Source organism: Brachycentrus maculatus, unplaced genomic scaffold (genome assembly GCF_059751285.1).
Source record: "Brachycentrus maculatus isolate JH-2025_06_01 unplaced genomic scaffold, ASM5975128v1 h1tg000396l, whole genome shotgun sequence".
NCBI classification, from domain to species: Eukaryota; Metazoa; Arthropoda; class Insecta; order Trichoptera; family Brachycentridae; genus Brachycentrus; species Brachycentrus maculatus.
Window position 1 is genome coordinate 712790 of NW_028281145.1, and position 144179 is coordinate 856968.

Genomic DNA, 144179 nt, shown 5'->3' on the forward strand with positions numbered 1-144179 from the left:
AATTTTCTTTAAGATGTAATTTCGTATATAATAACTTCTAATAACTTCTATATCCAAGTAGGTAGGTATGCAGATAATTATCGTGTAATTTTTATTTTTAAACAATATATCGAATTGGCGGTTTTCCCGGGAAAGCTCGCTACCTGATAACGTTTCATGAGAGGATGTTTCAGTCGCGGTTTCAGGGGGTTTCAGGCCGGAAGACTTACCAATAGGGCCCAGCGCTCCCAGCACGACGAGCACGAGGGCGGCCAGCGGCGCCCCCCTCCCCATCCCGCCCCTACTGCCGACCTGCCCCAGCTAACCCATCTCTAGTTAACACTATCCACTTGACTATAGACATTTCTAGTTAGGTTTACACTACTGTTTACGTTTTTATTTTAGTATTTTATTTTAGTTAGTTAGCGATTTCTTTTTAGCGAGTTACATATTATTTGTGGTTTATTTTAGGGTGCATGTTTAAGAACGGTCGGTGGCCTCGGCCGCCGTGCGGCAGCAGACTGACTGAGGCGGCTCGCTGTGCCAGGGCGGGGGCGGGCGGCGCGGGGAGCAGGCCCGGTCAGCTTGCGCAACAACCCTCGGCTCTCTTCTGATCTCCCCGTCAGCCTCCGGATCGCCTCGGCTGCTCTCGGCTGCTCTCGGCGCCACGTGCTGCAGATGGGGCCAGATGGGTCCGCCGATATTCGCGCGGGGAAGTCGTTTTAGCAGAGAAGGAAATTTCAATTATGTTGAGGTTGGCCGAAATTTCTCTCGGGGATAAATAACTCTCAACTTTTAGACCCTTTCTGTTGTGCTTTTTAAAAAAAAAATAATTAGCATACCACAAAGTTGAGCATATGGTACATCGTATTTTCCGTACTAATTAATTCCTAAAGGAATATACGTTTCTGCAACACATATTTACTTTCAATGAATGAAAATAACTCAAAATGATTATTTTTATAACTATATTTTAGATTTATCGATTTTTTAATATCTTTATTTGTTTCTACATAAAAAAATTGAAATGTGTAAAACAACATATGTATGGTATATAAAAAAGTCTTCGTTTATTCACAATCTTACATTTCCTAACGTTATTCGTCGATTACTTTGAAAATTCATTGCCACATCATTGCTATTTACTATGCGAGTTTTTTTCTTTTAATATCCTCTTTCTTTTTCATTTAATCAGACTGAACCACAGTATGTTTGGTTGAATATACCTGGCAAAGTTTAAAAATATAATAAAACGTATTTACAACATGCCTGTTTACATAATGTACATAATATATCGTTAATGTTTTTTTTAAATCGCCTAGTCAGCGCTGAGATCATTCAACATTGAATTCTTGATGTGTCCCTTGTTTCGTACAATTTGTATTTGACTTCAGCCTTGATCTTTCTCTTTTCCCCTTTTCCTCCCTCCCGTTCCTCTTCTAGGTATTTTTACAAATGTGGAATTTTGTAATTGAAACAGTATATGTACTTGTTTTGTAATACTCGTATATGTACGTGTGTGTGAATATAACTTGATATTAGTTATCAGTTTTCTTTTGTTTTATTCGAACCCAGTCACCCAGCGAGAGGATATTTCTGCCAGTGTCAAGTCTTATTTTCATTACATACAATACAATAATTAATAAAAAAATGGTTTAAATGCGTTAACCTTTATTATTTTAGAAATATAATAGAAATAGAAATTCTAGAATTAGGTTCATAATTGAAGGGTGGATACTTGGGTGGGATGTTCTGAATGTTTAATTCCCTAATAATAAAAATGAATATTTGCCCGATGAGTAAAATGTTATCGCTCAAAATTTAAGTTAAATAAATGTCTTAAAACTGGTGGGAATAAATAATTTTCCGCTTAAACTGCACATCATTTCACCGTCGCTATGTGTACAAATAATGACGAAACACAATAGTAGCGGCGAAATTCGTAAGCCGAGTTGATTTGTGATACTAATCACGCTAAGTACACAATATTGCGCTGCATTCAATGCGGGCCTGTTCTCGGGAGATCGATAGGGAGGCGCGCGCATCTCCGCCCCAGAGCGAGGGATGCTGCGGGGGCGCCAGTACTGACCCGCTCTATGCCGCATGCTGCGCCCCCCGCCCGCCCCACCCGCGGCGGAGCGCCCCGCCACCAACCCCCTACACAGCGGAGTGCGACAGTAGAAATACATATACGTACATAAAGGAAAAGCTCGCAGAAGTATAAATGAAAAATGAAAGCTATGGAAAATTAATGTGCGGTACTTAAATAATATTTTTTTTAATTTTATTTATAAAAAGTACTCAAAAAAATACAAACAGAACAATAAATAAAAAATGAAAGCAATGGAAAATTAATGTTTGGTATTCGATAATATTTTTTTATTTAATTTATTAAAAGTATTTTTTTGGAAATACTCACAGAACTTTGAATACGAAATAAAAGTTATAGAAAATTAATGTGTATTACTTCAATAATTTTGTTTGTTTAATTTATTCAAAGTATTTTTTTACGGAACTTTAAATACGAAATGAAAGCCATGGAAAAAAATGTGTGGTTCTTCAATATAATTTTTGGAAAATTTAATTTATTTAAAGTATTTTATTAATGAATAAATTTAAAAAAATTTAAATGAAAAATAAAAGCCATGGAAAATTAATATGTTGTACATGATTATTATTTTTTTATGTAATTTATTCAAAGTATTTTAAACGGAAATAATCACACAAGTATAAATACAAAAATTAAGCCATAAAAATTAATTTGTGGGACTTCAATTTATTTTACGAAAATACTCACGGAACTTTAAATAATAAATGAGGGCTGTGGAAAATTACTATGTGGTACTTGAATAATATTTTTTTATTAAATTTATTCAAAGTATTTTTACGGAAATAATCACAGAACTATAAATAAAAAATGAAACGGAAATTTAATGTGCGGTACTTCAATATTATTTTTTCAATTATAGATTTGGCGTTTGATTTGCAGAACTTCATTTTATTTCATGTATCATTTTATTATTATTATTTTTTTAATAATTTCGTTTATTCCAAATTATTTTTTATCAGGCACATTTTATTTGTATATAATTTATTCTTAAGTACTTTTACGGGAACTATAACGGGACTTGAAATAAAAATGAAAACTAGTGAAAATTTATGTGTGGTACTTGAATATTTAAAAAAAAAACATTTATTCAAAGTACTTTTTGAAATTAAACTATTAACCCTTGTTGTTTTTTTAAAAATTAATTTTAACCAGAAAGGGCTTATACATTACATTTACTTATTGAGAATATATGTACATTGATATGTGTAAGTATCGATGTATATCATTTAACTTAAAATACTTTATGCAGGGGGGGGGGCGTTATCTAAATTTGATTAATTAAATATATAAGTAATAATTTATCGTACACGTATCATTTGACAACACTTCTTAATGGTAATAAAAAAAATTATGCGATACGTCTTTTTAAGAAACATTAAATGGAAGCAACGAATTTAATGTCTACGGTATTATTATCGACGATATTTAGCATTGTAGTAGACAAAATTTACAGTGATTTATCATAAATATACCAAAATGTACGCGAACGTAACGTTTTAAATACAGTTAATCGTAGCAATGTAAAAAAATAAATTATTATTTTTTGGATCGATTTATAACTGTGGGTAAAATACCCGTTAATTTGTTTAAATCGAAATAGCCATCAAACATCGGTCAAAAGGTTGAGCGAGCACCAAAAAGGGCGAATACTCTGTTAGACGGGTTGTTTTTTTTAAATTGATTTCACTTGATCATACTGACTTGACACCATGTCTTCAAAATAAAAATAAAATACTTCGTGGGAAGCTATTGTTGTCGAATGAGGATATCTTGAATATTTTTCAGTCTCTGTTAAATCTTCAAAAATGGTCGTCAAATCGTGATTAATTTTCAAAATTTTATCGATTTTGAAGATTTTATCGTTTTCATCCTAAAACTGTTAAAACTTTAGTTTAACTTTATTTTATTCATATTATTTCAAGAAAAAACGATTTTATTGTTTTTGTTTGTGATCACAGCAATAATGCATTTTATTTTTTTGTATTTTATTTAGCAAGATGTTCCAGATAAGATAATAGGATCAAATTTATTAATAAACTTTTTAAAAATCTGTAACAAAATATCGAATACAATTTAAAGAATCCAACTTTTAAATTATTATTCCTTTATGGAATCCAATTGAAATAAAATGTAAAAAAGGGTCCTTCTCACCCCGCCGAAAATATTGGGAAATAATAAAATGCTAATTCAATGTTCTACTGTTTCTCAACTATGGAGATGGAAATTATGGCATTTTCTTAAGTACTGGGTTCGATTACCATAATATTGCTTTAGGTTTAAATAAAACTTTGCATTAGAGGTGTTCAACGTCTTTCGCATGAGTTCCGAAAAAAAAAAATTTTTGAGATGTCTAAAATCCTCAGAATACGAAAAAAAAGGTTTTTTCCCCTCCTCTACGTATACGAGAATTTCAACTAAAAATTAAAAGGTCTTGAAAAATCTATTTTTTTGGTCGTCTATACCAAAATATCCTGATGATATTCTGGTAATATATGGCAATTTAACAGCATCAAATTTTGATTGAATGCAACAATACAAAACTCTTCACCATTTCAAAAGAATCACATTGTTAAATAATTTTCTAAAGGATAAAATTTATGTTATTCAATTTATTGTGACAAATACATAATGCTATATATGCAATCATATAAAAAATCTATTCTATAAGGCACAATGCCCTAGCGCTAAGAATTGGATCGATTATACCTTTAAATGCGAACTTAGATTTTCTTAGTCGCTGTTAATAAAAGAACACTTATTTTTAGATTAAACTGTATTATTTTCGATTCATCGGTACGAGGAAATATTAAAACGAATTCATGGTATTGAAATTCTTTAATGTGTAAAGCGAAGTTTCATTGTCATTCAAATATCCTGAAATTTCAGTTATATTTTTTCAATTATTATTAGCACAATTTCTCAATCGATTTAGACATTTTAAAATACAATAAGCCTTTCTTCTTATTTTTTCTTTGTTGACATTTCACCCTCGAAGAGTCTATTACTCCTGTAGGTACATTGATTTTGTAAGTTAGTTCATTCAAAAAATGTATTTTTTATTTATTTTTATCCTTGTGTTAAAGTGAAAAAAAATGGGAAAAATCTTAGCCACACTCAAGTTTTGAGCGACAAAACCCAAAATTACTCCTACATCCAATTGCATGGTGACAATTTTTCGTAAATATTTAATCAATTGATGTTTATTGATCATTTTCATTCATACCTACTTAAACGTTTAATATTTAGATGTGAGTCGTTTTTTTAATAATCGGATTTTTATGATTGCTTCATATATATGATGTTTGGAACTTTTGAGTGAATTTTAAGAACGTCGATTTGTTCACTGGTTCTCTAATTCACTAATTCGTTGATTCATCGATTCACTGATTCAAATATTTACTGATTAACTGAATCACTGAATAAGCTATTCAGATTGTCTTCGATATGAGTTGTAATTGTAAAAAAATACATTGGAGCAAAGAGCTAAAAAGATTGCTAGTTTTTTTGGAGAAAGATGGGGGGTTATGAGAGCAAAAATGTTATGATGAGCTTTTTTGGTGGGTGGCTGCCATCGTTGATGAAATTTCTGATGAAAATTCTCCCTCTCCGACGACGCGTTTCTGCTCGTAGGCTCAAACTTGATGCAATAAACAATCATAGAAATACAAAAATGCTGATTCACTTATGTAGACCGGATCTTGCCCACCTCTATTGTAATTAAATACCTACGTGAATATTATTTATAACTCATGTAGAGAGTGAATTAGTCCCACAAACTATAAATATAAAGACACATACATACGAGTATGTTTGTTATATTTCCATAAACCGCTCCCCTCCGTAGTGCAGTAGCTAGCATTGGCTAGCATTGGATTCAAGTTTGCCTCAATTTTAAAAATTGGTGTTTATACACGGTTGAATTTTACAACGATCAATTTATAGAATACGGTATTATTACTTATTTTATAATACCGTATTCTATAAATTGATCGTAATTAATAATAATATTTATTTTTTTATAAAGTTCGCACTATTCTAATTAAAAATTTAGTGGAATGGGGAAATGTAAGGGATTTAACAGAAGTCATTGAAATACCCGTCATTATACCATAATTCAAACGACGCATCGAGTGACATCTGTATATTATATCTAACTTAGTCTAACCGCACGACTCGCCTAGTGATTGACTTGCGACTGATGTTCTATGTATTATATTATACTACATAGTAAAGTTTGCAGGCTGTTTCAAGTATTTAGTATTAAGTCAATTTTTATAACTGAGATTAAAAAAATAATGCAGTATCCGTTTGATATTAAAATATTTCGGAGATGTCGTTGGTATTTTTTTTCACCTGTATGTCTACCCGTACGATTCACTTAGTGATTGACTTACGAATTATGTTTTGTGTACCTACTTTATTGTCATCGTTTTTTAGCAGGCTGTTTCAAGTATTAAGTATTAAGTCATTTATTTCATTAAAAATAAAAAAAACGGTATCTTTTTAAATAAAAATATTTCTGATATTTTGATACAAAAAAATACTTGTATATTTACATAGGCTGTGGAATGGAATAAACATACGTAATCGATAAAAGAGGTTTTAAAGATAAAAACTTTGAAGTAACAGAGCAGCTTATTATTGCAAAACGCGACAAAAATAGCCTTAGGTACGGTGATTACCTTAATTCATACAAAAGTTTTTATCTAAAATCCAGTTCTTAAAAAAAACAATATCTTCACTCTCAACTGCTTATTAAATCATTTTTACGCAAGGCAATATCGTCCTTATACCCTTCAAGTACAATGATGCCTCTAATAAAAACACCCTTAAGGCGAAGTGGAGTGATGATCTGCTATCCTTTGTCCACTAATTAGTGCCCTACCTACCCTCTCCTCCGTTTTGTAATTAACTTAAGATTTCCATTTTAATCTATTTAAATGTATGGCGCGACAGAATCCGAATTGAAATAATTCTTGATCGAATTACAACTTGGAAATTCAACCGCGAAACTTTTGTTGGATAACTTATTTATTAATTTTGAAACAGTGGGGGCCTAAGGGGCGGTTAAATAAATTCAATAATAAATCAATTTGCCGTGTCATAACAATTAAGAGGGATAAATGCGTTTGTATAATTTGTATTATAAATTTATTTGTTATATTCTTAAGAAGTATTCATCGTATTCGTGAATGTTTTCGTAGAGGAAATATTCAACAAATTAAACATCCAACAAAAAATATATGACCGAAATCCCTGTTTTGTTTCCGGAGTAGCCCAGGAGCACATAAAAATCATCATTTTGAGTGTGTCCAAATACTTGTTCACAAAATCTGGATTATCTCCAATTACAGAAGTTATTTTCATATTATTTTTTGACATCTCATCAAAGGTGAAGAAGAATTTGGAAGTCTGGGCATTTACGGGGCTGACGACCGTCATAGGCTGGTTTAAGCGATCACTTTACACACACACACACACACACACACACATAAAAATCAGTTTATCTACATGTAGAGTTTCCAACGCTTTCGTCCAGTTTAAAGACAGGAAACATTAAAAGAAACACATTCAAAATATTTTTTACGACGAAACATAAATACATATTTAAATATCATTTTATGACATCTCATCAAAGGTGAAGAAGAGTATGGAAGTCTGGGCATTTACGGGGCTGACGACCGTCATAGGCTGGTTTAAGTGATCACTTTACACACGTGTAACATTCACCAATTCTACCCATCATTGACAACCACACTGCTCAAATTATTGGAAGTTCTATCTTGGAATCACTAGAACTTCACTAGATACATCTATTGGTGAGACATTCAAAATGTTGTTAACATATTTAAATCATCTAAATTCAAGAATTAGTAAAAAAAATTACGCTAAATTTAAGTCTATTCTACAGTATGGGATTATTGGTTGGGGTGGTACAGGTAATGCATTTTAAAATTATTACTGTTGACTACATAAAAGTCGACATTGAAAACAATACTTAAGGTTCTGAGACGGACTGCCAAAGAGGAAATATTCAATAAATTATAATTTATGATGAAGCGAATCCTCCCGGCTTTATTCACTCTCATCTGATTTAAATATTTTATTTCAATACTAGATTTATAAGTAAAAAGCAATGATTTTTGTTGTGGTTGGGATCGTAGTAATAAGATGTTTTTATTGCCGGTGGTTTTCTGTCATCTCATATACCACAATTTGATTCCTATCTTTAATCACGGGCAGACAGCTTTTATTTAGCAGAGACCTTTTTATTTCAATTTAATATGTGTGTACAGTCAAACTTTCATATGCTAAAACAATCCTTACATATGCATTTTCGAATTACTCTCACATAATATAGGAAAGCACCTCCCAGCAAATCACACAAATTACAGTTAACACATTTTTGGAAACCCAGATAGAACTACAAGATCCAATACACAGAAACACATAAAATAAAACATAACACATACCTCTTTTGGTCAAAAAAACTTTGATTATTACGCAATAAAGTTGTACGACCTGTTTCCACTATCCATAAGATCATTAAAAAATAAAGTAAGTATGAATGAGCTATTCATAAATGGATAATAAAGGTGGGTGGGTAGATCTAAAATATATAGATCGCATCATTCGGCCATGTCGTATTTGATTGCATGTAATAAACATTTATTTTCATACAATTTTGAATAATAAATATTGTAAATCGTGTCCACGGCACGGGAAAACTCAGTGAAGGCACATTATTGTAATTTGTAATTTTATAACATCTGTATGATGAAATGAAAATAAATAAATTGAGAAAAAAAATGTATACATATCAGGTTAGGTTATATTGAATTGGGTTCATTCAAAAATAATATTTTTTTAGTAACATATATATCTATCTATTAAGGATCGTCTTAAACGACGAGAATATGTTAAATATATATGATACTATATGATAGGTAAAGTGTTAAGTGTGAGAGGCCCGAAGGGCAGATCATAATTGGTTCGAAGGGATTTCGTTAGCCCAAAGGGTGAAACTTATTTGCCTGAAACCTTACCCTCTTCTTGATCCGAAGAACTTGCTTCTGTTAAACCAAAATGATTAATTTGTTGGCCCGAAAGGTTTACTTTTGTTATCCATGGACTCTCTAGGCCACATCTGACTTCGACACCAACCTTCGCAAAGGCAATAAATAGGCAGTTGGTTATTTATCTAAAAATCTTACCGTGATTCCCCTATGCTTCCAATAATAAATACCGGAGAATATATTTTATCAAAATTTATATTTATCATAGATTCACACCAAAATAACGGTACTAACGCTTGGACAAAAGTTTCAATGCACAGCGAGAGATGGCAGTAATTCCGGCTTAATCGTTCTGTTTGAATTTTTAGGTCAAATAACATTCACCCGTTCCTCGACGGAAAACGCGGCCGGACCGTTCGCTGTCAGTCGCGTGTAGCTCATGTTCCTCATGTTTTGTCTTCGATGTTTACCTCGCCGGCTGCTGATATATTACTAAATCTATTCATAGTTTTGTGTTCTTTGGCTCTCTTCGAATAATACCTTTTGAAGCTGGATTAAAAACCGATACCATTTACGCTGTCAATTTATTTCCAAATGTAAACATTACAAAAGAGACTTGACTATTTGGTGCCGCATGGATTCTGCGTGAAAATATTATTTTTGTGTAATTTAAGTGACGGGACCAAAGTAATTATTAATGTGGAAAAATCTGTATGATTTTGTGTATCTCAGTGCCGCGAATTCTGACTCTAATTACGCATTTGCACAAGAGTAAGTAAACAATGTTTCATAATAGAAATAGCAATAAATTAACACGCTGTTTATATTTTTCTTTAGAATATAACATTCTCGTTCAAATGGTACAACGAACATATTATTCGATTCGCATACACACGAGTAAAATCAATTTGGGACATGTCTCAATAAGCTTATAATTAAATTATACGTAATAATAAACGTATGTATCTAATTTTATTAGTCAACAGTCAGATCTTATTCATTGTTTAAAAGATATTATCAATATCGATTAATGTATTGTTCTGTGAGATAAAAACCTGATATTTTTCTTCAATACCCAAACAAACTCGTATCACACTCGAATATCCTTATTAGGATTTATTGCCTTGGAAACTTCACCAGACTTGTATGAAGGAGAAAAATACCAACAAAGTTGATTTGTTTCCAAAGTATCATTGAAATAAATGCAATAATATTTTCTATTTGTATGCAATAATTTGCAGTTGTTAATTAAATTTCTTTAAGCTCTATCGTATAGAACTACCCTATTTTTTCGGTTATTCCCCTATTCCCGAGAGGATCGAATCAAACTAGGGGTAGGGAACCTTTTCTTGTCGAAAGGCCAATTTCATTTATTTTATTTATTTGAACTTTTGTACAATAAGTGTGTACATTGGCAGGCTTATTGCTATAAAGCAATATCTTCCAACCAACCAAAAAAACAGACTAGTGTGAACGATCTAGGCTTGTACCTTTTGATGTCTGTTAGAAATTAGTGGGGAGATAATGCTTGAACATCATTTACCTGATTCAACCTTAAGAAAAACTTGACACCCCCTTTAAATCAAATATTTTTAATTCGTAATATAAATCAAAATTCAATAAAAAAAATTAAAATTTGAACAATCTTTTTTGTCATAGAAATTATAAATGCCATATATATACATAAGTATTTATACTTTACATTCCATCGACTACTTATCAAACTGATTTTTTTAAGCTGTTATTTTTTTATTATGAAGATATTTAAATGGTACAATTCAAAAAGCCGCATCAGAGTTGACAAGACACCAAATGCAGGCTTAATGCTACAGGTTCCCAACCCCTGAACGAGATCCATTCTACCCTATATAAACACTGCCTTCTAGATAACGTACTACACTGTTTTGCAAAATAGGTTTACACTTTCATACCTATCTAGGTACTTACCTTCATAAATATAGCAAGCAACACAAATTGACATGATTTGTTTACGTTTTAATTTCACATGATATAAACAAAAATATATTGTGGCATAGATTCATAGTTTATTTGAAAAAAAGGTAGCTATTTGTCCTATGAGTTAAAAAGGGTATTATCATATCGCTCACTCCTTTCAACAACGTCATATATAAAACTTGATTTTTCAGGAGATCGGTTTTTAAGATTAAAAATATAATAAAATGTATTAAAAATAAATATCAAGCCTTTTTTTAAACTTTTTACTGTGCAACAGATATTTTTAGGTAAAACCTGAATGTTTTTTCTCCATTTAAAAAAATAAGTAGTATATTTAAAAAATAATTAAACGATACCTTTTCTTCAAAATGCAAAAACAACACTTTCTTCTCTGTAGCGGGTAAATATTAAGTTAAAAATATACCGCTTTTGCTGGGATATAGTACATTTTCTGGGTATTCCGAAATCATGAACAACTGAAAATTGACGATTTTTGATATATGACATTGTCGAAAGGAGTGAGCGATGCATAATATAAGTTGCAAGATTTAAGTGGGTATCTATAAAGATTTTGGTAGGTAGGCTTTGGAAAATGTTAAGGTTGATGTTTATGAAAATGTTGGTGGTAATATGGTCATCAATTATATTTATTGAGACTTTTTAATAATATTTCAATATCTTCTTAACTACAGCATGTTCTTAAATGCGTGGTCAGAATTTACCACACTTTCTCTGAGTTTGCCTGTAATTTATTGGTATTTAAATTATATGGGTACTTCAAAGATTTTATCAAAAAAAGTGAAGATACTGCCTTTGAATATAAAACATGTTGAAATAATTATGGTGCTAAGATTAAAATAAAAAATGATGGATTCAATATGTGACTTAGGAGATATATAGGAGATGCATGAATTATGATAGATGGCGTTCAGATCATGTCTATGGTGCTGTTTTAGAGTTCTATCCTGTTAATGTACATCACAGAGATAACTTTATCATAATATTTACAGAATCATATTTAAAACAACACAACTGTGTTATTCTGAGGCTGCTAGAGTTTATTTTACATATATTATTGAATCTACTCGCAGGTTTAATTTAGAGCAAATAAAGTATGAATATAATAAAAGTTACAATAAATCATGATTTTAATCAAGCTTTAATCCGAAACTCATAAACTCTAAAACGTTGTATGATAGTTGTTTGAATGGTGAAATAAGGAAAGAATACAAGGCTGAGCTAGCATTATCGATAAAATTTAAGAAAGGTGCGTTGAGATAGTTTGGGCATGTGAATCAAATGTGTGAAGAAAGGATAGTCGAAAAAATTTATGAGGCTAATGTGGTTGGTAATAGAAAGAGGGGAAGATCAAAGAAAACTTGGCATGATCAAGTATTTCAAATACTTGAAAGTGTTCAGGTCAAGACTCGAAATAATCGGCGTGTATGTATGAGAAGATGTAGAAACTTGGAAGAGGCTAGGATTGTGTACAAAGACAGATTGGTGTGGCATTATATTCTCTCTACCTACCCCTGCGGGGAAGCGGCGAAATGATTTGTTAGTGATTCCTCTAGAATTATTTTTAAAGTATTATTTTAATATTAAGATAGTACACGATATTATTACCTGCAAATTTTTGCTTCCACGGTTACACGATTTTAGTATCCCATTTCCTAAATGGGTTTTGTGGACCCCGAATATTTTTAATAATATTTATTTATTCCATCGCGCATGATTCTGTGTTAACGGCATAATGGGAGATGCTCGTAACTCCAAGTTGGGCCGTAATAAAACAGACAAGTCTAGGAAACTGATGGTGTAATTCTCAAAGGTTTCCGTTCTCAAAATTGTGATGAAATACATATCGCTCACTCCTTTCAAGAACGTCATAAATCAAAAATCGTCAATTTTCAGTTGTGCATGGTTTCGGAATGCCCATAAAATGTACTTTATCCCAGCAAAAGCGGCATATTTTTAACTTAATATTTACCCGCTACAGGGCAGAAAGTGTTGTTTTTGCATTTTGAAGAAAAGGTATTGTTTATTTTTTTTTTAAATATATTAAATATTTTTCAAATGGAGAAAAAACTATCAGGTTTTACCTAAAAAGATCAGTTGCACAGTAAAAGGTTCAATAAGTGGCTTGATATTTATTTTTAATACATTGTATTATATTTTTATACTTTAAAAACGTTTTTTGATTTGTGACGTTCTTGAAAGGAGTGAGCGATATTTAAAAAGAGATGAAGCGAATCCTCCCGGCTTTATTCACTCTCATCTGATTTAAATATTTTATTTAAATACTAGATTTATAAGTAAAAAGCAATGATTTTCGTTGTGGTTGGGGTCGTGGTAATGTGATGTTTTTATTGCCGGTGGTTTTCTGTCATCTCATGTACCACAATCTGATATCCTATCTTTAATCACGGGTTGATTGGTAGTCGGTTTGAAAAAGCTTTTATTTAGCAAAGACCCTTTTATTTAAATTTAATTTATGTACGATCCTAACCGGATTGATTTAAATACTAGGAAAACATGATTTAAATTTTTTATTTAGCTTATCATTTGACCAGATTATTTCATTCTCAACATTTTAACGGTGTGTCCAAATCTTTGTTAAAAAATCTGTGTTCCTACACTTTAAAAAAACTCAAACAAAAATGACTTAAGAGGAGAAACCCCGATTTGTGAACAAGAACTTGAATTTTAAATGAAAGTTGTTTTCAAAACATTTCTTGGGTATGTCCAAATCCTTGTTCACAAATCCACTTATGAGTTATTTTTATGTACTTATGATTTTTTCAAGTGGAGAAACCCAGAGTTGTGAACAAGGATTCGGACACGCCCAAAAAATGTTGTGAAAAAGTCTTTCATTTAAAATCAGCTGTGACAGAAGACGGGAATCGTCTTTGTGATTATCTGTGGTGAATGGGTGGGGTTAAAATCTTATAAAAATATTCATGGATATGATTCTGAATAGGCCCTTGAGTTTAGTAAAGTAAGCCCGCAGCCCGGAACCACGCTCGCGCTCCGCGAAGACTAGAATGGAATGTGCTAAATTTGGTTCTCATACGAATCACACACTAAACACCGTCTACCTTCTCGAATGCGGACTTTCCATTCAGAGTAAAACATCGATATTATTTATATTCGATAAGGGAATCTGCTTTCATTATCATAACTTATATCTAACTGTAAACAAAGTTACTCACATATTCACAATTGCTTTTAACATTTGAACTTGTAACGAAAATTTTATACAAAACAAAATATTCGGCTGTTCTTACCTCCGGTATTGTACCATCGTTCAGTTAAAATCATCAGAGTTTCTGAAAAACAAAATATCAGGCTGTTCTCACCTCCCTTATCTTACCCTCATTTAGTTAAAATTATCATATTTTCTGAATAACAAAATATTAGACTGTTCTCACTTCCTGTACCTACCCTTATTTAGTTGAAATCGTCATACTTTCTGAAAAATAAAATATAAGACTATTCTCACTTCCTGTATCCTACTCTTGAGTGTCCAAATACTTGTTCACAAATTTGGATTATCTCCGCTAAGGAGTTATTTTAAACATTTTTGACATCTCAAAATAGATAAATAATAACATTTTGAGTGTTTCCAAATACTTGTTCACAAAATCTGGATTATCTCCAATTACAGGAGTTATTTTCATATTATTTTTTGACATCTCATCAAAGATGAAGAAGTGGTTGTCAATAATGGGTAGAATTGGTGAATGTTACACGTGTGTAAAGTGATCACTTAAACCAGCCGATGACGGTCGTCAGCCCCGTAAATGCCCAGACTTCCATATTCTTCTTCATCTTTGATGAGATGTCAAAAAATGATAAATAATAATATGGAAGTCTGGGCATTTCCAGGGCGTACGCCTGTCATAGGCGTACGCCTGTCATATAAACCAAATATTATTAATAATAACAACGGTTGTGTCAATCAGCCACGTTATGATTTTAAAATGTATCCTTTTCACGGGAAATCTCAATGAAGACAAAATATTGTGAAATATTTTTTTTGTTGATATTTATGAAATTAAATAAAAACAATTGTAATTGAAATGTAAAATTTAATGAAAAAAAAACATATATATTTTAAGTATTAAGGAGTTTGATACCTACTGAATCTTGAAACCTACTTAGTACATTTTGATATAACAGATATGTCTATAAATGATTAATTGTCCGATCTCACTGAGCAGACTTCGAATTCATTAGAAAAAACGTCTAAAAACGTCAAATTACACCGTAGCGCTTAGTACCTATAGCAGATTTATTTTGAATTGTGTATTCAATCAAAAATCCCAATTACAGTGTGTAGACGCCATGTGTTGGATTAATATCAATAATAGATTCGAGATGCTAAAATAAATTGATCTCCATCAATTTATTTTAGAAACTCAAGTACTCCATGACCTGTAGAAAATTTTATATGAATATATTATTTCTTCGACTCTCCGACAAATGGAAATGATTCGGTGGTCACGGTTTAGCGAAAAAAAGCTTTGCGTGTATAATATTCAAAGGCGTTGTACCAATCGGATGGTGGTCTTATTTCGTAATCCTCTGGATGAATCCTCTGCAAAAAAAAACGTTCGTAAAATGTCGCCTATTACGTGGCAAGTGAAGCGAATGAAATAGCGTGGAATACTTGAGCACGTAACTTGCCATCTATTGTACAAAAACCTCGCAGAAATCGTGTTTCTAACAATGCATTCTACCGAACGAGTCAAGGTGAGCCGATGACATGTGAAAGGATAGCTCCATTAAACTCGGTTCAACTCGGTTTTTGTACGCTTCTTGTGTATTATGTTATTATACCTCGTACATTTGGCACTATTTTACTCCTAATTAGTCTCAAGGCTGTGGGAAAACGCCAGTATTTAGTCTGATTAATTTGAAGCATTTAGTTTACGTCGGTTCATTTAGTTCACTTTTTTAAAAAAAATCAGTTTGCTGATAAACCCTTTGGAAGGTTGTGGAAGAATACGTATAGAAATTCAGGAAGTTTAATTATTGCGAAATGTGAAAACGTTTGTTTTTGGATGTATCAACCGTATAATATGTAATTTTTTCATATTATTGATTGATTTGGCACTTTGTGAAATAACGTGTTGATTATTATAAATATTAAACAATTGTATTATAATTATACCACTTACTTATTGAGTTTTATTTCATTACACGCGACTAGTTTCGAAAACTTCAGATGTTTTCATCTATGTATGATAAGAAAAACTAACGAGCAAAAAAATATTCAGGTAAGTATATCTAAGCATGTAGAGTTAGGTAGGGTAATAATTAGAAGTTTATGGGCGGGACTTTGTTCAATGGAAACATAGACAACAATGGTGATGTATTTTGAAAAACATATTATTAATTAATGTTTTAAAAGAATATATTTTTTAAAGGTTTCTAATTTACAAAACTCGTCCATGACAAATTAAATAAATTTTCAATTTCTCGACCTTATTTTTTGGCATTGTCTTCATCAAACAAACCGCACTAGACGCTGTATCGATTTACTTATTGATTGCGTGTGTTTTTTTATGAAAATTAGCCAGAATATCTCAAGGCCGTGGGAAAACACGAGTTATCAGTCTGATTATGTAGTTGACGCTGGTATATTTTGATAATTTTTATTTTTTAATTTTTCATCAGTTGCCGCTTTTGGTTTGCCGATTAATACATTCATCTTAGAATGGTAAAGCTTATTGCACACACTGTCTGCTGCATATGTTTAGTCTGGCTTATTGTTCAATGCTATCCAAGCTGTTTGACCCTGACTTTTTTATTTAATGGAATGAACTTATTTCGACCTTCGATTCAATCATTCCATATATGATACAAGTCCTTTAAAAGTTTTAATACAGCATATGTTATAACGATTAGCGCCTGCATGGTCATTCTGAAACTGTTTTACCACTATTTATTTTCTGGTCACCTTTAACGAATACATTCGCGTAATTTATTTTCAATACTTATTTTAAGGAGCTTTTTAACAGTTAGTTATTTTAATTGTTACTTTAATATATCTGTAGTGAAAGAGAAGAGGGGCACACGTGTGGCATATGGTATTCCACAGACTTGTGCCCTCTTCGTGTCACCACAGATATTTGACAGTGCGTTTTGTCAATCAGATTATCTATCTGCTTTGATGCATAACATGTGCCAAACATTTGAACCTTACTTGAATTAATTATGCTACACGTATATTTAAAAAAAATCTTGTATAAGTATATGTAATTCTGTTGATTTTAACACCGTCAAATTATAAATACTACAACAAAAAGCCGTCATTTACTGTCGTACTATTGTTATTACACTCTTCTCAATTCTACCGTGACAATAATATGTATTATTCTCTTCATTCGTCCAATTGTGGCTTTATTCGTGTTTTTACACTCAATACAATTATGTTCTACGATAACATGCATGAAAATAAATTGAAATCATTTATAGTTGTATTCAGAAGGATATTGCGGACATTTGCGGCCTTTAAAAAATGTTTAAATAAGTTTTATCTTCTGAAACGGAGCAGTTTTCTCCCCCAATTTATTAGCATAAGGAGGCATAAACAGGTTTAACTGTACATTTACATCTCGTGCACTACACCAAAATACTTTGGGAACATATTACAATATGACGTAAACGGTTATTTAAACCGAAGCTTCGCGAAGGTAATGCGTATTTTGCCAGTAATGTAATAAAGTTTATTTTATAATATACATACGTAATTCTCATATATGATATTTGTGATTTTAATGGAATATATATTTTCATTCTACCAGGGCCGGATTTACTATAAAGGCTATTAGAATAGGAAAATAAGGCACCGATTTTTTTTTAAATAGGCTCCATTCGTATTTTTCATTAAAAGACTTTTTGACCAACATCATCGATAGAATTTTTGATATAAATTGTTGCTGTTTTGTTCGACGATGTTATGTAATAGGCACTATGCGCACTTGGTGTGCATGGCAGATCTCCCATGGATAAAATATACCTATGAAAATAACATCCATGTCATCTAAATGTAACGAATGGGTACAATAGTTAGTACCCAAAAATGGAAAAAAGGTGTTCTCTTTCATTTATTGTGAACCCAGTTATTGTGATCAGAATAGTTATTTAAAATAAAGAGAGATATATTTTTATTATTTACAAAAAGACTCTAATTTCATACAATTTCTGTGAGCATAAGCTGCTCATTATTAGAAATAGATAACTCTAACTCAAGTGTCCGCGACACTAACCACAGGACCACAACCCGACACATAAAAAATATTTGAAAATACACATTAATTGTATTTAAATAAAACACCTTTGAAGATTATGATGAAAGATTTAGAAATAATTAAATATTTACATAATTAAAATACGTTATTTTAAAATATGCGCATGAATACAGCTTGGCTCCACCAAAAGTAATGTAAAAACGAATTATTATGCTAAACGGAATGTTCAAAATTAAATCAAAATTCCAGAGGCACATATACGAGGGACGTTGTGTAATATATCCTCGATATGGGTGTGATTGAAAAGATTTATAATATAATAAATATTTCTCGATGTAATCACCCTTCATTTCAATGCACTTTTTACTTCTTTACTTCTTCTTCGTCTTCTTTCTTTTGGACTATGTCCTGTCATTCTCCGGTCCGCTCCTGGAAGGTGGAAGACCAGCTATCTCTCCATCGTTTAGGTGGTCTTCCTGGGGGTCTGATACCCGCTTATGCTGCTGTCCGCTGCTATCCTCACCACTCGACCCGAACTCGCTCTTCCCTGAACTTCTTTACAATTTATTTAAACCATTATAAAAAATCTTCTGGGAATAATCTGATTCTCGCGAAGCTCAGTATTTTTTTAAATACTGAGTGCGATGCACTCCTTCATGGATAACATATTAAACGCCCCTCGTAGATGTGCCTCTGGAAGTTTATTTTAATATTGAACATTCCGTAAACCATAATAAATTGTTTTTACTTTACTTCTGGTGGAACTAATCTCTATTCATGCGCATATTTTAAAATAATGTATTTCAATTATGTATCTATTCAATTATTTTATAATCTTTCTTCGTACTCTTCATTTATATTTAGAAAAATGTCTATAATTGAGCCTCAGCCAAATCGCTCGCGTCATAGATTATTATTTCATTGATTTTATAGGTAGGTAGTGTACCTGATTCTGATAATGGCTGATTGCGTTTTTGTATCGCATGTTATTGGATTAATGTTTTTTTTTCTTCTTAAACCGGTTCCATGAATAATAATTGCATTTTACTTCTCTAAAGGTTATGTACCCGATGAATACCTATGATTCCTCGGTAGAGGGACATAGTGATATAGTATCTGAAGACATACACCGAATAAAAAATGTATATTAACAGGCACGAATACCCTTTCTCTCGTCTTTACATTGAAAAAAAAGTTTCGCGAGATGAGTTTGGCATTTATACTTATGTTCCTCTAATTTTATTTTGTACAAGGCTGATTACTTTGGTATGGATGAAAAATATAGCATTAATTATATATATATCGACTCTGTAATCTGTCATCAAATGTAAATTATCTTAGTACTTATTAGATAAGAGAATATCACGTTTTTTTTATTACACGATACGTTTTATTCGCGCGAATGTGATATCTCATTACAGGTATCAATAATATTAATATTTTATTCAAATTATACTTGGTAAATACCACTTTTTCTTAAGTCTATTGTGACACCTGTTTCGATGCATTTTGCAATATTATCAAACACCGTTTGTGAATCTTATCTAAATTGTAATGTAAACCTTATCTAAATTTTAATGTAAATTTAGACTAAGCTTAAGCCTAAGACAAAGCAAGGTATTCGATATTGTTTCGGAATGCATCAAAATACTTGTCACAACACATTTCGAGAAATAGTGGCATTTACCAAGTCAAATTTAAATAAATGAAATAATAACATAATCATAATTTCTTTCATAGGGAACATACGACAGTGATGTGAATGTTTTATCCAATATTTTAATACTTAATGGGAGATTTTCTGCACAAGTTCGAACGAAATCCTCTAGGTGAATACGGAACCTTGGATCAGTATCGAAATATGACTGACATCAACCGTTGACCGTTCCTAACACCTTGGCTCATTTTAAAATCATATATTTGACATAAGAGCTGATGACAATATGAGCATATGTAAATTCGTGGCTGAATTTGCATTTGGCTGAGTTGAATTTGCATGGTAACTTGACAGGTACGCCCTATTTCATGGTGAAACGTCAATAGGCTAATAAATTTGCAAAAAAATATTTCTTTGTGATGTACAAAAGTAGCCCGATACTGTATTTCTGAGTTGTTTTGCCGTATGTGTAATGTTGACCGAAACGTCGACAAGAAATACGATCGACACATGCCATTATAATCGAATTCCTGAATACAATTTGTCATCAATTAAAATTGAAATTAAATTTTCGCTGTTGTTTTTTCAATGAATGAATGAAAAATAATCTTGTCTAAAAAAATACAATCATTTCCACCATAATATTTTCCCCAATTCATTCACAGTGAAGCGCCCTTGAGGTATTTTTTACGAAAATGGCGCTATATAAGTTATCCTAATTTATTATTATTATTATAATCTTCTCAACTCAACTCATCTAGCCAAACACGCTTTTTTTCAATATATTAAAGGATGGGCCATCTATCATATCAATTTTTAACTACCTGTTATTTTGAGTTCGAAAGGTATAATGTCATACAAATTGACAAACAATTAGTTTTACGTTTGACATTAACGAAATAGGACACTTTACGCTTGAACAAAATTCGGAAATATTAAAAACTTACTTCCAAAGTAGCGAGTACCCAAACTCTAAGAAATTTACGAAAAAAATTTGGCAGAAAAGAAGTGTTTTCATCCCAGTTTGTGGATCAATTTGTGAAGCGAGTTCATGAATACTAGTTGTAATTAAAACGGTGTATTTTTTATGATCTCTAATTTGAATGGTATCTGTAGTTTAAAAAAAACATTAGTAATAAAACTTCTCCGTTTAAAAATACCAGTTTTGTCTTTGCAATTGAAAATGGTTTGGATTCGCAAAACTCATGTCTCCTGCCTCTCCGCATATTTATGGGAGGAAATTAGTGACAAGGAGGATGGAACAAGAAGGATTATAGAAATGATTCATTGTCATTTTTGGGACCCACAACGTTAGTTAAGGGCTAAGTGATTCTAAATATATGTATTGTATACCATATACCGGCGACCTCATATTTTCGCCGGTTTCCGGCGTCACGACCCAAACCGGATCTATGCAAGCCAAAATATTATATCTGTAATCTTTTCAATTACTTATAATCTTGTTTTTGTTGTAAAAACCCGTTGGGTTATGCAGTAGGTATTTTGTAATTTCAAACAATCACACCATACGTGTATTGTTTTTTTCTCCTTTAAGGGGATATTCGCCAACACAGAATTCATTCCACCGGAGAGGTCACGTGTCTATTTTTGTAAAGATTGTGTATTGGATATTTTTTGGTTTTTTAGAATATACTTTTATAGAAAAAATATTTTTATAATGTTTTTTTACTTCTTTATTTTTAATACGTCTTTTCTTTTCAAAACCGTAAATTATTACGAAGAAACTTATTTTTTCAATGCAAATACGGTGTTTTAAGAAAAAAATCGATTACGTAAAATGTTACCTGGATTTAGAGAAAATTAAGTTGCGACTTAAGGAATTCTGGGCCTCGATGTAATAAAAGATGTGATTTTGTTGTGTCTGGTCGACGTTTACATTGCAGTTATTTGTTCTCATTTTTTATGTGATATCACAATGGATGCTTAACCCTGAAGTGGTTATGTGGATTACATCTGTAAAACACTGCCATAAAAAAAATATTTCCAGCAATGCTACGTTAACAAACTAAGTATATTTTATATACTGATGAGTCAAGAAGGACACAAAGTTCGGGGATTAGAATCTTGTATGTAATCCGTGCGATCTTTTACGTCAATGTTTTTTTTCTTACATCATTTTTCGACGTACAAAACATATTGATTCATTGGATTTTACGTTTGAATGCATAATTAAGGTAAACATTTTTGTTGTTGATGATATTCAACTACATAGAAACGATAAAGAACAGGTAGTATATGTCAAAGCATACGCTTGCATTCTAAGAAGACATCGAGAACTTTCCAGATACTAAAATTATTTTCTCGATAATGTTTCGGACCGCATTCCACCGTTGCTTATCGGAACTGATGTTCATCAGGTCTGAAATATCGGCTAGATTTGTTGATGATACATGAACCCTGATAATGGATGCTGCAATGTGGCCCAAACGTCGGCATTAGTAAGAAATGATAAAGAACACAGAAAATAATTATGGACAATACACGGTACAAGAACGTAGAAAAACCCAAAACGAATAATCAGCAATTTTATTGTTTTAAAATCAATTTGGTTTACATATTTAATCGCGTGACTAATCACATGACATTTTGATGTGCGATCAGCACAGGGTTAGTCTAATAATGATGATAAAGGTATCAATAAATCATTTTTGCGATTACTGCAGATATATGTTTATTGTTTGAACATGTCAATATACTCGTAACAGAATCTAAATATAGAGACACTAATTATATACAGATTAAAACATTTTGCCTTAAGACTCAAAGATATTGGATTCTTATAGTACTATGAACCTGTAGAAGAAACGTCGAACAATCGTATAAAAAGTGCACTTGTTACCTCGGAAGAGTAAAGATCTGGGAAGAGTAAAGAACAATTTTATGGGCTTAAATCTCTATTTTGGATATCGGAAATCCTTACGCAGGAGAAAATTAATTCCTTACTCCTAAAATTTAATAAAAAAACTTTTACTAAAGTTTTGCAGAGAAAAATTGTTGTGTTGATTGATATAAAAAAATAATCTGATGAACCTTTTTAAAAACAGTAAAAAACCGCAATTTGAAAAATAGTGTCAAATACCTTTATAATTTAAAAATATGTAACTTAAGAATGGTTATAAAACAAATCTAAAAATCCAGAATTATATTTAGCAAAAAGGTATAGTATAGAACATACAATTTACTTACTTAAAATTTAAAAAATCTTTATTAATACTTTTGGTGGTTTTTAATTTAAAACGAATATGGTAGTTCTTTAACAGTAGTTGACCGATGATCTGTGTCCGAAGTCTTGTTCGAGAGAAAACTCTAAACATCTTTGTTACAAAGCTTAACTTTCCATGTATCGCTTTCACGGATATGCTTCATTTCTAAATTTCGTCAAGTAGAGAAGATGAAAGTAATAAATGCGAAATGAGAAAAAAACGTTGAATGGAATGAAGTAGCATTTTTTTGCACTGCTCATTCTGAACGTAAAGGCAGGTTGGTAAATTGTTTACTTTGTCATGTTACACTCGGCAATTGTACATCACGGACGTTTACCAAAATGTAAAGGAAATGATTAATAACACATTTTTTGTTAATGAGAATGCATATTCAAAAAATGCAAAAAATATATAAAAGTATAAATTAAGGAAGTTTGTTATTTCCGTATAAAAACAAATATGTTTTTAATTGAGAGAGCTTTTCATTATGAATATGTATTGTATTTAAGGATTATGAAGAAATATATACGTTTATGAATCCTTGAATTAATAACACGACAGTTTGTAATTTTTGTTGAATTTTAACAAAAAATATGCCAATTAATTATCAATGTCGTGATGTTATATTGAAATGTATTTATGAGCATACTTGACGGGGTCTTTTTTTCTGATTCGCAACAAAACGAATAATTTAATTTAAATTAATTAAATTTACTAACTTATGATTTACAACTTCATTAAAGTCAAAACAATTTGAGTTGTTTGCTATCGTAAATTAAGAATAATTCATTTGGGTCAACTGGCAAAATACCTAGAAATATTTTTTTTGCTACTAATATAGCACGCTATTTGTAACTAATGCAGTATTAATGCAAACAAATCATATTACGATTTTTATGGCTTTTCACATCCATACCCATCGTATAACTGTGCACTTTGTTACATTTTTTACTGTTAATTATCACGATGTAATCACAAGAATTAGTTTATTTATTTCTGGTATCACAAAAACGTATTATTCAGGTTGACTGTTGTTATTTGTATTATAAAGGCGCTCCCCGTCTGATGTCACCGACCACAACAATACAAAATGCTACTTTGCTCTTATATAAAGGTTAGGGTGCAAACATTGCAAAATGACGACTTTTCTATTAAGGAACTTCGTGATACGATCGTCACCATTTATGAATGTAATTTCCAAAAACAGTGTAGGGTAAAGGATTTTTTTTGGTAATAAAAAATATAAAACGGAACTAAAGACAAAGCAGCAAGACTGTAAAAACCAAACATATTTCTGATTAATCACAATAAAACATTATAAAAATAACACTCGTGGACTAATCTATTAAAATCCAACCGTCAAAAAGATGGCATTTTTAAATCCGCTTAATTTTAACACGTAGGCACTAAGCCATGCAAATATTATATATCAATAAATTATTTTAGGTAGATGAAAGTCTTATATCGGGGAAAGGATTATCTTAATCACTTTTTATGATATGTTATTTTTATTACATTTTTTATCGAAAGGCTTTGAGAATTGTAATTGTCTTACAATGACTGCGAAAAAAGTATGGAAATGAAATATTCTTTTAAAAAAATTGTCAGGAACAAATACACGAAATGTTATCAATCATTTCTAAATAATGAAAAATACATCAAAACAATTTATAATTACATACAAGCCTGTGTCTTATTAAGTGGGAGCTCGCAATCAGTATGCGATCGGCAGCGCTAAAAGCCGGTCGAGTCTCAACGCACTATTTTAAAAAAATATTGGAATTTGACTTTTTATGAATGTTTATTGAAAAAATATTTCAATAACTCTTTTATTTTCAAAATCATGTATTTATTTCAAAGAAAAATATATATTTTTTCAATACAAAAACGGTGTTTAAAAAAAAAACAGTTACGTTAATGTTACCTAGGTTTAAAGAAAATTATGTTGCGATTTATTGTACATATATTGGGGCTTTAGAAAAAAAATCAATCACGTCAAATACCAATATTTAAAGTAAATTAAGTTACGATGTGTCGGGTTGCGGTTCCGTGGTTAGTATCGCGAAGTCCGAGTTTCTCGATTTGAACCCACTCTACCACAATTTGATACCTATTCCTAATAATGAGCCGCTTAGGCTCACAAAAATAGTATGAAATTGAAGTATTTTTGTAAATAGTAAATAAAAAAATATAAACATTTTTTTTTGGAAAATAAAATAAAAACAGATTAATCGTATTGGGCCTTAAATACGCATTATTTCTGGCACTACCAGGGTGAAACTTTTTTTCTTTATTTATTTTTTTATATTATAATAACAAGTACAAAAAAATCCCGCAAAGGCATGGCCTGTGTGTGGGTATACATTTTATTTTAGGTTATAATAAAGGGCACTGGGAAGAATACAATAATATTATCAGAAATAAAATAAGATTAAAAGTATCAGTATAAAGTACAAATATTTGATTTTAAAAGAAAACAAAATATCGAAAACGAAAATTAAAAAAGTTAGCAAAGTGAGTTAAACGTTTAGAAGAAGAAGGTACCTACTTAGATATATTTTTTAAATAAATAATTTAAGCAAACTTGATTGGAAAGATCCGTGCGTACCACCTACCGCATATCCACAAAGTTATTTACTTATTTATGTTTATTTCCTCCGTACAACGGTTCATCTTCTCATCTTGCTGTTTCTCTGACTCACCTTTCACCTTGATTCCAGATTGTTTGTATATCAATCAAAAATTATGATCTCATCGCGCAGCGTGTGTGTAATGCAAATAGTAAATTAAATGTATGAAGAACATGCCCCGAGGCTCGCTTGGCCGAGAAATCGGATAGTGAAATGACTCGATTTATTTATTGAAAATGGAATGTGTTTTCCTTTCTTAAATTTTTTTATTATTATTTTCGCATCTGCACAGAGAATATCTTAATTTAAAATCGTCACTCGTAAAACCAACATGGTAAAATTATTCTAAATGTTGCATAAAACAATTTTTTTATTTTCTCTTGATAATGATTACATATATAGAGCCACCAGAATGAACAAGGAGATTTGAAATAAAAACTGTTGTAAAAAAAAACAATTTTTGGTAGACGAACTCCACCGACAAGACATACAAGGTGGCTTAGTGGGTCTCTCAAAAAATTGTTAACTTTGTTTAAGAATTTTCAAATAAATGTATACAGTTGATGTATTTAAATGTATATTTACAGTTAACAAATTAATATTTGAATAAAAAAAAAAAAACAAACAAACAAATAAACAAAAACATAAAAAGCCCTGTACGTAAGAAATGAATGAAGAAAAATAAATCCATAGCCTGTGGAAAAAATCTATAAAGTTTTTATTTTATTATAAAAAATGCAGTTCCATCAAGAAATGTCAGTACAAAACTTCTCCTTCTTCTTCTTCTTATTGTAGGCCTTACGGCCTGTTTTTAAGAGGGATTAGCCTCCTGCGACGTCGATTCCCAGCTATCGGCCCATCTCTTTAGTGGTCTGCCTGGGAGTCGTCTACCATGGGGTTGGCCGTACAATGCGATGTGGGGGAGTCTGGATGGTTCCATTCTCCTCACATGCGCATACCATTGTCTTCTTCGTTGCCTTCCCCACCTATCGACATCTTCGATTTCGCATATTTCCCTGATCTTGGCATTTCTCAATCTATCTCGAAGACTCTTGCCTGTTATGCTTCTCAGAGTCTTCATTTCTGACACTCTAAGCGTGTTTTTTGTGGCAGCGATGTCTGCTCTACTTTCGATTCCATACGTCATGATGGGTCCAAAACTTAAATCTAATAAATCTTCATTTCATCAATACTTAATACTGTATGAAAAAAAAAATCGTTTTGCTAATTGCGTTTGAACGATTTATTTTACTAAGAAATATTCTGTATTTTTTGTTGTTGCGTTTTTTTCTTGCAATTTTCATGAAATGCAGTTGAGAGTCAATTTATGCAAAAAATATGTATTTATGGCATTACATTTTCTTAAAATAATAACAAAAAACTAAAAAAACTTTATATTTTCGAAAATAATAACTCACATAGATTTTTGTATACAGATTTATAAAATCTACAAACCATAAAACTCTACGTTGGATAATTACAGCATGTACATATTTCGGGCAATTAGTGTTTGAGTATGTACAATGTATGTGGGTATGTGTAAATTTTTACCATGGTTGCCCGCGTTTTTTGGTCAGAAACCTTATTATAATAAATGGAAAATATATTTTTTCCGCATTTTAAACTACCGCAATGTTAACATTTGCGGTTGAATCTGGGCTGCCTACTTAAACAGATCGTAATAAGCAACAAGTTTTCTTTTTCGAAATCATACAAGTGCATAATATGTATCCACTGGCGTTACCTTTTATAGATTTCATGCCATATTTTTTCCATTATTCACGTTTGAAGTCAACTGAGAAGTATAAATACTAGCGTTTATTTCATTATGTAATACTAGGAACAAGATTTTTTTACAAAAAATCATTAAAAATCCAATTAACCCCCCCCCCCCCCTTTCCTATATTTAATAATATAATAATAATAAATCCCTTACCGCACCCCAATGGTGCATAGGGCACTGCTTCATATAAACGCAGTGGTATCTCGATCGATTACACATGAAGGAAAGGTGATCAGCCCTCCACTTCAGGTACCAGTCCAGTGTAATATTGAATAAATTTTAGAGTGAAAAAATCACTTATATTTATTAAACCCCCCTGGGAGTCGAACCCGGGACCTCCAGAAGGGTAGGCGAGCATGCTGACCATTACACTACGGAGGCGGACAAAATATATATAAATATGTAATTCCTATATTTACTAGCCTATCAACCTCTATATGTGCCCCTAAATGTTTTTTGCTCGTTAGTTTTAATTTTCACCTGTAGATGAAAACATCTGTGCGTTTTCGAAACTAGTCGTGTATTAAAATAAAACTCGTTAAGTGGTTTATTACAAGTGTTTATTTTTTAAAAAATTAATCAACATGTCATTCCACAAAGTTAATGGCGAATCAATCAAAATGTTTAGTTTATATTAAGTAGGTACCTACAAAAGGTTTCCTTACCATTCTATCCGAGCTATCGGGAGTTTTATTGTTCATGGTCGCACAGATATTAGATTTCGTCATAAAAAAAAAACATCTTGATGGCATTCCCTTATCGTCTTTGTACGATAATCGTTATAAAACATAAACGATCCATAGTGATGGATCGTTGACACATTTGAACCGTATATTTATTTATTTTTCAAAACATATTACATACATAAGTCAAATATATAATATTCCCGATGAGTAATTTCGATTTCTCATTTTGGGACATGGGATTAAGGTTTACAAGACTGCAACAGAAATAATAAAGTTACAAAAAAGATTTTTTTAAATAACCAATACTAATAATGGCAAAATATAAAAACAATAAACAGGCATAATAAATAGGCATAAGAAGCATATTTAAAAGAGATAAATGAGAAAAACATAATTTACTACCACACAAATATCTTATTAAACTCTTATATAATCTTGTGTTGAAATGTGATTTTGCTAGTTGGTTGATTTTAATAAATTAAAAAAATAAACACTTGATAAGTTTTATTTAATTTTTTCAAACCCTTATCCGCCCCCAATGGTGCATAGGGCACTGTATCATATAAACGCAGTGTTATCTTGATCGTTAACATATGAAGGAAAGGTGATCAGCCTTCAGGTACCAGTCCAGGGTAATGTGGAATAAATATTAGACTGAAAAAATCACTTATATTTATTTGACCCCCCTGGGAATTGAACCCGGGACCCCCAGAACGGTAGCCGAGCGTGCTGACCATTACAATACGGAGGCGGACAATTTCATTACACCCGACTAATTTCGAAATTATTTTATTTTTAAAAATTATGCCATTCCACAGAGTTAATGCCGAATCAATAAATAATATGATTTTTATTATAATTGTATTTCTACGTATGTGTATTATGAATTGGTAAACATTAATTATCCGCCTCTATAGGTTATATTAATTATCTCTCTTATCGTTAAGCTACGTTGTTAGAGATCACGGGTTTGATTTCCAGATGTGTGAAAATAAAATATAAGCGTCTTTTCACCACTAATATCTATTTAATATTACTCTGATCATCTTGCTTTCATATAATTAATTTAATATTGCATCAATTTAACCCGGTGCCTTATGCACCATTGGTTGTGTACGAGGGTAAGTAGAAGATAAATAATTGATATAGCGAGGAGATCTTCACTTTCTAGTATTTTAATATGTTGTTTTATTATACTGTTAGTTAATTTCCATGATTTATAGCTTAGCTATTTCGCTATCCGTGACTCACATTATAATATTTTATAATGCTTTTGACATTCTCTTCCATTGATGATTTACAGATTCTCCTTTTCCGAAATTTTCACCATTGTGTTATGGTAACGAAATATAGTTGTAAATTTGAGTGGATAATAAATTTGTACAAATCAATGATTACAATACACGCGTTTGAGAGAATCGATCTCCCGCTAACAAAAAGAAACTCTCTCGAGATCCCATTACCTCATTCCACATTCACTTCATCGTCAGCTATTCTCTCTCTCTCTCGGAGTAACACCTGAGGCTCAAATTTCATTAGGAGGTCCGCGTTGTATCTATGGTATATGGCTTGGTACGTAATCGGAGTGCTTTTCACAAATTGTGTGATAATTGTACCGTCTAGTATCGGCTCACCTCGTGATCCGGCCTGCCTACCTCCTGCCTCTCGGTCCATTAACCTTTCCCTTACGACGCTAAAAACTTCCGCGTGCAACGGTGATATGTATTTTGTACACCATATCAAAATGTGATTTAAAAACAGAATAATGTGTATATTCATATTTGAAGTTAAAATGTATCAATTTTGTAATTGTAGCTCTAGTAAGTATCTGAAAACGAAAACAAATGCATTGCAAGTAGCCGCAATAGCAGGCGCAGCGACACGACCTCCGCGGAGGACGACCTGTGCGCTACTAAACACTAAACACGCTACGACGTGCACGTGTACGCAAAGCACAGCACGCACGCACACACTGGGAAACGTTTGTGTATTGCTGATTTTATCACCGATTTTTTCACAAATTATTTATTTCCCTTGCTAGAAATGAATAACTTTATATTATAATACTTTTATGTGATATGTAATTATATTACGAAGGAATGAAAAAAATCTGAACCCGTGTGTATTATATTTTATATTGATATTATATTTGGGGACCAAGTACTTCAACAACCTTCCTACAGATATAAAAAAATTGAAAACATTAAAATGTTGAAAAATAAAATTTAATTTTAATTTAATTTAAAAAATGTTAATTTAAGAAAGAAAAAAAATCATCAAAATATGTTGTATTACCAACAAACATAACTAACAAGTGTAAGTCCATCTCCAAGCACAAGAGCTCAGTCACTTTATTGGAGAGAACTGCGTTTTTTATTTTAAGATTGCAACTAGAAATGTTTAGAAAATGAATTAAAATTATAAAAAAAACTTTTGTTACCATATTAAATATTAAATAATAAATGAAAAATAAAAATTAAATGTTCTCATTTTTAAAGTCGAGTTGTGGTAAATACATATCACCGGGAGGGAAAGGTTAATCTCCTTTATTGAAGGTGTCCGAGGGTTCGGAGAAGTTCTCCCACGCCACTCGCTCTCGCCCGAACTCATACAGCATCCGCTCCTTTTGGTTTGTTCACACTTCCGCGTAACTTTTATGGCACATCTAAAATAAATACCATCCGACAATAGGTCATCGGTCCCCTGATGCCCACTCTGTCTTTGTCCGTTAGAAGATCGTGCAGATATTTGGATTCGTTTAATTATCATTTCAATTTTATAACTCGCATCTCCTAATGTAATTGTATGTAAATACATGTGTCTTTTATTTCTCAACTGACCATTTTTCATCCGAGTTAATTTATCCATGCTGTCAACATTTCGCTCACTCCTTTCAACAGCGTTATATATCAAAAATCGTCAATTTGCAGTTGTGCGTGTTTTCGAAATGCCCAGGAAATGTACTATATCCTTGTAAAAGCGGCATATTTTTAACTTATTTACCCGCTATAAGGCAGAAAGTGTTGTTTTTGGATTTATAAGAAAAGGTACTGTTTTTTTTTTTTTAATACACTCACTATTTTTCAAATGGAGAAAAAAACATTCAGATTTTGCCTAAAAAGATCTGTTGCACAGTAAAAAGTTCAATAAGTGGCTTAGTATTTTCAATACATTTTATTGTATTTCTAAATTTTAAAAACGATCTCCTGAAAAAAGTTTTTTTTTGATATATGACGTTGTTGAAAGGAGTGATTTATATACATATTTCACAAAAGTAATCGAAAATAACAATATTATAAACGTTTTTACGTGAATCTTTGTATGTACACAGATACTGGATTGAACAACATTTAGTTCGTGCTAAAAGTTTAATTTATTTTTTGTATATTGATATCTCAACAAAGATTAAATAGAAAATGGATGTCTGGGTATTTTAGAAGGCTTACAACCTGTCATAGGCTGGTTGAAGTGATCACTTTATACACGTGTAACGATCATCATTCTACCTATGATTAATGAGCACACTACTTAAATTTTCGGAAGTTGTAAGAGTATATTTGTGGTAACATAGAAGAGGGGGACAAGTCTGTGATATTTATCACAGACTTGTACCACTCTTCCGTTTCACCACAGATATATATCCTGTAATTGATACATTCTTTCATATGCGAGTTCTCGGCACCATATATGGTAGAGCACATATATTTTTTTAAATTTTATATGTATAACTGAGATGATGAATATGATATTCATAACTGATATTCATGAAAAGTATGTAATAATAAATTATTTAAATAATCTCTTTAATTTTTTGACTTTCAAAATATGATTAAATTTCAGATACGTTTAATAATTAATAATAATATATATAATTTTAAAATAAATATTTTCAACATTCTTCGTTAAATAATATATATTCTTAAAACTGTTGTCGTAATAATAAAAAAGATACCCACCAATATAATTAATTATTTTTTATTTAATCATAAATAATTGCGAAAATTCCACCACAAAGATTATAAGCTGAATTACTAGCCATATTATTTTACAACTGCTCTGGTCTAATACCTGTTATAGATTAGAACACGATATTACATTATATAATTCGACCTTTAAGTAATTTCATAATGCTGTTCAAGAAGAAAGTTTATCGGTAGCGTACTTAGTACTTTTTATCTGCTGATAGCGGTTTGAAATTAATATTCCTTCAATAAAATACGTTGTCTTATCATTCGCGTATTAAGAGACTATCACCACTTAATCCAGAATTGATAACAAAGGCACATATCGCTTGTTTTCTTTTACACACCTGTAAATAATATCATATTTTATTATCTTCGATACATGACGGGTTCATTACTTTATCAGTGTAAGTCCGGGAAAAATTGAACAGATATAATTAGACATTTCGTCGCCTTAAGCCGCTTGTGCACTACACGGAATTTTACTGTCCGGCAGTCCGGTTTTGAAAAATAAAAGCGACTACGGCAGTTTAGCGTGATCGACGTGTTCACGCACCGATCAAGAGTACCGATTCGAAGAAAGATGGACAAAAGCACAAGCCGATCCAAGCCAATCATCGTTTTATCATGTTAACTGAAGTGCCGGACGGTAAATTCCGTGTAGTGCACAATCGCCCTAAGAGCTTGTTTGGCCTTAATGTATGGAACTGACACATGAAGTAGGCAAAATAAGGATAAAAATAGCTTAATTCAGCCGAAATGCGATCTCTTAGATGAAAGTGCGGCAAAACGATATATGATATCCAACTACATTCGATATATGACATACAACTATTACGACTACATTCGCATGAAAAAACAAATTTATGATGCGAAAATAGCAGCAGAGAAAGACCAAGGATAACTTGGTATGATCTAGTATTTCAAATACTTGAAAGAGGTGAGGAGCCAGGAGAAGGAAGAGAATATTCTTCTTCATCTATGTTAAATGCTAAAAATGTAAAAATAAGTTCAAAATTCTGGGTTTACTCCTAAGCCGAGTTAACTCAGATTTGTTAACAAGTATTTGGACACACTTAAATGTCGTGAATAACATTTTTCATACTTTTGGAATATGTAGTTTTAAGGTACAATATTTTTATTTTGACATATTTTTTACGTTAGTTACTTCATGTAAGTTTATCAAATTATTTCATATTTTTTATACGTATGTATATACTTAGTATAGTATATATTAATTCAATATGTGGAGTCGCTTCTTGCCTTGCTAGATATATTTGATCTGTTTTAAGGAAGGCAACCATTTTGACAATTCTTTCTACATATTGGATGGCTCTTTAATAAGCGTTTGTAATATAAAAAAAACCCTTAATATATTTTTCTCTTAATACTCATCCCAGTTGCCTACCTAGGATTATGACTAGTTGTGTGTCTGTTAGCCTAATGAAAGTGTTCGTGATATAATCGAGTGAACATAATGTGCGTTGCATGATAATTATCAAAGCAGCCATTCATGAACGCTTATTACACCTCTTAAATGGTGTTTCAGCATTTTTTGTAATAATTACTATCTATTTCGAGATTTGTGAGAAAATATCAGATTTAGATAAGTCACTTGTTGTGCATTCAGTTGCATTTTTTTCTTCTAGTGTAATTAGTTTTTCTTCTAAATAATTAATTTGGCGTGCAAGAATAACTTGCATAAGTTTATTATTTTTAGACAATAATGCATTATTAGGCAAAATTAACATTCAATTTCAAAAGTCACACCATGACGAAGGTTACATTTTAGATTCATTGATTATTTCTATAATCGTTAGAAATTTATAATTATCCGTAGAATTTTCTATTACTTCTGCCATTATCACGCCGTTTCTCTGCAGAAGTAGGTAGATAGGATAGAACGCTACATTCATCTGTCTTGACATATTCTCCTAGCTTCCTCTACATCCATACTTTACATGCCCCACGTTACGTAGACATCTGTCACGATCAGATTCTAGGAGTTTATTGATTTGGTCTTTCTTTGGCATTCTCATTATGTTCTTCCATTCACGTTTGCCAAATATGCTCACCAAGTCATTCTCTAGTCATCCATTCCCTCCACACTTCTTAACCATAATAACGAACCTTTAATTAACATTTTTAATTCTCCCTCACTTAGCCTTCAATTCCCTTTCTCCTCTCATCCTTCTTTTACCAATCCCATATTTCATACTTCCATACATCAGTGTTGGCACTAGCACACATAGAATCTATGGCCACTGTAATGGTGTCCAAAACATCATAAGGAGGAATAATTTACAGACCAACCCAAATAAAAAATTACATACCTGTAATTAACGGTGACCGTGAAAGTATATGTTCATATTTATGAATATTATTTTTCATTTTACCGTGGTCACAAAAAAATACTACCAAAAAAGTAGTAGTTTTTTCGGTATTTCTTATGATAGTTTGTGTGTTGAAAATATTTTTTGTTAATGTTGGTGTAAATCAGTCGAATTAATAAGAAAAAAGACCTGATAGCAAAACGATTGCGTGAATATTTGTTTTCTTCATTTCTTCTATAATTCATAAATATATATAATTATTGATCAAAAATGTTGAAAAAGCATTTTTTTAAATTTATTTTTGTGTACTATTTTCAACTACTTCTAATTAAAAAAATATCTGTAAAAACTTACATTATTCATTATTTTTTATGGGATTGTTCTTATTACTTTTATAATTATGTTTTTCATACTTCTTGACGTAATATTGAATTTTTTTCACAAACATTTCTACCTAATAGCAATAAAGAATACTTCTTGCTTGTAGGTGTCTGATTTTTCTCTCTCTACATTTTACAAATTTAATACTGTTCTTCTTTTATAAGGCATATTTCCAAAAAGGGAAAATGAATCCAACGTAAACATAAGCATTGGAATCCACTGGTTCCTATCCGTATATCGAATACGCAATTACAGTGTAATAACAGCCAAAGCAAAAATGGCTTTGCATAGTTTATTTGGAATGTGGGTATACTTACTACGAGTACCATTGACCGTAATTATCTATCCAAGTACCTACTAAATATTGTGTTTCATGAACCGCGAGTCAACATCCGCTCAACATTAATTTATTGTATGATGACGTTTATGTGTTTGTGTTTTTAAAACATTTCTTTCTTTCTCTCATCTGAATTCATGTGGGTGATTATAAAAATGTACGTTTTTTCGTATGTGTAGAGGCCCTTATCCATTGACTGCGTTCCGATCTGCTGATACGATCTCAAAACGCATGCGATCTGTTACCTTTGATCGTCTGTTAGTCCACAACTGGTTGCGATAGATCGCATGTATTCTTGGATCGCACGGATGACATTGCGTTTCATACTTTTTATGTGCAATATATTTATTTCCGAGATATTAACCAATTATTTTTAATATATGATCAATTTATTTTTATGTAATATCAGCAGTATCTGTCTGCCTTCGTAAAGTAATGGTCAACACGCTCGGCTACCGTACTGTAGGTCCCGGGTTCGATTCCCAAGGGAGGGTCAAATAAATATAAGCGGAGGGCTGATCACCTTTCCTTCATGTGTTAACGATCAAGGTAACACTGCGTTTATATGATGCAGTGCTCTATGCACTACATCATATAAACTCTATGATAAGGGTTTGAGGGAAGGTAATATAAGCATAGAATATTTAAAATACATACTTAATCTTCATATATTGGTGGAATCAGATATTTTATATGGATTACAATGCAATCCATGGAATCCAAGCACGCATGCGATCTTACGTAGCCTTTTAACAGAGATCGCATGCGTTTCAAGATCGAAACCGTGGATCGGGTCGAAGTCTTTGGAAGAGAAACGTTATGTGCTAAATATAAATAACATTTTTACTTTTTACAACACTTGTTACACACTTTTTTTACAACAGTTTGTATTTTTTTTAAACAATGAATATGTTGTCACTTTTATGATTATTGTTTAATAACTGGCATATTGGCTAAAGTCCTTATCGTTAAAATTTGCACAAAGGGATTTGCAGCTGTAAATTGCAATCAGCGTCATAGTCAGGTATCGCAAATACTGAATCGTTTTCAAGGGTAAAAACTAAACACAACAATGACTAATAATAAAGGTATGTCACTCGATTGACTGGGTCATGACATAACAGAGGACCTACCTAAACTGGTAAAAAAAACTTGTGCGACTTAAAATACTTGTAATTCTTTAAACACAAATCGTTTTGTATGAATTTGGGGCGTTCACGGTTTTTCGCAACTACATCATTTTATGGTTAGATATCTCACACGTTAGCGTCATCCATACTTTGTATTATTCATTCTTGGCCACTTAAAATAATCAATTATATTAATTTTTGATGGGAAAATATTCTGAATGTTTATAGGTGTGTTTACTACATGACATTTTTTACTGGTTATGACTCTAGATTTTACGCACCTATTATCATACTTAACCAGAATAACTTGTCGAACTATGTATTTCAAATAAACAATTCGATAAAATATCAAATTATACAGTAGTTTGATAATGACCTTACAAGCCGAAACAATTAAAACGACTAATTTATCTTTATTTTTATGTTTAAAAAAATATAAGTACAGCTTATTAGACCCTAAAAATCAGTATTTGATTTTAGTCGATATTTTAATCGGTTCTTAATCCCTGTATCTACCCTTATTTATTTTGAATTTATGTATTTAAAACCGAAGCAAAGGCCTATTTTTGATAAGCCAACTGATAACGGTTCATTATGTTTATCAAGACTTTCAAAGTCAACTAACACGACAATTCAACTTCCTATCTAAAAGTATGGTATCGCCAAAATTGTTCATGGTCTATTTTATAAATTTTAATCATATGTTTGTAATTGTATAATCATCCCTGATCAATATTTGTTGTAAAAATTGATACGATACGAAAAATTACAGTTAATATCGTATGTTATTAGGAAGTTGTATATGTTGAGAGGCGAGAATATCGTTATGTTAAAAAATTATCTTTCAACATATTTCGTAATTATAATTGATGATTATAATGATATTCTGGTTTGTTGAATTATCTTTGACAATCGTAACGACTTTTTACTACCGCAAAAAGAATAGATATTACTTTTTATATTCCAGTCTGTAATTTCTTCCGTCTTATCGAAATACAATACCGAGATGTTATTAGCTATAAATGGATTAATTTTTGGCCTTTGGACACCTTTCTACATCCGCCTCGGGCGTGTTGCTAACAAAAGGTATTCTGGGAAGAGCATTATTATTATTAAATTTGGTACATTGTACTACTCGAGGCGCTACAGCTAACGCGAGGTTAGGACGACACCTCCATTATTTCATCTTTATAATAATAATTCATTATATCGAGCAGTTCAAATGGAGTTTCCACTGCAGTGAGCGCCGAGAGAAGTATTCCTTGATTCGAAATTAATTGCTGTATTATTAATTTACAATGACGCTCTTTCATTTGCATTCGTATAATAATAATTCAATTTATAAAGCCCATTTGTGTGGATGGACGTTAAACTTTCCAAAAAATGTTAATTAGAAACATAGTATATAATTTTGGATGAATCCATTGGGATAAAATAAATACAAGTCTGCCCAAATCATTGTACGCAAATACCTACTGAATTTAATCTCCGAAGAGTTGCTATCACGATTTTTATCTGAACAGAGACGCAGATTTTTTCTAGACTAATTTGTCGCCGATAAAAATACATATAAAAAATCTTGATAATCCCTCGGGAGTTATAGTATCAAGTCAAAATATTAAAACTAAAAAAAAAACTTTGATACAATTAGATGAGGTGTATTCAGGCGTTTTCTTATAGGGGATTTAATTAGGAGAAAAGAAACAATAAGTTTTCAAAGATTTCCTCCATAGGTATTTACTTCACATGAAATTTTACAGATGGCGATAGTAAACTCGCATATGTAACGATTTCTGTCACATCTACTGAATGTATGTATGTTTCACATGGTTGTCTAATTATGAGTAGGATTATGAATGTAATTAAATGTATGTATGTTTATATCAATATCCTCCAATATATGATAGTAATTGGATAAAACATTAGATAAAATAAAAGAAAGTTATGTTGTTGTAGAGTTTATTTTGGTCTAAATGTTACATAACTAAATTACTGAATATAAACAGTGTATTTTTATACTGACATTAAAACATAAGTAAATATTTATTATATTATCTCGGTAGTGTATTGGCAAAGGGGTATATCTGTCAAATTTTTCATTTTCTAAGTTTGTTCCACAAAATGTCTAACATAATGTATTCCATAATCTGGCCAAAGGATATAGCTGTAGTTGCAATACTTATTTAGTTTTATTAAGATATGTACTTAAAAATACATTAAACAAATAAGTTATTTAATTTCACAAGTTTGTTTTTGCTCTCCTGTAAAATTTGGTCTGAGACAGATATACCCCTTTGCCTTTACACTACCGATCTATAAAACACACATAAATAAGGAAATACGGTGATGATGATAGCTTGAACTACTCAATGTTAGGTAGTGAGATCTGTAAAGGCCTAGACATACATATCCACATCTCAAAATAGCGCTACGTCGCTGATGGGATTCCTATAAATTAACATGATTATTTTAAGGCATCGGTAAAAAATACTCCGCATACTCGTACGTTTTTCAGGATTGTTTATTTGCATAGCGGTATGTTTTGATTTGGCAGTAGCCGTAATTACTCTGTCATTGACTTCGTTGTATAAATAAAGCTCGGAATACCACAAAAAATGTGCCGTTTTTATGGTAAGTAGTCTTTAAGTAACTAGCTGCTCTTCGAATTTAAATGGCATTTTTAAAATATCGCAATGTAGGTGCTTTCGGTAAATACCACTTAAAGATTATGCGTTTTTCAGGTATTTTATTTATTATTTCGATTAAAATCACGCTCAGACGGTGTGGAGTCTGCGATCTTCTTTAGAATTCTCAGAATGATAGCAGAAAATCAGCAAACGTAATCTTCGTTTATAAATTGCTCAACTAACACATTGATTGGCCGGTATTGCTGGAACGTATATGATTTAGAGTTCTCAGTCGGATTACCAAGACAACTGACACCTTAGCGCTTCCCACGAGTAGAACAAACTCTAAACAAAGTTCTTATATTTATCGTTCATCTAAATTTATTAACGATGAATATGGAGATTTTGATATGTTCTACTCGTCGTTCTCATCGCGCTGAGGTCGCGTACATTGTATTTCGACATTTCTATCGTGGTGTGTCCCTAGTTTCATACAATTTGTCTTTGACTTGAACTTTGATCTTTCCCTTTTCCCCTTTTCCTCCCTCTCGTGCCTCTTCCTGTTATATTCACAAATTTACAAATGTGGATTTTTTTTTAACTAGAAAAGTACAAGTATGTACTTATTTTGTGTAACTCATTAACGACTTGCTTGATGAAACCATTTATTAAAATAAAAATAAAACAAAATATAAATAAAAGCTTTCTTCATCCCACCATAGATGTCTCTAGTGAACTGTCGCATACTGTGTTTCGGGTCAATATTTTAAGAATGTTCAATAATTCGAGTAATGTGGTTGTCAATCATAGGTAGAATTGGTGAATATTACATGTGTGTAAAATTATCGCTTAATCAAGTCTATGACGGTCGTAAGCCCTGTATATTCCCAGATTTTCATATTCTTCTTCATCCATGTTGAGATGTCAAAAATAATGTAATAAATAAAAGGTTTAAGTATTAAATTTAAAATCAAACATTGATTTTTTGAGTTTACTAAGTTCGTTCGTTTGAAAATGCCATAACTAGGCGAAACAATTGTCACAAAATTGATTTTAATGTGTTTTTTTTAACAATAAAATACACCTTTTTTTAAATTAAAGTTTTACTTAGTAAATACCACTATTTTTTACAATCTACTGTGACACGTGTTTCGATGCATTCCGCATCATTTTCAAACACCATTTTCAAATAAGGTGTTTGAAAATGATGCGGAATGCATTGAAACACGTGTCATAGTAGATTTAAAAAAAGTGGTATTTACTAAGTAAATGTTTAATTAAAAATGGATAGGTTTTACCACAAAGTGACTGCCGAATGAAGTAGTGAAAATGCAACTTATAAGATTCAAAAAATCAGTGTTTGATTTAACATTTAATACATGAATAAAATTGGAGTTCTACAAATTAAACGCCAAATGTATAAATAAATGAAAGGTTCCCTTTACAACATTTTGAGTGTGTCCAAATACTTGTTCACAAAATCTGGATTATCTCTATTATAAATTACAGGAGTTATTTTCATATTATTTTTTGACATCTCATCAAACATGGAGAAGAATATGAAACAGACTTCCATATTCTTCTCCACCTTTCATGAGATGTCAAAAAATAATATGAAAAGGTTCCCTGATCCGCGTGACAAGGGACTCTGGTGACCGGCTTAGCACTGTTCCTTTGTGGCGGCGAAGATAAGTTCGCGTGAATCTGTCCGCAATCCTCTTCTCGCGGAATGCAGGCGGCCCGCGACCGGTTTCTGGGCGGGGGGAGGCGGCGGCGGGGCGCGTCCCGTTAGGCGGCCCAATCGGCCCACATCCAGAGACGAGACTCGAACCCCGGGCCCCGAGATCCGAGACCACACCACACGGACCGACAGACGCACGCGGATTATTTGCATTTTGCCCGCTGCCAGTTGCGATCAATCTTACATTAATGTGTAACAGTGTAAGCAGTGATTGATACGCCGTCTTCGGGCATGCTTCTATGCCAAGTAGGGAATTAAAACTTGGATTAGCGTTGCTTTATTTATAACTCGGCCGATTCGCAGCCCTTGTATCATAAGTACATGCTCGGTATTTTAACCTTTGGCCGCCCAGTGGTCCTTTACGGGACCGCGGATTTGCGTCGTTCAATACCCACCGGTCCCATACAGGACCGGTGTTTGTGTTGCTTTTCGCTATTGGATTACACTGATTTATGACAATAGTATTCAGAATATGAATATAAGCTTACTATATACCGATCCATCATTTTATTTTTGGTTCCATTAATACATATTTTAGTCATGATGCGTAATATTAGTGTTTATACCCGCACCACAAGATTGACTCTTGGGAGATGCGTTGTGTTTTATTAGGCGGACCGTAATAAAACAAAGATGCTTTATTACGGTAAATGATAAACAATATTTTATTTTGATAATGCTTTTTTTTATTTTACCTAAAAAGGACGACTAATTTTAGAGATATAATTATTTTTATAACTACGCGAGGGTAGTAAGTCGCGGGAATATATGTAAGCTGTACAATTCCCGAATAAAAAATAAAAAAATAAAAAAATATTTTACAAAAATTCTTGGCAAGGCGCTACCCTTATTGCATTCGGCGGATGAGCGTCTAAAGGTTAAATATAAAAGTACATACGACGGCTTTGGTACCAGAATACCAATTACTCGTTTCAGGATCCCGTAAAGATAATTCGCCATAGTATCCTTCCATCACCAAATTTCATATTAACAGCTTTTGCCTTAAACACATCCTATTTGAGCAATAATATCTCCTTCACGATTTCCATATACATAAAAATAGCGTTTACTGGCAAATGAGAACAACAACAACAACATTTTTTATTATTCATTTATTTTAGATACCAAAATAATCTTTGAACAAAATAATAATATAAGAAAAAAATTAGTAGTACTTATGTCCGTTTTTTCTAAAATTCTGGATTTGCTCCGCTTCAAAATATCTACGAGTATTTAAATCGAGACTTTTTATTTATATCTCAACATAGATGAATAATGATAAGTCTGGGTAAATAATATACCAGACTCTCAAATTTCATTTATGTTGAGATATTGTCAAATAATAATTATAGTAATAATAATAAATTATGTCACCCACAAACATAAACAATAAATGATATGTGTCAGTCCCTCTCCAAGCACGAGAGCTTAGTCTCTTTATTGGAGAGAACAACGTAATTAATTTTAAGACTCTAAAGTAGAAATCTCTACAAAATGAATTATTAACAAAAAAATTGTAACTTTATTTTTCAAAATAAAAATAAAATCTTGATATTATAATTTACAACAGGGAACACTAATAAGAAATAAAAATAATTTTATTACATATGTAATAAAGGTAAACAATATTATGACAGCTGATAACAATTCATTTTTAATAAAAAACAACAGTTGGAAAACAATATGTAATTATTTTTAATATTCTGATAGCTTTAGTTTCTACATTTATTATGTGCAAAAAAAATTATAAGAAGGAAAATTATTTCTTAACTGGCTTGAGTTGAATTAATTGGACATAATCAAGCCGCCATTATAAGTATAAAACGTTTGGTTCCAGAATAACATATGTATATATTTGCATATATTTAAATTGAATCAACGTTTCGGCCACCCTTACAGAACGCATTTGTATAGACTTAAATTGTGCGTTCTGTTATTAACAGTTACCATGGACGTCTAGTTTTAATTTTTGAACGTCGATTTTTCTTATTTGTATTTTTCGAGTTTATCAAAGATTTCATTTTTCCATGCACGAATTTGGCGTTATCGTTGTACAGACAGATACACCGGCAATACAACATAAGTGAGTGTATCACGTTTTAGAACAGTTAGGTATAATATCATGATGAGATGCGTGAGAAAAGTGAACCACGTAATCATTCGAACACAATTAATATAACAATAAACGTGTTGCGGGTTCATGCAGTCGCGATTTGATTCCAAGAAGTGATATATGAATGTATGAACTTTAAACTAATCTAGTGCAAATTCTGAACAGTATTGTGATTAAAAATAAAAGAATGTCTGAACAATACTATAATTATGATTTAAGGTGGTATTTCATAATTTGAACAAGGAATGATAAGGAGAGCGTTATATTATCAGACCACAAAGATAACAATGCTTTTAATGTACAAAAAAAATACTATGATTGTAAGTCATAAGAGGATTGCACAAAATTGAAATTGTATTCTTGATCACTTTTCTCGATTTTTTTGTCAGTTACTATCTGATTTTTTTGGTGTGTAAGAAGGAATATCAGTAAGATGTACAGTTTTCATTGAAATACGTAATAGTTGACGGAGAAACACAGCCATGAACGCGGTTGTTAAATCGCTCACTCCTTTCAAGAACGTCATAAATCAAAAAACTTGATTTTTCAGGAGAACGATTTTAGAGTTTAAAAATATAATACAATGTATTAAAAATAAATATCAAGCCACTTATTGAACTTTTTACTGTGTAACAGATCTTTTGAGATGAAACCTGAAGGTTTTTTCTCCATTTGAAAAATATTTATTTTATTTAAAAAAAAATTAAACAATACCTTTTTTTCAAAATGCAAAAATAACACTTTCTGCCCTAGAGCGGGTAAATATTAAGTTTAAAATATGCCGCTTTTGCTGGGATATAGTACATTTTCTGGGCACTCCGAAAACATGCACAACTAAAAATTGACGAATTTTGATTTATGACGTTCTTGAAAGGAGTGAGCGAAATGTTTGGTCAATTTATATTGATCACGTCTTTCTTTGGTCAAGAATTTATTCCACGTAAATATTTATATTCATTCGCGACATGCACTCCGAGTTCCGAGTACTTAGCGAACTCCGATTAAATTATCTCTTGCATTAACGTTAACACAACGCGGTAGTTTATTATCTCTTTGCTCGCATAAACTCCGGATTATTTCGTCGGCTTTACATTCGTATGAACGGTGAACCGAAATACATCGTCTGTCAGTCTGTCTCCGGTAAGTCAACAGAACACGTTCGTTATTACATAAAAAATTAACATAATTACATATGCACCGACATCTGTTCTACATACTAATCTCTAATCCGTGGTAATTTTTATCTATTTTACATCTTTAAAGCGACTATTGGCCGAACTGGTAACCGTGTGATACTGACTCGACGTATACCGGTTCTGTATGATATTGTTTGAGTGAATCGGGCGCAAAAATAAATCTTTCTAATGCGATTGAAATCTCGTATCTACCTACGAGCGGCGCATCTCGGGTACGGGCTTCGATCGTCCACTGGTTTACAAGAGCGACCTATCGCTTCTCGGGAACTTTCACATGCCGTATATTCTGGTTTTACACCGGCTTTACTTCGACATTACTCCATTCAGAAGGACGCGAATGGAAATGATCGCCACGCTTCTTTGAATTGCCGAGGAATTTGTAGAAATCGCCGTCGAGCAAGAGAATATATCCAACATTTAAATGTTCGAGATAATATTATTTTCCCAGTCTCGTAAATACAACCTTACTTTCGTATCGAACGCGGATTTCTTGACATTTATTGTCAACGCACTTTTGCGACCCATAACCGTATGCGCAGTATACGAGTGCATTTATCACTGAACTTTCATCCGTTCTGCAAATTGTCAGGTTTGTTATTTAGTACATAAAATATATGTAAGTGTTATACGTATAGTATCAACAATCAACAACTTCTTCAACTCTTCCATTTTTTAAAGGTAGTTTTCACCATACTCTATTAGATCAATTTATTTTAATCAACTTGACCAATTTTACATCGTTATATGACGCATGCACATTGTACAAATTTGTAAATCGTACCGCTTAATTTATTTTTTACATGGCAATCATACTATTCTTATTTTCCTGAATTTTATCATGAACATAAAAGTTTATTGTTTTATGAAATACATATTTATTTAAGTAAAATATGTATATTAAAAAAAAATCATATAGATGTTGAGCAAAATATTCAATTTCTTGTCATTTGAAAAAGATCAGTGTTTGAAAGGCGATGTTTGAATAAATTGCTTCTTGTACTACTGTAAAAAAAATCGGCAATAATCGCTCAAAGCAATTATCGTAAGGAATCTGATGCGATTTACTATATAAGCTTTTAATATTATGATTATGAATGTGAATAATTTCTCCCAATACATGTTCAACATTCACTTCACAATTAATTGTGGTATGACCTCATGATGGCTTGTGAAGGTTAATCTTCAATGCTAATAGTGACTTGTTTGTATCCGACCATCAGACAATTTATCTCTTTCTGATTAAAGTTATTGGTTTTTACTTTTATCTTAGCTTTTAATGCACAGTCGACCATCTTCTTTTTTTCCAAACTTTCTTCGTGATAAGCATTCTTTATGTTAGCTCTTCTGCTTTTTTATATGCAAATTAAATTGTATTGCCTTCAGTAAGTACTGTAATCGGGTTTATGTATATTCAAAATATAAATTATTTTTTGTAGCTTTATAACTTTTGAGAACTTAAATGATTTTATGCTTTTTATTTACGATTTTCTCTTACCTCATAAACAAAAAAGGCTTTATTTCTCTGAAGTTTGACATAAAACCACAACTTATAAAATATTTTTATAAAATTTAACTGCGTACTCAAAATACAAAAATTTGAGTAGGCGTCTCAATATAAAAGCATGTACTCATATATTAAGAAGAAGACACATAATTTATATACTATATTTGTGAAGAAAAAAAGATAAGGTGAAATTTAGCGAATCAATGATCGATTAATCAATCAAAAAATTTATTACACTAAATTAAACTTATTAAATTTATTGAATGAAGTTGGAAATAGAAGTGAGGAATACCGAGATCGTTGCGAAGACAGATTGGAGAGGCGTTCTATTCTTTCTGCTTACCCCTGTGTGAATTTATAGATGAACACGGTTTATCTAACTCATTAGTGAGTGAAGTAGTTTAGTATTTACGTTTGAGGTCTCTATTTCGAATCCCTACAGACACAATACAAAAACGAATGTTTTGTCACTTTGGTATTATATGACTTAATTGTCATGCGAAGCAAAAAAAAATATTGTCTTGTTTTAGTGTTATTTACGGTGGATGTGATAGATAAAGTTGCATTTATTCAATGCTCTGCATCGTACATATGAGCAAATGAAGGATTGGGCAAAAAGTGTTTTATTTTTATAAATAAATAAAAGCTATAAAACAGTGTTTACATTTTTCCAGGAAATTCAGTCTTTGTTTTACCATTCTCAAGCTTAAGGCTTATATGTAAAGCTTAAGCTCGATATGTAAATAAATAAATGCTTTTAATTATTTGATTTCGCAGTCACTTTGTTTTATGTACTTAGTAAATACCACTATTTCTTGAAAACACAAAATAATCGTAAAACATACAGTGTTTGAAAATAATGCGGAATGCAACGAAACACGTGTCACAATAGATTTTAAGAAATGGTGGTATTGACTAAGTAAATCTTGAATTTAAAATAAATACAGGCTATTAAACAACGTTTATAATTTTTTATGAAATTCTGCCGCATTTTGTTACCATTCTCGAGCTTATGGCGTCGATATGTTTCTATCAAGTATGCAAACCCGTCTTTATGCCTAATAGAGCACTAAGTACAGTTCCTATATAATAATATGACTTGCAAGTTAGTGGAAGAAATTCGCTTTCAAACTCACGCCGATGCACTTAAACAAGTCTAGTGATCTTTACCTTTGAACACTTTCCACGCGATGCAGTAATAGTTGACCGGATATTTATTTTTAACTGCTTGGATACACAGTTTCTCTTGCACTTTCAGTAGATGTACGTATATTATATTTCACGCAGCCGACAATGGGTCATTGTACAGTAACGTTGGTGCAGTTGCGTGCGTTTGGAGGGCGAATAAATCCTTGAGTCTGTACCGAGATGCACACTAAATCAGAATTTACGTACAAGAGAGATAAATCTTCATTATTGCCTTTTCCGAGAATCGAATGATTCTGGACATTCCCGCTAAAAACTTTTTGACTCTAGTACTTGCGATTACAAATTGTAATAAAATAAATATTTTTTAATCGTAAAAAACATGATATGATTGATATTGACTAATTTATATATTAGAAAGAACTTTTTAAAGCCTTGGCGCTAAAATGAATCGATATGTCAGAAATATCTTAAAAGTGATCACGTGAGTACGTTGTATGGCGATTGACATGTGCACTTACTCGAAATTATTTATTTGGTATAAAACACAATGTTATTAATATAACTTCGATAGGCGGTACCTAAAAGTATTGTTAAATGCTGAATTTATAATATTTTTAAACTTTTTTTCCAGAATTTAAATTTTAAGCAGTATCTTAGTTTTTTGAGAAGTTAGTAAGGAAGTTTGTGTATTTACAGGGTTAAAAACTTATAATTTATTGGTTTAAATGATCACTTTATATACTGCAGTATTTATGATTCTGTCCACGATTAAACGATCACTTTGATTTTTGGAATTTATGAATTTTATTATGCGATGAAAACTTAACTTTCACATTTCTTATTTATTGATGTTGAAATTATTGAGATAACTTTTATATTTTGATAGTAATCCCTCCAATTTGCGTATAAAAGTTGTGGGTACTCGAAATATTGCAAATCACCCTTTAATTGATTTAGCGTCATCTTGATAATTACCCTGTAATTTACGTTAAGCCTACCCATCAAATTTCTCTGAAACATCGGAGATGAAAATAAGTTTGTACAGTCCGAACGTACAAGGAATCCTGTTTAATTCAAATATTCGATGCCGCAAGAATAATTGATTGCGAGATAGAACGATTTCATGTCTCGACTAATCGGTTCAAGTTTTTTCGTCTCGATGAGAATTTATGTACCGATGACTATCTGAGAAATGGGCCATTTTTTCACACACCTTAGAATCTTAACTGATATAACGGAAATCTGGATATTTTACCCAAGATTGCATAGTTATACGTTGTACGAACAGTAAATAATGTAAAATCTCACACATTAAACCATTATTTCACTATTTTTAATAGTTGTTTTAATTCAAGGCTGACGGTGAGAATTATATTTGTGGTAAGTGCATTTTTATTCAGCGCGAAGCTAATCGGCTAGCAATAATAAAATAATGAATTGTGCATTTAATTATATTTATGCTTTTGTTTCATGTACATAATTAATTTATAGCCTTATTTGAAAATTTGCTTAATTAAATTATAAAGAAAACCTTGTTATTGGCATATACATAATATTAATATCGCTGTGTACAATGAGTACATAGTACCTACGTCATTTGTAAAATAATAAGTTGTACAGTTTAATTTAAATAAATACAAGGTAGATGACTTAATTTTTTAAACTTTAACGTAATTGTAAAAGTTAATGTAAAATTATTAAATATTGCTACTGATTCAATCCAAAATGTTTTATATGTTAAAAATCGCTATTTCTCAATTGACCATTATATTAAAAGTATAAAAATCCTCTAGCGCGTGACTATGATATCTCCAGAGAAGGGTTGATAATCCCAAGAGTGCATAATAAATATAAAAGTAGAATACTTCATTACGTAGTTCCTTACATTTATTTATTTATTGGGAAGGAAGCAAAGAGAGAAAACCAAAATATGAAATAAAAGAAAAATAAAGGAATGGGTTAATCATATAATATGTGACGAATTGTAGTTTATTTTTGTTATTTTTAACACATTAGATAAAAAAGCGAAATTAGTTTTACAAAAATAAAAATAAATTCATTTCGTAGAACAAATAGCTTACTTAAATATGACTAAACATATCTGCAATTATACATTTAAAATAAAAATAAATAAATAATGGATACATACGACGTCCACGTAGTATAACAAGCTGTAACATTTGCATAGGGTCTACACCCTACGGGAATATTTAAAAATACTACATATATTTATGCGTGTTTTATTAAACGATTCGTAGGAGAATAGCCACATGCATCATGCATATGTTTGTTCAGCCACATTTACCAGTATTTGTGCATTCTTACGATATACGGAAGACTTTAAAATCCATTCTTAACAAATGTAATGTGTACATTGTACAATCAATGAATATTCATCGCTGGAACCATTCACATGAAGATTAACTGATACAACATGTGTGGTTGCATTACTTTACTTTGGCCCAGTTTGTTTAGTCACAGTTAATCCTTGGCCAGGGTTTATACGAGCACATTTCTAATAAGTCGTCTATTAGCTAACGTTTACTTTACTGAAAAAAGGCTTAGTTACACGAAACATGCATGTATTGGTTTAGGCGGTAAACGATATGTACATTGTAAGTACACATTACATATTATTATGGTGTATTGAAGACAGGTTTGATTGCGTGATGCAGATGTGCTATAATTTTTTTCTTTGTGAATTTTTGAAAAGCTTTTTCTAGTAAACACTACCAGTAGCGAGCGAGTGTTTTCGCTTGGAATTTTCACTCGTGAATTACATGAAATTATAATAACTTTAAACATAAAGAGTAAATCCACTCACGAGTAGGCATAGGCTATAAAACTAAAAAAGTAGAAGCCTAAGTCAAGATAAGCGGTGTTGCATAAGCCGTAGCTAGATTTCAGAGTCACTTGGACGTTAGTTTATTAAAAATTACACTGGCTTGTGACTAGTATCACAATTCAAAATTCGTGATTTTTTTGGTTCACTTTTGCTGCTGTTTTCTAAGGCAGTAAAAATTCGTAATAACCTATTATTCGGATTTTTATACAATTCAGTTGAATTTTATTGCGTCTACGATTTTATAAAAAAATTAAGTAATTGATTTTATTGACTTTTTAATTGATTTACATTGTGTTTGTCGTAAGTTTACTTGTGCAATCGCACAAATAAATAACAAAAATTCTATTAGTACAGTTCTATTTGTCAATAATGAGTGGAATTGTTTCAAGATTTTTTTTTCATTTGTGCACTAGTAAAAGTAAATATCATTTGTATGAAATCGCTGTTGATGTGAAATACTTCTCGTCACATACTTGACAATTTAATATTCTTACCAACAAAGAAGGTATCGGTGTCGGGTGGACCATGGTATTTTATTATTTTTTATTTGTTATATTTATATTTTAAAAATATCCATGGCTTCAAGATTTAACGTGTAGCGGCACGATATAAACAACGAACGAAGATGACACCTTTTGATTTTCAAACCATTAGAAAATACTTTCATAATTTAAAAGTAATTGCTCTTGAGATCACCCTTTTCAAATTCACTGTTTATCACTGAAATAATTGAGCCGAAGTTAATCTAACGCGCAGTGTTATTATCGGTAATAAAGAGTATCAGTTAAGATGATTGGGTAGAAAGTACTCCGTTTAATATAGGGCAAGAGATAGTTCTGGCGACCTCGACTCGTAGGGAAGAGTTCAATCATTGGATTATTGTGATGGCCATCATTATAATAATGGTAGGCCGAGTGTAGCGATTTCTATCTTACTAGTTGTACGACATTCCCCCAGACATACGGACATCGTATATAACTAACTACACGTGGTTAGCCTAGGTTAGCACAGCTATCATCTTACCACAGTACATTATACATATACATATACTCATGTATATATATACATATATATATATACATATATACTCATATATATATATATATATATATATATATATATATATATATATATATATATATATATATATATATATATATATATTTATATAAATATATATAAATATATATATAAAAAAAAATATATATATATATATATATATATATATATATATATATATATATATATATATATATATATATATATATATATATATATATATATATATATACAGGGTGGTAATTTTCGGAAGATGTTGGCGTCGTACGTCAAGCATAGTTGAAATTTGTAAACTAAACAGCAGCTGCAGTATACAAACAAATTGATAAAACGGGCTCAAGTGTGTATCAACACTGGCGGCAGCCACTTGGCGGATATCATCTTTTCCACTTAACAGAAAAAATATATGTAAACGTCCAAATAAAGATTTCCACTATTCAAAATAATTTATTTTCATTTAGTAAAAAAAAAATCATAAACAAAATTGGATGATTAATTTTGCGCCACTCTTAATCTGTTTGTATACTGCAGCTGTCTTGTTTGCAAATGTCAACTATCATTGACGTACGACGCCATTTGAAAGAATTATAACATCTTCCTACAGGGTGATTAATTTTGCGCCACCCTGTAAATACTCTCCTAGAGAAAATGTGGATTAATTACGACTATTAAAGCCGTTAAGTATAGAAACCGTCACCTAGCGCGGATACGATAAATCTATAATCGTCTGATGCGTTTTAACAGATGCATGAAAGTTAATGACGCATTTAAACTATTTAAATACCAGTACGAATAATTATAATATTATAGATTTATATTATCCACTGACACTTCGTGATGGAATTGCATTTTTAATATATTATTAGATTAAAACCAATATTTTTAGCTTTTCCACTTTTTTTTTATTTGACCAGCGACCGGGTTTCGTCGTTACCGACATCATCAGACTGGTGAGAGGCTATACAAATTGTTATGTTATATATAAAAGAAGGCAGGAGTTGATAACCATGATTTGATATAATTTTATTGAGAAATTATTTTTATTGAGAATTATTATTATTTTTTTTAATTTCTCAATCAAATTATTTTTTTTAATTTCTCAATAAAATTATATCAAATCATGGTAATCAACTCCTGCCTTCTTTTATATGTAACATAACAATTTGTATAGCCTCTCACCAGTCTGATGATGTCGGTAACGACGAAAACCGGTCGCTGGTCAAATAAAAAAAGTGGAAAAGCTAAAAATATTGGTTTTAATCTAATAATAAATTATAATATTATGTCTGTCGGGTCAAGAAGACACCTTTTAAAATGGATTTTAACCACGTAACTCTCGAGGAAAATAGCGTGATTTCTCTCCATATTATTTTTTGACATCTCATCAAAGGTGAAGAAGAATATGGAAGTCTGGGCATTTACGGGGCTGGCGACCGTCATAGGCTGGTTTAAGTGATCACTTTACACAGTGTATCATTCACCAATTCTACCCATTATTGACAACCACACTACTCAAATTCTTGGAAGTTCTATATATATGAACCAATTTTGAAACATCGTTCTTGAATCACTAGAACTTCACTAGAGACATGTATTGGTGAGATAAAAAGAAGCTTTTTATTGAGAAGAAACTCTTTTATTAGTATGTGAGGTCCGAATCCTGGATTACGTTCACACACATGAGAAACGCTAGAAAATATCACTTTACACACGTGTAACATTCACCAATTCTACCCATTATTGACAACCACACTACTCAAATTCTTGGTAGTTCTGTATATAATAAATGAACCAATTTTGAAACATTATTCGTAAATACCCAGACTTCCATATTATTCTTCATCTTTGATGAGATGTCAAAAAATAATATGAAAATAACTCCTGTAATTGGAGACAATCCAGATTTTGTGAACAAGTATTTGGACACACTCAAAATGTTGATTTCTCTCCCATGAAAAATTTGTTAAACATCTCCCAAAAACGTAACAATTTATAATATGCATCGGTACTGATTGCAAGCTCGAGTGTAACGATAAAATCATCATTAATTTATTTTTATAACATCAACAACAATCTACTTTTTGACATTTAAATTTGGTTTTTAAAAGTTCTTTGTATGTAGTACACAAGTCAAAATAATTTAATGTGTTAGAAATTGAGATGATAGATCGCCGAGTTAATTGAAACCTAGTTTATTTGAATTGAATTTATTTCTTGTTACCATATATATTTTTAATGGTGAGATATCCCTCCAGAAGAAAATGGGTACCTAACCTCTCTATCTCTGTACATATTATATATTCGGAAAATAGACTGCCCCCGACATCTATCGGCGCAGTCAAAAACGTACGTCTGAAAATCGTTTCAATCATATTTTTCAGCAATTTTCGAGAATATGCATAGATTTTTAAGAATATATTTCGCGATACTATACATACAATATGTATCGTGTTGTCAAAAGAATAATTATTTTTAATTATTTCAACACTTTTCCAACATAACATATTTGCATTTCGGGCCTATGATTTTATTTGATTATTCCGTTGTTCGCGTATATATTTATTAGTGATTTTTAATTACGAAATTTATTCATATGCAAAACCTTTTATTCCGATAAATTACCATTTAGATTTCTCCTTCAGTACACGTTTTATAAATATTCATGAAATGATTCACGAATATGAAATATTTTTGAATGAATAATAACATATTAAAACATCTTTAAATATTCAATTTACATAGTTTTTTCATGGAATTTTTGATTGCGTAGATAAATAATAATATTTTTTCTATTATTTGTGGAAAAAAATTCGCTGTGTGATATATAAAGTTAAAATAATAGCTTAAGACGAGAAAAAATTTGTTGAATAAAATATCAAAATGAAAAAAATGGACTCGTGTGCCCATTTGTAAATTGGTATGATTCTGTAGATTTGTAGGTAGTAAGTTTAGACATTATTACTGGTTCAATTTCCTGTGGAGTCAATATGAAAAAAAAAGACTTTGTTTAGCTTAAAAAAATCCTATAAATATTGACTTTTCTTGTAGGTTAATTCAAATTTGATTTCCAATTGAAAATAATCTACTTAATTGAAAGTTCTATTTCAAAGATTCAGAATTGTAATACCCTTTTAACAATTAATGTTGTTTGGTAAAGTTTTTAATATCAAATGTGATTTTTAAAGAATTCAATACTATTAGCGTATTTCTGCATTTGTGATGAAGAATTTTTGAAAATATTTAATTCAAATTAATTTCATGTTTACAAACTAAAATTGATGTCGTTATTTTGCGTTTACCCTAAATCTCTGATTTATATGAACGAAATAAATGCACGTTATATTTATAACAATCTTCACACGCATCATTTAGAAAAACTGATCTATATACTCGAAATAAACGTAATAAAAAAGTTTTTGAGTCTTTATAATGAATACGTATTTTTCGTATATGCTCGTACTTGTAAAATTAAACGTATCGTATTTATGAAAAGCGATATATTATCTTCCTTTTCCCAATATTTCGGGCTCATCGATCATCTTTTTTTGCTCCGAGGCATCCATCACATTTTCTTTTTGCGAAAAACAAAACATCGACTCGAGTACGTACCTACATACAACGCATTCGTGGGTAGTTACATTTGTTTTAAATACATACGTTCAACATACTTGTAGGTGAATAATAATAGTATTTATTTTGTTCCAGATGCTGAAATGTAGTTCTACAATCAGATATCTCGGAGAGCCAATAGCCTTGAACTCGCACGATGGATTCCCATAAAGGCGGTGGCGAGGATTACGTAACAATAGTGTCGGTAGGAAATGCGGAAGGGGACCGCGCGGCACTCCGCGACTCGGGCGCGCCCGCGCAGGCCGCCGACCTGCCGTTCGTGACCGTCCTGTCCATCGGGCAGAGGCCCGCGGAGGAGGAGGTCGTCATCTACCGCCTGCCGGGGGAGAAGCTCGGCTTCGGGCTCAAGTTCGAGGGCGGCACCAAGTCCTGCGAGTGCGTGCGGCGGCTCTTCATCCAGTCCTGCGCGCCCGACAGCCCGGCCGGCCGCGCGCGCGCCGCGTGGGGCGCGCTGCAGCCGGGGGACGAGATCCTGCGTATCGACCGCTCGTGCGTCACCACCCTCACCCGCCTCGAGTGCGTGCGCCGCCTCAAGGACTCCCACGTGGCCGTCACGCTCCTCGTGAGACACGACGACTCGGAATGCGCTTTGGAAGCGGAAACTAAGGCCGCGGAGGAAACTGTTTCGGATTCGTCTCGGGGAGGCGAATCCACCGTGTCAGAAAGACGCGAAGACGATAGGGCTTCTCTACCGCCGCCGGTGCCGCCGCGCAAACTAAACAGAAAAAACGCTAACGGTTCGAACGACAAACTGAACCTCGTCGATAGTAAGAAAATAGAGGTAAACAGGAGTAATGATACCGCCGTCGATAGCGCCACTCACATAAAGAAAGGAGTGATCGGCAAGCAGTCTCCGGGTCGGCCGCGGCGCTCCGCCCCCACCCCCGGTCACGACACCCCGCCGCCCGAGGCGCAAGTCTACACCGACCTCTTCTGCCAAGAGAAGGAGCGCGGAATCCAAGTGGCGGAATCCGAGTCTGACGACACCGGCAGTTCTATATCTACCGTAATAGATAGACTCAGCGTGTATTCCAGTTTTCCGGGCTCAGTCGAAAACAGTATTCCGTCCACTCCCACGCTGGGGTATAAACAAATAAACCTCGATAACGTATTTAATTGTCTCGATAGCGTCAGTCTTATATCTGATATCCCACCTAGTATTGTAGAGGAGAATAGAAAATTGCTATCTAAATCTGCAAATGGCGTAACGCTATCGGAGAAGGGGGTCAGCGTTAATGACACGAATGGATTGAATAAAAATCACTCGAAAAGTGACGACACTTTATCCGGAGTCTCGACTACGGTCAGTGATCCTAAATATACTGCGCGGGAAAAAATAACCGAAAAATCATTTACACGAGGTAGTGACGATAATAACAACTATTCGCACCAAACTGGTCACATCACCAATAATACAGTCAGTGTCAATTCCAATTTTCCTAAAGCATTCGATGTTGTAGACTGTACAGTTAACGATAGCAAAACTAACGATAAAAAAATCACGATGGAAGCTCCGAAACCAAAGCCGAGAAATATAAATAAAAAGCATCCTGAGCATAGTTTTCCGTCTCGTCAATTCGACGAAAACCTTTCCTTGACAAAACTGCATTGTATAGAATCGTGGCTGCAAGACTCCATTAGCTGCAAGAACTCCGCCGAAGACTCCTCATACGCGAGGGAAGACGATCCCCAAGTTGGTCGACCGGAAGCATTACCTAGACTGATAGATTTCGTACCCAAGACACACGTCGCTAAGACACACGATACAACAGAAAACAAGGAAAAAACATCACCGGCTCCCAAATCACAAGATATCGATGTTTCAAAAGAAGAAACAAATCATTTGAGGTTGATAATAACACGAGACCCTAGTCAAGAGTGGTGTAATTCCGGCGGTTCACCGCAGCTAGAAACGATCTATGAAGATTTTTCTCCTTGTCCCACATTACTCATGTAAGTTCCAGCGAATTTTTATTATATACAAAAAATTATTAATTAGTCTTAAAAGTCAACAATGTATGACAATACATACTATAATTTGCATTATATCTATGTTTAGAGTACGTGCCTTACAGCCGTGACACTCGCAATAATATCGGCTTACATCATAGCAATATTATGTTTTTCTATTAACATCTATTAAATAAATACACGTTAAGTATTTATGTAAGCCTTGTATTTTCTGAGAATATAAATACTGAAAATATATATTCTATGAATACATTCTTATACCCATAATAAATTACACCATTGCCATTTTTATCCTTTGGGATAACGAATTTGGTCAGAAGTGGGTTTACTCATTTTATTGTTATAGTCTAATGCTCCAAATTCATAGATATTATTTTAAAATTATTTTATAGATCGCTTGCATCATCGCTTTTGTTTAAATATAAGTGGTATTTTATAAATATTTTTTTGTATTTTCTCAATCCAAAAGTACTAAAGATGTACAAGATGGACGTCAATAGCACTTGACATCCATATACATTGTCTTACATACCATATCATGTGATGAATATTTTTTAATATTTTTTGTGATTTTTTCTAATAATTTTGTTTTCTTTAGTGAGGAATCTTCTAGACATCCTCCTGCCGGTGATTCGGGAAGTGATCAGGGTACTCTTGTGTCAATTAAAATGCCGAAAGGACCAGAAGTAACGACTCCCGAAAATGAAGCTGTAACTCTCAAGATAGACAGCGTTTCACATAAAAGAGAAGGTATGTAAAACCTTTACAAAAAAAAAACTATTTGTTTATTTTGTTGTGAATCGATTAAATCAGCCAATTGATTGCGAAATCAAGTTTTGACATGCCCACAATAATAAAAAACATTCCCACTATCTTACATGAATGACATTTTAAGATAAAGTGGTAATTCAATAAGGGGAACTCGCATATATCCAATGCAGAAAGCAACCGGCCGCGCCCGGGGCCAGACGTGCCTACACGCATTTTTTTTGAAAATACATATATATTGGTATTTGTTTTTTTCATGAATAGATATATACTGAAAAAAATATTTTATCATTTATTTTATTCCTTACCTTTTAATAACTCTTCTATTTTCAAAACCATATATTTATTTAGAAGAAAATATATGGTTTTCATATTTTTCAATACAAAAACGGTGCTTTAAAAAAAATGTCAAATGTTACCTGGGTTCAAAGAAAATTAAGTTGCGGGCCATTGATTACTGGGCCTTAATAAAATGCAACGCTTCCATATATTTTTTTGACGACAATGCCACTTTTAAAGTAACTCAATTTTTTTTATTGCATATGCTCGTTTAATTTAAAAGTAATTTAAACTAGTCTGATTTCGTTTGAAAGTGCTTAGGGACACTGTAAGACTGCCATCTATGTGAAATGTGAAATATTACTAACTATCAACTAATATAGACAAATAGTTTCATTTTGACTGTCAGCTTATTTTATCATAATGCTCATACATTTTAAAATATCATTCACGATTATTAGTGTATAATTGAGTATTTTATGTAAGTTTCTATTTAATTTTTTTTTTACACCAAGAATAAGTTAATAAAACGCTACATTGAATTGTAATTACCTCTATATGGATATCAAGAAAAAGTATGCACATTGTCGTCGCGATGTTTTTTTTGCAGGGTTTCGCATATTAACATATAAACCTATTTAAATATGTTGTGTAGGTACATATTTAACATAAATAATAGGAATATAAATTAAATTTACAGCTGGCAATCATATCTACTGTTATCTAAAAACGTGTAATATATACTGTTTGATTATGCTTCCATTTTATTAATCTTTTAATTACTCAAAATGACGTTTATAAAGCTAAAATTAGAAAATGGGAGATAATAAAAAGAAAAAAAATTGACATCTCAGCAAAGATGTAGATGAATCTGGAAGTCGTTGTATTTACAAGGCTTACGACCGTCATTGGCATAATTAAGTGATCATTTTACACAGGTGTGACATTCGCTAATTTTACCCATGATTGACAACAATACTTCTATTTTTTTTAACTATTAGATATATTGATCAAACTCAAGACATGGTACATGTGAGTTCCAACAGTCATCTATTTTGGAATAGGGAAAACTTTCATTAAGCAATGACTATTTGAATGCAAGGTATTCATCTGTGTTGAGATGTCAAAAATGTAAAAAAAAATACATCTAAGCGGAGATAATCCAGATTTGAACAAGTATTTGGACACATTCGAAATGTTAATCGAAATAAAGAAACGGTAATCGAAATAAGAAAATAGTTTGATTTAGTAGTAATCGAGTATACAATCTGTAGCTATAAGATTGCTTGATCTTTATGAAACAAAGAATTCATTATTCACAATCCTGTCGGCATGTAATAGTGTATACATTTCATTTACTTACACAACTGCATATTCAATTGAGTCGAGGAATTTGATATGTTAGCCACTCGTAATACTTGGCCTTAATAATTTCATGACCTCTAATGCACCATGTATGTACCTACCATAATATCGACGTGCCCTACGTAAAGTGCTCTAACTACATTTTCGTCAATTTTGAGATATTTGGTGTATGTTATCAACTGACCGTTATCTACAAATATAAACAAACAAAAAATATACAAAATAAATAATGCCTTGTTTTCAGGCATATAAGACGCTATCTACATCGAATTTTCGAAATGAACTTAACTCCTAAAACGCTAACTATTTAATTTTGACAAAGAATAAAGTTTTTAAACGATTTAATACATTATTCTATCGTATTTTTTAATGTATAATACTAGTTTAGAATTTCAGATAAAACCGCTACTTAATTTTTAAAAATACGTTGAAAAAATCTTCTAAGCTCTCTCCTGTAAAGTAACAGATTTGCAGATAGAGTACTTTACGTAGAGGCCGTCGATATATATAGCATAAAACAATATTACCATCGGGTACTGGCGACTGGCACTCTACTTTGATTTATGGCCATAAAGCTACAATTTATGATTTAAGGAAGTGCATTTTAAAGCACTCTTAAAAAGCTGGAATGTACACTAATTGAAAGAGCAATTAATTATTGCATTACGGCCGAACAGCTTTTTATTATACCGTTCCCATTTCATTACGGTTATTTAATGGTCACCCGCATCTCGGATTGTAAATAAGAAAAATGTATATTGCTGTTTGGAGCGAAAACTTTTGGTAAAAATGTGCTTTAAAGACTAAGCGCACTTTTAAACATGAAAATTAAAGAATAATTATGACATTATTTTTTGACATCTCATCAAAGATGAAGGAGAATATGGAAGTCTGGGCATTTATGGGGCTGACGACCGTCATAGGCTGGTTTAAGTGATCACTTTACACACTTGTAACATTCACCAATTCAACCCATTATTGACATCCACACTACTCAAATTCTTGGAAGTTCTATATATATGAACCAATTTTGAAACAATATTCTTGAATCACTAGAACTTCACTAGAGAGAGATGAAAAGAAGCTTTTTATTGAGCAGAAACTCTTTTATTAGTATGTGAGGTCTGAATCCTGGATTATAATCACACACACGAGAAACGCCAGAATCTTCTTCACCTTTGATGAGATGTCAAAAAATAATATGAAAATAACTCCTGTTCCATAATTGGAGATTTTGTGAACAAGTATTTGGACACACTCAAAATGTTGTTAATAATAATGATGTTCAATATATCTTTTTGCTATTGTTTTGATGAAGAATAAATAAAAATATACGAGGCTATTAAGTTTTTTTTTCCGAATGACACATTTGTTTTGTGACATTTTAAAAGGTTTGATAAAATCAAATGATTGTGATAATATTGTCAGATATCTATTTTAGGAGTATCTGTTATAATTTCTACGTTTATTCAAGATTGTAGCGCCTGCAATGCAGGCAGTTTAATGTTTCTGTTAGGAGGACGCAGTTTTTGGTGAAGTGCCTTATTTTTAAAATGTTAAAAAGTGATATAAAAAAGTGTTATAAACCTGCGTTATGTTAGAAATAAAAAGTTCAACAAGACGTAATGTATATTTTTATATTTATATTTATTCTGAAATAATCAATAATCGTACATTGATGGCACGTATTATCGCTCTGTATGGCATCTATCGGTGACTTCGCGAAGCTTATTCCAATGTGGATACACTCTCAGTGTATGCGGTAAGAATTTCACCAATATTCTGAAAGAGGCAGCAGTGTTGAAATTTTTAATACTGTTTTACTTATATAAATTTATTGTATACTAATTTATCTATCATCCTATCAGACCTACGTTATGTTAACCAATCAATCTATATATTTTGTCAAACCCTTATCCGCTCCCGATGGTGCATAGGGCACTGAATCATAACGACGCAGTGTTATCTTGATCGTTAACACATGAAGGAGAGGTGATCAGCCCTCCGCTTCAGGTACCAGTCCAGGGTGAAAAATCATTTGTATTTATTTGACCTCCTCCTGGGAATCGAACCCGGAACCTCCAGTACTGTAACCGAGTGTACTAAATAAATTAATTACTGCTGACCATTAGACCTCGGATGTTAAATATAAATGTTACATTTTTGTTGTTTTCCGCCTCAATATATCTTTTTTAGATTCCTTTTAAATCGTCACTGCCAATCGGGGCAAAAAATTGTATCGAATAAATTCTATAAATATTACCTACATGAGGAGATGGGTGAATGTGAAGGAGGCGAATATTGTGTGCAAAGACTGATTGGTGTGGCGTTCTATTCTCTGCCTACCCCTGCGGGAAATCGGGGCGATGGTATGTTAGTATTTTTAAGCTACCCAAAGGGTACTGAAGTTCTACCCGTGATTTTTTATTCAGTCCCCCGTTTGTTTGTTTAGTGTATATCGCAGAATATAATATTTTCTAAATAACATTTGGTAATTTGTGTTGGAAAAGATTTAATCATAATAATTACTATGTTTACATATATTATTTAAATATGGAGGTCGTCACTAAAAAGTTACATTTCCAATATTGCGAAAAAAACCTTTGAATGCAAATCTGTTTTGTTTACTGTATTCTATCGAAATCTTAATTAATGTTGCGACAAAACATGACCAATCCTGTGTTAAACCAATACGAAATCATTAAATCGCACCAAAACGTATCAATTTTACAAGCTAGAATTCCTGATTAATTAAAATAATTTATTTTTATTGATTGATTCGGCAGTCACTTTGTGGTAAAATCTATCCATTTTTAATTAATGTTTTACTTTGTAAATATCACTATTTCTTAAAATCTACTGTGACACGTGTTTCGATGCATTCCGCATCATTTTGTTTGTTCATCATACGGTGTTTGAAAATGATGCGGAATGCATGCGGATGCGGAACACGTGTCACAGTAGATTTTAAGAAATAGTGGTATTTACTAAGTAAAACATTAATTTAAAAAAAATATATAATGGAAATGTAACGTTTTGGTGAGGACCTCTACATATAAAGTCGTTTTTTTTTCTTATTTTTTAAACGTATTCGAGAACAAGAGACTTTGGTCGAACTAGTTACGCGTAGATACCAAGAAAATAGTTTAGTAAGCAATTACCGTGGCAACAGCAACCTAGTCTAGTGAAACATTTCCATTACGTTCGTAGCGGATTACCATTCCTTACCGAAGCTCTAAAAGCGCGGGAAATAGGTAAGTGTTACTGCCGCGCTTCAAGGCTCTATTTTGCCATTCCTCCCCCTCTTTCTTGCATTCATTCCATACTATATTATTTTATTTATTTTTTAACCCTAATCATTTGTATTTTTACTCTTCAATTTAACTTTACTTAAATTAGAAAACGCGGATGAAATAATGTTGTCTTGTGATTAGAGTTGTACCGTATTTCAGACATGGGATGACATCATCGTAATAGCAAATCCAAAATATTTTTATAGCCACAGAAGACTAATCTATACCGATCCTTACAATGACAAACTAAATATTTATGTATTTCTTAAATATACATGTGCATATATTTTATCTGCATTTTGTCTTTTTAGGCATGGCCTATGTTTAGCCGAAAGGCTTACATGCTAATGATAAATACAATTTTAATACAAATATAAGAATGGGAAACTAATCATTTTATATAAATTTTGTTTGTTCTAAAAAAAGGTAAAATTTTAATTTTACACTAAAACACAACATGGTTTATTCACTTGCATAGTAAAGCATATGTTTTACCATTTTTGTATTGAATTCATCAAACCTGTGTGATTATCTTACCATTGTAAACACCTTTATATTGACGCTTAGAAATCGTAATTTTAAATTATAATATTCGTGATATATAAAAGCACGTTTCGCATGGCAAATTGATTTTTAGATAGATTTAATTTAAAAGCAAATGATCCACCTTTTCCCTATGGAAAATCAATTTATTTTTTGGTGAAAAATAAAGATTAAAAAAAATATTATTTACATATATAAATTTAAGGGCTTTACGTTCTATGTCAATATTGTTGTACTCATAACAGTAGCGTAGTTTCTCTGCGAAGCATTTAAATAACATTTATGGTTTCTGTTTTTTTTTTTAATAAAATAATTTGTACCTGCCAGGTAAAACCATTTTTGAGATAACGTTTCAATCCCTTAAATAATCTCATTATCTGGCTTTATAGTTTGACAATAATAAAAATTGATTTGAAATTGTTTTGGTAATTTCAATTTTGTTGATACATACTTATATTTTTCATTCTCCGATCGTTATTTCTCACTATATAACTATGACAATGCACCTACTTCTAGTATATTAGTTATCGAAAATCAAAATATTATTTATATCCGCGGATCGCATTGAGAAAGATTTTTCTATGTCGACATTCTTCTTCTTCCGCTTGGTGTAGGCCTTGTGGCTTGTTTGTAAGAGGGATTAGCTTCCTGTCGATTCCAAGCTTTCAAGCCATTTCTTTTGTGGTCTACCCGTGAGTCGTCTAACCTTGGAGTTAGCCGTGCAGTGCAATGTGGGGGAGTCTGGATGGTTCCATGCTCCTTACATGCGCATACCATTGTCTCCTTCGTTGCCTTCCTAGGTGGGGACCTAACAACATCTTCGATCTCGCATATTTCCCGTATCCTGTTGTTTCTTATTCTGTCTCGAAGACTCTTGCCATATATGCTTATTAGAGTCTTAATTTCTGACACTGCGCGTTTATTTGTGACTACCGTGTCCGCTCTGCTTTCGATATCTTGTGTCATGATGGGGACCGAACACAAGTTTTGTATATTTAAATTTTGCCAACATTCGAGTCAACTAATTCTGATATCTTTTCGACAGATTTCTTTACAACAATTTGCCATACATCTTAATAATATGTAGGGTTGATATGGTATTGGTTTGATTAAGTTACAAAGGTATAAAAAACGGGCTATTGTTGTATAGTATTTTACTTAAAAAGCGTATCAGGAATTACCATGTGGGCCCCTTGGGTTATACATATTCCGCGCAGACTAATCGACTAGATCAGAAAAGCCGTTTGATACGGGGTGTGTTTAGATCAAAAACCCGTTTACTTATACAACATTATTTAAAAGCTCTCTTATAAATAGTGTTATATTTTTTTACGTAGTCGTGACGCAATACGCTGGAGATGTTCCCGAGGAGTATAATGAAACCTGTTTATATAGCCGAAAACGTAGAGATTCAACCTTAAAAAAATCTGGTATATTATGTGTCTAAAAAAGCGCAAGTTTTCTCAGCCGGTAATTGCTAAATATTTCATAAATCACTATCGCAATAATTCAAATAAATTGAGATTAAATTAGTGTTGTAATACTAGGGCTGTTTATTATTTATTATTCTACAAAGCACGCGAACTCTTCGTAAAAATATATATATAAATTGTATGTATCTATGTCCGTGTATTCAATACATTGTATACGGATACACCATAGTCTCATATATTATATCATAGATTCTCAATTCGTGGATTTTTACAGACAAAGTACATGAACATGAAATTTTAACAAAACCATGGATCTTGCATACAACATAAATAGGTCTCTGCTAAATAAAAGCTTTCTTAATCCAATCAAAGATGGCTGTTGTGAACTCAATCATGGAACGTAATGAGATTTATCATATGTATATGAATTCTAAAATTTTTAGTAGTTTGGTTGTCAATCATGGGTAGAATCACAATCATGATTTCAAACATCGCTACTGAAATTTCGGAACTTGTATATATCCTTTGATTTACACGTTCTTTCGAATGTGATTTCTCGGCACCATTTATGGTTGAGTTCAGTAAGCTCTTTACATGAAGCATGGCTCCATTCAAGGCTGGGACTTGGAATGTTTGTCTTGTTCTTGCTACCACTTGTTCTTGTACATTTCCTGTAAACACAAATTTCTCTTGTTTTCTTTTATTCTTCTATCAAAATATCTGAATTGTGAAGAAAAAATCATTAGTTTTGTAGAAAACCTCTCTCTTTAGAGACATTTTTCTAACAATCCATAGTATGCAAAATCATGTATGTCTGGGTAAACAAATTTTGTGATTATTGGGTCGTCTGTACACGAGTATTACACATGCATAAAGCGATCACTTAAACCAGCTTATGACAGATTGTAAGTAAACTGTACATACCCAGATTTCTATATTCTTCATCTACATATGTTGACTTGTCAAAAATTTACAATAAAACAAATCATATAAAGGACTTGAGATATTTTATTACAATCTATTAAAAATCAGTAAAATAATAAGGATTCATTTTTCGGTATGAAGGATAGTGTTTTCAAGTCATTTGATCATAGTTCATTATCCAAATTTGTCCCTTTTTTACGTAAAATGTCAACAAGACTGATTTAAATGAACATTTGCTAAGAGTATGCATTATTAAAGCTACTTTTGAATCCTTGTATTTTTCGTATAAGGAGCACTGGTATACATAGGTATCACAGCTCACAACCGGCGAGTGGTTGTCTGACTGCATTTCAATACATAGGAGAAGGTAGTGCAGAAAGTCGGGTTCTCCAAGCGGTCGAGTCCCCTCGCGCATACTCCACCCAGTACCCGGCATCTACTCCGCAAGGATACTGAACTCGTAATGTGAAACTGTGTAAAAAAAGTTCTCAATGATGTCGCCTATCGAATAGCATTCCTAACCAGCCACTACTGCTTCCATCCAACTAACAGGTTGCTCGAAGTGCAGGAAGATTCTCGAGGCGCATTTTAATTGCGAAATCTTTTTTTATTATTTGTTTGCAAGGGTAGGTACTTAACCCTTCGCTGCATCGTGTATCTAATTTGTTACAAAGCCAAATGTTAGTGTTAAAACATATATCAATATCTCATAATGATAATGCAAATTTCCAAAGTTGCAAATTTGATACATAAGTATTTTCCTGATTTTTCTTTGTTAAAAGTTTTTCATTTTTTTTATTGTTTTTCCTCTAATGTTTAGAGTAATATGCCATATATATTTTTAAATATTCAAAATGAAAAAAAGTCATACAATGAAGGGTTACATCCGACCAGTGCCTCTGTTAGATGGGCACTTCTCGCATAACTATGTAACACGTCTCTGTAGATGTGCATTCTTAGATCTTATCTGCACAACATATCTGCTACCGATACCGCCGATTCAACAAATAAAAAATGCCATTTTCATCTAAAATTTACATAAAATCGATTACGTTTCCTCATAATGTAATTTAAAAAATACCGATAGAAATGAGATTTTATTACCACATTTAGCGATACCGCGAAGTGGATATAATTTATAAGTATGTTTTTTAGCATTTTTTACAATCATACGCAAATTGGTAAAACGAAATATGATGAAATAATTTTGTACGACAGTATTGTGTAATTTTAATATATTCAGAGTTGTTTACTACACATTCAGTTTTTTACCTTTAAAATTAAAATAAACAATACTATTATTTCCTGAGGCACTCGTCCATGTCTTTTTTTTTTAATGTAGGAAAATGTGTAGAAATCAATATAACTTGCAAATGTATTTATTTCGTGTATGTGAATTTTACCATAAAAATGATTTTGATATTTAAAAAAAAACTTTCATACTACTTGATTTTATTTATTGTTTCGGCATTAACTTTGTGGTAAGACATGTTACAATGATTAAAGAAAACTCTTGTTTTTTACCACTTGAGTTTTATTATAGACTACATGTTTCAGAAGTTAAACTTCCATCATTCAGGTCTGTATAATAACTATATGTTATGTTATATGTTATTATACAGACCTGAATGATGGAAGTTTAACTTCTGAAACATGTAGTCTATAATAAAACTCAAGTGGTAAAAAACAAGTGTTTTCTTTAATCATTGCTACTTGATTTTATTAATATTTTGAGTTTGACGTTTCGTATACGAGATTTTTTTAAACTGCATTCATTAGATTCCAAGTTCGTCGTCACTATTGAGACACCTATAAAATCTTAATAACTATCCCTCTGGGGTTAAATATTCTTCTTCTTCAAACCGTTATCCGCACCTTAATGGTGCATAGGGCACTGCATCACATATAAACGCAGTGTTATCTTGATCGTTGTTAACACATGAAGGAAAGGTGATCAGCCCTCCGTTCCAGGTACCTGTCCAGGGTAATATTGAATTAATATTAGAATGAAAAAATCACCTATTTAATTCATACCCCCCCCATGGTAATCGAACCCGGGACCTCCAGAACGGTAGCCGAGTGTGCTACCATTACACTGTGCGGACTTAAATCTAGTATTTCTTAACAAAGTTTTGGACATAAGCAAAATATGCATTAGATTATGTATTGCTATTACATATGTATAAAAACTAACATACATCTAAAAAACAAATACATTTGGTAAAATGTATCCGAGAGTTCATTTTTTATAATTACAGTAGACTCCAGGTGCTAAGTTATTTTCGAATCACCACTCTTTGAATTTTGAACCATTGATATACTTTGTGTACATGGTGATTTATTTTTTTGTTGCAAACCACAGATATATTTTTTTGAACCTCTAAACACATTTTTTCTTTGACGTTATATTTAATTTAATTTTTTTTTAAATATATGTTTTTTAAAAGGTTTAATAATATCTATCAAACGATTCAAATGTCTTTTTAGTACCAAACAATAATGATTTTTTGTCTTTGGCAAGAATCAAGATATTCACTTTTTATTCTAAAATATTTTTTTTTCGCAAATGTATTTCTTCCTCAAATTAAAATGTAATAAATATGTATTGAATTAAAATGTAATAAATATGTATTGAATTAAAATGTAATAATTTTGTGTTGGCACAAAGCGAACCCAACGTATTAAATTATTACACTTATAAATCCTAACCAAGAACGGTGGGAAATAAAATAATCATAATAAAAGTTTTCGACGATCAAAATATTCAAATTTAACTTATTGTCAGTAAATGCTTTTGTATTGCAGGAACATTATTTAAAGTTTACGGCATAGTTTAAAAAGCCCTTATAAGGCTAAAAACCCGTCACCAAATACACAAAAGTAGATTCATAAATAGTATTTTTTAATTTTGTATAATGTTGAATTATAAGCGCTTCCATTGATTACATTAAACTTGGCGAAGTTTACTGCCAATAAACTATAAACGTATTATTTTTTGACATCTCATCAAAGATGAAGAAGAATATGGAAGTCTGGGCATTTACGGGGCTGACGACCGTCATAGGCTGGTTTAAGTGATCAGTTTACACACGTGTAACATTCATCAATTCTACCCATTATTCACAACCACACTACTCAAATTCTTGGAAGTTCTATATATATGAACCAATTTAGAAACCTTGTTCTTGAATCACCAGAACTTCACTACAGACATCTATTGGTAAGATGTAAAGAAGCTTTTTATTAAGCAGAAACTCTTATATTAGTATGTGAGGTCCGAATCCTGGATTATAATCACACACATGAGAAACGCCAGAAAATACCATTTTCATTTTTATTATTTAAGCTTGTTATTTGACCAGATAATTTATTTACAACATTTTGAGTGTGTCCAAATACTTGTTCACAAAATCTGGATTATCTCCAATTACAGGAGTTATTTTCATATTATTTGTCAATAATGGGTAGAATTGGTGAATGTTACACGTGTGTAAAGTGATCACTTAAACTAGCCTATGACGGTCGTCAGCCCCGTAACTGCCCACAATTCCATATTCTTCTTCATCTTTGATGATATGTCAAAAAATAATATGAAAATAACTCCTGTAATTGGAGATAATCCAGATTTTGTGAACAAGTATTTGGACACACTCAAAATATTGTAAACTATATACGATTACATTACATTTTAATTGTAGCTGATTGTTGTTCAATTTATTTGAAACTCATTTCGTAATAATCATTATTCAATTTCTTTCACCAAACGTTATGTGTATGCTGCGTGAAAAAAAATCCGTTGCTAAAAGTCCGTTATTAAATATATTTCCAATCACTCATCACCACTGATCCCATTTGACTGTGACTGCCAATCAATACAAAACAAATAAAGCCACTTGAGATCTAGCCAAGCTTCTTTCCTTAACCGTCAAAATATTTTGAATTTTGTTACGTAGATAGTGTTTTAGTATTAATCAGTCTCGATAAAGAAGCGGTTAGCTTCGAAATCGGTAGACATTATAATTAAGTTACTCAATATTACCCTTTACTGGTTGGTAACTGAAGCGGAGGGTTGATCACCTTTCCTTCATGTGTAAACGATCAAGATAACACTGCGTTTATATGACGCAGTGCCCTATGCACCATTGGGGTGTGGATAAGGGTTTTTTATTTTTTTACTATTTTTATAATAAAATATTTATAGCGATTTTAAAAGAAAGTTACATTTTAATTAAAAAATAGAAAGTCGCAAAGATAGTGCTTTAAATATAAATTGTAAATTAAATTATAAAAAAAACTATATATATTTACACGGATGTATGTATGATGCAAATAAACTGTACTTTTCCGGTTATGAGTTTATTCAAAATCGTAAGCAGGAACTCAGTCATCCTGCATTGCCTTGAGCTCGTGTCCTGAGGTTTTCTTTGCATCTCAACCAGTTTGAAAAAAAAGAACGAGAATAAAACGGTTAACGATCCTTAAAAGAATCAATAATTTACGCTGATTTTATTGCATACTTTATCTCACGTAACTATATTATAATTTACATTATCATATTTAAAACGTGGGCGTATATATTAGTTACACGTATAAAAATGTGTAAATTTATTCAAAAAATAAATGCCAAAAGGTATTTTCAGAATCCAGAAGTATTAACTCAATTTATTAACTTAAAAGTTGAGTAAATCATTATATAAATTAAACAATAAATTTACAACATTTTGAGTTGGATTATCTCCAATTACAGGAGTTATTTTCATATAATTTTTTTTGACATCTCATCAAAGATGAAGAAGAATATGGAAGTCTGGGCATTTACGGGGCTGACGACCCGAAATAATTCGAATTGGTAAATGTTACACGTTTAAAGTGATCACTTAACCAGCCTATGACGGTCGTCAGCTCCGTAAATGCTTAGACTTCCATATATTTCTTCATCTTTGATGAGATGTCAAAAAATAATATAAACTAATATAAACTAATAAAAATAATATAAACAATAAATATTCCTCTCTCTCGCACTCTCTCTTTGTGATTATTGAATAAAGTTGGGCTGTGGTAAAGTGGTTAGTATTGCGGACTGTGAATCGAGGGTTCTAGATTCGACACCCCCACTCTGCCACAATTTGATTTCCTGTTTTTAAACACATGCCGCTTAGTAGTAATAAAATAAAGTATTTGTGTACATGGTAAAAACACAAATGTTTTTATTTTTATTAAAAAAAGTTCGATCAGCCTCCTTTTAATAGTACAATAATGTGTGATTTTTTTGTCTGCCTTGATGATTTGGGATTTTTCTAAATGCGGTTTTTGTGATATTTATTTGTAAATGAATTATTTTATAAAACGGATTCATTAATTGATTCGGCAGTCACACTTTGTGGTAATATGTATCCATTTTTAATTTATGTTTTACTTGGTAAACACGGTGTTTGCAAATGATGCGGAATAGATCGAAATACGTGTCACAATAGATTTTTTTTAGCAATAGTGGTATTTAACCAGTTAAATTTTAATTAAAAATATATTTTTAAAAATGACAATATAAAACTATAAGAAAATGCATGTGCATAATGTTTAAAAAAACTATTACAGAATACAAATATCTTTTGCTTAATTTAATAGTTTTTGTTTCACCTTTTCATGGTATTCAATCATTTTTCATCACTTTATTATCTTCTATAATATCCTTATACGAGTATGTTAGTATTATTCTTTTGCTTGGTATTTTTTTTCGAAATGTAAGCATTAAAAAGGTGTGAAAGGAAGGTGAAGTTTAAATCATGAGATCATTATTTGGACCCCAGCTCCGCCCACCGCTGTTCCTTTACTCTGTAGTTCAGAGGTTTTCATATATGTACATATTTTTTTAATGCTTCGTAGATTTCAATTTATTATTTCAATAAAAAAAATAGACAATATAATACATACATTTATTTAGACTGTTATTTTCTAATCCTAATCTGCACGGAGTCATATAATATACGCACATTATTGATTCGATCGTTAATTATATGAACGTAAGGTCCTGTGAGTCCTATGGGTCCTTTGAAACCTATGAACCTATGAGAAGGAATAGAATACAGAAAATGGAGAACAATAACTTGAGCATTTGGGGCTGCATACCCGTACCAGAAAAAGCTATAATTTTTTTTAAATATATTTTTATTCTGATAGATATTACGAAATACACTGTACACGTATAATGCTAATATTACGCTCTATAACTTTTTTAATATTTTTTTTCCGATAGATATTACGAGATTCACTGTACACCTACAACGTTAACATTGCACGCTATATCTTTTCATATATTTTCAAATATTTACGTATATCGCTCACTCCTTTCTACAACGTCATATGTCAAAAATCGTCAATTTTCAGTTTTGCATGTTTTCGAAATGCCCAGAAAATGTACTTTATCCCAGCAAAAGCGGCATATTTTTAACTTAATATTTACCCGCTACAGGGCAGAAAGTGTTTTTTTTTCATTTTGAAGAAAAGGTATTGTTTAATTATTTTTTTAAATTTACTGAATATTTTTCAAATGGAGAAAAAACATTCAGGTTTTACCTAAAAAGATCTGTTACACAGTAAAAAGTTCAATTAGTCTTTTAATAATTATTTTTAACACATTTTATCATATTTTTAAACTTTAAAAACGATCTCCTGAAAAATCAATTTTTTTAAATAAATTGTATGACGTTGTTGAAAAGAGTGAGCGATATATTACATATATATTATATAACAAGATTCACTATACACCTATAATGTTAATGTTACACGCTATATTTAAATATAAATATGTATATAAATATATAAATATATATATATATATATATATATATATATATATATATATATATATATATATATATATATATATATATATATATATATATATATATATTTATATATTTGTATATATATATGTATATATATATATATATATATATATATATATATATATATATATATATATATATATATATATGTTTATATATATATATATATATATATATATATATATATATATATATATATATATATATATATATATATATATATATATATATATATATATATATATATATATATATATATATATATATATGTTTATATATATATATATATATATATATATATATATATATATATATATATATATATATATATATATATATATATATATATATATATATATATATATATATATATATATATATATATATATATATATATATATATATATATATATATGTTTATATATATATATATATATATATATATATATATATATATATATATATATATATATATATATGTATATATATATATATGCATATATATATATATATATATATATATATATATATATATATATATATATATATATATATATATATATATATATATATATATATATATATATATATATATATATATATATATATATATATATATATATATATATATATATATATATATATATATATATATATATATATATATATATATATATATATATATATTTATATATTTGTATATATATATGTATATATATATATATATATATATATATATATATATATATATATATATATATATATATATATATATATATATATATATATATATATATATATATATATATATATATATATATATATATATATATATTTCATTCCGATAGATATTAGGAGATTCGCTGGATCGAGACTCGGTTCTCCTTTGTTCCAAATAGGTACTTCCACTGGACAAAGATCATTCAGGTCGCCTATTTGTAGCACTGCATAGTAAACGCTTCGATTTACTACCAAAACATTTAGTCAGGCGAGCACAAAGGATCGGTAAAGTATGGCCGTCCAGAAGAAAGGAATTTATTTTCGGCACTTTTTTACGATCGCGGAGTCATCCGGAATTCCTGACATGCTTGACTTTGTACAAGATTCGCGTATTATTCCGCTGTGAACAGTTCTGCTGTGCCGATGGATGCTTCTCACAGAGAGATGCTGTTGACCTTTGGCGCCCTTAATCTGCATGGTCTATCTCGTTGTTATTCTGCCTTGGATTTATTTAACCCGCTAAATTATTTTATATATTTTTTTAAATATTATTTTATTTTTATGTTATTTTGAAGCGCAGGGCTGATCATCTTGCATTCATGAAATTAACGATCGAGACAAAACTGCATCGCTACAATGCAGTGCCCTACGCACCTTTGTGGTGCGGACAAGGGTTTGAATGAATGAATTGAAAATTATTTTATAAAATAAAACAACTTTGTTTTTAACCACTTTTTTATCGGTACATTTTATCTCCAACCGTTTTTGACAAGAACCTTGTCATTATCAGGGTTAAAAATGTACTCGTTCAAACATGTATAGTACATGTTTGACCCTGGTGATGACAAGGTTCTTGTGGAAACCGGTTGGAGAAAAAATGTAGGTACCAATAAAAAAGTGGTTAAAAACAAAGTTATTTATGTCAATACTCACACAAATTATTAATTCACTATTAAAGAAATAGAACCAACCACGAGATCAAAAACACTGAAACACACAACAAAATCAAACATACACAACGTATGATCAAAGGAACTTTGGCTATATCGCAATAAAGCTGTATAACTTACTCCTATTATCCATAAAGTCATTAAATAACGGAACAATGTATAAAAGACCTATCAATAATTAGATAACGGAGGCGTTTCGATTTGAAACAGATCGTATCATTCGGCCATGTCATCCATGATTGCATGTCTTCTGATAATAACAAATAACTTTTTTTGAAGTATCGTACCATGTGCCTTCGGTACGAGAAAACCCAGTGAGGACACGTTTTACATTTAAAATTGTTAATGAGTATGTGTATGATAGAAAATAAATAAATAAAAAAACGTGTAATTTATGACAAACGAAATACCTCACATAGGTATAGCCCATGTATGTGTGTTTGATTTTGATTATATTATGAATCCATTGATCATTTGAGTGGGAACATTATATTTCTTATACCAAAGGCGGAATATCACAAAGTAAATTAAATCAAAATGAGTCGCATTGTTCGCCATAGGATATGTTCCATTCAAATCGCCAATGTTCTGACAAATCACCTCCATAAGAGAACCATTGATGTCCAACCATAGTTGGAGATTAATTGCCTTCATCATTCTTATTCAATCATACTTATTGTATCAAATAATAATAATATTGCACATAGATTTTTTTACCAATTTCTATTAAGAGGTGATTAATTGGGATTTTTTCTAAGGAAACATAGTACACTTTGAGATAATTTTAAATGCCCAGACTTCCATACTCTTCTTCATCTATGTTGAGATGTCGAAATACAAGTAAAAATAGTATTTATTGATTGATTTGGCGTTTAATTTGTAGAACTCCATTTTAATTAATGTATTAATTTTAAATCAAACACAGATTTTTTGAGTCTACTGTATTGTATTTTATTAGCAAAACACATAAAAAATAATATTGTGACAATTGTTTCGCCTAGTTATGGCATTGTCAAACTGCATGCATTGACTGACGGTCCTTATGTAGCTGTACAATTCTACATAAGGACCGTTAGTCCATTTGATCTTCACATTCGTTTGAAAATGCCATAACTAGGCGAAACAATTGTCGCAATATTATTTTTTTTATGTGTTTTTGCTAATAAAATACAACTTTGTGGACTGAAAAAATCTGTGTTTGATTTAAAATTAATACATAAAGGAAAAATAGTGTTTACAGAAACCTGCTTTGATCTGCTTCTATCTAACATATTCCGGGCTCGATTTCTGACTGCATTGACAGTTTTACTTTCTGCAATTCGTACATCATATAACAGAACTAAAGTTTACTTTGAAGTGCTCACATACGTACACGTAACATAAATAGGTTTTCTTTTTCTAATACCGATTCTTGGTATACTTTTTTGATCGAGTAATTAAAAAGTATTGGTTTCTCGTTTTTATAAAATCTCATAATTTAGCATTTTTTAAGTTCATTTTTATTGCATCTGGAAATCTTTCCAGATTTCTTTCTAGTGTGTAACTGTTGTTTATGTAACGAATTGTTTTGAAAATCTTTTGTTTGACAGGGAGGATTATTGTAATTGTATTCTTTATTGTTATTGTAAATATTTTTGTTAATATTGTTAAAGGCATTAGCCGTAAATAAAATAAAATTAAAATAAACGTAGAAATATGTACATGATCGTTGATAAATAGTAAATCTCTCCAAAAAATATCCACCGTCATTTTGCAAAAAAAAAAAACTTCTCTGGCAAAATGATTTAATCGATTAGGCATAATCAATTCACCACAATGATTACGAAACATGATCAATTATTTAACAATTAAAACACAATTGAGAGAAATTGAGCAGTCTAATAATCGGGGACAAACCAAAAGAAATCTGAAAATACCTAGCAATTGCCAACCTTGCATAATTATTTGCAAATAATAATATAAATCTTGTCAAAACTGAAAAAAAACGAGATGGTCTGAAATTGTAAAGAACGCTTTAAAGCTCCACATTATAAATTATTATTAATTTATTACAGACCGTACCTACTTATTGTGTCAGATCGGTTAATGACACCGGGGCGAGAGGAACTTTGTTAATGAACTTAATTATTATTTGGTGCACTAATAAACGAAACTGGGTTTATGTCGTTAAAGCCGGTTTATTGCTTTGCGCTCATTTTCCTGTTTTTATTTCAACCAGCGATATCAATGAGGTAACAGTCGTAAATTTTATACTTTTTTTGCTGTTTTTTTTATATGAATGACTGAGAAAAATGTACATATTTATTATATGAATATAGGAAGTTAACAATTAAGGATGTGGGTATAATAAATTAGGTTTTAATTAATTTGGTTTTCAATTATGTATTTTATTTACATTCATGTAAGAAAAAAAAACTGATGGATTTTATGGTCTAAACGTGATCACCGAACCAGACTTTTTCTTTTATCCCTATATTTCCATTCGTAACAAAACGCCATCCATGATGGTTTACTGCAGTTTAATTATTATTTTTACGTTGCTATTATACACTTTTTTGGGTCAACTGTATTTAGTTTTTCCGACATTTCAGCCATGTACAGGGCGCTATGGTATCTTTTTTTATTTTATACGTTATATAAGAGTAATTAAAATCGGAAAAAATAGCGCCTTGAAAATGTGCCCTTTAGTGGTTGCCAATACGTCAAGGGAGAGTATTTTAAGTTGATTCAAACAATACGTGTTATGCAATTATTACCAGCGGCCACGAGTTACGTTCATATTTGGTACGCAATTTTTTATTATTATTTATTGTTAATTAAATGTCAAATTTGATTCGGTTAAAAAATTGGCCAATCCAGTTTTCGGTGTAAACAGATCAGCGAGATCCGACAGCCTAATTTGGTCAGATGAGCATTATCTGTTTGTAAATGTAAGATTATATCATACGGATTCAATGTCAATCCTATTGGTTTTTAATTTTCGTACGTACGGCGTATAGTGTCTGTCTTCGAAGCTAATTGCATCTTCCGTCATCCTTATTCCTCTAAGAGTTCTTCATCGATCTAGAATAGGACGCGGCGAGAGTACAGACAGATAAGGTCCATCGTTGCTGGATTTGCGAGATCGGACGTACCGTGCGAACGGAAGGATTTATCGTAGTCGTTTGAATTTTGATTACCGTGATCTCATTAAACGGGTTTGTTTTTTTGAGACGTCTGACAAGATTCGCAGGGACCTTTCCATTTTGGCATTCGTACGGATGCCGCACACCTCGCTGATGTCACTCGGTGACAGTCAATTAGTCGATTATCATCCGAGTGTAACTTTTCGGAGAGCCGCCCACTCGAAGGCCGGACAGTAATAAAATCGTATTTTCGCGGTTCGGTCCCGATAAGCCCGCTAATGGCGTTCCATAAATCACCAGTAAGAGGAGGTTCTTTGCGTTTTCAGGAATAGTATTCCTAGAATTCGAATCGCGCGATTTGAGCATCGGATCGCTCCTCGGATTCTCGGAGAAGTATAGCAACATTCCGCGCACTAAATGAACCACTCACGATTATCGTTCGCGCGACTCGATCTCGATCCGTACCTACAAAACAAACATCGCTATTTTTCAGCCGCACTTCCCGGTAGGAAGGGGCTCCGCGGCGAGGCGCGCTCGGCTCTCGGCACTCGCCGGTCCTTGTCCAGTTACCCGCAACCGGTCGGCGTCGCAGCTTCGCCATCGCCATCGCCATCGCGGACTTGCCATTTTTTCTCCCTAATTGATTCCTTTTCGGGATTTGCTCTCGAACCGAAAAATATATGTACATTTTTTTTTGCGGAAAACAAAAGGTTTACGCGTATCGAAGGTTCGAAGCCGGGCACGACAGCTGATCGAAAGTGACGAAAGGGCTCGGCAGCCGAGATCGGCAGTTCGGCGCGTTTTTAGATAGGAAAGTTCGGCGATGGTGCTCTCGGAAATTATCGATTAATATCGGTGCGCGCAAAGATGGTGCGGCCGGATGGTCGGTGAGGCAGGGTCGGGCGGGGCGGAGCGGCCAAGGGCGTTCACTCGCCGCGAATCCGCGGCTCCCCGCGCGGGGCGGGCGCGGGAGGCTGCGGCGGCCGGAGGAATTCGGTAGCGTCGCGGAGACACCGGCCGGCCGCGCAGGCCGCCGCTCGTCCGGCCGCCCGCCGCCGCCGCCCGCCGCCAGCCGCCAGTCGGCAGCGCGAACCGAAACCGGTTAGCAGCCGGTGCCGTATCGTCCCGAGAGTGCGGAAATGCCTAATCTCGCGAATCGACTCTAATGGAACCCACTGTCGTGTTCTTCCAAACCAAAATGGCCATCAGCTCTGCGAAAGGTGATTGCTTTTCTGTGATTTTCTTTTTCTGCGATATCACCCCGATATGCGCCAAAAATAACGGCAAAGTTTTACGCCCTTTTGTGTACCGTGCGTCGCTGCCCTTCCCCGAAGCGACGTCCCTACAGGCCGCTGAATGTATAAGTGAAACAGCAATGAAGTTCCAATTTGTGTTTTGTTTTGGCGTGCTTTTTTTGGAATATAATCACGCGTGCACGCATTTCAAGGTTGATCATGAAGGCTGAATGAAAACATTAGATTCACGCGAAATTGTTTTCATCTAGTTCATTTACCTGTTGGTTTTATTAAATGTGACTAGTATCTTTATTTGGTAAATATAAGAAAACTTTAAGATTTATGTCTTACAACCGATTTTTACATAATTCTCTTAGTTATTTTTAATCATTTATTCAATGAAGATGTTAATTTTCATATTTATTTTTTAAAATGCAAAATGCATATTCATTTTTTAAAGTTACGTAAATTCAGAATCCAGATAACACATGGGGTACATTTATATGTAGATACTATTTACGGAAACTCTGCAAATAAACGTTTCTAAAAAATCAATAATTTTAGAATACCTTTAATTTAATTGTGTGAACTTAATAATTAAAATTGATCCGAACATTGATCTAATACAAACGTATAGCCTGTATACAGAGTGAAAAACTTATAACGTGTTAGGTAATTTTACTGCTCCATAGGCCTATATCCATATGAAAAATAAAAAATTACAGTTTGTCAAGTCAATATATATATATATGTATATATCGAATATCAAATATATAGAGACAAATCTTTTTATACGAAGTGAATTTGTATGTCTGAGGTTGTTTGGTCTCAGTGCCTATGTGTTTGTTAGATCAACCCTGATGGAAACGCCTGTACTTTTTTATTGATACTACTATCAAACTTGATAAATCAAAGTATTTAAAATAATTTTACTTGGTAAATACCAGAAAAAAATAGTTGCATTTACCAAGTAAAATTAAAATGGAAATTGATAGAAATTAACATAAAGTGATTACCGAATCAATCAATGAAATTAAAGTCCAATAGCTTCAACTAACTTTTTTCTTTATTTTTAAATTAATTGAAAGAAAAATATATTGGATACTATACTTTACTTTAAAGAGTAGCGAATAAATAAGAGCTTTGGTTCGCTTGGAGCCTCTAAGTGTATAAAAGGACATTTATTTCGAGCAGAAATATAAGAAATCCCTGGATTTATGCATTAAAAAAAATAGCAAGCGTTTCTTATTATTTGATTGTCACTAATTTTGAGTAATTTAATAGAAATGTTGTTTTGAAATGCCATTTTCACCGTTCATTTAGTTGAAATACTTTTTTCACATTTTTCTTTTCGTCATATTTATTTTTCGTTTGATTTGCCGAGTTTATACCATTTATATCTTTAAACCTTATTTTTGATTGAAAGGGAATAAAAAATCATTTACTTTCTGAAGCGTTTAAGAAATATATAGTAAAAGAGTAAACCGCATTGATCCGATGCGGTGCCTTATGCACCGATTGGGTGTGAATAAAGGCTAGAAGAATATAAACTGTACTTTCAAAAACCACTTTAATGCGAATTGACTTTTTCGCCTTTCGATAATACATAAATGGGTCCTATCATATCACTGTAAATCATAAAATCAAATGGGTGTTTTTAAGGCTGTGGTTTAATCATTAACGTAATAACACGTACGGCAGGCGCCGTGGCGTAGTTGGGTAGACGCTCAAATACGAAACCTACTTGGCAGGTTCGATTGCAAAATAAATTTTAATGCATAATAAATTTAAGATTTTGAAAAATAAATGTTTAAATGCTAAATAAGTTTAAAAATAAATGTTCAAATGCTAAATAACTTTAAAAATAAATGTCCAAATGCTAAATAAGTTTAAAAATAAATGTTCAAATGCTAAATAAGTTTAAAAATAAATGCTCAAATGCTAAATAAGTTTAAAAACGATTTATTTTGAATGGTCTAGGTCTTTGTGATGTTTTTTGGTATCGTATTCCCTATGTTTATTATCCTATATGCAAATAAGCCTCTAAAAGTAGAAGCTTTGCTGGTTTTTTCTAGAATTCAGTTTGGTTATAGTATTATTAAATGATTGTTTATTCTTCTATTTCTACATAACATATTATACGAATAAATATTCTGAACGCTGAAATCAATTTTAAATTTACGTCTAAACCACATATTAGATGTACTAAATTACGTACTTTTATTGATTTTACACACGTATTCATCTCGTCCATGAAAAATTGAAAAATGCGTTATGGCTTATTTATTGTAATAATACATTAAAAACCTAGGATATTGCGGGAGATTATGCAATAACAACATTATTTTCGGACATCCTGACCAATTGATAATTTTCGATTTTCATAACAGGCGGAGATCGGGAATGAAGCCCATTTTGTAATTTAGCGTACATCCATCTACGATACGCCATTGTTATCATTACGATTCGAGCAGTTCCTATTTCTAATCGATTTACAAAATTTATTTACAACATTTTGAGTGTGTCCAAATACTTGTTCACAAAATCTGGATTATCCCCAATTACAGGAGTAATTTTCATATTATTTTTGACATCTCATCAAAGATGAAGAAGAATATGGAAGTCTGGGCATTTACGAGGCTGACGACCGTCATAGGCTAGTTTAAATGATGACTTTACACACGTGTAACGTTCACCAATTCTACCCATTATTGACAACCACACTTCTCAAATTCTTGGAAGTTCTGTTTATATATATGAACCAATTTAGAAACCTTGTTCTTGAATCACTAGAACTTCACTGGAGACATCTATTGGTGAGATGTAAAGAAGCTTTTTACTAAGCAGAAACTCTTATACTAGTATGTGAGGTCCGAATTCTGGATTACAATCACACACATGAGAAACGTCAGAAAATACCATTTTCATTTTTATTATTTAAGCTTATAATTTGACCAGATAATTTTCAATACTTAAAATACGGGGGTCGTCAGCCCCGTCAATGCCCAGACTTCCATATTCTATGATGAGATGTCAACAATAATATGATTTATAAAATATTCATATTCTGGTAAGATTAAGAATCCATTAAAATTTATATTATCGGAACAAGATGTTGTGTGGTGGTCGAGCAAGTTCAATATCCTCTATTCTTATAACATACCCGAAGGAGAGCAGATGTTCAACCGTACTAGTCTTCATGGCGAATAATAATTCTCAAACTGTAGCTAAATTTAATTGCTAAAATATTTATTAAGCTGAATAGCTAGACATAGGTATATATTATACATCGTACGTGTAAGCATATACTTTATGTAAATGATTACATTCCTTTGCAACATTTTGAGTGTGCCCAAATACTTGTTCACAAATCTGGACTATCTCCAATTATAGGAGTTATTTATCATATTATTTTTGACATTTCATCAAAGATAAAGAAAAATATAGACGTCAGGGCATTTACGAATACTGCTCATTACTGTCGATAAAAAGCTCTTTGGTAACTCTCATGATAAGTCGTTGGCAGGTTCAAGTAATAGTGATAGATCCGCTCCCTTTCCACATACTTAGACTTCCATATTCACACCCCAATAACTTCTTCATCTTTGTTGAGATATCAATAAAATCTTGATTCTTTTTCGGGGTGTAGTCCAGCGTTTGTGTATTTAAAAAAATACACTCGTAATATTATAATAATGTATGTTTTTTTTGGACAGATTCTGAAGAATGCGGAGGAGTATCGAGGGGTCCACGTCCTCCCCCGGACGGGAGAGAGAATCCCCTGGTGCATCATGAGGACCTCCTTCCCCAGCCCCCACAGCTAGCGAGCTTCCACCGCGAGACGCCCAAGTCGACCTCTCATGCGCCCAGCAAGATACAGGCCGCTCCCCATACGCCCAGTAATACACAAATAGCTGTCAAGGATACCAACAGGTTCGACCAAAGCATCCGGACTAATGCGGATTCTCCGAGACGCATCGGAAAAATGACAGAGAAATCTTACGGAAGAGGCAAAGATGCCAAGAGCGAAGGGAGTGTTAAAGATAAAATTGCTATGTTCTCAGTTAGTAAGACGACTCCTCCTGAACCTATTACTTACAGCACTGATAAGAAAATTACAAATAGCAGAGTGACAGATATAGTACCTGATTACGCATCCCTTAATAGAAAATATTCCCTTCCGACTGAACCTATTGCTAAAGTATACGAGAGTAAAGAGTGGCTCACTTTGCCGAGAAAAGTAGAAAATATCACACCCGTAGAAAGAACGGAACTCTTTAGAGATTACACCCCGGTGATGAAACCGAAGGACCCGGAACCGAAACTGAGTCCCGTTGTATTGTTAAATATGAAACTAGCCGCAACACCCGCCAAGAGTAATTCCAACAAGGACTACCAATCGACATTGGATCATCTTATAGAGCAAAGGAGAAAATCCATGAGCAAACTGAGAGGCTTGGTCATTCCCGATTCTCAGTCCGTGGCTAATTTGCCAGAAATTAAAAGTCGTGATTCTTTAAAAATATCCAGTTTATCGCGAATTGACGAAGGTCGGCATCCGGTGACTCGGCCGCGTGAGAATGTTAAAACGACCGTCTCATCCGCTTTACCTTCTCTTTGGGATAATCAATCGATTATTATAAATAACATTCCCAAATATTCTCCAGCTTTTAAACGAAAACCTCTTCAAGTTTACGGGCCAAAGACTTCAAAAACATTGGAGATTCCCAAGTATTCTGATAAATCGAATTATAACACAAATAAAGGTACCGAATTGAAAGGCGCAACGCCTATAAAACCTCCTAGATTTTCTTTAGATATGAAACGACCAAGCGATCGAGAAATCGATGAGAAAACAAACACCTTGCCCCCGTCTTTTAAAGCGCCAATAATGTCGCCACACGTAAACATAAATTTGCCTCAACAACCTCTTAAATCGAAAGCTTCAGAATCGCCTTACAGTGATGCAGTGAGCAGTCCGACATTCAAATTATTGAAGCATTTCCCCGAAGCTGCCGATAGCGACGATTCGAGTTACTTGTCCACGGTTTCGTCGCCTACTCCCTCATTGAATACTATGGATAACACGGAATCCGATTGCTCTAGTCATTGCGTTATATCGCAAAAATTCGATCACTTCTCCAAGAATGACTTGTTCGACTACGGCCTTCATCATGCAATGTACCAACCGGATAATGAGAAGTCCAACGTTTGCAGATCCCTTTCGTCGGATACAAGTACTTCCGCGGGATCTTCCAATAGTTCTACTCTGACCTCTGGATCGCAGGCGAGTTGTAGTTCAGCGGGTAGTACGGATACGAGCAGTCACAGAGTGCTCAAGCCCCGCAGCATAGAGGCGATCAACAGGAAGAACATTCTCGCTTCGGCTAAATGTAGGAGTGGCAAGGATAATAAATTCGGATCGCCGTTGATCGAGAGGAAATTTTCGGACGTAGAAAGTACGGACGATGACTCGAAACACAAACCCGCGGACAATCAGTATTCGAAATCACGATCCGAAGGAGGGTTGGCGAATTCAATTTTAAAGGTGGCGTATTCTACACTGGTTGTCGAAGACAAATGCGCGATGAACGAAACGGACAGTACGTATAGCGATACCGAATCAGATTGCGATTTCGGAACCGTCACTCAGACGAAGGCGGAGCTGCCGCAAAACAAATCTAAGTACACCAATGGATCTTCGGTCATCGCGAGGAAACTTAACGATTCCAGTTTCAACAGAAGATCTAATGATAATTACACGAAGACTATTGTAGATCAACCGAAACAAAAAAGATCTACAGAAAACGGCATCGCGAAGAATGGGAACCATGTCGAAAGGAGTGTAATTACTCGAGTGAGCTACGCGGAAAGTACCCCAGTGTTTCCTAATGAGAGTAAAAAATGTGAATACGAGAGTTACGAAGCCAGTTCTTGCGGAGTTAGTGAAGATGAACAGGAGAATTGGTGTGAAGTGAGGCTAGCGCGAGGAGCTGCCGGAGGAGTCGGCGTAACCCTGGCTGGAGGAGCTGACTGCGAGGCGAAGCAAGTCACCGTGAGTTTCGTTTTCTTCTTAATTTAATATGTACCCACTTTTCGATAACACTGCGCTTATGTATTTTACAAACTCATTCTTAATTTGGTATTTAATTATGATTTTATATTAATTCATAAGTTTTTAAAATTTTTAAAACTATTAATCTTAATTAGTTGTTTTATAATTAATTGGTAAAAATTGTGCTATCATTGTATTGTACTTATATATGCATTTCAGACACGCGTAGTATCGATTAAATACACGTAAACGCTAGCTCGTTCATGATAATAGTAGGCATACATTTATTATGATCCGTAAGTGTTCGGAAAGAAAAAAAAAACAATGGGATTAACGGTACACTTTCATTTTATGGCCATGTATCTTATTGGAGTTTAAAAATTTATGGCGCACGAGATCGCATTCTTCTGTTCAGGTTCAATTTAATTTTTTTGCGATTTACAATTCTAGATAATTTCTTTATTATTCTTTGGTCCCATTACGCTACTAAAACTACGGAACAGTACGTATTAGGCTGTAATATGGCTTATATTATATTGTACGGCACCCGTGGCCACGGCGTACCGTGTACAACAACGCGGAGTAACGTTATTCGCTCACCTCCTCGCCCGTACGGTCGATGGCCGTTATTCCATTTGAATAAATGTTAGGTGATTCAATAAAATGCAAGCACTATTCAAAATGGTTAATCCAACTTAAACGAGAACTCGTGTAGCGTGTAAAGGTTGAGTATTCCGCTTTCTCGGATCTTGGCGAGTTCGACTTCTCATATTACGAGCGGGACGCGCGATCGGGAATTCCTCGAATTCTCGACAATGCTGATAATGGAGACAATCTTTCTCACAGATTGTTATCGCGGATCTGCGAAATAGAATACATGCAAACAGATCTAGAATGGGTGTCAAACTTAATGAACTAAAAGTGTTCCTTAAACATTTATTAGAATTATTAAGCTAGTTAAAATTACTGATTTTTATTTAAATTTTACTTGGAAAATACTCTATTTCTTAAAATCCATTGTGATATGTGTTTCGATGCATTCCGCATCATTTTCAAACACCGTATACATATGATAATGATGCGGAACGCATCAAAACGCGTGTCACAAAACATTTTTAAAAATAGTGGTATTAACCTAGTAGAAATTGAATTAAATATGGAAAGACACATATTACCACAAAGTGACTGCCTAATCGATTAATGAAAGCTTTACTGATATTAGAAAAATACATTTTCCACCAGTCCATGCATACCCATAGAATGTGACATTCCATTAGTAGAGATCTAAAAGCTTAAAGCTTGTATAAAAGTAGCAGCGGTGTGCTAAATATAACAAAAGATAGTTTGAACATTATTAAGTATAAGATTAATCTTAAATCAGACAACCCATTAATCTTGATAGCATAATTAGAAAGCTCAGATGATATAAATGAATTATACTCTAAATCGATATCAGATTTTCTTATTAAACGGATAAGATTTATTACCTCGAGAATTTTTTCAATAATAAATGATAGATAGCTCTAATACTAGCAACACCGTATGCCGCTAAAGTGAGTTATTTTTCGAACCTCTGAAATTTTGTTGCTTTGTTTTATTTCGGATTTTTCTCGTGATTTCTAGGCACGTTTTAGTGTTTGTGTGGAATTAATTTACACAATAGGTACTCATTTTTATTCAGTCAGCATATTTGGACCCAGAAAGAACGAGAAGAGTCTTGAAAAACTGGTAGTAACAGGTACAGTTGAAGGCAAGCGGGCAAGAGGACGGTCTCCAACAAGATGGACAGACCAAATAAAGGAATTAACCGGATCCTCGCTAAACGCTGCCATCAAGTTGGCCCAGGACCGGGAAGAATGGAGAGGACTTGTGCACCAAGTGCCTGACATTCCAGAAGACCACGACGCTCAGCATTGAGCAAGAAGATGAAGAGAAGAAGATTTGGACTTTGATCACGTGCGACGTGTTTTATTCTGGATTGATTGTGTAACTATCAGTAGTGTACACGAATCACGTAATCCGTAGTCAGATGTGACATCACGGAGTGATTTACATGCATTCAAAAGCTCGCCAGTTCTATAAAAATGCATCAGAATGAGACAACTTGGAATACGATTCTGGAATGCGGAATGTGATATTTTACAAGAGACGAGAGACACAATTACTAAATGCATTATTACAAAGTTGTTTTTTGAATATATTGTATAGACATAATGATAAATGTTTATTTTTTGCTTCAACCATTAAGTGAATTTAAATTTATTCGGCATATTTTCTTTATTATCAATGTTTACTAATGAGTATATATAATATATATTATTATTATTATTTATTTTTTAACATCTCATCAAAGATGAAGAAGAATATGGAAGTCTGGGCATTTACGGGGCTGACGACCGTCATAGGCTGGTTTAAGTGATCACTTTACACACGTGTAATATTCACCAATTCTACCCATTATGGACAACCACACTACTCAAATTCTCACCAATAGATGTCTCTAGTGAAGTTCTAGTGATTCAAGAACAAGGTTTCTAGATTGGTTCATATATATAGAACTTCCAAGAATTTGAGTAGTGTGGTTGTCAATAATGGGTAGATTTGGTGAATGTTACACGCGTGTAAAGTGATCACTTAAACCAGATAATGATAGTATTAGTATTATGTATTAGAAAACGAGTATAAGTATGTATTTAGAAAAAATTATATAGCATTTATAACTGTTGTTAACATTGCTCATGCATCGTGCTTCTTGATAGCTACTATTACCAAGCATTTTCAATGTTTTCGATTGCATTTTTATTTCATAGATTTTTAATTAAACAAATTAGAAATGTGTGCTTTTTATTCCTCTTCTACATTAAGCCAGACTGAAACACAATTACGGGTGGCCAGGTACAGCTAATATTAAATACATATTAACATGCAATTATTTATGAACATATTTTCATATGCTTAAATGTGTGTTCACGGTAAAAGTTTGCTCTTCGATAAATATTTTAGATTAAATCGGCGCAAGTGAAACAAGGTCAAGATTATCAGAATAACTGTTAGGTACATTATAGGTAGTTATCTTAATTATAATTTCACCGTATGCTGTAAAAAATAAATTTTGTGGATCATTTTACGTTTGTGTTTGTATTAAATTTAGAAATGAGTAGATGTAAGTGGGGTACAACCCGGAATTAATGAATTAAGGATTTAGACGCTTTCAAAATGTTGTGCACTAGAATTTAGTTTGAAAATGATCCAATCCTGGAATTAGTTTCAGGACTGTCTAGGAATCCAAAAGATCTTGATGCACCGTGATCACAAATTGTGGTCACAAATGTTGGAGGTGAGGGTAAAAATACACTTAAACCAGCCTATGACGGTCGTAAGCCCCGTAAATGCCCAGACTTCCATATTCTTCTTCATCTTTGATGAGATGTCAAAAATAATATGAAAATAACTCCTGTAATTGGAGATAATCCAGATTTTGTGAACAAGTATTTGGACACACTCAAAATGTTGTAAATAAATTATCTGGTCAAATTATAAGCTTAATAATAAAAATGAAAATGGTATTTTCTGGCGTTTCTCATGTGTGTGATTATAATCCAGGATTCGGATCTCACATACTAATATAAGAGTTTCTGCTTAATAAAAAGCTTCTTTACATCTCACCAATAGATGTCTCTAGTGAAGTTCTAGTGATTCATGAACAAGGTTTCTAAATTGGTTCATATATATAAAACTTCCAAGAATTTGAGTAGTGTGGTTGTCAATAATGGGTAGAATTGGTGAATGTTACACGTGTGTAAAGTGATCACTTGAACCAGCCTATGACGGTCGTAAGCCCCGTAAATGCCCAGACTTCCATATTCTTCTTCATCTTTGATGAGATGTCAAAAATAATAGGGTAAAAATAATACGTGATTTTTCACTCTATTTAATATTACGATTAATTAAGTGCAGGGCTGATTACTTTTCTTTCGTGTATTTAACGACTCAGATGACACTGCTTATATACGATGCAGTACCATTGGATGCGGATAAATGTTGGAAAAAAGATAGAAATTAATTTTATTTGATTTGGAAATTTTACAGAACAGTTACATAAATACATTTACATTAATGAGAAACAAAAAACAGGTATTTGGAATATTACATTTAAAAAAAATTGTCATATGTAATTTAATATAAATACCTGGAAGAGGGGTGGGAGGGAGGAAAAGGCTTAATGCTTCGTAAAGATCAATTTTTAAGTACTAATCATACATATCGCTCACTCCTTTCAAGAACGTCATAAATCAAAAAACTTGATTTCTCAGGAGAACGTTTTTCAAGTTTTAAAATATAATACAATATATCAAAAATAAATATCAATCCACGTATCGAACTTTTTACTGTGCAACAGATCTTTTTAGGTAAAACCTGAAGGTTTTTTGTCTATTTGAAAATTATTTAGTATATTTACAAAAATAATTAAACAATACCTTTTCTTCAAAATGCAAAAACAACACTTTCTGCCCTGTGGCGGGTAAATATTAAGTTAAAAATATGCCGCTTTTGCTAAGATATAGTACATTTTCTGGGCATTTCGAAAACATACACAACTGAAAATTGACGATTTTTGATTTATGACGTTCTTGAAAGGAGTGAGCGATATGTCCGTAGTTCCATTTTTTTTCATTTTACAGTGAAAGTCAGTTATAGCATTGTTAGGTAGGGATGCATGTGCACTAATAAAAGGTAGGATCAATAATTTTTAAAGAAAGATAAAATACTGATATGTGCGTTATGCGACATTTCTTCGTTGCATGGGCTGACTAAAATAAATTAAGTATGTACTCTGTAGTATATTAACCCTTAATAACTAAACATTCATCTGGCGGACTACGCAATTAAAAACGTGAAACTTAATGAAAAGTATTTATTAAAAATAGGAACCGGTTACATGGCACTTAAGTTTGGTTTATTAGGAATGAATGCAAGAGACATTTAACAATAAATCACTATTCCTCACAGCTACTACATATGTCAATATTGTTCGATCAACAAATGGCATTATACCTACAAAGTAAATAAAAAGCTTAGTTATCTAGGGTTAATCATATTCCGCCTCCGTAGTGTAATGGTCAGCACGCTTGGCTACCGTTCTGGAGGTCCCGGGTTCGATTCCCAAGGGGGGTTAAATAAATACAAGTGATTTTTTCACTTTAATATTTATTCAATATTCCCTGGACTGGTACATGAAGCGGAGGGCTAATCACTTTTCCTTCATGTGTCAAGATCAATATTGTTATACTACGTTTATATGACGCAGTGCCCTATGCACCATTGGGTGCGGATAAGAGTTTAAAAAAATCATATTTATATTTTCGTATTCCTTTTATTTCTCTTGGGCCAGAGGATCACAATATTATATCGATTCTCGGACTAAAAAAACTAATTGATGAATTGAGTCTGGCAATCCATGTATGGATCACGGACGTCAAGGCAATTTGGTCAATTTTGACCGTGAAAAAAGACAGAAGGCTCGCAAGTTGGAAATCACTTTCGCTCGCTGCCAAGACGGTCCAGCTGCGTTCGTCTCGCCATACTGGGAGTTCCGAGGCAAAAACTGTCGCCAATTGGCGGTCGCTGCCAAGGCGGCGGCGCCACTTATTGTTCCACTACTTCTTGCCTTACTCCTGCATCTTGATTTGCGCGGATGAATCACAGAGTTATTTACCAAGTCGCGGTCATCGCTTATTCTTTCCCTCAATGACGAATATTTATCAATCTCAACAAGAGCATTACGCGATCCGCTTACTCAGTGGCAGCAACTTCTGTAACCTCACTGGATACATTTTTTTGTTTATTTTTTTATTTTTTATTTTTTATTTCGGAGTTTTACATAATGATAACATTAATCAAGTCTTTCACATAAATGAATTACACAAATAAGTACTCGTACTTGTAGTATTTAAATTACAAAATTCCACATTTGTAAATTTGTAAAAAAACCTGAAATAAATCTCACAAATGCGGAATTTCTTCTTTTTATTTCATGGCCTTCGAAATTTTTTTATTGTTTTTAATTTTTAACACCATGAGATTTTTAAGTGTTTGTAAATGATGCGGAATGCATCGAAACATGCGTCTCAATAGATTTGAATAAATATTGATATTTACCAAGCAAAACTTAAATTTAAAATGGATAGATGCTACCACAAAGTGACTGCCGAACCAATTAATGATTTTTTTGTTAAGTTCATCTTTATGATGATAAATGAAATATCAATCAACTTATTATTTACTATTTATTTATTAATAATAAAAATATTTTATTCTGGCTTGACTGAGCGATTGGAGTAATACTTCTTTCTCGTCTTCTAATCCTTCACCCATTGGTGCATAAGGCACTGTAAATCGTAAAGAAGCAGGGTTATATTGATTGTTAAATACATGAGGGAAAGGTGATCAGCCCTGTACTTCAGGTACCAGTCCAGTGTAAAATATATTTAATAAATATTATAGTGAAAAATCACTTATATTTATTTTGACTCCCCTGGGAATCAAACACGGAACCCCCAGCACGATAGTTAAACGCATGTATCACTATACTATGGAGGCGGACAAGCTAGCCATATTTCCTTTACAAAAACATAGTATTATAAAATAAAATAAAAAATGAAAATATAGTAAAAAAATATCAAAATGATTAATAGAAAATTAACTGGCTGATGCTTACAATTGCAAAACTGCGCTGCAATGCTTTCACATGTCCAGCCCCCAACCGTGCTCCATAAGTAGTTTTATGATAATGTTGGAGCTTTTCATCAGCCTCTCCTGGAAGCCTGCCACTCAAGAACACTATTATTTATATCCCTCAATACACTTTCATGTTTAAAATAATTCTTAAAAATTTAAGTCTAGTCGCATTTTTACATCATATTTTAATTAAAATAAAGAAGAAAAAATATTCCTATACACTACAAGTACATTTACTTAGGACGACTTAAACGCGCGGTTGCTAAGTAAACCTGAATTTATACAATTTTAGTGTTTTTGTTATTTAACTTATATTTATTGAAATGATGTTGTATAATAAAGGAAGCCTACAGAAAAATCTTTAAAAACTAGAAAAAAACTGCTTCCAAATGCTGAAGTTATTTTAAAATTCTTCAGGAGAGTTATTTGTCATTTATGTATTATAATAAACACAAATTGTAGTAAGAATTATAAATTTTTAATTAAAGTTTTACTATGTAAATACCACTATTTCTTAAATCTGTTGTGACATGTGTTTCGATGCATTCTGCATAATTTTCAAACACCGTAAAAAGTATTAATAATTGTTAAAATATTTAAAACTGTTACATTTTTCCTTGTTTCATGAAATTGTTTGAGTTTACATCATACCATAAAATTAACTATATCACAATAAAATGATTGGTGAGGAGTCATCAAATATGAAGAATAAAATTATGGATCTAGTCATGTACATCACACAAATCATTATTTAAACTGCATGAAAGCATTAATAGGGCAAAAAACCATAAAAATCAGAAATAAATGAAATAAAGTCAAGCATGTGTATAACACATTTGGTCAAAGGAACTTTGTGTATTATATTATAAATACAGAAAGTTCCTTATATATAAAACATCTATTCCCATTACCAATAGTATTATATGTATAATGGATCTTTTTATGCAATAGCTATTAATGGGTACTGGAGGAAAATAAAGCAAAAAAAGATTGTGTCATCAGCCACATCATCCACTGTCATATCTGACAAGTAACTAACAAATAATTTGCCAAACATTTTTTTTATTTTAATTTTATTAATGAAAGTATTTGTGTTTTAATTATTTACAAAAATACTTCAATTGCATACTATTTCTGTGAGCCTGAGCGGCTCATTATTAAAAATATGCATCAAATTCTGGTAGAGTTGGTTCGAACCTAGAAACTCTGACTCAAGAATCCACGACACTAACCATGGGACACAATTTATCGTAAAACGTGCCGTCGGCACAGGAAAACCCAACAAGAAACAACAAGAACAATATTATCTTACGCCAATATCAAACATAAAGTGTTAACTCAAATGAAACACTAAGAGTACTAAGAATTATTTATTTGCATAAATAAACTTATCTATGATTCATTCATTAAAAGTTTTTACAAATAAGTGTTAAACCACAAAATAAATATGACGAGTACAAAGATATATTTATTTTCATAAAAGAGACTTTTTTCACTGTTCCCACAGTGTGAATCTCTAAACTGGCTATTAAAACGATATAATTTTGAGCCATAAATATAGTTGCTTCCATTAGAGATGATCTGAGCAAAGAACTAACATAGATATAATGCTTGTATTTATAGAGTGTAAAACTTTGGACAGGTTATGTAATATTACAGCCTCTCAATTCTCTATAGATATAAAATATCAGGGATTTTTTTTAACAAAAAGTTCCCGGAATTCACTTTAAAAAATTATATTCAAATATCATTAAAATATTCATTACAATACCATATTTTATCATTTTGACGAATTATATAAAAATAGATTGTGATTGCATTAGCACAAACATTGTTTAGTCTAATTGATTTGGAAAAAAAAAATATCCGTGAAAAAGGTCCAGAACGCCGTTCTACCGCGTTACATGGTAAAAAAATCCCTGTAAAATACAATAAAAACATCTGAGAATGTGCTTGTTTTAACAATGTACCGGTTTTAATGATTATTATTTATTTTTATATTTATTCACAGATTCACAAAGTGCTCCGTGGGAGTGCTGCTGAGAGAGATGGTCGACTCTGCAAGGGAGACAGAGTTATATCTATCAATGGCCACACCATGAAGGGAGTAACACACGCTCAGTCGGTTGCCATTTTAAAGGTATGTATGTCTCTTGACTTATTAACTTATTATAGCTTGGGAGGCTTCCTAAACAAAACTGGATGTGATTATTATTATATCTACACATGCTTTCATTGTAGACAGTACCTTAGTATTAATAGCAGTGGCGTGCACAGAGTTTTTTATCAGGGTGGGTAGAGAAGGGTTGGGTAAGGATAAGGCATAGTAGGCACTGGCCGTGTTTATGGAACGTGAGTAATCCTGGGTAGGTACTGCATATCTGCCTATATGCACGCCTCTGATTGAAAACTATTGTATTACACATGACCATACTTTTTAGGAGATTATTCATTCAATTCTTTAGATGATGTAAAACATTTTTTTCCATAAATACCATTTTGTATTAAGTTCCTATAAAGTCTTCCACTGTATGCATACAGTGAAACCTCTATCTATCGTTTTTAAAGAGACCTATTAAAATAAACTATGAATGCGGGAAAACAATGAATGCGGGATTAAGAGGTCAATACGCAAACATATACGACCGAGTAAAGATACCGTCCTCCCAATCTGCATAACCATTCGTAGGCTAAAATTCTAAGAAGAAAACATGTTTCAGATACAAATGTATTTATTTTTAAAAAATTTCAAAAAATACTTTTGTTTTTTAACTGTTTTATTTTTGTAAGTCAATAGTATATTTTCGGCTTCTGGTATCGGTTACACAAGCTTTCGATAGTTTCTATCCCAAACGCTGCCGTTGAATGTAAGAAAATTGGAATAATGTAAAAAAACAGACAAAATGTATCAAATATGCAGCTTAATTCGAACGATAAATGCGGTAAATGGTGATAGAGAAACAATCGATGCGGTTTAGTTTAGTATGAAATTAATCCGGGATAGAGGAAATAAACGACACATCCGGGAAAACGATTGATAGAGGTTTCACTCTAATTAAAAAATACATACTACAAATACTATTGAATTGATACTTAATTTACAGGAACAGTTACCGGAAGTAAGCATCGTTGTTTTGGGAAAGAAAACTACTGAAAACCCGTCTCCTGAAGTGACAGGTATGTTAATGTATTATTGGTATTTAAATTTCAGTAATTATTAACAATTATTATGTTTCGTGAATATTCATGAATATGAAATTGCAAAAAGTTATAGTATGAAAATAGACAATTTTTATGTTGAAGAGACTTTATTACATCCACCATTCATCTGATAATTACGGTCAATCACGTATATACGTATAGTACGAAGAATATTGTATATCTGAATTTAAAGACTTTAAAGAAACACCCAGGGACTCTGTTTAAAAAAAATCTTAATTGTTCCATGCAAGTCTTTATGGGTCAATAATAATCTTAGTCTTTAGCAGTTCACCTCAAGACCTTGACTGAAGAAAGTAACGTGGTTTGTGGTTTACATGGAATGTACCATTAAAACCACACGTTTCCTTATAATATGTGTACCTTATGCGCTGTACGTTATAAATGTGTTGACCTTTATGACTTTCACAAATAACCATATCAAATCGTTTAATGTAATTATATATTTTGTTTTGGTTACTTTTTAAAAAATTGTATATCATTTTCTTCTAACCCTTATCGGCACCTACCGTGCACTGTATCAAATATAAGCTGTGTTATGTTAATCTTTAAATACACGTAACAAAGGTGATCAGTCTTTAGCTTCGGGCAATATTAAATAAATAATTATTTATTATGACTCTCCTGGAAATGGAATCCAGGACCTCTAGCACAGTAACACACTAACCACTGCACTATGAAGGCGAACAAAAGCAAATATTTTTTAAGGAACATTTTGAACTTGACATAAATATACAAGACATATAATTTATTTTGTTAACCGGAATTGGTGGTATGTATTTGTACATCAGGGTATTTTAAAGAAATATTATATTTCTACCATTCAGATACTACAATCTGAATCTTTGGTAAACTGTTAATTTTTTTTACGTCTTTATTTTTACTTTAAATATAAATTGTTTTGATGTGTTCTTGAATTGATAAGTATGACATGTCGCTCACTCCTTTCAACTACGTCATATATCAAAAATCATCAATTTTCAGCTGTGCGTGTTTTCAAAATGCTTAGAAAATGTACTATATCCCAGCAAAAGCGGCATATTTTTAACATGAGATTTACTCCCTACAGGGCAGAAAGTGTTGATTTTGAAGAAAAGGTACCTATTGTTTAATTATTTTTTTAAATATACTAAAAAAAAATAATGGAGAAAAAACAGTCAGGTTTTACCTAAAAAGATCTGTTGCACAGTATAATGTTCAATAAGTGGCCTGATATTTATTTTAAATACATTTTATTATACTTTTTAACTTTAAAAATGATCTCATGAAAAATCAAGTTTTTTGATATATGACGTTGTTGAAAGGAGTGAGTGATGTGTTAATAGCTGTAACAGTTGAAAAAAAAACAGCAATTAAAATAAGCTGTATTCAGATTTAGAATTCGATCATCCTTAAAAAAACTTGAATTGATTATATGTAATTGTGAAGCGTAATATAAATCTTCTAAATTTTCTCTTTGTATTATTTTCAAAGGTATTTTTCTATTCTTTTTCAGTCAATGATTCTTCATCTTCGGGTATAATTTCCATATCGTTGGATATGACGGATGATACTCCCGGTGGAGCTGGCTTAGGAATATCTCTTCAAGGAGGAGGCAACAGGCCATTGTTGATCAACAGACTATTTACTGGTGAGTGCAAACCGTATTCTCCTTTTCGTGTGTAATACCACCTTAAACATGACCTTGTGTAATGCCAAGATTACTTCAAGGTGACCTGCTTTGAAATTACCATTTCCGAATCAGGTCAACAACAGTCAATGATACTCCATGGTTGACTTGATCTTACCACAGTGATAAGTCTTCTTCTTGGTGTAGGCTTTGTGACCTGTTTTTAAGAGGGATTAGTCTCCTGCGATGTTGATTCCCGGCTGTCAATCCATCTCTTTGGTGATTTGTCCGGAATTGTCTACCTTGGGGTTGGCCCTGCAATGCATTGTAGGGAAGTCTGGATGGTTTCATTCTCCTCAGATTCCCATAACATTATTGTCTTCTTCATTGCCTTTCTCACCTAACGACATCTTTGATCTCGTATATATCTCTTATCCTGGTGTTCTTTATTCTCGTAGAGTATAAAGTACTAAGTATAAACTTTTGTCCGTCTCCGTGGTGTAATGGTTAGCATGTTTGGCTACCGTGTTGGAGGTCCCGGGTTCGATTCCCAGGGGGGGGTGAAAATAAATATTAGTGATTTAACACTGTAATATATATTTAATATTACCCTGGACTGGTTTCTGAAGCGCAAGAGTTATCACCTTCCCTTTATGTAAGTAATGATCAAGATAACACTGCGTCAATTTGATGCAGTGCCCTATTCACCATTAGGTGCGGATAAGGGTTATAAGTAAAAAAAACTATATTCACAAAAAAACCATAGGATGCCACACCCAAAATACTCCTTGAAGTAGGGGCATCATAAATATTTTATATACTTTGATACCTACTCTTACTCCTTATGACAAAGTACATATTCTCTTTATTTTATTTTGTCTATTCAAATTATAATATTTATTTAAATTGTATAGGTGGAACTGCAGCTAATAGCGGGAAGGTCACACCCGGCAGTGAGCTGATATCTGTGGGAGGAACACAGCTTGCGGGGCTCACTAGGACGCAGGCAATGGGAGTCCTGAGGGGTCTCCCGGCAGGTCCTGTCACCCTGGTACTTCGGCCCCCGTAGTAAACAACACAATTACATTAGTTTCCTTGATTAAACATCTGCTTCCTGTTGAAACAATTTGTTTATTCTATTTTATATAGCCTCTTCAGATATACATTTTTAAAATAATGGGATTATATTTTAAGTCCTCTACATTCAAGTGTTCAAATTTTACTAAAAATTGTAATGTGATGACATTAAAAGTTTGTTTGTGTCTTTGCTTCTTGACAGCATATAGGACTCACACTTCCAGTCATGTTTACGGGAGTCAACATTGTTTTCTCAAAGAAAATGTGCAGCTAAATTCTTTTCAATTACCCTGTTATCTGCACTACTGTATGATTATATACTGAAAGCCCAAGAACAGAGGTAAACTAGAAGTGTTTGTTTATGTCGGATCCGTGAAAATTTAAGAAAAACTATCAAGGAGCTTGAGAATGTAGAGGGCTCACTATTTTAAACATATTTTTAGACATTATTAATGTTTCCAATTATAATTTTTTGAAGTAAGGAAAATTAATAACTATAAATCTATAAATAACACATAATTGATTATTTAATTATTTGCAGTGAGCTGTATTAAAAAGTGATTTTATATTTTTACTTTAATATTGTAGTTTAAGATATCTAAAGCAATATTTGATTATTATTTAATACTTAAGACTTTATTTTATTTAATATGTTTATGTCGATTATATATTATTTATTTGTGTGAAAATCAAAACCTGTTGTTTTATCAGTTTTGTTTTATTGCAATATCAGTACATTTGGGAATTATTTTCGGTAATCAGTTTTAATATATTTTAAATCTCAATAAAAATTTAATCAATATGCTTTAAAGTTCTTTAATTATTTTCTTGGAAATTAACAAGTTAACTTAATATATTTAAAATTTTGGGATCATTTTTACCACATTGATATTTAAATCAACTCGTTTTGATGTTTTTATTTGTGAAAGAAATATTTCTTAGGATATGGTGAAATATCTAAAATGTGCCAATTTTATTACTCTTGTATATAGACTGATCACGTGCCTTATGTGAACTACTGGAAAAATTCAATACTCTTGTATACACGGGCGGTACTTCAAAATAGTGCTTAATCTGAACATTTATTAATGTAAACTACTTGAAAAATCCAATACTCGTGTATACACGGTTGGTACTGGAGAATAGTGCATAATATGAACATTTATCAATGTGAACTACTGGAAAAATGCAATACTCGTGTATACACGGATGGTACTGGAGAATAGTGCATAATATGAACATTTATCAATGTGAACTACTGGAAAAATGCAATACTCATGTATACACGGATGGTACTGGAGAATAGTGCATAATATGAACATTTATTAATGTGAACTACTGGAAAAATGCAATACTCGTGTATACACGGATGGTACTGGAGAATAGTGCATAATATGAACATTCATTAATAACATATATTAATTACTGGAGAAATTCATTACTCCTGTATACACGGATGGTACTGGAGTTTTTATTCTTGCCAGTATAAAGATAAAACATTTCTGAAAAATGTTAATAAAATTTTTGCTTTGACAAAAATTTTAATTAAAATTTTCAACTCCAAATACAATATTAAATACAATCAACTAAATATTATTACAATTTCTAAAATTTTGTAAAATACATCGGTTTCAGTTTGAGCTTTATTTTTTAACAGCTTTTTACTGAAACCTTCTTTGGAACGATATTCAAACATTAAGTATAGGTTGTTATTCAATTGTGAATACTGGTTGGAAGACATTGAAAATCCTTATTTTTAGTAAATTGTTGAAATTGTACCTATTTGCATTTATGATTTATTCATATAAATAATATAATGTTACTGAATCGTAACATTCTTTATCTAAGTCTACTTAAAGTGTTACTCTAAAACAAATAATATATAATATTTTATTTATAATATTTATTTGGATGGTCATTCTTGCCTATATTGTTTAAAATATATACTTTTGTATGTCTTTTATATTTGTCATTCGAGAAAATAATTTGCTCTAAATAATTGAGAACACGATATAGGGATCAATTTTTTTACTGCAAGTTCAACTTTCTTGTTGAAAAAAATGCCTACTTGATTAGTGATCTGTATACATTTTAAAGTTAAAAGCTTATAGTGATAATAGAGTGAGAATTATAATATCAATTTTTAATTTCATTTATATTTTAGTCATCATTATTTAAAATGCAATCCATTTCTGCAAAGCTTGAGTTTGTATACAAAACTTTATTTTCGAGGAAGCTGTTTTAGTGTCAGTTTAAAATATTTTGCTTTTTTATTGTATAACTTAGTGATTTCCTACAAAAATACGTACTTACAAGTAGTATCTTCATAATAATTGTATATCTTCATAAGTAACTTACCGATCTCTTGAAGTTCAAAATTTCTGAGATATATTTAAGAATATTATTTGCCTTCATGTGTGATTTTTGTTATTTTAATTTTATATATTATGTTGCATTTTTGTATCACAATTATTTTGAATTTTATACCTTTTTTGTTGTCATATATGAATAAAGCTACATAATTATAAATAAAGTGTGTATTTATTTATTCATATCCAAGGGTTTTAACCGGATCCACGCGGCTCGCATAACCGTATGTGTTTTAACAAAACATGCCCCATACGCGGCTGACAAAAGCGTATGTGTTTTTACATTGCTCCAAGTTTCTAACCTCAGTTCAACTTAGAGGGATTTTTTCATGGTGTGGAACTTTGGATAAAATAATACATAAATCCTTGGCCTTATGACATCTGCTGAAATATCTGACTAATAATTTGTAACATCACAAGGATAAATAAAAGAATAGATCCCTGATTTTTCTTGACGTCGGTAATTAGTCCGCGCCATAATCATGCCCTATATCTGTCTCACTCTCGATGCTACGCATCGCCAGTGGGTAAGAGTGACACACAATGCGCACTTTGATTTATTTGTTACGATCTTATTTCTTTATATTACGATATATTTCAAGAATAAAGAGACACACATATTTTATAGAGTACCAAATAGGCACAATGAATCCCATTGAAGGTTTTTGTTTAGGAAAATAAATCGTTTCTCAACTAAATACATGATAAAACTAATCATTTAAAAAACGGCAAAATACCGCCGCGCACGGGGTGGGTACACATAAGGTTTAATATTTCCACTTTGCCTGCATCCACTCACAACTTAGTGCTACCGTGAAACCAATTACTCAAGTTTTTAATCCAAGGCATGTCTTTTTCCTTTGGTGTTTTTACCTTCAACTCTTAGGCTCGCAATAATATACATGTAACTTTGTATTTCTATCTTCTTGTAAAATGGGCAAAGTCCGCTAGCTATATCTTATCTTTATCTTTGTTTTGAACTACATATTTTATTCTATGATATTTTGTGCCTACTTCTATAGCACCGTATTTCAAGCATACTTTTAAATATAAAATATGCTATGTTTTGGAGAAAGAGCAATTTACAGTGACTATTAAAAGTGCATGAAACATCCTGCAGAAATTACTATGACCAGCAGAATAGTCACGAGAATAAAAAGTATGATATCTGGATTTTTTGCATAGGAATGAATTAATATTTTAATAATTCTATCATAGCCCTCACCGTGTGTCATAAATATAATTTCTTTATTCTTGATCATTGCACTACATACTTAATAATAATAATAATAAAACCCTTATCCGCACCCCAATGGTGCATAGGGCACTGCTTTATATAAACGCAGTGTTATCTTGATCGTTTACATATGAAGGAAAGGTGATCAGCCCCCCCGCTTCAGGACCAGTCCAGGGTAATATTGAATAAATATTACAGTGAAAAAAAATCACTTCTATTTATTTGACCCCCCTGGGAATCTACATACTTAGTTATAGAATATGATGTTTGTGCAATAATAATTTCTTTCTAATGAATCGACAGTATAGACATCTATGTCGTTATTACGAAACCATTATTATGTATCGTGGGGAAGTACTGTTGTAATCGATTTCTTTGTTGTTAAGTCATGATAGTATTAATAGATGGCATTAATGTATATAATATTCCATATTTTTCTGTAAATGAAATGAGATTTAAAAAAAATGTTTTGAGTAAATTAGTAAGAAAATAAATACTTTTCGAAATTTAGAAAAAAACGCTTACACCGAAATGGAAATTTATCTATAAAAATAAGATGGGTGGAAGTTAAAATCGAATTACAACTGGGAATGGATAGTTATACCAATCAGGATATCTAGCTTTCTTTAGTCCATGGTATCACCAAAAACATTTGTAATGTAAATACAATTTTCGCTTTATAACCACGGATAGGCGATTATTCTAAAAAAAAACAGTAATTCTCCATTAATATTATGAAATATTTTTATATTTAATACTTTTTATGCTACCTTAAGGTGGAGACTGGCCGGAGCATTTCGTCGTAAAATAACGTCGTAACATCGCTCGCGGCGAGCATCACAGAGCATCTTAAACTATGGATGGAGCACTCGGCTCGGTGTACTGACTGCCTGAATGCTCGCATCGTAACGTGTTACGTTACGACGAAATGCTCCGGTCAGTCTCCACCTTTAGACCGGCACCTGTAGCGTAAAACTGATCTCATTGCATTATTGAATACGCATCATGGAGTATAGACAGTACCGGCGTTGGGTAGAGAGGGGTTGAATTCGTTCGATGAATGAGGGCGCCAAGGAAGTCAACCCATTCAACTTAATACCGAAAGCAGAGGTTCTGTAACATCGTTTGTTCTTGTAGGGATGGCCGATAAAATAAGGGCACTTTGACCGAGAGTGCCAAGGGAGCAAAAGCCGGCACTGGACAAAAATTTAGTTATTAAGGCTGAGATCTCAATCGTTCTAATTCAAAAGCTACCGGCGGCGCTAGGTGCTAGACGTGTTTCCGCATACAATTTTTTTCAAGAATATCTCCTCAAATCCTTCTCCGCACCCCAATGGTGCATAGGGCACTGCATCATATAAACGCAATGTTATCTAGATTGTTAAAACATAAAGGAAAGGTGATCAGCCCTCCGCTTTAGGTACCAGTCCAGGGTAGGTAATATTGAATAAATATTAAAGTAAAAATATCACTAGAATTTTTTTAATATAATATGTTGCAAAAATATTTTATCATTATTTAAACTTTTTACCTTTCAATAACTCTTTTCTCTTCAAAACTGTATATTTATTCCATGGAAAAAATATTTTTTTCAATACAAAAACGATGTTTCTAGCAAAAAAATCAATTACCTCGAATATTACCTGGGTTTAAAGAAAAAAGTATTCATATTTGACATTTCGGCTGTGCATTCGATCAGAGATTACCGTCTTTGTTACGAATAATAATTTGCTTACCGTTCGCACATGTGGCTGATTAGACAGCCGTGCTGAGACCTTTCCTTGAACCTTGAATATTGCTGAATTCAATCACCACATGGTTCAACTACTATTATGGTATATTTCGTGAGCGTGAAGTGGAGCAGAGAACGTGAACACGAGAATATGCCATGGATATGGGTGAATGGAAAAAATCGTCAGTGATTTTCTAATGCTGAATAAATAAATCAAAATATTATTTTTTACATCTCAACATAGATGAAGAAGAATATCCAAGTCCGGTCATTTACGAGGCTTACGACCGTCATAAGCTGGTTTAAGTGATCACTTTACACACGTGTAACATTCACCAATTCTAACCATGATTGACAACCACAACACTCAAATTCTTGGAAGTTCTATATTATATATATATATATATATATATATATATATATATATTATATATATATATATTTATATATATATATATATATATATATATATATATATATATATATATATATATATATATATATATATATATATATATATATATATATATATATATATATATATATATATATATTTATATCCAATTTCGGAAAATTGTACTTGAATCATTAGAGCTTCACTAGAAACATCTATTGTGAGATGAAAGAAGCTTTTTATTGAGCAGAAACTCTTTCAATTGTATTTGAAGTCCGAATCCTGGATTATAATCACATACACGAGAAACGCCAGAAAATATCATTTTCATTAAAAAAAATCAAATAATAGTTATAATAATAATAATGATATGAAAAATATTTCCTGAAATTGAAGATAAACCAATTTTGTGAAAGGCATTGGGACACACTCAAAATATTAATGAATCTAAACATTACTCTCTATTAAAAATATTATTTATCAAATATGTAAGTCCTTAAAACAAGAAGATAAATATGGTTGGGATACATCCTGAGAATACCGCCTAAGAGCACGTCTCTTAATGACCCCTCATGTTTCTTCTTCCAAACCCCAAAAATTTCGGCGCCCCGGAAGACCGCTGACCACCATTCGCCGACTATCCTCAGCGGAACTTCGGGATATTTGACTGTACTAGGAGGAAGCCAACAAAATGACACGTGACAGAGTGACTTGGAGACTTGTAGTTGCCATATGCCCGACCTAGGAGGCAAACATGAAGAAGAAGACGAATAAAAATATTACTTATTTATGACAAACTTTTTATTATGTATAGTAAATATTTTTCGTTTTCTTGCATACGCAATACCCTCACCTCCAAGTAATTTAAGATCAAATTAGCACTGTATGATCCGATGCGGTGCTCTATACACCATTTAGTACATATATGAGCAGAAGGGTAGTGTTTTATAACAATGATTATATTATAAAATATATGTATATATAGTAGAGTTGGATATTCCTATGCGCCATACACACGTTGGTAAGGAGTATAAAAACGAAGATTATTCTTCTCCCTCTTGCTCCTCATTACTAAGGGTTGTGACCCTTGTCGAAGCAATGACTCTTCTCCAGTTATCCCTTGAGCTGTACGTAGCGCTCCAACTACCGAGGTGCCTGGTGCTGCCTTAACTTGATCGGTCCATCGTGTGGGAGATCTTTCTCTCCCTCTTTTCTCCTCCTGGCTACCAATCACAACCAATCGTTCCGGGCTATCCTCTTTCCTCAATCCTCATTGCCTCAGTGTCCAAAGATCTGAAGAATCCGTCGAATACAGACACTGGCCAGAGTAAAGCCATCCAAGTGTAACTTTGGAATGGACTATTGGTGTGTCTAATTAGTAAACGAAGGTTATTGAAAAAAAAAAATTTAAAATGCTGAAAATTTTAATAGAAATTAAACACGTACATAAACACAGTAAAAAGGAAATGAAAACACAATAAATTAATAACGGCATTAAATGTTTTCTTTTCAACTTAGACTTACAGTTCAATAAATGTTTTCATCTAGAATACAGTTATCCACATAACCGACACAGTATATGAAACAACAAATATCAAATCGTAATTTTAACAATAAAATTATAGAAACATTGGGACTAAAGTGGTTTTTTAAACAAGCTCACAATAAGGAACTTTAAAAATAAGTTCAAGGATTTACGATTGCATTGTGAACTAGATTATAATAAATATTATTTACATTGTTCACGAAACTGTAACGTACATATTACCTATTAAAAGTAATTACATAAAAAAGGCAAAAAAACTTAATTATTATCCAGTAATTATTTCATGTTAATCTTTAAGTATTTCCTGTTAGCTAATGTTAGAAAGTAAATGATATTTTTCAAATCATAACACTTATAAAATTAACTTTATGCCTATTAAATTAATTACATTGTCTCTTTTTATGGAATATTATGCTTTAATCACAAACTGACAAGGATTTTTTTGTAGCAGGTAAGGTATTTTTGTAAAACGAAATAAAAAAGTTTATAGTCAAGAAAAAACAACTACGGTCATGCGTTTAACAAAATTACGATGAACCAGGGTAATAAATGCATCCTAAATTTTATTTTATGATGTTTATTAAGTATAAAAGTGAGGTTTATTAAAGGTCAAATTATCAATTTCAGGGAAAATTAAATCAATTTCATCTCAGCATGTAAAATGTTATTCAAATCTACTATGTAATGCTTGATTTTTGAATTACTTGTGGCTTATTGGTTCTTGGGATCGATTCATCACGGTATTATATAAAAATAATGCTAAAAATAAAGTTATTAATGTATTGACAATAAACCATTTTGTCTCCAATTATATTGCTAGTGGAATATCATTTCGTAAAATATTCAAATGTATTTCAATATTTAAATATGATCAAATAATAAAAATGCAAAAAATACAGCTTCCAAAATTTTTCTCCTCAATAAAAAGCTTCTTTCATCACACCAATAGAAATCTCTAGTGAAATTCTAGTGATTCAAGCACTATGTTTCGAAATTTAACCATATATATAGAAGTTCCAAGAATTTGAGTAGTGTGTTTGTCAATCATGGGTAGAATTGTTAAATGTTACGCCTGTGTACCGTGATCACTTTAACCAGCCTATGACGGTCGTAATCTTCCTAAATGGCCAGACTTCCATATTATTCTTCTAAGTTGAGATGTCAACAAATAATATGTATGAATATTAGTGCATTAAACTATATTTATCACAATCTTTGTTCCTTGTTGGCTTCTGAAGGAATCTAATAAGTATAAACACTTGGAATAGGTAGTGAGCTCGCTATAAATTAGCCACTACAATGGATTTTGCGGAACACTCGTGACAATTAAATGACCTTTAAGATTTATGCAGTGGAAAACATAACGAGTAATGGCATTTGATGGTCGATTGCGGAGCGATTAAGTGGGCGAACAGTGATTTATTCTAACCCAGTGCACATTTGTAACTTATTATTTAAAATGTTTATTAATCTCAATTCGTAATGTTTTCGAAACTTATCGTGTTTATATTAATAAACTCATAAGTGGTTTCATTCATCGCTCACTCCTTTCAAGAACGTCATAAATCAAAAATCGTCAATTTTCAGTTGTGCATGTTTTCGGAATGCCCAGAAAATGTACTATATCCCAGCAAAAGAGGCATATTTTTAACTTAATATTTACCCGCTACAGGGCAGAAAATGTTGTTTTTGCATTTCGAAGAAAAGGGTTTGTTATTTTTTTTAAATTAACCAAATATTGTTCAAATGGAGAAAACACCTTCAGGTTTTACCTAAAAAGATCTGTTGCACAGTAAAAAGTTCAATAAGTGACTTGATATTTATTTTTAATACATTGTGTTTTATTTTTAAACCTTAAAAACGTTCTCCTGAAAAATCAAGTTTTTTGATTTATGACGTTCTTGAAAGGAGTGAGGGACATGTGTTTTATCTTTATATAAAAACTGACATATTATATTGTTAAACGACACAAATTTAAATTATTCACTTTTCATCTCATCACATCTCTCTTTTCTAAAATAATGCGATTTACGGTATTTGATTAATAAAATCTGAGGTAAAAAAAATATTGTGCTCATTTTTTTAACAAAAAAATACTTTTAGCAAGAAGAAAATAAAATTCACCAATTGGTCTGAAAACTTTGTACATAATAAGCAAAGTAAGAAATAATCCTAACTTAGATCTAAAATATATTAAATAAATAAAAACAACAATAAATTACTCTGGTGTATAGAAATGAAGTTATGAAGCGTTTATTTCATTTTGAGAAACACAGTCATTTTGAGAGACATCGTTGTATTTCTTCCTACTATAGACGGCTCCAGATTATGACGTTTAACTTCCCAGAGATAAAATCCTGGACCACATGTATCATCTGATACATATCTATGTATAAAGATTAATTACTAAAATTATTAATATGAGTTTTTTCAGTATCCAAAAGTTGACTAGGTTTAGACCGTATCGCGGGCGTTTGGGCTTCCATCATGGCCCATATACGGTCTGGTCCGCTTATTTCTAAAAGGATTGCCGCTCTAACTTCATTAGATACTGTAACAATATTAGAACATAAAACATTAAACTGGTTTCTGAGCCATCGTCTACATATTTAGCGCCTTTTTTCCCAAACGCGTGAACCAAGTTTTCCGAAAATCAAAAAGCGCTGAAGACATTTGTCATAGTTATAATATCACAATATAAACGTTGTGTACATTTTTATTAAGTGGTATTTTCAAAAATATATTTGAAGTGAAGGATACAGTAATTGTTAGATCGTTGTTTTTGTAACGCCAATTGATCAACTTCCATTTCTTAGACTATGATAAGTGTGGGTAGAAGGTTCGAGACTATTGTATTAAGCGTTGCTATTTTTTGGTTTGGATGATTGCGATATAACGATTTGCATTTTTTTTCTAGGAAACAAAAAACCTTAAAGTGTCGTCATCAGTAACAAAAAGAGTTAGCTAATGAAATGTAGGTAGATAAATAAACACTCTAGTCTGGGATAAAGTGTGCTCAAGATATATATAATAAAATAAATCAGAGACATTATATAATTTATGAAAAAATTATATAATGTCTCTGTTTATAATTTATGAAAAAGCTGACTTTATGACTGCGATCCTTGTGAGGTCCACAGTGCATTTCGCTCACTCCTTTCAAGAACGTCATAAATCAAAAAACTTAATTTTTCAGGAGATCGTTTTTAAAGTTTAAAAATATAATACAATGTATTAATAATAAATATCAAGCTACTTATTGAACTTTTTAATGTGCAACAGATTTTTTTAGGTAAAACCTGAAGGTTTTTTCTGCATTAGAAAAATTTTGAATACATTAAAAAAAATAATTAAACAATACCTTTTCTTTATAATGCAAAAACAACATTTTCTGCCCTGTAGCGGGTAAATATTAAGTTGAAAATATGCCTCTTTTGCTGGGATATAGTACGTTTTCTAGGCATTCCGAAAACATGCACTGAAAATTGACGATTTTTGATTTATGACGTTCTTGAAAGGAGTGAGCGATTTATGTTCTGAAAATTTCAATATCGCAATTTCACAGGAGTCGACGAGTTTTACCCGAAAACAGCCCGTTAAGTAATATTTTTGTCATCTTAACGTAGATGAAGTAGAATATTTTCATGGCTTATGTCCTTTCATAGGTTGGTTAAGTGATCGCCTTACACACGTGTAACATTCACCATTCTACCCATGATTGAAAACCATATTACTCAATTTTTTGGAAATCCTACACATATCACTGATCTCATGACATAAACTCCTAAGTGGAAAAATTCCGGATTTATGAACAAGTATTTGAGTACACTCAAATTGTTGTAAATATTTTTATTTAGACTTCTCACTACGTTTCATAAGGCAATGATAGTAAGTACATTAGTTTTATTTAAATATAGGTTTAGTAATAAGCGTTATATCGAAATTAAACTTATTATAAATTCGTTCATTTTTGAAAAAAAAATTGAAGGAAAATATGGATAAACAAGTATTATTTATTTGCTTTTATTGAACTAATATATGAATAGCATTTTATTGGCACCCAGAGTATTTGCATATATTATTCGATTAAAAAATCGTTTTTTTTTAACAAAAAACGGGTTGAAAATAACTTTTATTTATTCTTCTTCTTCTAGCCCTTTTCCACAGACAATTGTGCACAGGGCACTGCATCGTATACAGGTATACGCAGTGTCATGTTGATCGTTAAATACGTTTTAAGAAAAATGACCAGCCCCGCGCTTTGTGTAGATACCAGCCCAGTGTTATATTTGATAATTATTCAAGTGAAAACTCACTTATGTTTGTTTTCACTCTTTAGGATTCCCTTTTGGGAATCGAAACCGAGATCTCTTGTCAAGTAACCTAACACGTTGACCACCACACTACGAATGGGAACATTATTTGTTTAGCGATTACATCAAAATGTGTACAATTTTATTTTAGTAAGTAAGTATTATATAGACTCCCCCACATTGCACTACAAGGTTAACGATTCGACCCGGGCAGACCACCAAAGAGATGGATTGACAGCTGGGAATCGACATCACAGAAGGCTAATCCCTCTTAAAAATAGGCCACAAAGCCTACTTACTACTGGTAAAATGTATATGTACAGAAAAAAATAATAAAAACAACTGTGATGTTACGTTAATCTTTGTGTAAAGGTCTTAAAAACGCTTAGTAAAAATAAAAAAATAAGATTATTCATAATTTTTTGTCTTATAATTAGATGTTTCTCTCCTGCTCGCAGTAATTACTGATTATGGATAATTTAAAGAACTCTATCAATATGTAACGAATCATCATAAATCTTTTAGATTTCGAGAAACGTTGTATAAAATCTTATTTTTAATACATATTTCAATTATTACAGTTAGTATAATAATTATTCTCTCCGTTATAAATCTGCCTAGTGTAACTGTTTTAGGTTGAACCAATTCCATAGTAATATGTGTATCATTTCTTCTCAACAATGGGCATAAAGAATATCGTTTGTCCCTAATCGCTATGAGTAGTCTGTGGAGTAAAAACAAAGAGAATGTGGAAATAAATTCGCAACACGTAGGAATTTATTCCAACCAATCGTGTCATTGTTAATACAGCCATTAAGCAAATTAAACGCGGAAACTTAACATTATTCAGAAGTGCGAGTAGCAGGACAATAACTCACAGAACAATCGATTTCCCATATACTTTTTGCTCTGTAAATTATCGTACTTTAAATGCTCAAGTCAACTTATTTATACAGGATGTAACAATAAAGTAACGTCGATTTGAAATGGTTGAATTACATTTATATTTAACATTAACGGTTGCTATCAAAAGTATCAATTTATACAAAAGTAAAATGCAGTGTATTTTTAATATATTCGTCTTAATGTTTCGAAGTATTTAGGCATAATTACTATTATTTTGTATGAAGTAGAAAATATAAACATTTGTATTTTTTGTATTGTATTTTAATTATTTACAGAAATACTTAAATATTACAGACTAATATTTTATTTATTGTTTCGGCATTAACTTTGTGGTAAGACATGTTACAATAATTAAAGAAAACACTTCGTTTTTTACCACTTGAGTTTAATTATAGACTACATGTTTCAGAAGCTAAACTTCCATCATTCAGGTCTGTATAATAACTAAAATATAAAATATAAAATTGTTCTATAAATAAGGATAATCCTTATTTATAGAACAATTTTATATTTTATATTTTAGTTATTATACAGACCTGAATGATGGAAGTTTAGCTTCTGAAACATGTAGTCTATAATTAAACTCAAGTGGTAAAAAACGAAGTGTTTTCTTTAATTATTATTACAGACTAAATTAAATATTAGTAAAAATCACTTTAAAAACCACTTATTAATTTGCAAAATCGCTTTTAAATCCACTATTACTCCTGATTGTCCCCAAGCGACGTCAGTCGCCCACTGAGGGGCAATATTCAACGGCGTTGAAAATCACGTATTAAATAGATTCTTACATACATAATATTACGCGTACATACTTACCTAAAAAAGTTATCATAGTCATTCGCCAAGATATTATTACGTTTTTTTCCGTTATTACAGTTTACGTCACTCCAATTATTAAACTTCAAACATGTGTATCACCTTGACAATGAATACCCACGGTAAAAAATAAACCTCGTAATAAATTATATAGGAACATTTAGAAAAGTTGCTTCATTGCAACTAAGTTATAAAATAATAACGATCTATTCGTAAGGTAGCATAATAACGTATATTTATTACCTTCTTGTATAAAATATGATTTGTTTTACATAACAGATTTTCCTACGCACTGTCCTACGCTAAATCAATATCATTAAACATTAAAAAATAAATATAATAAAATACACTAGCCAGATGTTTACCTGTCATTTGAAAATGCGTTGGTGATTTTCGAAAAACAACGTCTGAATTTGGTTTGTACCATATTACAAAATCACTGCAAATTATTTTATACTGAGTTGCTGAAAACGTTTTTTATTTTTATTTTTATATGAATAAAATATAAAAGTTTGACAAATTACTATGGATCGCCATATTCATGCTTTATGCACACCCGCTGATTACTTCGACCTTGAACATATTTTCCTCGATCTTCTTTGCTTATTTTTCCAATTGCATTCGCCCCATAAATTCGTTTTACTGCTCTATACTTAATTATTTGGTCATGCAATTGAAATACACAGATAGCTCACCTACCTACAAAAAGTATTATCTTATATCGGTTGCAAATTTCCTTAGAATAGAACGCAAACATTAACGAAGAACCCGAACAAAAATGTATCCCAAAAGTTACAACAATTCAATGGCAACTGTCTTGGTGACCAGCATTTTTTGTGCGGACTCCTTCAAAAATGGTCACGCTCCAGGTAGCACTACGCTTTATCTTTTTTTGTTAGTGGGTGGAACATCGTAAATTGAGATGAAAATACGACTAATCTACTGACATTTTTACAATTTAATTAAAGTGAATTCACACTTGATTTATTATCATTCACTTCCTAAATAGATTATTCTTTAAAATAAAAATGGCTACTGGTTTTTTTAATGTTCTTTGACCTTGTTCATTGGCCTTGGAAAGTGACGAGGTCAACATCTTACTTTTTTTACGTTATCAATTGCATTTTTATAGGAAGGGTTTATTTCATTGGTGACCAACCTTATGACAAGGAAACCAAAATAATTATACATATTAACTAAATGACAATTGGATAGAAATTCGTGAACGACGAGATTTAAGAAAGTATTATGACGGTTAGATACACAACTAAAATCTACCCAGCCACGTGTGGCTTAATCTTAATCTAATAGAAAAGATAGAAGAGAGAAAACACACATTTCTAATAAGTTAAATTTCACAAATTTTCAACATAACAAAAGATTAACATAATATTAGCAGCAAAGCACTCAAATCACAATAAACACACTTTATCACGTACATAGAACTACAAGATCTGAAATATAGAAACACAAGAAACAAAACCTAACCTAAAACATACCTCTTTTAGTCAAAAGAAGTTTGATTATTATGCTATAATATTGTGCAACCTGCTTCCATTTTCCATAAAGTTATTAAAAAAAGAAAGTTAATATAAAAGAGCCATTCATTAAAAGATAATGGGGTTGGGTAGAACTGAAATACATAGCGTCATTTAGTATTTGATTGCACGTCGTAAAGAATTTTCGTTGATTTTGTTTTATAAATAGGTTTAATATGGAAAATATTATAAATAAGATTTGAAAAATGTGCCCTCAGTATGGGAAAACGCAGTGAGGCACATTTATTAATTTTATTACTAATTGTACGTTATTAATTTTAAAATGCTTCGTTGTGTATGATGAAATAAAAATAAATAAATATCATGTATGGAGGTCCTCAACAAAACGTGGCATATCCATTATAAATAATTTTTAGTAATCAGGAATTCTAGCTTTTAAAATTGTTACGTTTTGGTGCAATTTAATGATTTCATATTGGTTTAACAAAGGATTTTTCACGTTTTGTCGCAACTTTAATTAAAATTTCGATAGAATACAGTAAACTGAACAGATAAGTATTAAAGGATTGTTTGTGCAATATTGGAAATGTAACATTTTTGTGAGGACCTCCACATATGATGACGGTTTAAAAAACCTGCGATTCCGAATAAACAAGTTACAAAGACAAGTTATTTTTTACTTTTTTTAAATGTAATACAAACACAACATTATAATTTTTTCCATATATATTTTAAGTGACCGTTGACCGGGTTTTGTCGTTGCTGACATCATCACACTGGTGGGAGGCTTGACAAAATGTTATATACACAACAAGGCAGGATTTAAAAAACATAATTGTGGATAATTTTTTCTGGCAAATTGAATTTAAGTGGTGTATTATAATGTTAATTATATATCTCTTATGGTAAGGGTTTTAAGTACGATTTAATTAAATTTATTTTGTCTTTAAAATGGTTACGGACAGCTATCATGCCTGACTTGATCATTCTCATGCTGCACAGGTGATGGCTTCCTCGGACGACAGAAGTTGAGATACGACAGGATGTTAATGAAACGATTTGCAAACGTGAGAAATGTGCGAATGAGCTACAAATCTATTATTCCCCGCGAGTAATCTAAACAAAGGCATTAATTCTAATTTTTATACTGTAGATAGACACCTGAAAATACTAAATAGACACATCTAGATAGATTGTAAAAATTCATCGAAAACAAGCCGATTGAAAATAAACATTTCATGACAGGTAGACGCTCGACTACGAAACTGGCATCGCAGGTTCGATTCCCGCCATTTGCTAAATGAATTCAAGAAAGATTTATTTTCAATTGGTCTGGGTATTTGTTATGAATTTTTCACATGTACCTTCCCTATCCTTACTATCCTACCTGCAGACAAGTCTAATAATAACCCGAAAAGCCTCAACAAGGAATAACCCGCAAAGCCTATAATACAGGCATTGCGGGTTATTCTCTTTAATTTTTGACTGCCAAGTGTCTTCCTAACAACGCTTCGTCGCTTGTCGTTGCATTCGTTAATAATAAGCCATGAAAATTTAATTAAAAAAACATGTTAAGTTTATTTGAATACTTAAGCCAATTATTTTAATTCAATAAATATAAGAAACCAGTATTGAATATATTTATATGGTAACAATATAAATCTGGCAATTAAAAAAAAAACCTATATTGCTTAAACATGTGTGTATTTCGGCTCAACACAGGCTATGCCTAAAGAGCCATAATGCATTTAATTAACAAAATATAAAAATGTATCTATGTACGTAAAAAAAAAATTTGCATATTTATTTGGGATCATCATAATAGTTACGCATTTATTAAATTCGTATTACGAACGAAGGATTAATTACCACCTTTGCTGTAATTTTCCTCACTCTTATGCGATCTTATTACACGCCAATTAAACATTGCTTTTAAAGTAATGAGTATTTCCTGGAATCCAGAGAAACTAGAATAATGTCGGGTTGTATAAGTTATAATCTATTTTGTTTTCCTTAAACTAACCACCACGCCTTTATTTTTGCCGGCATCTACAGTGTGGAAAAATAAAATAATTGGATTAAAAATATGTACATAAGAAGATGAATTAGGTAATAATTCTGATTTAGTGTATTTTGTATAAATATTTAATCAAAATAAGTATAATTTTTTACTGCTTTTTCCAACGATTTTTTAAACGTTAAATGAGTGAGTAAACGATAATTCAAATTAATTAAGTATGTGTATTTTCATTTATCATTGAGTTTAGAGTAAATATTTTTTATATAGTTCTTTACATTCTAGTCATTTCCGCTGATAAAAATGTATAAATACAAATTAAAACATTAACCCCTTATAAGATTCCCTCCGATAACGCGGAAAGTATCTCAACATTATAGGGGGGCTTACTGTATACACGTATATAAATTCAATGTGTTTTATTTATACGAGTATTTTATAAATAATTCACCATAAACCACGTTATACGTAGGTTAAATGCGTATTAAGATTACGTCACGTGTAAATATCGTATAGACGAACTGATAAAACTCTGTAAATAATCATACTGACTACGGCCATCAACATTAGTGACGTAAAACGCCGCGTATTTTATTGTTACATTATAAAAAATTCAAAATGTGGTTTATCCATATGTGACTGTTAATACGTATTTTTTTTAAATGGTGTTCGACTTATTTTCGCTCATGTTCTTATTGAAGGCTCCAATTATATTGTGAGTCACACCATATAAAATTACAAGCTCATCATGCTTCATGTTCTGATTTTTTTATGTGGCCAATTTGCATAGTAAACATACGCAATTTTAACGTTAACCTAGACAAGAATTGAACCTCTACTTCATATACATATAAGTACTAGTAAAAAATGCGAAACCATATTTTATTGTCTTGTAATATTAAACTGGGGGGATTCGTTTACGCCTTTGAATAATAAACATATGTTATTATAAATATTTAGAAAAATACTTCACATACATAAGTGTCACGTAAATAATATTCCCGGTGATAAATTTCCATGACTGATTTTAGGATTAAGGTTAACAAGACTAAAAAAAAAGTAAAAGAAAGTTAAATAAAAGATAAAAATTAAATAAAACTAACACAGGGAAAAATGTAATACATAAAACATGGACATAATATAAAAAAAACAAAAGGTAAGAAGCATGTTTATAGGAACCAAATGAGAAAATATAACTAATCACTAACACAAATATCTTTCAATAAAGTACTTTTTCAGTTCATACATTTTGGATCTCTAACTGGATTCTACTTTATACATGTCAGACAGCTGTAGTTATTTATAAAAAGTAAGTAGGTACCTATATTCAGCAATACTCTTTTTAATTGATTATGTAGGATTTTTTCTGCTTTTCACCAAATAATATATTCCTTTTATTTAGTTTTTGTAAATTCTAAATAACAACATTGATATTACTTTTTGATATCTCATCAAAGATGAAGAAGAATATGGAAGTCTGGGCATTTACGGGGCTCACGACCGTCATAGGCTGGTTTAAGTGATCACTTTACACACGTGTAACATTCACCAATTCTAACCATTATTGACAACCACACTACTCAAATTCTTGGAAGTTCTATATATATGAACCAATTTAGAAACCTTGTTCATGAATCACTAGAACTTCACTAGAGACATCTATTGGTGAGATGTAAAGAAGCTTTTTACTAAGCAGAAACTCTTATATTAGTATGTGAGATCCGAATCCTGGATTATAATCACACACATGAGCAACGCCAGAAAATACCATTTTCATTTTTATTATTAAGCTTATAATTTGACCAGATAATTTATTTACAACATTTTGACACACTCAAAATGTTGTAAACAACATTGATGTTTAAAACATTAATTATTAATACAAATTAATTAAAGTTTAAGAGATCACATTTCTAATGGCACGTGATAATTTGTTATTTCAACAAGTTTACACAAACTATTTTCACTGCCCATTTTTGTAATTAAACAGATCTCTCGGTTTAATACAGATATCAATTCTGCCGAAATGGTTGACTGTTGAATGGTGAAAAAATGTAAATTTGTTCAAAAACAATAAAATATCTGTAGATGAACGGTTCTATCCTCTTATTGTACTGTCAGTAAGTTACGAAGTTCCCAGTACATAGTTCGCAATACACAATGCAGTGGTTATCTAATCATAATAATCATTGAAACTTCAGTTCGCTACATCCGCCGTTCCCTGTAGTTGAAACTAATCCCAGTAGACTTTTTTTTCTTTAAAAAAGCAAACGTTTAATTATTTAAAAAAAAATCTTTCTAACTTGATTGAATGGTTTATTTTTGTTATTTTATGAAAATCTATTTTCTTCCAGTGTCGCATAGTGATTAGCAATGTTATACTCTCCTTATCATTCAATGTTCACATTTGACCTGATGATGGAATGGTTATTCCGAAACCGGTTATTATGAAGCAGTGTTTTTAAGTTGTGTTACACAAGTGAACGGTCAATGATAGGAAGAGTGTTATAAACATTATTTTTTGACATCTCAACATAGATAAAGAAACACATGGAAGTCTAGGCATTTGTGGGGATTACGACCGCCATAGGCAGGTTTAAATAATCACTTTACACACGTGTAACATTCACCGATTATATCCGTGAATCTTGGACTTCTAGATACGATATAAATATATATATATATATATATATATACATATATATATACATATATATATATATATATATATATATATATATATATATATATATATATATATATATATATATATATATATAAATAAATATATATATATATATATATATATATATATATATATATATATATTTATATATAAATATATATATATATATATATATATATATATATATATATATATATATATATATATATATATATATATATATATATATATATATATATATATATATATATATATATATATATATAAATATATATATATATGTATATATATGTATATATATATATATATATATATATATATATATATATATATATATATATATATACATATATATATAAATATATATATGTGTATTTATATAAAGGGTCCGCCAAATAACATTTTTTTTTTGAAAATGGGGCGCAAAACATCGAGTGTAGCTTTGGCTGTGTGGCACGTAGCGCCGTCCTGTTGAAACCAAATGTTGCCAATATCCTCCTCTTCAATTTTTGTGAACAAAAATCCGTTCAACATGGCCCGATAACGATCGCCATTGACTAACGGCCACTCCTTGCTCATTTTCAAAGAAAAATGGCCCAATTATGCCTCTGGACCAAAATCCGCACCAAACAGTGACTTGTTTTGGGTGTACCGGCTTTTCAATGTATGCGTGCGGGTTTTTTGTGCCCAAATACGACAATTTTGCTTGTTTACATACCCGCCAAGATCAAAATGAGCTTCATCCGAAAAGATGATTTTTTTGGCAAAATCGGCATCTTCTGTAAGTCGAATGTCGCAATATTTCCCAGCGTTGTTCAAGCGTATACACAACCATATTCGCTTAGCGGAAAAATAAAACTAATTATCTGTCAAATCAGACATGAGCTAAGTGTTACCATTTACGAAATAAGCACTAGTTAAAAAAAAACTTTAGATGGCGGACCCTATATGTACATATATTTTTAAACATGTTAATCTTTTTATTAGATTATTTCTCGTAAAATCATCTAAGAGACGTAAAAAAGTTCATAAAAAATCAATGTTCATTTAATACAGAAGCGTAAAATGTCCACTGTGCTTTGTTAGCCTCGCTTCCGGTGTCTCCCGATGTTCAGTTGTCGGACATATGCCACTTCCTACCCACCTGTACTAGAATATTTTATTCCTGTTTCCCCCCCAAGATTCCCTACAAATTCATCATAGTGTAACATCACACGCTCGAGTGATTACCCCACAGGACAATTCAAATCATTATTTTTTTTAACTGAAGGTTGTGCGATACAAAATATGTTTGTCCATGGTTAGTTTCTGGTTAAACTTAGTATAATTTAACCAGTGACCATCACAATACTTAGTCACTGTTACGTCACATTTTGAGCAAGTTCCTTTTTCACATATTTACCTGTTATTTTGAAAATCACTTTGCATAAATTAACATAAATTCAATTGTTGAACGTACAGAACAACAACAAACTATGTCCGAGATATTTATGGCACGTATTTTGGCCTATCAAACAAAATGTAATTTTATAGAAATATATTGCAACAGCACTTAGTGATGTTTCTTAACATAAAGTTTGTTTAAAACACGACACTAAAACCATAAATACTTTTTTTATTTCTCAAAATATAAAATTATCATAATTATAACTGCTATTTGGATGTGGAGCATAAATAAATATTGTATGTTTTGTTTTTGAGTTTCGTATTATAAGCTAAGAAAAGTTTTCAGAGCATGTTTAGTTACAATATTGTCTAAGTAGTATAAATAGGAAAAACAACTTTTTCTTAAAATCTATTATGACACGTGTTTCCGCATCATTTTCAAGCACCTTAAAATAGTGGTATTTACTCATTAAAATTTATATTGAAAATTAATAGCTTTTACCACAAATGGACTATCGAATCACTTCATGAAAATACTAAAAATAGCTTTAACTTTACTTCAATAGAAGGTTAAAAACCATTCATGAAAAATATATATTTAACACCCCAACAATATAAATCAACAACAGTTTTCAAAGTCGTTAAAAAAATTGTACTATATACCCACAGTCCGCCTCCGTAGTGTAATAGTCAGCACACTCGGCTACCGTTCTGGAGGTCCCGGGTTCGATTCCCAGGGGGGAATTCAAATAAATATAAGTAATTAATGCACTCTAATATTTGTTTATTATAACCCTGGACTGGTACCTGAATCGGAGGGCTAATCACCTTTTCTTCACGTGTTAACGACGAAGATACCACTACGTTTATGTGATGCAGTGCCCTATGCACCATCAGGGTGCGGATAAGTATTTGAAGAAGATATGGTTATCCGGTTAATTATTCCTTTATATTTACTACCAAACAGGTGTTAGGTGAAGCTGTGGATATACTCGTAGTTTGGTTTTGTCATATTATGCTACACAACATTATTTTTTTATTTCTAATAATCTACATATTACAATATTTTTTTATTACAACTTATGAAATGAGGACGCTTTAAGGAAAACGTAATTTTTTTACCAATACAAAAATGTAAACAATGTTGTCTGAGTATAAAATAAATGGGCGGTTGTGGTAAAAAACATCTTTAAAAATATCTTTTAACGTGTATTATTTTCATCGTGTATTATTATTTGATGGAATATTGCTCCATGATGCGATTTTGTCTAAATTGCTTTTTCAAATGTTGATAAATGCGGTTAAAAGATAAACATCTAGTAACGAATAATAGAATTATTGTGTTTACAAAAATTTTGTTGAATTTTAAGTAACACATATCGCTTACTCCTTTCAACAACGTCATAATTTATCAAAAAACTTGATTTTTCAGGAGATCGTTTTTAAAGTTTAAAAATATAATGAAATGTAATAAAAATAAACATCATGCTACTTTTTTTAAATTTTTTACTGTGTAACAAATTTTTAGTTAAAAGTTGAATATTTTTTCTTCATTTGAAAAATATTAAGTGCATTTAAAAAACAATTAAACAATACCTTTTCTTCAAAATGCAAAAACAACGCATTCTGTAGCGTGTAAATATTAAGTTAAAAATATTCCGCTTTTGCTGGAATATAGTAAATTATTTGCGCATTCAAAAAACATGCATAACTGAAAATTTACGATTTTTGATATATGACGTTGTTGAAAGGAGTGAGCGATAAGTACAATAGATTTGATAATCAATATATTTTACTTTATTTCTGTGAGATTTCTGTAAGTGGCTTATGACCCTCGAATATGAAAAAAAAAATTAGAAAACGATCATAAATGAATGTAATAAGTGATACAATAAAGCATTTATTTATTAAAGAATATCAACACTGTATTGAAACGTAGTTTCAATTAATGTTTGATAGGGTTCATTTAGTAGTTTTTTTATGTATCGCTCACTCCTTTCAAGAACGTCATAAATCAAAATACTTGATTTTTCAGGAGAACGTTTTTAATGTTTAAGAATGTAATAAAATATATTAAAAATAAATATCAACTCACTTATTGAACTTTTCACTGTACAACAGATCTTTTTAGGTAAGACCTGAAGTTTTTTTTCCATTTGAAAAATATTTAGTATATTTAAAAAAATAATTAAACAATACCTTTTCCTCAAATTGCAAAAACAACATTTTACGCCCTGTAGCAGGTAAATATTAAGTTAAAAATATGCCTCTTTTGCTTGGATATAGTACTTTTTCTGGGCATTCCGAAAACATGCACAACTGAAAATTGACGAATTTTGATTTATGACGTTCTTGAAAGGAGTGAGCGGTATGTATTTTAAACGGTGAAATGAACGGGAACCACTTATTATTTCTCAAATATCGCATTAAATATTTTTTTGAAATTATCATCATTCCTATTTTATTTATTGTTTCGGCATTAACTTTGTGGTAAGACATGTTACAATGATTAAAGAAAATATTCTATATTCCTATATTCTTATATTATTCTTATATTCCTTTGTTTTCAAACTCCGTCCCTTGACTAACCCCTTCCCCTTACTTTCCCCTCTCCTTATTTATAGAACAATTTTATATTTTATATTTTATATTTTAGTTATTATACAGACCTGAATGATGGAAGTTTAACTTCTGAAACATGTAGTCTATAATAAAACTCAAGTGGTAAAAAACGAAGTGTTTTCTTTAATCATCATCATTCCTGTTGAAAAAAAAATATTTTCATTTACACAACATAAAGTTGTAAAACATAAACGGGAATCACTTGAATTAATTTCTCAAATATTGCATTAAATATTTTTATTAAATAATCATCATTCCTATTTTTTTTTTAAAGATTTTTATTTACACTAAATAAACTTGTAAACATCAATAGTTGAAAACATATTTTTGTTTGAATAAGAAGTGAAAATATCCACATGCAATGTAATATTATGCTGATGGTGAATGCTTTTCATAATTGCCACTATCACTAAATCGCTAAGAGAACCTTCCCACATATTCGTATTCTTTACATCCGGAAAGTACTATGATACAATTTTACAGAATTGTGTTACGTGCCAATTGTTATAGGCGACAAACGTACGCTTCGTGATTCTATTTTATAACTAGTAAATTATTCACCACGCAAGATTCCACAAATCGTAAAATAAAGCACCTTTTAAAAATGAAAAGGAGAATGCAGTAAAGTAGTATGTATATGCTAATAGTATGTAAAGGTATAGTCACTGTCACAGTCTACTGAACTCAGACAGGGGACTTTGAGTGTAAAAGAATACTTACATTTTGTTATGCAAAACATTCATATGACCAAAGAAAAATGTACAACATTTTGAGAGTGTCCAAATACTTGTTCACAAATCTCACATACTAATATAAGAGTTTCTGCTTAATAAAAAAGCTTATTTACATCTCACCAATAGTGAGATAATAATAATAATAATAATAATAGTAATAATGTCTCTAGTGAAGTTCTAGTGATTCATGAACAAGGTTTCTAAATTGGTTCATATATATAGAACTTCCAAGAATTTGAGTGGTGTGGTTGTCAATAATGGGTAGAATTGGTGAATGTTACACGTGTGTAAAGTGATCACTTAAACCAGCCTATGACGGTCGTAAGCCCCGTAAATGCCCAGACTTCCATATTCTTCTTCATCTTTGATGAGATGTCAAAAAATAAAAGAAAAATGTGTTCAACTTGCATTATACTATTATCTATCATTGATTTTATTACTTTTATAATATTGTTTTGGTGATTGAACATCTGTAGTTCTCGAAACTAGTCATGTTTACATTAATAAACTCAAAAGAAAAAAAGAAGAATTTAAATTAACTGTATAAGTGCGTAGCTTATTTCATATAATTATCTAGAAGCGCGATCGCGCTTTTCGGCACTAAAACAGTATTTAAATTCCTAACCAAATCAATTCGAATAAAATCGCATCAATCTTCTTCTCTGCGCGTGTCATATCAGGTCCCTCTGACGTCGGCTATCATTTAGTAAATGACTTTCTCTTGGGCATCTCTAAATAACGCCTCGATTATCCTGATCCCCGTCCAATCTTGTTTGTATATTCCGGACCCAGGAGATCTGTCTTCTGCCCATACCTCGTTGACCCTCTTTTTGCCTTTTATGATTAGGTTCAATAACTTCTTCTCTTCTCTTAGCACATGCCACAGATATGACACCTTCCTGACCCTGATATCAGTCAGCAACTGTCTCCTTGCTCTTGCTCTTTGGAGCACATTTTCGTTGCTGACCATATCAGTCAGCATCCTACAATATAGCCACATTCGAATGCCTCTAATCTTTTCATTGTAGGTACTGATCATAAGGATCCAAATCAATTTACCGATATATTCAATATAAGCAAAGAATTTCATTTGTTTAGTTTGTAATACAAGCGATAATTTTAAAGCGATTTCCATACACTAACCTCTCACGTTTTCAAATTCGCAACTATAAAAGTATTATTTTGATAATAACACGGTACTCGTTCTCGCGTATTGTAAGACCCACCTTTATATGGGTTTCAATAAATTGCACAACATTCCTATTGTGCTTTCTACATGTAATAAGTACATAAAGTTTATTTAATGCCTGCCTTATTCGATCATTTACATGGGCAATTCGGTCCCATTCTACGAATTGGCAATAGAATTGTCATCTGAGTGCAAAATCTATTGTGTCATATTTGCAATGAACCCACATAACAATATTCTATGAATGATGACACAATTTGGATTACGTAAAATGTTAATGATCATTAACTCTCTGAATACGTATGGATATCGTTTATACACCAAAATAACAAACTAATGGAAAAATAAAATCTAATTTGTATTAATTTTTGTTCAATAACTGTTGTTTTTGTTTATTTCCCTGATTATATTATTCATTTGCATGACAACTCTTATTCATAGGATTATGCATCCCCTAGTGCCTTTGTCATTAATGATATAGTCAAAATTTGTATCATGACTTCGATATCACTAAATTTCAAAACAAATCCATGTTTTTTTTTAAATTAATTATTTATCCAATTGGAGAGTTTCGAAAACCAAAAATTCTATGACTATTTCATTGTAACATAAAAATATGAGCCCAAAACCATCGTCTCGAGTCTCAAATAAGCAAATAATAAAGTAATCGTTTTATTTTATGTAAAATATTGTCTTTCAATGTATAAGAATCGGTCAAGAGTAGAAGTTAATTTGGTTTGGACCAAAAATAGACTTAAATTCCATGGTACCTATATATAGCACACCTCGCGGATTTTCTCTGAACTTACCCAAAAAGAAAACAACTCTGTCTTTTTCCTAGTCATTGTGATATTTCATAATTATATCCTTCATCCCCTCTTTAAACCTACCAGTTTGAATAACATTTAAAAAAAAATGTTTTACTAAATAAATGCCACTTTTTCTTAAAATTTACTGCATTGGTAATTTGGGAAGGAACAACAAGACAACTAGATTCCTTTCTCAATTTTATCAATATATTTAAAAATAAAATACAATTTACATTAGAAAATAACTGAGGTAAACAAATCAATTTCTTAGACCTCAGTTTAGAAATAATAGATTTAAAAAAAATACTTTTTATGTATATCGTAAGCCCACACATACAGACACTGTAATTCCATCTTGTTCAGCCCATCCACTTAATCATAAACTGGCTAGCTTTAACTCCATGATCCATAGAGCATTACAATTCCCATTAAATTAAATATGGATAGATTTTACCACAAAGTGACTGCCGAATCTATTAAAAAAAATTAAAAACTTTTAAAAATATATAGCTCTTTCAACACAGTTCATTGAACGGACTTAAGTTTAATGATTCATTTCAAGTGTCGACTATAATTTAGTAATGACGACTGGAGTTCAATGAAGTCCGTTATACGCTTAAGACAATGACAATTATTGTCGACAGCAACTGTATATGCTATAAGCTAATCCCGCGGTGACAATAATAATAAGGCTCCATGGATACTAAATTATGAGATTCGAACTGAAAAAGGTTTAACAATTAATTTGTTTATTTATTTTACTTGACACTGTACATAGTTGAAAAAAGGAGCAGAAGAAGACCAAGAAAAATTTGGCATGATCAGGTATATCAAATATTTGAAAGTGATCAGGTTAAGAGTCAAAATAATCACTGGGTATCTATGAGGAGATGAATGAATGTGGAAGAGGCGAATAATGTTCTCAAAGACAGTGTGGTGTGGCATTCTATTCTCTCTGTCTATCCCTGCGAGGAAGCGGCGTATGGTTAGTTAGTTAATTAGTTAGACACTGGATTATTCACTAAATGAATAAAATTCAATAAATTTCTCATCCAAAGGTATCATACATGTCAAATCAATCAAATAAGTACTTAAATGTGAAAGGAATCCAAGAAAATTGCATACTGTTTAAATTGATCACTTAAGCCTGCCAAATGCCAGGTCGTAAGCCCTGGGATTCACAGACCCTCATTTTTTTCGTATAAAAACGATAGACGCTCCAACTCAGACGCCTATAATATCGAAAAATGATCATCATTACGGTTTCTTATAAAATATTCCAGGACCATAACAGAATATGTGTTTTTGATGGACCAAAACCAACTTTGAAAGAGAGGTGGGAGGGTTTAGACGGCCATTTGTAGGGAGACAAAGAAAATAACAAGATAAAACACGCTTGGACACAATGGGATTTGTCATTTTCTGGAAATTGAATCCAAATAGTATTCATCTGACTAGGAATAAGTATTTTTAAAGTATTCATGCTTGACAAGCTTACGAGTACAGCTCTAGCCGTTGTTGCTATTCTCCTATGCTTGCATTCTATTCCATTTCCTTTTACATATAGCAGTAATGAGACATCAGTCTTTACATTGCGTTCTTCCACTTTCATCGTCTGTTCTGAAGAACGGTATTGAATATACTCAATTTAAATGTAACCATTGAAACACTCAAACTTATGTTTCTCCTATACCCAAAAATTTTGAACGCAGGACTCACCGTACCTTCATATACATATGTATGTTATACGTTAACTCCCACGTCCATACTCTGGACCATTGGTTGAATTTGAGTGTCAGATGCATATTTTTATAAATATTCAATGCATTCGCAATGAGAAGTAAAGATAACATTAAGATCATAAAATCAACACACAATTTTAACGTATTTTAGTATATTTTGTAGAAATAATAAATGTTATTATTAATATTTTTAATATTTATAGCATTAATTTTGTGGTCATTTTTTACAAAATTTTCATAATGATAGTATATAACCGCTCACTTAGATTTTAGTTTACCAGTTTTGAGACGTAGCCGTCTCTTCATCAGGACAATCACTACACGAGCATGCAAACAACATTACACGTCATTAACATAGTGCTATTTGCACATTTACAAGCATACAAAATATTAGTCACACGCGTTTTTAGTCGATCCTAGGACCAATATGCACTAAGGAATGCAGAAGAACCTGCATTCATAACTTCAGCCTTTAGTGCATATCGGTCTTTGGGTCGACCAAAAACGCCTGTCATTTATGTGTCATGTAGTATGTGAATAGTGCTGTCAGTGACGTGTAGGTAGTGTTGTTTACATGCTGATGTAGTGATGGTCCTGACGAAGAGATGAGTACGCTTAGAAACCGGTAAACTTATACCTCGGTGAGTGGTTATATGTACATATATACAAACACTACTATCATTTTGTATTAATAAATATGTCGAATTGGAGAATAGCCGCTATATCCGAATACACATTTTCACCTACCATGTATTTGAAGTATGTTATTTGCGGTTCATATTGTTGACAAAGGATTTCAAAGGTTCAGCTTACCTTCACATATACATATATACATATATGTATATGTAGGTATGTATAGTTGGCAGTTATTTTAATCCTAAATCCTAATAAAGAAAATGGTATGTGCTTCGTTGCGAAACGTTGAAGAATGCCTCGGAATTTATTCGCTGATTCCCGTACTCACTTGAAGTTAGAATTATACCTGCTTAGTTCACAAAACATTTGAGTCAAAAGACTTGTAAAAAGGACTAAGTAATAAGTCAGTCGATAAATATGTGAAAAATTATTTATCAACAATATTTTTTTTATTAAAAAAAAAGAGAAATATTACACAAATATTTTAATTACATACTATTTATGTTAGCCTAAGCGGCTCATTATTAGAAATAGGTATCAAATTGTGGTAAGAGTGGGTTCGAACCGAGGAACTCTGACTTAAGAGTCCGCGACACTAACCACGGGATCACAACCCGACACGAAGATTTCTAGAGTAACCATTTTTTTTCAAATCGTTTTTATTATATTTATACATTTATTTAATGAAGGTTTCTACTGTATTTTTTTAACAATTTCAATCATAGATGTCGTCGACGAAGTGAAGTACAGTAGATCTTTTCAATTGATGCATAAATATAACTTCTGATATTTAAGTAGAGGCGTTGTCAATCATGGGTAGAATGGTAATTGTTACATGGTGTATAAAGTGATCAGTTAAACCAATCGACGATAGGTCAAGTCATGTAAATGGTCATATTTCTATTTTCCTACCTCTAATGGACTTCTTCATATATGTCTAAATATCAACAAATAATTTTGAAATATAATTTCACATTTTAATAAGATTTTATGTAGCGAGTGTTTTGCCTAGAACTTTAACTCGATTACATTAAATTATAGTAACTTTAAACATAAAGAGTAAATCCACTCACGAGTAAGCATAGGCCATAAAACTCAAAAAGTTGAAGCCTGAGTAGAGTCACGATAAGCGGTATTGCATAAGCCGCAGCTAGATTTCAGAGTCACTTGGGTGTAAGGTAATTAAAAAAAAAGATTTTATGTTAGAAATTAGGTAATTTAAAAAATAGAAAGATTTTATGTTAAAATTAAAATTATTAAAATTCAAGATAAGTTTATCAAGTTAGTTAATTAGTTATTTTTTAGGGTACCTACGTAAAATATAATATTATACGATAGATACCATCTGCAAGTACATAACGTATGTACAAAGGTATGTATTTGCAATTTCTCATGAATTTTACTAAACGTAAGTGCGCAATTAAAATCTTGAACTCTATGAAATTAAAATACATAATAACTGGAAACAATGGCCATATACCCCGGCGAGGCAGATAATTACGCAGACGTTGTGTATAAAAATGAGATGTTTTCTCAGATATGTACATAAACGTAAAACCATAAAGCATGGAGTGAAAACCTTAAGAGGAGCGGCGGAGCCGAACCGTGAACCGACGTCCGGTGGTCATTAGGCGCGATACTGGTACCAGTGTACCGAGGAGTAATACTGAGACAAGTAGGCACTTGAAGGAGGCAGGGCCGGATCGAGATTTTAGAGAGCATAAAATGTAATTTATTTGTTCTTCTTAATATTTATTGACCTATTTTAACTTGATTTTCGTATGACTACACTGTCGGAAAATAATACAATATCTAGGTCTAACATATATTAGTGTTTTAACTTTTATTTTTGACATCTCATCAAAGATGAAGGAGAACATGGAAGTCTGGGCATTTACGGAGCTGACGATCATCAAAGGCTAGTTTAAGTGATCACTTTACACACGTGTTACAAAAATAATACGAAAATAACTCCTATAATTGAAGATAATTCAGATTTGTGAACAAGTATTTGGACACACTCAAAATATTTTTTTTTATTCATTGGAATGGTAGATATGTTGGACAATAGCGTTATACGTTTGACCAAAACACTTTTTTTTTTATAACGCAATGTATATTTTTTACGATGAAAATGTTACGAGTAGGTATCTGGTATTTTGTATACACACAAGGACATTTACAAACGAACAGTCATGACTGGTTGTACGATGCCACCGTAACAAAATATAAAATTACGTACATTTACTTATTTTATACTAACTAGAGTGGAACAAGGCACCGTGTGTTTTACTACAATATATATTTTTCTTTTGCGTATATTATTTTTCATAACAACGCTTTGAAAATGAATAAAAATTACCTTCATACAGCTTTAGAGCTTTATAAGGCTACAAGCGGCGTGGCGTAGTTGGACAGACGCTCGACTGCGAAGCTGTCGAAGATTAATTAAATTCGATTAAATTCAAGAAATATTTATTTTCAATTAGTCTGGGTGTTCGTGATGTATTTTTCACATTTACAAGCCTTTAAAAAGTAGGAGCTCTGCGGGTTATTCCTTTAAAAAAAGTTCAAAGAACATTTTCGGTATTTTTGATATTCAAAACACGACTAGATATTCATTTCCCTTCCTGTCCTGTGATTTTTTTTATATAGAAAGATTGCCTATTGATAGAGTCAGTATACATATTTACGTGAACTCGCGATGAATACAGGTAGGTAGTCGGCAGGTCCCCTCGTTAATATGTTTAGTATGACTTCACTCATATTATTTAAGAAACTTCGTGGAGGAAGTGCACACCATTTCCTACGATATGACTTTTTGTGTTCATCACATCATAGATTCCCAAACATTTATCGCTTGGGACACCACCAAAAAAGATGATTCGAAAATCTAGAGAGTAAAAATACTAAACCAATGTAAACGGCGAACCATGATTGAGTTCCTAGAATTTGTATTTTCGTGACAAATACATACTTAAGTAATATTGAAGAACGTTTAATTTTAATCGATTATAAAGTAAAATTGAGGAAGTAGAGGTTATTGTATACGTTATTATATACATCCATGATACATGAACAAAATATCAAATAATACCAATAAAACTTTAATTTTAACAGCAAAAAATATTGAAAATATTAGTATAAATACATAATTTTTCATGATAGTTTATTTTATAAATACTTGGTAACTACTAGTTGAAAATTACAAAAAAAACTTTTCTAAGTTTTTGTATCAATAAAATTAAAATTTCCTTAAAACATCAATAAAGGCGTGTTAATTTTTTACCCATGAAAAAAAGTAATTATCATTATATTTATTGCATTGTTAAACTTAATTAATGATTGGCATCATCATGTTAATAGCGCCATTATTATATTCATTTGGCATGCGTGGGGTCTAGGATAAATTCTCAATGCGGGTCAAGTTTTCCATTCGAATTCGCTTCCTTGGTCAAGAGATATCCTACCACCTACTTTGCTTTCATATAATTTACAGCAATAAATGGCTATATCGATTTGATAGTCGGCGATTTTGTTTTCTTGGCTTAGCATCATTTGTTAAAATTTGGAATGTATGGAGGGGGAGTGTATTATACGATCACAAATTAATTATTGGCTGAATCACTTCAGAACTTTGATTCTGGTAATATGTTTATACATGTTTAAAGGATGTTCGAATCTTTATGCCTAAATTAAACATTATATGATATGAGTATGATATTAAGGTAGTAATTTCTATTGTATACAACCTATCATCGTTCAGTTTAAGTGATCACTTATGTAATAAAAACAAAACTTAAATTAGAAGAACCAGTGTCTCGATATCAAATGAATCGTTCTTAACTTTAGAAGAAATTAAAACCTTCGTGGCTGTCATAAAATTTTACAAAACTCTCTTTCTCCTTCTCTCTACGTTATATCTCTCTTCTCTCACATGTATCGAAATGTGTGGAAAAGGAGAAATGAAAAATATATAATAATCGGCGATTATGTATGAAGAGATGCATGAGATGAATGTGGAAGAGGCGAATAATGTTTTTGGCAAGACAGATCGGTGTGGGGTTCTATTCTCTCTATCTACTCCTACGGGGAAGCGTCGAGTTAGTTCGTTCATTTCGGCATACACTTTGCAAAAACGCGAAGTTTTTATCACAGTTTAAGAACCATTGCAACGCGTGTAATAAGTTACACAATTATGAATTGAAGCCGATTGAGTTCTTTCGTCCCCTGCGCTAAGCGCACGCGCCCCGCTTCCGGTGAGCGGCCAATGTAACGGACCGACCCCACACCTGCCTTATATGCAGCTCCTAGCCTGCGTTTTGCCGCCTCGAATTCAATATCAAATTATTTATAGAAATCGTCGACTCACTAAGTCGAGTTAACTCACCAAAGGTCTCGGCCATGCACCTGTTAAAAGTGGTCAAGTCTTTTTAACCATATGGTTTGTACGAATATTATTCGTTTATTCGGAATCTACATGAAATAAGGGTAATGAAAAAGCAACATATGTATTTAGTTACGATATCATTATCACCGGTTCAGTACAAAGGTCTCGACCATGCACCTGTTAAAAGTGGCCAAGTCTTTTTAACCATACGGTATGTACGAATATTACTTGTTTATTTGGAATCTACATAAAATAAGAGTAATAAAAAGGGAAAATATATAAGTTCTTGGCAAATGTATTTCTTTTAGTAAAAATGAGGAAATGAAACCAAGGATTTTGACTTTAACTTAGGTTTTTTTTCTATTTTCTCACTAAGATACTGTTTCTACCTATAATATAAATGGTTAAGAAATTGATAATTAACAATAACAATTATTTGATCACGATATATCGTAAATTTGTGTGCAAAGAACTATAAAAAATATTTATGGAGTGAGACAAGTATTTCCATTTTTATTTTAAAATTTACTCAGTAAATACTACTATTTACTCTTATCCGAACCCAATGGTGCATACAGAACAGCATTAAATTGATGCAGTGTTTTTTTTTTTTTTAATATTTTTTATAATAATAAAACAATGTTATCAGTCCTGCGTTTCGTGTACTGGGGTAGTATTCACAAACTATAAAAGTGAATAAACTTTTAATATTTGTTTTAACTTCCCCAGGAATCGAACCAGAGACCCCCAGCATAGTAGCCAACTGTGCTAACCACTACACTACAGAGGCGGACATGTTAAATTCCACCAATAAATCTATAATTAACAACATGATAATAACAAACGCCTGTCCCCTATTGTCCATGTTCATCCGTGTTCATCATTCGACGTCCCAAGGGTATTATCACTCTCGATGGCTATGATCCACATGTGTTACGATGTTTGATAATGATGTCGAATGCATCAAAACACGTGTTTCAATGGATTTTAGATAATAGTTTTGTACCGACATTTCTTTGTTGAACTGCATTTTATACAATAAAACAACAACCAAATAGTTTTTTCTATTTCCATTTTATTTGACCAGTGACGAAAGGCGATCACTTAAAATAAAAATTGATGAAATTATAAAGTTGTTTATTTTTAATACATATAATACAAATTTGAATTTATTCAATAGATTTGAATGAATATTGTTATATACCAGGTAAAAGTTAAATTCAAAATAGAACGGTTTTAAAACAAAGGGGCCGAATCAATTATTGATAGTACCTATTTCTTTATTATAAAATCTCATAGCACCAAATATACTTTTACAATATATTACGTATTTTAGAAAAGAATCTTTGTACAATTTGTCTAGATTCCAGCTAGAGGATGTAATATACCGCTCACTCCTTTCAAGAACGTCATAAATCAATAAAACTTGATTCTTAAGGAGATTGTTTTTTAAGTTTAAAAATGAAATACAATATATTCAAAATAAATATCAAGCCACTTATTGAACTTTTTACTGTGCAACAGATCTTTTTAGGTAAAACTTGAATGTTTTTTCTCCATTTGAAAAATATTTGGTATATTAAAAAAAAAAATAAACAATACCTTTTCTTCAAAATGCAAAAACAACACTTTCTGCCCTGTAGCGGGTAAATATTAAGTTTCAAATATGCCTCTCTACTGGGATATAGTACATTTTCTGGACATTCAGAAAACATGCTCAACTAAAAATTGACGATTTTTTATTTATGACGTTCTTGAAAGGAGTGAGCGATACATGCACTTATTTACCTTGAAGTAATATGCAACTGCAGAAGCAAACCTTGATGTTATTGCTAGTGTACAGTTGCAGCGGGGAATGGCTGCACACAGAGGTTCCTATGCAGAGCAAGTTGACCAACTTAATTGACGGATGCAGCTGTTACCAATGATTATGAATGCAAATTATTGTATTACCCTGTGTGTAGGTGCTTTGCGAATTTGTGCCATTTTGCTGGAGAACTCCATGCTGTACGTATTCATCATAAAGAACAGATGGGTACATCTGTACTCAAGGAAGAATGTTTCTCAAAAGATGGGGATTGCTGTACTCAAGGAAGAATGTTTATCAAAAATATATCGAAGAAGCTTTGTACAAAATATCCATAAGTGTTGCAATATCCATTTTGTTGGTACAAACGTATTATTTTTCCTTAACATTTAAATGAGTACTCTATTTTTTTTTACTTTTAGAATAAACGTTACTACAAATGAAAAATAACAGTGTCAATGAAAGTGAATATTCATAATTTGATATCTGATAAATATTTTATACGAGTTTAAAGGTATTTTGAATGCCAGCAGAAAAATTCATCCGCAATTGTGTGCATTATTAATTTTATTTACAGCATTTTGAGTGTGTCCAAATACTTAACATTTTAATGAAAACTGCATTTTATCATAAGTTTTAGAATTGCATGGAAATGAAAAATAACAGTATTAATGAAGGTGTAAATTTTTAATTAATGAGACCTGATAAATATATTATGTTCAGATATTTTTCATTAATTCCAGATGAAAAATCCACCCGAAATTTTATGCATAATTCCTTCCTGCAAAATCTATTTTTTATACCATACCCTTACGCTTTCACTCGCTTCCTCACACACACACACACACACACACACACTCCCACTCTTTTATTTTTATTTTTTTTTTATATCTATTAATGTTTTAATAGTTATTAAAACATAAATGTAGAATTGTTTAATTGGCTTTATTTTTATTAATGTAACTATTTTTGTAAATGTAATGTTATGTTTATTATTATTTATGTAACCTTTTTATATACTTTTTTTAATGTAAGGCTTTACAATTCCCGAACAAATAAAATAAATTAAAAATATGAATTTTCCATAGTACATGCTATTTCAACGAATATTATAACACGGATTTTACTTACGTTTCGTACATTCCGCTCGTAAACCATTCAAGGATTTATATTTTAAGTGAGTGTTCATCTTCGTTTTTATAAAAATTGTCTTTATCTTTATTACATTTAATGTAACAAAATATAAAGGTTATTATCTGACCTATGTACGAAAACATTATATTACAATAATAAATAGCCTTTTCCTGGTTACATCTGTTCTATAGATTGATCTTATCTAAGCAAACCTTGGTATTTACATGTTGATATTTTAACTACTGAACATTCAAAAATAAAAGGAGCGGCATCATTGTACAATGTGGGTTATAAATATCAATATATATTTTGACGATTTTTTTGATAGTAGTAATAAAGTTAGCATATTTTAATTGTTGCAATGTATATTTTATTGATATAAACTACGTACCGTAGAATGGGGCTATTTGAACTTTGATGTGTTACATGAGCCCAGTACAAAAAAAAGATTTAAATCTGTATAATAATGAACGTATCGTGACAATAAGTGTCACCTGTCAGGGAAACAATGAATCATGTCGATACGTTCATTATTGTAGACCAAATACAGATTTATTGTAGACCAGATACAGATCAAGTAACACATCAAAGTTCAAGTAGCCCCGTTTTACGGTACTTGTCAATTTCTCACTGTGCTCAACTGCGTTTATTTATGAAGTAAGTGTTAATATTCCTTTATTTTATGTTATTTGTTTGTCCACCTCCGTAGGATAATGGTCAGCAGCTGGACTACCATACTGGAGGTGCCAGGTTCGATTCCCAGTGGGGGGTCAAATAAATATAAGTGATTTTTTTCACTATAATACTCATTCAATATTACCCTGGACTGGGTAATACTGGGTAATATAGGGTAGACTGGGTACGGTTGAAACAAAGGACGGTTGAAACAGAGCAAATATCTTGCAAACCGTATGCGGTAGGGTGAAGGGTCCAAGGGACGAACAAAGTGGACAATAAGATCAAACACAAATATCAGTGTTGCATCGCTCGCCGCACTGTGCAGTTGCTTGTAGGAGGTCCTATTGTATTTTGATAACCAAAAGTAAGTATTTTTGTTCTGAGAATTTTCCTTTTATTACGGATTCTATTGAAACGATATTATTGAGTATGATTTCGTGTTTGAAATGAAGCTTGTAGAACACGATATAGTGATTAGTTTTAATGTGCCATTATTGTTAACATTACTATTTTCTGTTTTCCACCTAAAGGAGGGGTTGGGGACGGTTGAAACATTTTTTGTGGGTACGGTTGAAACAACATATTTTTTCAGTTTTCCTGTTTTCTAGATGCCGAGAGTACGCGTAAGAAAGACTTCGAGAAGAGAGGTCGACTTGTCGAGGTATACATACGCTGATGAGGAGGTTAAAGCAGGAGATTCACTGCGAAAAGCGTCGGAAAAGCATGGATTAAACCACTGTTCGCTCATTAGATATATACGAAAGCGAGATGCATCTGGTGGAGAAGAAAATGGGATATGAACCCCACAACAAAGTTTTTAATAAATAGCAGGAGCAGGAGCTTGCAAAATACTTGCTACAAAAAAAAACAGAGAAAGAAGAGATAAGAAAGGAGCATGAAATAAGGTTGAAACGGATGAAAACTAAGTAAGTGAAGAAAAAATTGGATGGAAGAAAAAGTAGAAGGATCGTTAAAGGAAAAAATAATCATAATACGCAACAGGAATCATCACCAAAAGAGGACGAGTGCTATTGTCTTGTTTGTCTGTCACTGTATTCAGAGAGCAGATCCGGTGAAAAGTGGATACAGTGCACCACTTGTAAACTGTGGGCTCAAGAAGACTGCACAAAAGGTGGTCTTAGCTATGTTTGCCACAATTGCGACTCGGAATGATCCCAAAGCTAGATTTCCGCTTGATTTATGACTAATCAAAATGACAGAAGTGTTTCCTTTTAGTTTATTCACAGATTATTTTCGTTCGATTTGTTTTTTTTTTAAATGCCATTGTTTTTAGTTGTTTTTGTTCATTACATATCTGTAGACTGATTAATATTGTCATGCGGTGCCATAATTATTTATAACACAAAAGTAAATAATGAATAAAACGTCTTACAATATTAAATATTGATTTATTTGCGTGTGTTTCAACTGACCCCAATCACTGTTTCAACTGCCCCTGGTATGGGGACGGTTGAAACAAATCGGATATATTTTTTAAATTTGATCTGCCACTAAAAATAACACACCGGGTACTGAAATAATACTTCCCATTAGTCGACAGAAACACGCTCTTGTATTTAATGCATCTTCCTCATCGCTTGACTTGTAAAGAGCAATACTATGGACAATATAAGCAAAATTGTTTCAACCGTACCCAGTCTACCCTACCTGAAGCGGACGGCTGATCACCTTTCCTTCGTGGGTTAACGATCAAGATAACACTTCGTTTATATGATGCAGTAGTGCACTATGCACCATTCGGTATAGATAAGAGTTAGAAGAAAAATAAAAATAAATATATAAAGTAAATAAGTAAATAAATAAAATATATAAAAATATTTATTTTATTGATTTCTTATAACCTGTATTAAGCCAAATTGTACAAAAACCTGGAAAATGTGTATAAGGCATTGCGATAAGCGCTGCTGGTTTAAATTGTATTCCTTTATAGCTTTATTTTTCAAATTGTCAAATATATTAGGAGCTATACATTCGCAATAAGCATCCAAATATGTCCACTTAATATGTGATTAACATTAAGTAATCGGATCCAAAAACTGAAATAAATAACAACTTCTTTTAAGAAGTCGATATTTAATTCGATTTTTTAATTAGAACACCCATTACTTAAATATGTAGATAAATAAGAAGGGTTTGAGTTGTGGTAGAGAATAATACAAACAGCTTAAACGAAGAAGTTAACAGTATGTTTGTATCTATTATGTCTTGCTATGCCTAAAATATTTAAATTAAATATCGACACATAGATCCATGTAAATGTCATAAAAAAGAGATTAATTAATCATAAAATAGAAAATAAACCTTATTATTTCATACAAAAAATTACATTAAATCATCATCACAAATCAATTTAAATTTGAGAACGCCTTTTTAAAATTTCGCATTAATTTCAAATATTTTCTTAATGAGTTTAATGAAATATTTCCGATATTTTTAAATGCTAATAATATGCCATCAAGTTATGGGAAGCTATTCATTTCATTTGCAGAAGATAAAACGGTAAGCCGAATAATATTTTTCGCGAAGAATTTTGTTTTCGGATATATAAAACCGTAAAATAAATGTTGTCAACGTAAACTTAATTAAATTTATGTATCCGTCGAGTTAATCAGCACTTACATAACTGTAAGCTTTTAACGATAATTTCGTGAGAACTAAATGGCGTTGTTTCTGGTCTCGTTGAACGAAAGAAGTCATACTTTGTGAACGCATACGACCGAATATTGAAATGATGTCATCTCAACGTAAAGTCCCAACAACAACGCGTCTATTGTTAAAGCACATATCGAGGATGTTAAGGTGAAAGGCATAAAACCCAATTAATGCAGTGTTTAAAAAAATACATATGATGGGTTTTGTCGTTAATCAATGAAAAAAATCTATGTTTCCCTTATCGGGTTGTGTAAATATTTTTTTTTATGAAATTTAACTTATTTTTAAATATTCCAGTTAAAAGATAGATTTGAAGAAATATAGGTATTTACCAAGTAAAATATAATTTAAAAATAATTTTCATAACCTCCAAGATAACGCTAAATCAATTTTAACGTAGTTAAAGTGCCATGTGCATCAAGTAGATATTGGAAAAGAAGTGCGCAAATAATTTGCCATAATTTTAAAAGCCTCAATCTTAATGTCATATTTTCTAAATGATTATAATGCGCCTTAGCGTGGTTGGGTAGACGCTTAACATCGAAACTGGAGTTATGGGTTCGATTCCCGCCGATTGTAAATATTTTTTTTAATATCTTCAGTTACTTTGGGTGTTTGTGATGTATTTTTTTTACATTTACCTTCCCTATCCTACATGCTGACAAGCCTTTAAAAAGATGAGGATTACTGGTTATCCATAAAAAAAAAAATTTTTTTGGAGTGTGCAAACTAGTTATAATTTCAACGTAGTATTAAAAATAAATCAAAAAGAAAATAACATAAAAATCACTGAATGTGTTTCTTAAAAAAAACATTAATTTATCCACGTAGTGTTTGTTCAAAGTGTAACAAGAATATACAAACATTTTCGTAAAATATATCTGGTTTCATGCCATTGAGTATAACACCATTAATATCCATCGAAGTTTCATGTTATACATACCTACCTCGTTGTTTAAAATTATGTATCGCGATTTTTAAAGGCAATTATATATCATTGTACGTCGATGTTTGATATGTGTTTGTGCCTACTACATATTGAATTACGTCTGTTGGTGTTGGGAGCATTAAAAAAGTGTATTGTCTAATAGTTGAGTCATGTTTCTCACGGATATTGTGATGTTATCTCGATTCGCGATGTCTGACTTCAAAGAAGAAGTATTTTTGTTTGTGCTTAATTTATTGCCATTACGTATAAGTCTGTCTACTGATGATGCTACATTACTTACTATTATTGTTATTAAGTTTCATTAGATATTAATTTATTAACATCAATATGCCTTTCATGCGTACCGCTCGATATCGATTGTAGTATGTAATATGCTACTCTTTGATTTTTGCATTTGGTTGAATGGGTTGTCACCGCGTGGGCATCATGGTCTTTAGGCAAGGCACCATATACGACACAAATATGCAATAAAATATGACTTGATTAAACATAAATTTTGTCTTTTATATGTTCCCCATTTTTGTTAAACACATTTTGTTAGTTTAATTACGTCTGTTCGATCTATTGTGTTTAAATCGGTGGGAAATTTTTCATGTTTTTTGTTAGCTGAAACTTCTAACTGAAGGCTTGCTAACGTAAACATACTTCCATCGTTCCAGAGTCGATGACAAATTAATATGCTTATAATATTTGATAGCTGTATATTCGTTTTTCTTCTTCTTCCTAGGATCATCCCAAAGTATCGTCTTAGTAGACTATTGAGCTTAGCTCTCCGACTCATCAGACTGTAGGTCCTTCCTCTTAACTTTTCGAACCCTTTCCTTAGATGAACTTGTTTCCTCTACTTTACTTTGCTTGCCCCTGGAATCCCTCAAGCTAGCCCTGACACATTGTCAGTCTCTGGATTATCGAGAGAACAATCACCTTCGCTGCCAGACAGTGTGGTGCATCTTAGCGTTGTTTTTCCACGAAGTACATATATTTGTTTTATATTTTGTTCTACATTGTTATCGTATGAGTTGTGCTATAAAATATTTATGAATAAAGAAAAAATGTAAAAAATGTTTCACTCATTATTCTCTTAATTTTTACCTCCTACTCAAATATTATTGAAATCCCATTAATAATTTTATTTTTTATTTAAAACGATAGATTTTCTATTGTATATTATATTTTTATATATTTTTGCAATGCTATACATGTTAACATATCAGGTATATTCTGGAAACAAAATAATTAAATTAAAATAATAAATATACATTACCAGTTATTAAACTGTTCAACCGACCTCCTTTTTCATGTGAACATTTATGATATAATCAAATAATCCCAACTAAATAATGCATTATTCGCCAAATCAGAATCTACTTATAATATAACTTGTGAGATAAATTAATAACCATGTGAAGAAAACGATTATATTTTTTCTTATTGTGTGTTAAAATAATTCACCGGTTTAATCGGGCTGATTGGCATCAGCTATATCCGGAGATGTAACCAAATTAGAGAGAAAAAAAACATATCCAATGTAATAGAATTTTAATTAACTTGTCCATGTTTGTTATTCAGCCGAGTGGAGCGTTAATTTATCGCTTAAAGTGTTATTTGGAACGCTCGGTAAGCGGTCAAGTTACTTGCCATTTGGCAGTAGTTTGAATTACAACACTCTTCTTCTTCCTGGCACCATCCCAACTTATCGTCATTGTAGATGGTTGAGGTCTACTGTCCTAGTCTTCAGGTTGAAAGTCCTTCTATCATATACAACGCCACCTAGGCCATGCCTTTGAATCATGTTATCTTCCTGTATCATCCATGAGTTTTTTCGTCGAGCAAGATCCATGGCGACCGCCTGGTTTACAATATGATCAGGTTATCTAAGTCCTATGTGCCCATACCATCTCAATTGCCTTTCCTCTACCTTACTCAATAGTAGTATGAATGTACTAGGCTTCCATGAATGCGTGAACTCTTTTTTTTATATAATTTATATTTGAAGCACTTACTTCGTGATTTTCAATTTTATAGTTAAAATTTAACTGTGTTTTTAGTGATTTTAAAACAAAGTTACAGTTAAATTATATCTTTATTTTATGTCAAAGGGATACTCTAGCTGACCATCTAAACATTCACATTTCAGCAGTTTTTAGATGCCTAGAGTAGGTGTTTTACATCGTCCAGTATTTGTAGCCATAGAGGAAAAATTTGTATGACAACATTGTGATTATAATTTCAGTGGAATCACAATGGAAAACGTTACTTAAAAATTGATATTATTATTTAGATTCTTCTACTGTTAGAAGACCTTCAAAGAACAATGAGCATTAATGGTGTGTCAAAGTATGCATGTAGGTACATACTTCTTAAGGGCAAACTGCATATATTGTTTTCATCTTCTCGAGACATGTTCATACGAGTAAATACGTACATATAAACACATGAGGTTGTTTATAAACAGTGAAATTGATGTTTACACACAATTCATGCTAAAACAATAAAATAAATCTAGTTGTTTATTTCTCTTTGAGAATCAACGAAAAATCTTTTTTATAAGCCAAGGTTTATCATTGATAATAATAACATAAGAATTCCCTGTTGTTATTTTGTTTTGTTTTGAAACAGGTTTGTAGAGACCAATTTGGTATTATTTATAAATCTTCTGACAGAAAAATAAGGCCATAAACAGTAAAAAATATATGCAATATCCGTTAAGACCACACCTAATTATGATGTAGGTAGAGGAAGATCTTGTACCTTATAACAAGTTAATTTTTTAACGTTTCCGATAAAACCAGTGATAGAAATTATATATTGAGCGTCAAAGGTCACGTTATTGCAAAAGCTCTTTCGCTAAACTTGAAGCTCTGATATAGTGCAGTGTGCAACTTTAGTCTGCTTTACATCTACTGACGTCGAGGTAGACCTGAGGGTGAGGCATCAGCAGCTCGTTCGGGCGCTTTCAGGTAACCCGGAACCATACTATAAATCTCTTGATTGTTTATTATCAATCCGATAAAAAAAAACAAAACCTGCACGGCATTTAAAAAAACTTGTATTACTTATTTAAATGTGTTGGATGGTTAGTCGGTCTGCTGAATGATCTACCAAGAGAGATAGATCTTTTCTATCTCAGTAGGTACCACTAGATTCAGGCAATTCCTTTCGGATTGTATAAAGTGATGTATATTGGTGATTTTATTTTGTTTTGTGATTTATTTTCGGTACGTTTTCTTTTTTTTTTATACTTTCTGAGAAATATTATGTTATTTACTTTTCTCCATTAAAAAAATTAACATATGGAGATTGTTTCGGCCAAAATTTGTGTATTTTATAGAATAATTATGTATTAAAAATAGTATTAATAAATGTACGCGAGAAGAACAAAGAGACGCAGTTCAGTAAGTTTTAAATGTTACAAATACTGTCCCCACCCCATGCAACGCCTTTAAAGTAGTATTTAAGGGGTGGCGGACAAATAGTTGTGTGTTCAGATTAGACAATATTCAAAACGCGTATACGCCGCGCTCGCTCTGTGTTTATATTGGTGTCTCTTTGTTCTTCTCGCCCTTGTGTTTTGGTAATTTAAGATATATTGGTGAAAATTTGTTATTTTCACAATTATAACTTTGTGATTTTAATAAATAAAAGATTGTCTTCATTTGCGCGTTTTCGTCTTCCTAATAAGAAGTGTTCCAGTACCGTTAGTAGTAACAAATTGGTCCTTCGAGCCGGATCTGGAACACTATGGAAGCCAATCGAACTCCAACTCCTTCACTGACCAGCAGCACAAGTGGGAGTACGAGATCCAGGAAGGCGCTACTGGAACAATCTGCATCTCAAATGAGGGTGACCAGGCAGAGAGCAAGACTCGCAAAGGAAAGGGCGGATGCTGACAAGTCGCAACTACCGTCAGAAAAGGCGCGACTGGCGGCAGAAGAAAAGGCATTGGAAGCGGAAGAACTTCACTGTCAACTTTTGATGAAAGTGTCATCAAAAACATCTGAACGATCCACCCTGCATCAAATTTCACAACGGGCGGATCAGTGCAGCAAAGGTCAGTCCCCGCCGCAGTCTGTGCAACCTTCGCCGCTGACATCTGTGAACCATTTACTGCTGCCGTCTGAGTACCCGCTGCTGCCAGCGAATGGGCAGCAACTTGTGGCGCCAACATTGGAGCGGGAACTTGTCCCGCTGCCTTCGCCGCCGCTAGGGCGGCAACCTGTGCTGTCACCGAGTGGACAGCAACTTGTGGTGCCACCAATGGAGCGGGAACCTGTCCCGCTGCCTTCGCCTCCGCTAGGGCGGCAACCTGTGCTGTCTGAATACTATGTGCTACCAGCAAGTGGGCAGCAACCTGTGCCGCCTGATCTGGGGCGGAAATTTATAATGCCGCCCTCCTGGCCGCAACCTGTATTGCCGTCCTTGGGACCGCAATGTGTTAAGCTGAACTCGGGGCCGCATTTTGTAATGCCGCCCTCGAGGAAGAAATGTGTAATGCCGTCATCTGGGCCGCAAAGTGTAATGCCCCCATCGGGGGCGCAATGTGTAATTCAGCCCTCGGGGGAGCAATGTTTACTGCCGCCCTCGGGGGAGCAATGTGTAATGCCGCCCTCGGGGGAGCAATGTGTAATGCCGCCCGCATGGCCGCAACCTGTATTGCCGTCCTTGGGGCCGCAATGTGTTAAGCTGACCTCGGGGCCGCATTTTGTAATGCCGCCCTCGGGGGAGCAATGTGTAGTGCCGTCATCGGGGTCGCAAAGTGTAATGCCCCCATCGGGGGCGCAATGTGTAATTCAGCCCTCGGGGGAGCAATGTTTAATGCCGCCCTCGGGGGAGCAATGTGTAATGCCGCCACCGCTTGGGCGGAAATTTATAATGCCGCCCTCCTGGCCGCAACCTGTATTGCCGTCCTTGGGACCGCAATGTGTAATGCCGACCTCGGAGCCGCATTTTGTAATGCCGCCCTCGGGGGAGCAATGTGTAGTGCCGTCATCGGGGTCGCAAAGTGTAATGCCCCCATCGGGGGCGCAATGTGTAATTCAGCCCTCGGGGGAGCAATGTTTAATGCCGCCCTCGGGGGAGCAATGTGTAATGCCGCCACCGCTTGGGCGGAAATTTATAATGCCGCCCTCCTGGCCGCAACCTGTATTGCCGTCCTTGGGACCGCAATGTGTAATGCCGCCCTCGGGGGATAAATGTGTAAGGCCGCCCATGGAGCCGCAACCTTTGCTGCCACTGAATGGGCAGAAAAATGTGCCGCCGCCTTCGCCTCCGTTTGGGGAGGAAACTGTGCCGCCACCGCTGGGGCGGAGATTTATAATGACGCCGATGGAGCGACAAGCTGTGCCGCTGCCGTCATCCGGGCAGCCACTAGAAGCGCTGACCGTGTTTACTCTTATAAAATTTGATCGACTAAGTAAAGTCACTTTAGTAATGTTACATTTGTTAATCGGTATAAAATTTGTTTTAAAATCATATTATAGAATTACAAAACTGTGCGAAATATAGATGACTGTAAATGATATCGATTAGTTACTCAGCGCGCCATTAACCTCATTGAAATATGGGAAAGGATACTTAAGTAGGTAAAAATTCCACTCGGCAAAGTATTATACCAATAAATACCTTCATAAATTTCCTTAAAGTAAAAGCAAAGTTTTTTTTTTATTTTTTTATCCTGAATTGTATTTCAATAATATTTTAAAATAATATAGAGATAAGAAAAAAGGTCTAAATTTAGGAGTGTGATGAAGATTTGTGTTAGGCTAAAATAATATGCGCATTAAAATTTGAAATGTGATATTTTTCGTTTGTTATTCTATGAATCGGGGAGATAACGTGTCATGTGACACGTGGCGCGTCAAATAACACTGGACCTATAATTCAAGTGAAGTATGTTTTCTTTAGCCCTAAAAAGGGCGACGTCAGCCATGAAAACGTCAGAATTGGCGACGAAATTTAAAACGTCTCGATATATCTATCATTATTAGTATAATTTATGACTTAATATCCACATATTTAGCTCTAGAAACAAGTATTCGGAGAAAAGAGCCTCCCTGAAGTTGATTTATCGTGTATACGGACCCTTATTTGTGAAGGAAGGCATTATTTAAAAAAAATTGTTAATGATAATGTGATTTCTATTTTTTGTGTTATCTGTCACCTACATATTTTGAAATGTTTATTGATAACACTCGAATGAATTTCAGTAAGGGAACCGTTTGGTGAAACCGATTGGTTTCACGGAGGGGAGTGTTTCGGCCAAAATTTGTGTATTTTATAGAATAATTATGTATTAAAAATAGTATTAATAAATGTACGCGAGAAGAACAAAGAGACGCAGTTCAGTAAGTTTTAAATGTTACAAATACTGTCCCCACCCCATGCAACGCCTTTAAAGTAGTATTTAAGGGGTGGCGGACAAATAGTTGTGTGTTCAGATTAGACAATATTCAAAACGCGTATACGCCGCGCTCGCTCTGTGTTTATATTGGTGTCTCTTTGTTCTTCTCGCCCTTGTGTTTTGGTAATTTAAGATATATTGGTGAAAATTTGTTATTTTCACAATTATAACTTTGTGATTTTAATAAATAAAAGATTGTCTTCATTTGCGCGTTTTCGTCTTCCTAATAAGAAGTGTTCCAGTACCGTTAGTAGTAACAGAGATGTATACATTATAATAGGCTTTGCTGTTATGTACATATAAAATATATAAGTAAAAATGTCTAGAATATGAATAAAATTGTAGTACATATTTTTTATAACTATATAAAAAAATGTATTTATTTTTCACTTTGAAATGTATATTTAAGGGACAACAGTTTCCTCTATGTCTTTAGTAATAAATAAGTTTAAAATACACAGATTTTTAAACACCATGAATGATGTGCCGGTAGAAGCGGAATAATACTCAGAAGTCCAAAATACTAAGACACGGAACTGTGCATTCACAAAAATCAAGTGTGATAATCGGCCATGTCTTTGGAATTTGCACCGTGAAATAGGAAATTTTAAATCGTAACGTTTCTATAGAAACTGTTCGACTATATCTTAGTTCGCGATAAGGATAATGGCTTACATAACTCCACTGTTGGCAATTCGCCATTGTTCTGGGCTCAGGTATTTTGACGACAAGAGTTGTTGTGTGTATGCTAAGGCAAATAATCTGGTTGATTTAATGGGTTTAAGCAGAATAGAATTCTAGCTGGAAAGTGCTTCCTTTACGATTCATTGTTATTGCTTAATATATCCGGATATTATGCGAAAATTACCGACCTTACTTAACTCTATAATCCGTGGAGCAGAAATTATACATGTGTATTTATAACATTCATACCTGTTCCTCTTTATATATATATTTATATATATATATATATATATATATATATATATATATATATATATATATATATATATATATATATATATATATATATATATATATATATATGTATATATA

General features: G+C 32.1%; 2 protein-coding genes across 2 annotated transcripts in view; one reads left to right on the forward strand and one right to left on the reverse strand.

Annotated features, from left to right (window-relative positions):
- The window catches only part of nAChRalpha7 (nicotinic Acetylcholine Receptor alpha7), a 33878-nt gene extending 33531 nt beyond the window's left edge, over nt 1-347 (reverse strand). The window contains exon 1 of the mRNA XM_088270850.1: nt 210-347. Coding sequence (XP_088126976.1) covers nt 210-273 — 64 coding nt within the window. The 5' untranslated portion in view covers nt 274-347. The remainder of the gene's footprint in view (nt 1-209) is intronic.
- Nucleotides 348-9487: 9140 nt separating this feature from the next.
- On the forward strand, nt 9488-98989 carry LOC148302930 (uncharacterized). The gene is made up of 8 exons (XM_088270808.1): nt 9488-9876; nt 54383-56260; nt 56877-57028; nt 81475-83813; nt 92563-92691; nt 93656-93728; nt 95266-95400; nt 96294-98989. The coding sequence occupies exons 2-8, from the start codon at nt 54444-54446 to the stop codon at nt 96446-96448; spliced, it is 4800 nt and encodes a 1599-aa protein (XP_088126934.1). The 5' UTR covers nt 9488-9876; nt 54383-54443; the 3' UTR covers nt 96449-98989.
- The last annotated feature ends 45190 nt before the right edge of the window (nt 98990-144179 follow it).

Bases quoted from the DNA above. Each gene is read 5' to 3' on its own strand.
- LOC148302930 (XM_088270808.1), top strand. From the start codon at position 54,444: ATGGATTCCCATAAAGGCGGTGGCGAGGATTACGTAACAATAGTGTCG. The intron at 57,029-81,474 runs GTATGTAAAACC...TTTTTTGGACAG, and splicing joins CGTTTCACATAAAAGAGAAG to ATTCTGAAGAATGCGGAGGA. The intron at 95,401-96,293 runs GTGAGTGCAAAC...TAAATTGTATAG, and splicing joins GATCAACAGACTATTTACTG to GTGGAACTGCAGCTAATAGC.